This window comes from Cololabis saira, chromosome 14 (assembly GCF_033807715.1).
Source record: "Cololabis saira isolate AMF1-May2022 chromosome 14, fColSai1.1, whole genome shotgun sequence".
Taxonomy (NCBI): domain Eukaryota; kingdom Metazoa; phylum Chordata; class Actinopteri; order Beloniformes; family Belonidae; genus Cololabis; species Cololabis saira.
The window spans coordinates 12315656-12440047 of record NC_084600.1 but is presented as its reverse complement, the minus strand read 5'-3'; the positions used below and the strand labels follow the sequence as shown (position 1 = coordinate 12440047).

At 41.7% G+C, this 124392-nt stretch overlaps 5 protein-coding genes across 14 annotated transcripts; 2 read left to right on the top strand and 3 right to left on the bottom strand.

Annotated features, from left to right (window-relative positions):
- The first annotated feature begins 3893 nt into the window (after positions 1–3893).
- Positions 3894–19074, top strand: LOC133459605 (LIM domain kinase 1-like). The gene is made up of 15 exons (XM_061739726.1): positions 3894–4281; positions 8358–8496; positions 9688–9797; positions 10656–10829; positions 11716–11821; positions 12427–12698; positions 12769–12958; positions 13055–13141; positions 13909–14040; positions 14123–14182; positions 14285–14350; positions 14931–15117; positions 15230–15285; positions 15426–15583; positions 18179–19074. Exons 1-15 carry the CDS (start codon positions 4238–4240, stop codon positions 18735–18737), a joined length of 2340 nt encoding a protein of 779 aa, XP_061595710.1. The 5' UTR covers positions 3894–4237; the 3' UTR covers positions 18738–19074.
- A 3284-nt stretch (positions 19075–22358) lies between these two features.
- LOC133459604 (septin-5-like) lies at positions 22359–37435 on the top strand. 5 transcript variants are annotated; one of them, XM_061739723.1, is made up of 14 exons: positions 22367–22440; positions 22793–22815; positions 23973–24006; positions 26150–26518; positions 28290–28386; positions 31577–31663; positions 33149–33272; positions 34622–34756; positions 34843–34960; positions 36193–36294; positions 36383–36479; positions 36586–36748; positions 36915–37017; positions 37108–37435. In XM_061739723.1, the coding sequence occupies exons 3-14, from the start codon at positions 23980–23982 to the stop codon at positions 37177–37179; spliced, it is 1494 nt and encodes a 497-aa protein (XP_061595707.1). In that variant the 5' UTR covers positions 22367–22440; positions 22793–22815; positions 23973–23979; the 3' UTR covers positions 37180–37435. The 5 variants fall into 5 exon arrangements, 4 of the variants coding, with proteins under 4 accessions (XP_061595706.1, XP_061595707.1, XP_061595708.1 ...); XR_009784058.1 differs by lacking the exon at positions 23973–24006 and having other exon boundaries at positions 22359–22440; positions 36586–36744; XM_061739722.1 differs by lacking the exon at positions 23973–24006 and having other exon boundaries at positions 22359–22440; positions 37108–37433.
- A 633-nt stretch (positions 37436–38068) lies between these two features.
- Positions 38069–57782, bottom strand: mntb (MAX network transcriptional repressor b). 3 transcript variants are annotated; one of them, XM_061739721.1, is made up of 7 exons: positions 57470–57782; positions 52961–53058; positions 52234–52816; positions 52099–52140; positions 51376–51487; positions 42544–42736; positions 38069–41437 (listed from the first exon to the last, which is right to left on the bottom strand). In XM_061739721.1, exons 3-7 carry the CDS (start codon positions 52623–52625, stop codon positions 40686–40688), a joined length of 1491 nt encoding a protein of 496 aa, XP_061595705.1. In that variant the 5' UTR covers positions 52626–52816; positions 52961–53058; positions 57470–57782; the 3' UTR covers positions 38069–40685. The 3 variants fall into 3 exon arrangements, with proteins under 3 accessions (XP_061595705.1, XP_061595703.1, XP_061595704.1); XM_061739719.1 differs by lacking the exon at positions 52961–53058; XM_061739720.1 differs by lacking the exons at positions 52099–52140; positions 52961–53058.
- Positions 57783–64280: 6498 nt separating this feature from the next.
- Positions 64281–88831, bottom strand: LOC133459602 (lissencephaly-1 homolog A-like). Its single transcript, XM_061739717.1, has 11 exons — positions 88688–88831; positions 76827–77105; positions 75543–75627; positions 75370–75444; positions 75070–75276; positions 69365–69533; positions 68963–69065; positions 68577–68805; positions 66575–66676; positions 66343–66499; positions 64281–65601 (listed from the first exon to the last, which is right to left on the bottom strand). Exons 2-11 carry the CDS (start codon positions 76856–76858, stop codon positions 65528–65530), a joined length of 1233 nt encoding a protein of 410 aa, XP_061595701.1. The 5' UTR covers positions 76859–77105; positions 88688–88831; the 3' UTR covers positions 64281–65527.
- A 694-nt stretch (positions 88832–89525) lies between these two features.
- Positions 89526–122512, bottom strand: LOC133459601 (clustered mitochondria protein homolog). Of its 4 annotated transcripts, none has more exons than XM_061739714.1 (31): positions 122265–122512; positions 122015–122083; positions 118933–120252; positions 117585–117745; positions 117298–117487; positions 115683–115823; positions 114770–114900; positions 114533–114687; positions 109613–109738; positions 109385–109532; positions 107988–108080; positions 107647–107865; positions 105201–105373; positions 104104–104343; positions 101435–101506; positions 101224–101357; positions 100486–100587; positions 99505–99605; positions 99257–99409; positions 97426–97488; positions 97101–97348; positions 96939–97023; positions 95986–96139; positions 93226–93365; positions 93032–93112; positions 91981–92106; positions 91458–91579; positions 91288–91381; positions 91062–91196; positions 90902–90975; positions 89526–90766 (listed from the first exon to the last, which is right to left on the bottom strand). In XM_061739714.1, exons 3-31 carry the CDS (start codon positions 120245–120247, stop codon positions 90640–90642), a joined length of 5103 nt encoding a protein of 1700 aa, XP_061595698.1. In that variant the 5' UTR covers positions 120248–120252; positions 122015–122083; positions 122265–122512; the 3' UTR covers positions 89526–90639. The 4 variants fall into 4 exon arrangements, with proteins under 4 accessions (XP_061595698.1, XP_061595700.1, XP_061595697.1 ...); XM_061739716.1 differs by having other exon boundaries at positions 122024–122083; XM_061739713.1 differs by having other exon boundaries at positions 122305–122512.
- Positions 122513–124392: the final 1880 nt, after the last annotated feature.

Here is a 124392-nt window from a genome sequence, read left to right as displayed (position 1 = left end):
GTTCTGATTTTTTCAAAGGAGATCAAGTTATAATAATAAAAATGGCAAACCCTTTTCTATGTAATGATTAGCTGGTACCAGCATACAGCAGTTTCTTGAGTTTCAGTGCTAATAAAATAAATAAATACATTCATACATTCTCATACAGAACATAGATGCCACAGTTCTGGCCACTACTATCTCCGTGACACCTTCCTCCCCCTACCATTGGTCAAAAATAGGAGCGTGTGCAGGGCAGATGCCCAGCCGCCCACTCTTTGTGGCGTGTTGTACCAACCATGACGCACGCTTACAATTTTATGTCTGTAGCTGTGTAACGATCCAGTAGCAAAGCGAATATGAGGAAACACAAGCAAAACTGGTGACTGAACCACAAAAAGACAAATTGGTGAGAGCGACGTTAATTCTTTGGAAACAGAAAAGGAAGCAGCTGCTTCATGTGACCATTCGTCCAAGTGACATGTTTGCTTTTACAAAAGGGATATGCATTTCTTGTACCCCTGATGTCTCCAAATACTTAAAAAAACAGAGGCAGAGACAACCTCACTCAAGCAGAAAAACAAATGTGGGATGTTCAGTATTCTTTTTCTGCTAAATGAAACCACAAAGAGGTTATGCCTACCAGTGGGCTAACATTGTGGTGATGGGCCCCGGTGCAAATATTTTTCTTGTGCCCTCGCCCCTGCCCTAAACAGAAGTGAACACCGCATGCACACGTCACTGCAGTTTAATTCATGGAGCTAGCAAGCTATACTCCGGCAGGACGCTGGCTTTTTCCTCGGTTGCACAAAAAAACTTATCTAATTTGGTCATTTTTGCTTTAACATCATCCTGGCTCTTTTATTCTTTTCTCTTTCCTGCACCGCCTTTTTGTTTGGGCTCACTAAACATAATGCTAAACTGACATAAATAAAAATAAAAGCAGAAATATATATATATATATATATATATATATATATATATATATATATATATATATATATATATATATATATAGTTTTTCTTTTTTCCTATACAGTATGTGCATTTTTTGATCCTGCTCCTTCCTTTTTATTGACCAATAGTAAAGGAGCTGGACCAAGAAGGGCCGCCCTTCTCATTTGGATAATGAGGCAAAAATGCATAAAGTAAAGTAAAAAGAGGAGACGAGGGAATGTAAAAACAAGGAATGCATGTAAGGAAAGGGAAAAACAAAGTATTTGATTTGATTTGATTTGATATCTTTTATTTCGAACATAAGCACAAAAAATAAATAAATAAAACAGCAGAACAATAAATCAATAAAATAAAAAAGAACAATAATAATCAATAAATAATAAATGTACCATCGTAAAAAAAGTAGACAAAAATTAATACATATTATAGCAATTGTGTTATGCTCGAAAAAGCAGTAGAAAGAAGTAAAAATCGTATGAACTCCTACCCCTTGAACTCTACTATTTATTTTAGTTGGACCCTCGAGAAAAGAAAAAACTTGACATCGTTAAAAGTTACACAAATTAATAGTTGTTTCTGTTCGTACCAGATACACATATACACACCCACAACATACAAGTCCACGTCGTTTAATACCAGCAACTTGATAAAACATCTCAAGACGCATACTCATACTCATAAAGCTGAGTATACGGAGTTTGCTATTGCTACTGCAAGAACGCAACAGCAACATTAGCTCAGGTTCTGCAAAAGAGACAGACAATGACAAGAGACGACCCACGGCCGTGTTGGGACTCAGCGGGCGGTGGCGTGGCGCGTGGCCGCGGAGGAAAGCCCAGCCGGCTGAGTTTTGTTTAAAATAGTTATTCTACTCATTTTATTTATTTTTATTGAATTTATCTGTTGCAAATAAAACCTGTCTTCCAATTAATTGCATTTTTAATTGCATTTTTAGCCTAGTTATTTTTGTGGTAGAAGTATCGTATCGGTACTCTGTATCGGCGAGTACACAAATTAGAAAAATACTCGTACTCGGTGTGAAAAAAATGGTATCAGGGCATCCCTATTAATAATGGTCTTATGATAGTTATTAATAATTAATAAAGAAGATTACTTATCAAAATGAATTAATCAATACAGGTCAGGGGGTTACAGGGGGTTAGTAGCAGAGGATGAGAGAAATACAGAAGAAAGTAAAACCCAAGACACTAGGATAACTTCTACTACCAAAAGTTCTTCTGATCTTTCCCACACAGAGACGCACCAATGTGAAACTAACTTCACATGTGGCTCTGGTCATTCAACTGGGAGATGAGGAAGCCCTCCTCTCGCCCTCTGTGGGGTTATATATAACTATATATAGCACATATACATACACATAGCCACACATATATATATACACACACACACATAGCCACATATACACGCACGCATGCACACACACATACAGCCACTCAGACATATATACACACACACACAAACACACACACACACACACACACACACACACACACACACACACACACACACACACATAGCCACGCACACATATACACACACACACACACACACACACACACACACACACACACACACACACACACACACACACACACACACACACACACACACACACACACACACACACACACACACACACACACATAGCCACACATACATATACACACAAACACACACACACACACACACACACAGCCACACAGACATATACACACATACACACACACACACAGCCACACAGACATATACACACATACACACACACACATAGCCACACAGACATATACACACATACACACACACACATAGCCACACAGACATATACATACACGCACACACACACATAGACATATACATCGCCTTGTTCAGCTGCATGCTTGCTCTGTAGTTTTTGGGGTTAGTTAATCGCGGTAGCTTAACTCAGATTGTGATTGGATCTCGAGATTTGGGACGGTTGCTGCTCGTGTTTTGGCCGGCTCCGTGTCGGTTCCGTGTCTGTTCTGTTCTATTTTCTTTTTCTTTTTTTTTTTTTGGTTTTTGTTGCAGATTTCCAGTGCTCGACGTGTGCCTCCATGTGTGTTCTTGCTTCCTTGTTTAGCAGCGGATGTAACCGCCCCCCCCCCCCCAAAAAAAAATAAAATAATGCGTTTGTATATGTGTATATATATTAAATGCACATATATATGCCTTAGGTTTTTACCAGCATGGTAATAACCATTAATATGTGTGCAGACAAGGTAAAAAAAAAAAAAGTTAGACGGACTCTCTACTAACATCACAGAAACACTAGGGATACCTTTGATCCATCCCTCCACACAGGCCCTGATACTTGTCACCTATCTATAATTTCCATTGCATCGTCAGTGTTGAAGCTGCGCCTCCACATGAATATACACACATTTGTTTGCCTGTCAGTTTGATGTGATGTGATGTCGTCCTTAGCTTCAGATATACTTTCTTAACTAACCTGACAAGATCACCCTCGTATAAAACAGTCTACTGTGTCGTCATCTGAATATGTTCATCATCTTGGTCAGTTACACTCACACGGATACTTGGGGGGTTCAAACCTCCTACGGTTCAGAACAGGGTTCGGACCATTGTCCTCCTAAGTCTGAGCCGCTTCCCGAACTCGTGTTTGGACTTAATTCTCCGTCTCTGTTTGTTTGTTGCGTGCGATTAATGGAGGGGTTTACCGTGGGATCTGGAGAGTGCAGTAATTGGAGCATTTATAAAGAGATTAAGCCCCCGCCAAAGCCCCCGCTAATGAGAACAGGGCTGATTTCAAAACACACAGACACCCCCAATTGCTCAATACCACTTCTGAGAAACCCCACGCTTGTGATTAATCGTTTCAACACCCATATGTGGGTCACATGTAACACTGTTAGTTGACCTCTCTTACCTTTGGAGAAGTCTGCATTTAGACATTTAGAGTGTAACTGTATCCTGCAGAGGTCTACATACTAGAAGTGAGAGGAGGGGGAGGGAGGAGCAGAGTGCCTATACTAGGATGGGCCTGTGTACAGGCAGCCAGCAGGGGGAAACTTGCCAGCTGGTGTCAGTGGGTCAGAGCTTTTTCTCACACAACTGCTCTACACATTAGAGGAGGAACTCGTGCACAGGAAGCCATGGAGAAAGAGCACGTAGATGACTTCAAGACTTGACAGAGACTGAATGAGTGTGAGAGCTGCTTCCGAACACGTAGTTAGTCCTCTCTCGACCGGCTGGATTGTCTCCTGAGTGCTGTGGACCAGTCAACATCTGGGGGGGGGGCAGCATGTCACGCCGGGACCAGAGGTTTCGCAGAGGAATGAAAGGACGGTAGGAACATCACTTTTTCATTTACGAGATGAGCACGTTCAGAGAAAGAATACAAAGACAAAAAAGAGTGAGAGGACGAGAACACAAGTGAACTGTAACCCAACTTCTGCATGCTCACTTCCTCACACAGAGTCTGCCGTGACAAACAGACACGAGTCACACATGCTTTAAAATGTGGACTTTCACATCAACTCTAAGTGTGAATAAACCGGTAATGAAGCTGTAACAAACATGGCCGATATCCAAACTACCTACAGATCAGTCAGCTACATTTTCTTTATTTCAACCAGAATCTTCTTCCTCAGGTGAATATGCTCTCCTTTAGCCAACATGCAATATCATAAAAATAGTATGATCCCAACACCCAAGACAGCACAACTACACTGTGACCAAATATCTTCTTTTTAGAGCTGTTTTACCCCCCCCCCCCTCCCCTCCCCAAGGAAGTCTGACAGACGGACACAGACAACAACACTGAGAGGAAACAAGGCGGGAGAATACGTCATGAGATTCTTAACATTTGACCTGGGCTATTAAGGTCCTGACATTGCCGCATGTTTGCGTGATGTACGGCAGGTTCCTCTCACGTCGTCACACAAGGACAGAGAGGGAAGGTTTATGAATGTTTAAAGATCCGTGCCGTGATGCGAATGCCGTGAACTAGAGAAATATGAAGAGAGAGGTGATGGTTTGTACAGTATATTTGTTTATTTAATTGGATCCCCATTAGCAGCTGCACAGCAGCTACTAATCTTCCTGGGGTCCAGTGATGAAAAAGTTCAACTAAAATACAAATTATAATGATAAGGAAAAGCTTACACTAATGATGACAGCAACCATTGCAGCAATAATTAGATCTATGATAACAATTAAGTAAAATTACAAAACAGAAACAAACAAAAAAAAAATAGTACACAATAATAATAATAATAAATAAATAAAATGAAACAGAAATAATTATCTCATACATCAACTTAAGGAATAAAACAAAATAAAACAGTAACAACAATCTTAATCATCATCATCTGTGAGTGTGTATGTGTTTCTGTCCGTGCCCTCGCCGTGTGCCTTCTACCTATTACTATATATTACTAGATATTACTAGATATTACTATATATTACTATATATTACTAGACATTACTATATATTACTATATATTACTAGATATTACTATATATTACTAGATATTACTAGATATTACGGTACTAGATATTACTAGATATTACTATATATTACTATATATTACTAGATATTACTAGATATTACTATATATTTCTAGATATTACTATATATTACTAGATATTACTATATATTACTATATATTACTATATATTACTATATATTACTAGATATTACTATATATTACTAGATATTACTATATATTACTAGATATTACTATATATTACTATATATTACTAGATATTACTAGATATTACTATATATTACTATATATTACTATATATTACTAGATATTACTATATATTACTATATATTACTATATATTACTATATATTACTAGATATTACTATATATTACTAGATATTACTATATATTACTAGATATTACTATATATTACTAGATATTACTAGATATTACTAGATATTACTATATATTACTATATATTACTATATATTACTATATATTACTATATATTACTATATATTACTATATATTACTAGATATTACTATATATTACTAGATATTACTATATATTACTAGATATTACTATATATTACTATATATTACTAGATATTACTAGATATTACTAGATATTACTATATATTACTATATATTACTAGATATTACGGTACTAGATATTACTAGATATTACTATATATTACTAGATATTACTATATATTACTAGATATTACTAGATATTACTAGATATTACTATATATTACTAGATATTACTAGATATTACTATATATTACTATATATTACTATGGGCTGTCAGATGACATTTCAGTAGCCTCTTGAAACACAGTTTTGTTTTTTCTTTGGTGATGGTTTCTGGCAGTGCATTCCATGATGACATAGCTCGATACAACACAGTACTTTGCATAGCGTCCTTCTTTGCTTTAGGCTGTTGGTAACAACCTCTTGTGGCATGTCTGGTTTTATAAGTATGTGTGTCAGAACATAACGTAAGTTGATTATATAGACAGATGGGATGTTTTGACAATCTCATTTTCCTTAATGGTAGGAAGGTGTTATGGTAGGATACGGAGCGGATGTTTGTTTTATTCTTCTTCTTTTTTACAACCAGATGTCCAAGCGGATACACAGATGTTAAGCTTGGAGCTTCCACATCCGTCATTGGTAACGAGCAGTACAACGATAAAGCTGAGAGGACCAAAATAAACCTGCAGCCTGCTGAAGGCTCTGTTACTTCATTATTTCCTCGGCGGTAAATGAGCAGCAGGGGTCATCTGGTTAGAAACTGAGGGTTTTCTCAGAAGCCATTTGTATCTGCCATGAAAAATGACTAGGATACGTTTTACATTATAAACAACAGCAAGGACACCTTTCTTTGCAATAGAGCACCAAAAGGAGAACAGCATGATGTAGTTGCCACACCAGCTACATAAGCATGACTCATAATGACCAGCATTTACAAGAAGTCTATTCCCTTCTGTTTATGTCATGTTATCTTAGATTGGTATCATCTAAAAGTCTTGAACAAAATCAATTGTATGATACCACTGAAATGTCATTAAAGATCCCCCGAGCCAGTGGAGAAAGCTGGGTTTTTCTTTGTTTTTTGGCTATTGTATGAATGTTCTGGCATTTGCAGCTGGGGTCTGGACAGAGGAAACATGGATCAGGGCTCGGCCCAGGAAGTCCCCTCCTACTACGCTTGTAGTGTGGGAGAGATAAGCAAGCTGGGTTTTTCTTTCTTTCTCTCGTTCTTTTTACATCATTCAGGATGCGGCTGGAAGTTTCAGTTTTTAAAGACTGAAGATAACTGTTTTGAGCTGCATGTAAGGAGCAAAGATTTCTGTAATCGTAACCAGAGCTGGGTAGAGTAGCCAAAAATTGTACTCAAGTAAAAGTACTGTTACTTCAGAATAATCTGACTCAAGTAGAAGTAAAAAGTAGTCATCCAAATAATTACTTAAGTAAAAATAAAAAAGTACTTGGTGAAAAAACTACTCAAGTACTGAGTAACTGTTGAGTAACGTCTGATTCATTTTTTAACACAACCATTCAAACAGACAAAAGTACAAAATAATCATCTTCAAGTAAATTAAATCAATAAAATAATAAAATTAATTAAAATTAATTAAAAATAAAAAATAGCTTAAATTAAAATAATCTCAAAGTAAATTAAAGTACTTTAATAAATAATAAAATAAATAAAATAACAGAATAAAAAAATAAATTAAGCACAAGTAGCACAAAATTTCAAGCCTTGACTCTGTGTGTGTTTGAGTCTGTGTAAATGTGACAAAACATGCAAAAACAAACATTTTTCCCAAAGAATCACTAAGTGCTGTCATGAGATTGACGCGTACGTGGATAAAAGGGATAAAAGAAAAGTATCAGCTCAATGTAGCCTAATGTAGTGGAGTAAGAGGAACAGTTTCTTCTCCACAAATCTACTCAAGTAAAAGTAAAAAGTATAGTGATTCAAAACTACTCCTAAAAGTACAACATTTCCCAAAACTTACTCAAGTAAATGTAACGAAGTAAATGTAACTCGTTACTACCCACCTCTGATTGTAACAGTCACAACATTATTTTTTTCTCTGCTTTACTTGTGTAATCTTGGCTGGGTGTGTCTGTGGGGGAACTCGCATGGATTTACCACTCCTGTGGAAACATTTGACTGACCAATGCAGAGATATCAGAAAGGATGTGTGTTGAAAAAAAATCAGCCTAATCGGTTTAACAAAGATTTGGACATGTGATCTCACAAGTGATGAGACAACAGCCCGACTTTCCTTGCAAGACTTACGTTTTCCACCTCTGATAAAGTTCAAGTTGCTTCAGACGGAATCAGTCTGCACTCCTTTTGTTTCCTCTTGTATCTCATTGCCCTTCTCGTCTCCGTCTTGTCCTGCGTTTTCTGCAGGTGTTGTGAATGTGAGTGCATCCTGGTCAACTGGTACTATGAACGAGAGGGACAGCTCTACTGTAAGAAGCACTACTGGTCTCGTTTTGGGGAACACTGCTGCAGCTGCAAGGAGGCCATCACAACGGGACTTGTTATGGTAGGGGGAGAGCTTACAGATACCTGTATACTAATGTCTAATTTATCTTAAATTTGTGCAGTACAATACTGTCAAAATAATTACTGTATTTTCTGGACTATAAGCCGCTACTTTTTTCATAGGTTTTGAACCATGCAGCTTATACAAAGGTGCGGCTATTCTGTGGTCTTTTCTTCCACCGCTCGGGGCGCTCTAACCGGAATTAGAATCAAAACTAAGACAAAATAAATGCAAAGAAGAATACGCTGCTTCTTCTTTAGCAGATAGAAGTAGGTAGAAGCAGATAAATAGATAAATAAATACCGGCTATTTTCTCTTGGTTCTGTCCCGTTTTAATCAGCAAAGTTGCTGCCGTGTTAAAAGACACTGTTAGGAAAGATCTATTTAGGTACAAACATGTACATCATTTACAGTTCAAAATCCTTCTGTACATGTAGTAAATATCTAATCTAACAACAGAAATATCTGCGGCTGAAATATCTTTTTTTTAAATAGAGTGGATGCGGCTTGTATGCAGGCGCGGCTTATAGTCCAGAAAATATGGTACTTAAATCATTTTAATATTAAAAATGGAGCTTTGTGCAAGAAATCACCAAGTTATCATATTTTAAAAAGCACCATAAAAAGTAACTGTGCTTGCATTATATAATACATAAGAAGAAATATCCCATATCCCATGTTTTGTTATGGTGAATAACTTTTTATTATCGTCACTAAAGATGTTGAAATTTAATTCAGATGATCAAAACTGATTGGAGGTTGATAGCCGACTCTTTCTAAAGGTGCTTTATGGGTCATTTGAACCCATAATTTGTTCAAATTGGCAAGAAGCCTCAGAGGTCAAAACCTCATGATATGATATTCACAATATCATAACATGATATCATAACGGAATAACGAAAAGTATAACCTCGTATCTCACTGGAGAAAACCGTGTCTCAGCATGCAACACCTGCTATTCATATATTCAAAGTCTTCCTGCCTCTTTGTTTCCTTCTGATATGAAAGTTGATGCTTTCTTCTTTTGACCCTCAAACAAAAAGGATATCCTATCCAAACATCCTTCGTACACGAGCAAACCAAAACTAACCACACCAAATGTCTTAGCGGAGGCTAACTCTCCTCCACCCAAGGAGAAGGAGGAGGACTGGCGTCTGCATCATGTCTGACAGCAACTCTCTGTATGGACAGGTTGCAGGAGAGCAGAAGTATCACCCTGAGTGCTTCACCTGCGTGAACTGTGAGATGGTGATTGGAGATGGAGATACCTACACTCTGATCGAACGCTCCAAACTATACTGGTATGTTGGGATAAAACCTGTGGGCAGTACTCGAGTTGTAAAAAGAAATCGGGGGGGTGGTGGATTTTATCATATGGGGACAGATAATTTGTGCTGATTACAAATAATATAATATATTACAAATAATAGCACTGACCAAAACACCTGCAGAAATACTGCAGGAATGACATAGCAGCAGTTAAATGCAGCCTTCTGTAAGCTTTAAATATCCACTGGGCTTACATCAAATACATCAAAACACAACAATAAAAAACAGTTTTCTGAACTTATCAATATGCCTCTGCCCTTCACATATTAAGTAAAATGGATCACTGCAAAAACTCAAAATCCTAACAAAAATATTTGTCTTATTTCTAGTTAAAAAGCTAATTTTAGTAAAAAAAATCTCATTACACTTAAAACAAGACTCATCGCTGGAAAAAACAACAATTTTCACCTGTTTCAAGTAGATTTTCACTTGAAATAAGTAGAAAAATCTGCCAGTGGAACAAGATTTTTTTGCTTGTAATGAGAAGATAAATCTTGTCCCACTGGCAGATTTTTCTACTTATTTCAAGTGAAAATCTACTTGAAACAGGTGAAAATTGTCAAATAAGTTATTTTTCTGGTGTTCTTTTTCTGGTGATGACTCTAAATGTTGAAATAGCAGTAAAACCACGTTCATTGATGAAATGACATAAGGGATGGAAAGGGGGGATGGCAGTTTTACAGGGGGGATGATTTTGACTGTTTTTATTTCAGGGGGGTTCCATCCCCCCTCATCCTCCCTCAACTCCAGTACTGCCTGTGGGGGAAATGGAAACAGCTCCTTTTATGTCCGTAGTTTACTGATGTGGGTCTTTGGTTCTTTGTCTTCAGTGGCCAATGTTTCTGTGAGGGTGTTGTTCCAGCTGTGAGGTCAGCGTGTCCACTCACCAAGAGTCCCCACATGGTGGCGCTGGTGTCTCTACCGCCACACGCAGCTGGCCGGCGAGGCCTAACCGTTGCCGCGGATTTCAGCCAAGAGGCGAGACCTCTGGTCACCGTGACAGAGTGAGTCCCGCCTTGACTGTGACTGTGAGTGAGTTCTGTGTGCGGCTGCTGCCAACCTCCCATCTAGGGAATAAGATGAACCTCGCCGCTCATCTGCCGGAAAATAAGAAAAGTTACTACACATGTCATGAAAGAAGTGACCTGCAGGTTTGAGCGTGCCAAGAAAGACAAAGTCATGAATAGATCAGATCAGCTTCTTGTGTGAATGAATTAGTTTGTTGTACTTTATCTTTCCTAAAAGAATATCATTTTAGTTGCTCTAATTGGTTTCACTGAAATATCAGTGGGTCTCAGGGGGTCTTGTGCATAGTGAAGGTTCAACTTCGGCTCAGATCATGACACATAAAAAGCACATGACGGTAAATCATTAATCACTTTGCTGTTGACCCCTGATTCAAAATTCTGTCAGACCCCAAATGTGTCACCATTACAGTAAAGGAGCTTGAGGCAGGATTTATGAAAAAAATTCGTATACGTTTTAAGTTTTCTAATAATAATGTCAGATGAAGCGTACCAAACCAAAAAGAATGAGCCCTCTAGTGTATCTCTCCGTTGCCTTGAACAGGCTGTGTGCTGCAAAATGTGCTGCAATTGTGGGCCTGAATTTCCCGCGCTGTCCTGCGGATGTGACGTCAAATGACGCTGCATGCGCGTTCTCCCCGTTCTCCCGTGCCGGCTTCACTGTTGGCTGCAGTACCCCCGACGGCCGTCGTGGTGAAGGGTGGCGCTAATGAGTCTCATTTCTTATTCTTGCCACAAGCTCCTTTAAGCGCTGACTTTGAGCCTGTTTCTATTTAGTTTTGCTTGGTTGTTGTTTTTTTATCTTATCCGTTCTTTCCTACCCCACCTATCCTCCACCCGTACAGTCATTGTCGTTCTTCTCCAGGATAGACTCCGCTGTCCTCAGCCCAGACATGGTGTCTTCTGTCCAAGCTGGTGATCGAGTGCTGGAGGTCAATGGCACCCCGGTCTGCAATATTTCTCCAGATGAGGTAAAATACTTGCAGTTGCTTCGAGTGACATTAAAAAACCAAAACCTTCAAAAGTGACTCTTTATACCTCATATTTTCCGCACTATAAGGCGCACCTAAAAGCATTTAATTTTCTCAAAAACCGGCAGTGCGCCTTATATATGATCATTATAGTAATGTCTGTTACTGTAGTCAGGGGGATTGTGGGTAATGTAGTTGGTGTCGCCGAAGTAACAGCGCTAAAAACGTCAGGAATCGTCACAGACGTTCAAGACAACAGCAGCGACGCTGACTCGCATAATGGCGACTTTGACGAGACGGAGCAAAGCTGGTTTTTATTTTGTTAATAAAGTTTGACCTACGGTACTTTTCTTCTTGTTTTTTTGTTTTTTGCATAATTTGCTGTAGCATTTTGTAGCATTTCCTGTAGCGCAGCTCCATCAGGTAGATACGTAACTCAACCCCAGCCACTATAGTACGGTATTTTACCATATATTTAGTGCGCCTTATAATGCGGTGCGCCTTATATATGGAAACGTTTTAGATTGCGTCATTCATTGAAGGTGCGCCTTATAATACCGCATATATCTTTATATATATATATATATCTTATATCTTTCCACTAGATAAACCTGGTAATCCAGGACACCAGCAGACCACTGCAGCTGACCATTGAACACAACCCTCACTCTCCCCCTGAGCTCATTCCACCCAGAGAGAGCCCCCCGTATACCATCAGCTGTTCTGATTCCCTTGCCCGAGAGAAACTTAGTTCCATCCCAAAACTCCCGAGCCTTGAGGAAGAGCCCAGTCCCCGGGAGGAGACGGACGAGCAAAGGCTGAGCCTGCCGCTGCCTCAGCACCAAGGAACTCCAGGGATACGAACCAGACACATCCTGTAAGTGGTGGCCGCTTGCTCTGAGTCGCTCTCCTCTTTCCATCTGTCTAAGTTAACTGTTTCCTTTCAGGCGGAGTTGTAGTATTGACAAATGTCCCCTGTCCCCCGGAGCACTGTCACTTATATCTCAAAGGAGAGACATGGTTCGCTCGGAGTCTCTCCGGGTAGACCCTGGAGATCGGACACATCGCATCTTCAGACCTTCAGACCTCATCCACGGAGAGGTGCTGGGCAAGGGCTGCTTCGGCCAAGCCGTTAAGGTACTCAGGCTCTGTCTTTCCATCTCTCAAGGTATTTGTCTCTTCTGTTGACGGTTGATTTTTAATCAGCGCTGGGATGAACGTTTCTCTGTCAAGGTAACACATCAGGTGACAGGAGAGGTGATGGTGATGAAAGAGCTGATACGCTTCGATGAGGAGACCCATATGACTTTCTTAAAGGAGGTAAATGACAGTCAACTCAGGGAAGATCTCATCTTTGATGATTTAAGACAGGGATATTCAACTGGCGGCCCGCCAGGAGCTTTTATGTAGCCCCTGGTCATATTTCAAAAAAGGGGGGGGGGGGTAGTGTTGTCCCGATCAATCGGCCGCCCGATCGTCGGCGGACGGCGTCACTTCCGGCCGGAAGTGACAAAGTAAGCGAAACTAACATGGTTTACATATCACATTTTGTTAATTAAAAGTTTCAGATGCTTGGTAGCCTTTTCAGTGGGTTAATGATTCATTTGGACAGTGTTTGCACATGTGCTTTGTCATTATGGCGTGTTTTATTAAAAGTAGGTCAATATCAACTTCATTAAGTTTGCACAATGCATGGTTTCAAAATGAACTTGCATTTAAAATAATATTTCTTTATCTGAATATTATATTTAACATTCACAATGACTAAATCTGGAGACAATTAAAACATAATTCATATGTAAACTAGACAGATATATTCTCCTGCTCATCCCTGTGCACAAATGTATTATATATACATAAATCTTCGTCTTTGAGTGCAAAATACATTTTGAAAACCCCCCAAATTTTCCGTGTGCGCGGACGCAGTGTGGCCCTCTCCATACAGTCTTTTTGCAGATGTGGCCTCCGGCCTAATCTAGTTGAATACCCCTGATTTAAGATGTAGAAACTCAGATAGCCCAGATGCTTATGAAGGAATTTACTATTAAATTCGGCTGTTTCACCAACTTCCCTGACGATGTGCACAGGTGAAGGTGATGCGCTGCCTCGATCATCCCAATGTTCTCAAGTTCATTGGACTGTTTTATAAAGACAAACGCATACATTTTGTGTCTGAATACATCCAGGGAGGAACTCTCCGAGAAACTATCATAAAAATGGTGAGTTCAAATGAGTGTTTGTGTTACTCTATTACCGCTGTCAGAGTCAACAGTCACAGGTTTGGTTATTTTGTTGTGGCAGGATACGGAGCTCCCCTGGAACACAAGGGTGGGTTATGCCAAAGACATAGCCGCTGGAATGGTGAGTCTTACTGATCAATACTCTGAAAGCATAGGATTAACATCTAGAATCATGTTATTGTTTTCTAAAACCTTGTCTGATGTGATGATCCTTCCTTTAAAGGCATATCTGCACTCCATGAATGTTATCCACCGAGATTTAAACTCCTACAACTGTCTGGTCAGAGAGGTGAGCAAGAGTTTAACGTTCCAGTACACGCAGAACAGAAAATGTTTCCTGCACTACATGTACCTAGTTTAAAAAGGAGATGGGTTGTAGGATCACATGGATGTCTAATTACACACAAATAAATATTTACTGAATTTTAATGCATAATTCAGATTCAGATTCAGACGTTTTATTGTCATTATACAAGGTATACAACGAAATTAAAAGCAGCACGGAGTGGTGTTTTCCTTCAAAATAATTTTTAAGTAAAAAGTAGAATAAGTATAAAATAAAATAGTACAAAATAAAATAGAATAGACTCTGTAAAAATGGTATATATACAAAAAAATGTGCAACAGTGCAGCAGTGCAAACATATTATTAACATATTATTACATATAATAATTCATATAAAAGACTATCTGCCAAATCTTGACACTGTCTGTTTCATTGTGTTTTTAAATTATAATGCAGACGCTTCTTCTGTTGGTCCCTTCTGACTTCAAGGCCTTAGACTCTTTACTAATTCAGTGGAAAACAAGTGCAGCACTGAGGTCCAGCATTAGATGGCCCAAATATTTCCGTTTCTGTGTCTGGATCAGGACCAGTCTGTGGTGGTGGCAGATTTCGGGCTCGCCAGGCTGGTGAGGGAGGAGAAGAATCCCAGTAAAACATCTTCTCTTGAGCGGCCTGCCAAGGGGAGGTTGTCTGAGCTGCGCAAGCCTGACCGCAGGAAGCGCTACACCGTGGTGGGAAACCCCTACTGGATGGCCCCCGAGATGATTCATGGTGAGATATCATGTCGTCATCTACCTTTGATCAGACTATGCAAAATATTTTTGGGATTTTTTTATGTCACCGGTAAAACTTCTCTACAATTTCGGCCCTTTCTAACTCTCAGGCAAAAGCTATGATGAACGTGTGGACATATTTTCCTTCGGGATCATGATATGTGAGGTAAAAACATCTGGTCAGCTCAATTAAATTTTATTTCATTTCACCTAGAAAATCCCATAAAAGGGGTTGTGTTTACTGAAAGATCTGTGCTCTTTGGTTATATGTCAAACATTATTCTCATAAGCTCTGTCTGTCTTCAGATCATTGGCAAAGTTAGTGCTGATCCTGACGACCTTCCCCGGTCCAATGACTTTGGATTGAACGTAGCAAGTTTCCTGCACCAGTATCACCCTCCCGGATGCCCCTCGGCCTTCCTGCCGCTGGCTGTCCTCTGCTGCGACCTGGATGCCGATAAACGGTACGACCCCACAAAAAACACCAATAACATTGGCTGGAAATTGATGTAGTTAACAGTATTAGTGATATGTGAATATTACTCAACTGGAGTACTCAGGTATTTAAGTTTTCTGTCATTGCCTGAATAAAGAGGTGAGATGCTGGTTCTGATCAGTCAGGACTTGAAATGCTGGATCCTGCGTTGACAAAGCCAGTGGCGAGGTGTCTCTCTGCTGGAGACGGGTCTGAGTGGTGAAACTTTCTTTGGGAAGTTCATGTACAGTTCGGCGATGGCATTGTTTTTCTAGGATTCTGCTTTATACAAATAAATCAGTCAAGATGGGATCACAGTGAAGATGTTCAGCTTAATGAAAGATGTTTCACAAATTATGGAATTTGCCATTTAGGAAGTGTATTTTAAGGAAAGTACCTGCATTTTCTGAGACTCTAAGGTATTTGGTGACATAATTGTATACATAACCATAACTTTAATACTTCAAACTCTTTAAAAGCCAAAGAGTTTCCTCTTCCTTGCAGATGCTTTGTTGTTTGATCGTTCATTTTCCTTCGGGGATTAATAATATTTTCGTTTTTTAAATTAATTCTCTTTACTTCAACCACCTTTAGTTGCTCTTTGTGCTTTCAAGTTTTTTTCCTTAAATACCTGAAAATCTTGTTTCATTTGGATGAGACGAGGTGACTGACTCTGGGGAAATTGCATCTCTTTGTCTTCAAAAATCTTGAGATGCTTTTGACGCACTGTGAAGAATATCATATTAGATTTGTAGCACTTGGATGAATGTGAGTAGAAAGAGAGATGAATGTTGTAGATGTTGACAGTGATATCCCTAGCGTCTCCAGAGTATTCATGACTTCTGTGGATGTTGTGAAGGGCCCTTGCACCCTGAAGGAACGGATTAAACATGATCCACTTCAGCTGTGTTCAGTGGACCCTACTGTGCTATTTAATTACATTTCTGCCAACATTTTAAATGTTTTTGAGCCCTAAAAAATGAGGCAACTTTGCATAAAATGGCTACAATACTTAAAACAGGTATAGCTTTGGGAAACAACAAGTAGAGCTGCATTTCGACACTTAGATCGCATATTTATTTTATTTTATTTGTTCAAATCTATTGTAGTGGTGTATGGAGACAAAATTCTACAAACTCTGGCATGGTTTCACCAAAATACAGACAGTAACTATCCCTCGTCCAGTCTGTGGGGAGTCCTGTCAGAAGAGCTGTCATAGTGAGGTTATTCTTGTCCTTGTAATCAGCAGAGTTGAACACCACTGAGTATCTTCCCCTTTCTGGCATCGAATCTGTGACGTTTCGCTCTCTTCAAAGGGAAGGGTTTTTTTTATTTTGTTTTGTTCCAAAAATAAAGTTGGAAGGAGAAGTGTTGACCCTGGAGACGCTTGCTGTTACAGTACCTCCATCCTTTATTGTTACAACTTTATTGTCCTGCCACAGCTGTTTTTTCAAAATATTATAATGTTGTTTTTTTTTCTTTTTTGTCATTTGTGGTACATCAGTATGACTCACTTCACTGTCATCGTCTCTGTCTGTACATGCAGCAGATCTGTTGCCGTGTGAAGTTGCTCTTCTATTTTTAAAAAGAAAAAAGTGTAACAAGATTAACAAACTGATACAGTTAAAAAAACGTAACATTCAATTCAATTCAATGCTATTTATATAGCGTCTATTACAACAAAAGATGTCTCTAGATGCTTTACAGAGACCAGAACATGACCCCTGAGAAATTATTACATAAACATATAAACAATGGCAGGTAAAAACTCCCTTAGTGGGAGAAAAACCTTAAGCCAAACAGTAGCAAGAAAAAAGTCCCCTTTGGGAGGGAAGAAACCTGGACCAGGACCTGGATCATAAGGGGGGACCCTCCTGCTGAAGACTAGCTGGGCAGAGCAGGGAAAGAGAAAACAGACAGAGAGAATGAATAACAAAGAAAGGAGAGACACAGACACAATGGTTAGTAGCAGCGTTGCTCTACAGCAGTGTATCTAGGATGAAGCTTTGTTTCAGACCAGCTGCTCTAGTCTGGTCCTGCAGCTGCAGCTACGACTACTGGCCCTAACACACTAGAGTTTACACGAACTAGAGGTTTACTAAACACTAACTAGATTCTAGTTACTAGAGGCTTACAAACAGAAAGGTTTCAGTTTGGTTTTAAAGGTGGAGGTGGTGTCAGCCTCCTTAACCCAGATTGGAAGTTGGTTCCATAGTAACGGTGCCTGATAGCAGAACACCCGCCCTCCAAATCTATATTTGGATACTCTAGGAACTACGAGTAAACCTGCACTCTGAGAACAGAGAGCTCTGCCAGGAACATAAGGTACTATCAGGTCGTGGAGCTAGGCTGTTTTGGGTTTTACATACAAGTGATAACATTTTTAATTGGATTCTGAGTTTTACGGGGACCAATGGAGGGAGGCTGACACTGGTGAGACGGGGTCTCTCTTGCTGATTCCTGTCAGGACTCTGGATCAGCTGGAGGATATTCAGAGAATTACTTGGGCATCCTGCTAATATTACATGCAGAAGAGCAACCGATGGCCTGCAGACTCTCATCATTGTATTTATTTGCCTTTCAGTCCCTCATTTTCGAAGCTGGAGGAGTGGTTGGACAACCTGCTGATGCACCTGGACATCAGCCTGCATCTGCACTCGGAGTTAGAGCAGGTCTGCAGAGATTTCTGGACCAACCACAGCCAACAAAACCAGACACACGACCATAAGAAGACTCTTGTTTCTCATGAACAACATTGTTCACAGGCAGAACAACAGAGCAGCAGCTCTGAATGTTCAGACAACGCCAACAACCACACAGAACCTGATCACTCCACTCAGAAACCAGAAACCCCACTGGAGAGTCATTTGAATGGGGAGCAGGACGTACATGACACAGACCACAATGTGAGGACTGGATCACAGGACACAGCCTTGTCCCGTTGCAGGTCCACCAGCAGAGACTCAGACAAGGCTGAAGGTGAGACGTGTGAATGCTGCAACCTCACAGATCAACCAAAGTCCCAGCAGGACCCCTCGCCGCCACTCCAGGTCCAAAACGCCCTGCTGGACCGGTCAAACAGGCCCAGGAGGATATGCAGAGTGCTGTGGGAACGATCCAAAGAGGAAACCTCTTCCCTCTAAGTGTTCTTCTACTGATCTCGATGGGACACATCTACAAACCGGAGCCCTCGTAGTCGAATAACAACGTTTTATTAAACATTTGTGCCTTGTTTAACTGCAACAAAACCTATTTAAGAAGCCGTACGTGGATGATGTGTTGGAAATCCTACGGCGGCCGGCACACAACGAACACTTGCAGATGTGTGCAGCTTGTTTTTAAGAAAAGGACAGAGATGCAGGCAGTTTGACATCAGTTGGCACGTCACATTTCAGTTATATTTCTGCGTAAAGCAGCATTCAAGCGGCTGCGGCCAAAGCCAAGCTGAGAAGGGATTTATTAGATAACCCTATAAACTTGCCAGTGTTTTGTTTGTTTGTTGGGGTTTGTTTTTTTTAAACATAAGCAGCTATTAAAATGCATATTTCCTCAAGCAAAAAAAGAAAAACGTTTGGAAGATTTCTCAACTGGACTGTTGTTTCAACTCTGTCCAGAAGCTGTGAAAACACATGTCACTTTATATTATAAGCTATGTTGCATTATTTATCAGAAAGTGTCACAATTCCTCCAACACACCGAGACGTGAAACTACTGTTAATGAGCCGTAGATACTGAAACGCAAAGATGTATATGTTCACGGGACGGAGTTTACATCACTTTTCATCTTAACAGGACTGAATACAGAAACATTACAAATTAAAGGAATGAACCTTTACAAGCCAGACTTTGTGTTTTCCTGGGGGGGGGGGGGGCTCTCATCGTCACGTCTCCTTCGAGGAAAGGATCACTGCTAATCACTCATTATTGATGTGACCATGTTGTGCGGGTGTTGAAACATTTTGTTTTGCTGATGGTCCTGAGTTCTGGGCGGCGATGATCCGTGTCTGAAGAGCTAAGATGTCACTGAATGGGAATCAGAAAAAAAGGAAAGGGTATGAAACGGTTTTTACAGTCGTTAGATACGGAGGTGAACAACAAGCCAGAATCACAATCAACTTTATTTGTCAAGTACTTACACATACAAGGACTTCTTTTCCGGCGCTGGTGCCGGTGCAGTTGTTGTCTATGTGGTTAATGAAATGTAATCAATAGTGAATATAGAAAAATAGTGAAACAATTTCATAAAAAATCGACATGCTTTCCAAAGTACTGATAACAAAAATAACTCCAAACCCATTTCTTATTATTTTTGGAATTCCTCATCAAATGGGAAATATAGATCCCACAAAACTCAGGCTTATATCATACTCTTTGATAACGGCAAAAAAACGTATCCTGCAATTCTGGAAAGGGAAAGATATTCCCTCATTGAAGTTATGGATTACTGAACTGACAGATACACTCCACCTGGAGAAAATAAGATACACTGTTAATGACAAATTACCAGAGTTTGAAAAAGATTTGAAAAAGATTTGGCATCCTTTAATCTCTTTTCTTAAAGGAAACTGAACTGTGCAGTCTGTGGGTGGATATGGGAGGGAGAATGGGTGGGTGTTATGTGCCTTGGCTTTCGGTTTATTTATTTTATTATTTTTACTATTATTTTTATTTCATCTACTGCTATCTATTGTTCTTTTTTTGTATAAAAAAAAAGATCATATGTCTAAAACTGTTGCAATTGAAAATTATTTGTTCAATAAAAATATTTGAAACAAAATCTACATGCAAAACTATACATACATACAATAATGGAGCAAAATAATGCAGGAATTGTGTCAGATAACAGTTATTGGTGAGTAGTGGGCAGCAACGCAGGGGGATGTTTCCTTGAGTCCACTATCATCTCCACCGCTCAGCTCCAGGTTGTTCTGACTCACATGAGCACCAGCTGATCCACTTCCTGTCAAATAAGCAAACTCATTCTGGATGAGACCGATGACAGTTTTGTTGTGTAGCTTCACAGACGGGTCAGGGAAGGTGCAGTCATCCGTGTGGAGGGAGAATGGCTTGTAATCTAGAGACAATACGGGAGGACTTGGAGAATCAATGCAGGGGTGTCAATTGGGTATGGCAAGGTATGGCAGTCGCCACACATTGGCTTCACGGGAAAATGTAAATGTTTGTTTTTTAAATACATTTATGGAATTACTCTGTGTCTATTTGTATTGATTATTCTATTACTTTATACATATAGAATAACTACAAATGCAAATCAGAACAACATGATCGATTTCACTAGTTATTATACACTGCAAAAAGTCAAAATCTTAAAAAGAATATTTGTCTTATTTCTAGTTAAAATGGTTAATATTTAGTAAAAAAAATCTCATTACATTTAAGACAAGACTCAAAAACAACCATTTTCACCCGTCTCAAGTAGATTTTCACTTAAAATAAGTGGAAAAATCTGCCAGTGGAACAAGATTGTTTTGCTTGTAATGAGAAGATAAATCTTGTCCCACTGGCAGATTTTTCTACTTATTTCAAGTGAAAATGTACTTGAAACTGGTGAAAATGGTCAAATAACAAGTTATTTTTCTGGTAATGACTCTTGTTTTAAGTGTAATGAGAATTTTTGACTAAAAATGAGACATTTTAACTAGAAATAAGACAAATATTCCTGGTAAGATTTTGAGTTTTTGCAGTGAGCGAGACTGCATTTGAAAAAGTTCCAATTTTCTTGACCACACAGATAAACTACATAGCAGACTTCTGTGATGAGTATTTGCTGGACGTGTTGATTGATACTCTAGTTAAGTTCTGTGACTCGTAACCTTGCCATACCTTAGCTTCCACTGAATTGACGCCACTGAATCAATGTACGTGTTCTGGTCCAACAGCTGATGACACCTAACGTTAGGTCCCACTTTATCTCACAAATTCATTTTTTTAAGTCATAAAATGTTGTGCTTGTTTACCACTTATATGGACATTTAAATTTTTTCACTTTTGCAGTTCAAGTCACTGAATGTGTCTCGCCTCATGAGAGTTATGTCAGACCTGGCACCGTCTTCCACACATGATGCAACATTCATGTCAAAAGCCAGAGACCAGTGAAGTTACCTAGCAGCTTATGATTGGTCATTCCAAGTGTGATTGCAGCACCAGGGACGTTCCCCCTCAACTCTGGCAGATAACATCACAGGAAGCACAGAGAGAAAGCAGAAGCTGCAGCAAATAATGAGCTGGTCAATGTGCACAACTGATCTACCCAAAACGATGCAAATGCCCTCCAGCGGTGGGCCGGTCCAAACTCTGGTGCTGGTAGAGTCATTACTACAAGAAGTAGGTTCCACACCTCTTGGCCTGGTCCCATTTTGGTCTTTTTCTTTTTATTCTCTTTTTTTTGGGCTGGGAGAATAACCAAATCTGCTCGCGAGCCTGTTTTATTGTGATACCATATTGAAAATATCATCGTGCAGACGTTCTCGGATGTGTCATAAGTTACACGATGAACACAAGAATTTTTGCACTTTGTCCCCAGAATGTCATGACTTTTCGGTTAAAACACATAAAACCCAGTACTTAATACAATAAACAGGTTTTTAGTGTAGTGCTCTTGATTACAATCAACAATTTTGTAAACGTATGTAAAATAACCCAGATCCGTGAATGTTTGTTAGACTAATATGAAGCGGTTGGACATTCAGAGGTCTAATTAATACATTGACCCAGACGCGCGCGCATGCGCACACGGTGCATGATGTGTCTGATCTGGGGACAGTAAAAACCTGCAGGACATGGAGCACATGTCGTCTCCAGTCAGATTCCGCAGCGGTAAAAAAGGTAAGTTTATAACACTGACACCACATTTACACATTTTTACTACATGTTTGATACTGGTTGTTTAAAATCAGAGGCTTATTTCAGAAAATAGAAATCACTCCACCTGCTAGCTTTTAATATTCCCAGAGGAAGTTATTTACATTTAAACCCCTTTTTTTTTTTTTTTTTTTTTTAAGTATTTCTGGTCCTTCACATTCTCACGTTTTGCTTCTTCTTTTCAAACGAGTCTCCTAAAGCGTTTTGTGTTTTATTATAATGACCGCTTCTTTATGTTGCCATAGCAACATGTGTCTGTTCCCTTATGCGCACAAGCCTGGTTTAACATTTGTTCTTTTGGGATTCAATTTAAAAGCTGCAATGCTGTCAGAGAAGCAGGTAGGACAAGTTTGTAACATAAGTCTCTAAATGTTGTTTGTTATAGCATGTGTTTGTTTCTTAAGAGTTAAATCCGCACCCCCACCCTCTTAGAGCATTAAGGCTGATTTATGGTTCCGCGTTACACAGACGCAGAACCTACGCAGCCTACGGTGCGCGTCGCTGCGTACCTTACGCCGTAGGCGACGCCGTCGATTCAACGCGGAACCATAAATAAGGCTTAATTAGACCCCGGGCTAAGCTGCTCCCAAGCCTTCTGGGTAATGAGAGCAGACAGGTGAGGCAGGTCACGTGACCCCTGATGAAGCAGGAAGATACACTGATGCTTTCTGTTCACAACATAGTTTGTTCGTCTGCAGCCGGACGTTCAGCTTCCTCACTGAGGAGAACTTATCAGATCTGAAGTTACAGTTTGGAAATTGGAAAACACACCAAAAAATGATGTTGTTCAGATGCATTTTCATCTGAATCATTTTTTAAAATCTTTTCACCCATGAAAATACAGCCTTGCCTTAGGTTTTCACTTCTGACCCACTAGCTTCCACCTGCAGGGCATCGCTTTTCTTTTTTCTTCCCTGGACAGATGGACGGGGCCTTTGTAGTGTTATAATGAGATCAGAGAGCAGATCTAATCAGCGAAGAAAAGGGTGCACTAAAAAAACTCAAGCAGAAAATAGACCTAATTTTCACTCTAAATGTGTTTTCACACACACATTGACTTGCATGTACACCGGTATTTTTTTTAATGTTTTCTCGTCTGATGATCTGTCAGTCTGTTAGGTGGACTTACACTGGATAAAACCTCGAAACAGGAAAAGGTGGGACAATATGGATAATAAAGATAAATAAATAAATATTTCTTATTTATTTATTTATTTAAAGGTTTAGATAACAGGGACAATGCGCATTAATAACACATTTAAACAAATGTAAAATGTGTCGGAATTAGCCAAAAAGGCTATTTTGCATCCTCTGTCCCTGGACTGGTGTAAAAATAGTCAACCTAAAAGAAAAAAATATTAGATACAATCAATAAAACATTTCTTACATTTACTTTTATTACTTTGTAGTCAATGTGAACCTAAAACATTAAATAAGTCTATTTTTAATATCAACTTATGTTCATGTTGTAATATACATCTGTTTTTGCATTTCAGACCTGCAATGAATTCTGACAAAGTTGTTACAGAGGTAATTGAGTGCCAGGAGGAAGATTAATGCAAAACAAAAACAAAGACATTATAGTAAACAGGTTATTACAAAAGCAGTATACAAGAAAGGCCGAGCCTTTGAGGAGCAACGGCAGACAGGTTAGCTCCACTTTATTAACACATGCACAAGGAAATGCGCTTTAAAACTAATGTACTTTAAAGACAGGTTGTAAAGGATTCACATATTTATGTCTACAACACTCAGTATCGTAAACCAGTTTAAGGAACCTGGAAGAAATGTCATGTGTCACGGGTGAGATCTCAGAAAGCTCTCTGATATCCAACCGCTCAGACAGCATTGCATCATGAACCATTAAGGATTGGCAATATGACAAAATGGTCACGGGACTGGCGTTAGTTACACTCACATTTGCTATTTAAAACTCTACTTGGCTGAGAGACATCTGGGTTGGACCATGCTTTGTCAGCAACCGGTCTAATATCCATGCTCTGCCAGTGTAATGTTGCACCAGGGACCTTGACGAAGGTAGTTTAAGCTTCTGTGACGGCAGCATTCATTTAGAGAAGTGTTTTGAGATTTCCAAGCAACATAAGAGGCTTTTGACGTCATTGCTTGGTACCCTCAGTGCTGGAACATCATGTACATGTTTTAGGAAGGAATAGCAACAAATTAAGTGGTAAAAGCTTTACTGTTCCATTTTTTTTAAATGTAAAAATGGGTAGATATTGACAGATAACACCAAAAATATGAAATATCTTGGGTACATACTGTCTGGAAACAAATTAAGTGTTTTTCCCCATGATTTCCCATATTGACCCACGCTTTTTACATTTGGAGGTGATGTTTTATTGATCGGAGTCCTGGCTGATCAGGAGAGCAAGTTTGAAAAATAGAATCCTACCTTTGTTTTGCAGGCTTGACTTTGTTTGCTGATCAGCCTTTGTCTTGGGTTCACCTGACTATAAACGTGAAATTATAAGAGCACCTCAGGCTACATGACAAGACATGACTCCTGTCAGTCCTTGTTTATTAGAATTATCATCACTTGATAAAGATAAATGTAATAGGAAAAAGTAAAACATTGCTTTTTAATGCTTTTAGCTTCTTAGTTCTTGACATTTCAAAAATGCAATTGAAGTGGCTTCATTTTCCAGGCGGATCAGTACACAGAAAGACTTCCTGTTTAGTACCGAGTAGAAGTGAGACATGTTTTGGAGACTTTTGTTCATCTGTGAAACACTGTACTCAAAAAGACCAAAAGTGTGTCACCGGGTGCCAGTCCAAAAAACATGTCAAAAAATCCAAATCCGACAGCACTCACTGTAAGTACAAAACTTTTAAGGCATAGTTAAATCACTGCACAGCAGCAGAGAATCGGACGCTTTTCAGCTTACAGCCGTCCTCAGCGATGAATGAATAAGTGGGTGTCTCCCATTTAACAGAAGCCAGCTGACTCTGATCGACTCTAAACCAATCAGAATAAACACCATACATCAATCATGGAATAAGAAGTACAATGAAAATATTTAAATACAATAGAGAAAATAGAAAATATGAGTACATCATAGAAAAATAGTAAATTGATACAAATAGAAGAATATTTAAGTCGGCCACTTCACAAAAAACATGTCACAAACCCAAGAATCAAAAATAAAAAATACAAGATAATATGCATAGATCCATAGTGGCGTAGTAGAGTAGTGGAGTAGATATGTGACTGTGAAAATGGTCCATACCACGTCTGTACACGTCCTTTTTCTATTTGTATCAATTTACTATTTTTCTATGATGTACTCATATTTTCTATTTTCTCTATTGTATTTAAATATTTTCATTGTACTTCTTATTCCATGATTGATGTATGGTGTTTATTCTGATTGGTTTAGAGTCGATCAGAGTCAGCTGGCTTCTGTTAAATGGGAGACACCCACTTATTCATTCATCGCTGAGGACGGCTGTAAGCTGAAACGCGTCCGATTCTCTGCTGCTTTGCAGTGATTTAACTATGCATTAAAAGTTTTGTACTTACAGTGAGTGGTGTCGGATTTGGATTTTTTGACATGTTTTTTGGACTGGTACCCGGTGACACACTTTTGGTCTTTTTGAGTGAGCACGTCAAGTCTGTGAAACACTGTACTTAACCTCCTTACTTCTGTCATAGCAATCCAGTCTGTCCATCGAGGACCAGGATGACCTAAAGTCTCCTTACGCTATGAGAGATCTGCCGCCCGTCTCTCACTCTCCCCAACAGCTTCAAATGTCCGACCATCAAAAGGCTGAGGATGCTCTGACAACATCCAATGGAAGACTTCCCAGCTTTGCAGGAACTCCCCCTCCCTTCCGCCCCATCACCAGCCCCCCGATTGGCTCTCCAACGGTCCCTCCCAGACCAGCCCGCCCCAGACCCGACTCCCAGCCTCTGTCGCTGAGGAATCCACTGGTTTCTCAAGTGTCTTGGGACTCTCCCCTCAGCCCAGCCTCACGGCCGCGCAGCCCCTGGGGACGCTTTGACCCCTACGACTCTCCAGAGGTTGGTTTTTGGTCCTCTTAATAAAGTTGGCTCTACAAATTTTTCATACATTTGTGTACATTTACATGTGTGTAAAGCTAAACTTTAACATTATCTCTCTTACTATTAAAGTAGAAACTTTAATGGTAACAATTAAGATCTCCGCTCAGCACCTGATCATTTCTCTTCTTTTGCTTCTTTTGTTTTGAAGTAACAAGGAAAGGAGCCTGACAGTTAACTTCTAACCACTTCACTTAACTTCAAATCATTTTTCCAAATATGTTTGAGTCTCTGAACATGGAGGAGCCTTGCTTAAAATTACTGTAACTACTGAAAAAAACCTCTCAAATTAAACCTGAAAATCTCAATTTTTTTAGCCCAATAGATCAGACCCACATCTAGAAAAGACGTATGGTTTGAAAATGAACCTTGGGCATCCTGATCCAGTTGCATATCAAACTGCCTTCGCTGCATGCAGTTGTTTAGCGCTACGACCAATCAGAGCAACGGTCACGGTCACATATTCAGACTGATGAAAACGAGTCAGAAGGAAAGTGAGTTGTGCTGAAGTTTGATGGAGCGAGAGAGACAGCAGAATTTGACAATAACTGGCGTGCTAAAACACTCCACCAGTATCTTTCACATCAGGAACTGTTGTAACACAGCAGCTGCAGCTCACGTTAGACACATGTTCACACTCAGATTCCTTCTGGAATAACTTATTTATTGTTGAGGAAGGTTTAGCAGATACCTCTCATCATTTGTAAATGAGATGGGCCTCATCCCCCACGATCCCTAAGAGACTGGGACGGAAGAGCTTCGTGGCCAACGTTTCTCTCAATTTCCTCTGCAAAAGTCACATTTCTTTCACTTGGTTCTCCCTCAGGCCGATCAATCGAGAGACAACAGCAGCTAATGTTTTCGTCAAGTCTCATTTTGCTACAAGCGGAGCTAATTCAATTCATTTCATGTCAGCTTCATTACAACAACACAGTTCAACTCGCTCCAAAGTAGTCCAAATAACAAAGTCAACAAGACAAGCTTCGCCAAGGAAACCGACAAATTGCATCAATTTTTTTGATACAATCCCCCTCCTGAGCATGCACCAGGTGACTGTGGAAAAAACCTGCCTTTAGCAGGAAGAAACCTCTGGCAGAACTAAGTGATAACTTAAACTTTTGACGTAGCCTGTTGCAAAACAGCAAATACATCTACCTTGCAAAGGAAAGGTTTGAGCGCCATCGTTCTAGATGTGGGTCTGATCTACCAGGATGAGCCATGCCACAAGCATGGTGCCAACATTTGTAGCTGCTTCTTTTCTGCTTGCATCATGTTGACTGTGTTTACTCCTGAGGTAAAACATCAACCTCTACATTAGCCATGGCAGCTGCATATCTACACGAGGCACGAAGGTTAGAGGTTTAGTGTCCATGAGTCAGCGGGTGTTAACCACACTGCTTGCTGCATGTTCATCAGAAGATGCATGTTGGTTATTTTCTGCCCAGTCGGTGTATGGGTTGTTACACCTCGGTTTCAGAGGAAACACGCCCTCACGGCCCAGGATGCTGCTGTGACAGACACGAGATGTTGATCACGATGAATTATTCTGGTTCCATGTCAAGCCACTTGAACTGTTAATAGTGTTTTGTTTGCACAGTAAGAGTGTTGAGTGACAGTTATTGATCAGCACGGGAGATACAGATTTACTTGTTCTGAAATTTCAAGTTCTTCATGTGTAACTGTCACAGCACAGTGGAAATATACGTATGATGTTTGTCTACTCCGTCTCCAGGACCAGGATAAGGAGTATGTGGGCTTTGCAACACTGCCCAACCAGGTTCACAGAAAGACAGTGAAGAAAGGCTTCACATTTACACTTATGGTGGCAGGTAAGTCCACCCATCCACCCCTCCACCCATCCACCCCTCCACCCCTCCACCCCTCCACCCATCCACCCCTCCACCCCCTAAATTGCTCCATCCAGATAGAGTGAATTTGGTTGTGGTTGTTTCAGATGTTCTTGTCCAGTTTTGTTCTTACATCCGTTCCCTCAGATTCCTGCAACTAAACTTGGATGTACATTCCAATAAAGGTTAGGATAAATGATAACATGCCTCTGAAGTTTGACTTTTTGCACCATTACAATACTTATAGGCAACTAGTCATCATATCTGCTGCTCTCTGAAACACATGTTAATGCTCAATAGTACACATATATGGTTCTTTAATATATTTGCATTATACTAAGATGCATTCATTTTCAATGGCTTTTGTCCTTAATGGCTTTTTTCCCCCTTACATTACTTTTACTTTTATACTTTAAGTAGTTTTGAAACCAGTACTTTTATACTTTTACTTGAGTAAAAAACTTGAGTTGATACTTCAACTTCTACAGGAGTATTTTTAAACTCTAGTATCTATACTTCTACCTGAGTAATGAATGTGAATACTTTTGACACCTCTGCTGAGGACACAAGAGCGGGACTCGACGAGGCAACACTGGGGCAGAGAACTGTAATGTGGAACGTAACCCCAGAGAGGCTAGGCTGCTCTTATAGGAGATGCAAACCTTTTTTTTCCTTTTTTTTTATTGTCAACAAACTCACGAGTGTGCTTCCGGCCTTTGCGGACATAAAGAGGAAACACAATCTCTATCGAGCTCAAAGCATTAGCGAGGACTCCTCCCACCCAGCCCACAAACCGTTAGTCTGGGATGTTCCTCCAGAACTATAAATATCATAGTATACCAGTGCACAATGCCCTATATTGTGGTAAACCAATCACATAATGTACAGGACTGTCTCAGAAAATTAGAATATAATGATTTTCTGTAATGCAATTACAAAAACAAAAATGTCATACATTCTGGATTCATTACAAATCAACTGAAATATTGCAAGCCTTTTATTATTTTAATATTGCTGATCATGGCTTACAGCTTAAGAAAACTCAAATATCCTATCTCAAAAAATTTGAATATTCTCGGAATCTTAATCTTAAACTGTAAAGCATGATCAGCAATATTAAAATAATAAAAGGCTTGCAATATTTCAGTTGATTTGTAATGAATCCAGAATGTATGACATTTTTGTTTTTTTAATTGCATTACAGGAAATAAAGAACTTTATCACAATATTCTAATTTTCTGAGACAGTCCTGTATACAGAGCCGTCTGGGAGATTTGCGAGGCCCTGTACGAAATGGCCGGGGGGGGGCCCTCGTGCGTGAGCGCGCGCAAAATTTTTGGGTTTTTTCCAAAAACCCAAAAACCCAACCCACGGCTGATTGAGACCCGGTCGGATTGGTGATTTTTCTAACAAATTTATCAAACAAGCCTTTCAGAGAGGCATTAAACTCTTCCATTATCTTTAGTTTTTTTCTTTTTTCATTCCCTGCAGGAAATTTCCTGAATCTGTCTCGTTCTCTCGACATTGTGTGACAGTTTGTTCCAACTCCACCCGTCTGGATCAGAGCAGCTTGTGTCTGCGCTTGGTCTGATCAGTTGTATTGAACAACAGACACGCGCATCATTGCACATATATTTATGGATATGCACAGACTAGTACACATTTAGGTTTGTAATGAAACGTGACTGTTGATATTTATAAGAGAAAAAACGAAGAAAAAAAAAATTTAATTTTTTTTTTTTTTTTTTTCAAAAACGGCCCATAGCGCGAGGCCCCTCGGGGCGCGAGGCCCCGTGCGGTCGCACGGTTCGCACACCCCTTGCGGCGGCCCTACCTGTATATATCAAACTTTAAATACTAATCTGGACAAAAGCATCAAAAAATTCCACAAAACTGAGCTTATAATGTAGATGCAGCTGTAGCCTCTATATCTGGTCACACCCACTGTATCTGCTGCTGTTAGACTGCACTTTATTCCCCCGGACTAGTTGTATGTGTAAAATTGAAAATAATATAATTTAATCTAATATAATTTAATTAAACTAATGAAGCAAACCACTGTTTGGAATCGTTTTTTTTTTTGCTCTTTTATTCTGAATGAATATAACAATTGCAACAAAGCAACCAAGAGGCAAATAAACACATAAACTAAATTAAATTCCCAGTCACTGTCATGACATCAGAATCTGATGGTTTTCCACCACTGACTGTTCAGTCAGTCAGTCATAGCCGTGGATGAGCAGCTGTTCCCCTCCAAAAGCGTATTGCTGGTTTATCTGGTACACGCCTGGTAAACCAGACAAATTCAATTTGCCTCCCATTCTCCAAAAGTTCTGGCTTGTGAGCGACGTGAAGATCAAGTAAAGGGTCAATGACTATCCACATCCGGGACGGATGAACATCATGGCTGCCCACAAGCCCAGAGCTTAGGACACAGGGGAGTGACGGGCTTGATGAAGTCTCTCTTATTTTTATTTAGGCTTTCTTCAATTTTGCTGAAATCAAAGAAGGCCTAATTTGGAAAAAGTCACAAAATTCAGACATATTATTTCATCACTTTTCACGTGCTGTTTTGAAAGGAAAAAGAAGACCAAATATTCATGTAACAGGTCTAATTTGCAGTTATAAAGGTGGGAGGTCAAATTGACCTCATGGCAGTTCCAGGAAGAATGGCACTGTTAGCAGTTTTGGTATTAATTATCTTCTTATTCCAGAGAGGATCGTTTAAGTTCAACTACGTAAAGATTATTGTTCTTCTTTTTATCAGAAATGATCCTGTTTATTCAGAAAAACTGAGCCAAACTATTTTTAAAAGGAAATGATGCCATAAATTCAGAACAACAGAACATTCTATTTCTGTTATTCAAGTAAATGAAATACCCTTCTGTAAGTTCACATGAAGGCAGGTTGTTTGTTTCTCCTCAAATACTGCATGTCATCCTCTTAAGTTTCTCAGAAAAGGGAAACAAACTAAACCAAACATTTGGTTCAGTTGTGTTTGCTTTTTGAAGAGCTTGAGAAAAGTACTTTAAGTGGATGACGATACTGAGACGGTGCAGCTTGAAGCTACACCCCCCCACACTGGTCCCTGGGCGTCTGCACTGTCTGCATGTAGAAAACATCATAAACGCTATCAGGGATGATTTTGATTTCTTACCCTTGTCGTCTGTAGGGGAGACTGGCCTCGGCAAATCCACACTCATCAACACTCTGTTCCTCACCAACCTCTACAAGGACAGGAAAGTTCCAAATGCTGAAGGTGAGATTTCTGTAGGAAATGGCTTTAAAGCAGCACTATGTAACTTTTCCACCTTAATATCATATTTCAAGAGTCATTGTGATGGTACATCAACTTCCAACAGGTTTAATGAACCTCTGTCGTGGTCTGAGGGGTCTGTATCACCTTCACTGGCACTATGTAACTTTGAGGAGCATGGTAGGAACCCTGCCACACTAAAAAACTACACATTTTTACGGCTTTGACTGCTTTACGGCATACGTCACTTCCCCCTCCTTCCCGATTCGTAGTGGAGACGAAAATGGGCGGGGCGTGGAGCAAAAAGCTCAGCAGAAGCTGGTATCATGGCCGAAGCAGCAAAAAAAACTAATAAAATAATGAAATTTTATCGGAGGAGGCGATAAAAAAAGAAAGCGGGAGAGTAACAAGCTAAATGCCCGGACAAAAAAAAAAAATGCCCGGTACTTACCGGTACTTGTAATCATTACTTTCCGTTATTCTGTAACCATGGTAACCCGTTGCTGTGTTGTAGCTGCAGGAGCTCCACACAACAGACGTGGGGAAAAGATCGCTAATGGTTTAACTTTTCACTGCTGAAGAACCACGGAGGTCAAGTATCTGATATAACAGAGTAAAAGAGTGAAAGAGTCACTCACACGGACTGGGCTCGGATCATTCACACGGGTTTTATTCCCCACTTCTCCAGCTCAACGCAGTTGCTGGCCAGCTCTCTGCGGTGCAATTAACCCCAATCTTCAGATAAAACTAGTTTGTTGAGGAAATGATATTAACTCTATTTGTAGCTGCAGAGGGAAAAAATAATCTCACGAGGAAAACAAAAATATTGCTCACACCTCGGAACCTCTTCAGCATAATATAGCGGTCAAAAAAAAAGAAAAGAGAAGTAAGAGGGATACAAAACATGTAGTGTATGTGGTACTATTATACTAATTTATTGAAACACATGGCGAGTCAAACATTTACCAAAGCAGCTGCCAAACACTCCTAAACAAGGTAGCCGGAGACGGTGGTTCTGCAGAACTGCGGCAGTAAATCCTTTCTAAAGAGTGGAGCTGGAAGGAGTGGAAATCTTTAGTAGGGATTTCATATGGATCCAACCCGTTAATAATCATTATTTTCTCCATATACCGCTCCCTGGCTCCCTTGTTTAAGGTATCCAGTTCCAGTTCCTTTCCAGCAGTTTAACATCTTTTTTTTGCGTTCCGTCTGTTCACTTGGTGAAACAGAAAAGTAGTTTTGAAAGTCCGTCCTGTCTTCTCTCAAAACAAACACGCGACGGGACAAGATCTTTCCGGCAGTATGCGCTGGTGCTCATGGGAAATGTAGTGTTCTTTCTGGTAAAGCACTACCGCTTTTGTCCAAAGGAGCCGCCAAAATCAACAAAAGCTGAAAGTTACATTGTGCTGCTTTAAAAAAGAAAAGAAACACAAATACAGCTTCCATTTGTTAGCGGTGTAGTTACGTCGCACGTGCTTGTCCCTGCAGAGCGGATCAATCAGACCATCGACATCCTCAAACACAACGTGGGAATCGAGGAGAAAGGAGTCAAACTGATGCTCTCCATCATAGACACACCGGGGTTCGGAGATGCAGTCAACAACACTGAGAGGTGATGTCATCAACATGCGGCCCAATCCCAATACACCCCCTACTTTTCTTCACTAACCCTACTTTCTTTCACTCGCCCTTCTTTTCTTCACTACCCCTAAAAAAGAAGGGACAGATTTTAGGGCACTTGAAATCTTCCCAGGGGCCTGTCCCAATACTCCCCCTCGTTTTCATCCCTACTCCTAATCAGGAAGCTGAGAGCCAAAAGCTGTTTTAATTTCAGCTGTAGCGCTGTTAATATGGCACTTTATTACGTTTTAATATTTTTTCAGGCATAAAGGTAACCTTAAGATCCCCAACCTGGGCTCAGTTTATCCAAATAACGCCTGTTAAGAAATTTGACCCGATGTTTTCGGGAGTGAGAAGAGCCGCCGGTCCGGGGCGCAGCAGCAGCAGCAGCAGCTCACGTACAGACGCTGTCGTCCCGGGGAGAAACCTGCAGAACTGTTGAGAATTACCGCTGGCTGAAATAAATAATTTAGGAAGATAAATGTTGGTTTAATAGATGAAATCTAACAGTTGTAGCTACGCCTGTTAAGAAATTTGCTCCGAAAATTTCGGGATTACTGTCAGCCTGCCGGCTCTGGAGCTGATTTATGGGTCCGCGTTAAATCGACGCAGAGCCTACGGCGTAGGGTACGGCGTACGGCGTACGGCGCGCGTCGCCGCGTAACCTATGCCGTAGGCTCTGCGTTGGTGTAACGCGGAACCATAAATCAGCCTTTATCCTGGCGAGGTTGCCAAAACGGGCAAAAAAGTGATTATGTACATTCACTGAGTGAACATTATGAAAGTAAAATATATATTTCTAGCTAGAAATGTAATCAAAACGCATTTTTATGCAGAAACTAACTCAAAATATTGATTTTATTCACAAAAAAATAAGACATGTCCGCCATGTTTTTTTTTTGGATTCAGTCCGCAAATGACGACGAACAGCATTCTGGGAAATTTTTCTAGCCCTCGATCCGTAGGGTGCATCTGAAATCCCTCGCTCTGAAGGGCCGATTGATAACCACTCTCCCTCCTTTTCCCCACTCCCCCTAGGTGAAAAGAGGAATTGGGACACCACTACCCTCACGGGAACGCGCAAAATTTAGGGGTAGGGCTGAAAAGTAGGGGTAGGGGGAGTATTGGGACAGGCCCGCAGTCACACAGCTCCTGGTGATTCAGATCCTGGTGACTCCATGATAACAAAGTGTCCTTTTGGGGGCACTGATAGGCTGCAGACTCCTGCAGCTCACTCCAACCATGACATCACAAGCACAAAGAACAGACTGTTGTAAAATCTTTCCACCCGGTTTATTGTTTCCTCACAGAGAAGGTTGTGTGTGTGTGTGTTTGAAACAGCTGGAAGCACATAGAGGACTACATAGACCAGCAGTTTGAACAATTTTTCAAAGATGAGAGCGGGCTGAATAGAAAGAACATCCAGGACAACAGAGTCCACTGCCTTCTCTACTTCATCTCTCCATTCGGTCACGGGTACGTTCATGCTACATGGAGACTCCAGTGTTGCAAACCCCTCAGCTGCGACTTATGCAAGGTGTTTCATGGTGTTTGTGTGTCAGTCTCCGTCCTCTGGATGTGGAGTGTCTGATGGCTTTGCATGAAAAGGTCAACATCATTCCTCTGCTGGCCAAAGCCGACAGCTTGACGCACGAGGAGCTCTGCAGGAAGAAGATGAAGGTACATGAACACCAACTATCATCCCCCTTGACAGAGTTGTTATCCATTAACTTCTGACATACAGGACTGTCTCAGAAAATTAGAATATTGTGATAAAGTTCTTTATTTTCTTTAAAGGTATTGTGACATCATTTTTAACATGCTTTTAACACTATTAAAAGTCTTGGCCAACATCCCTCAAATGTGTCTAAAAGAGTGTAACAAGAAAAACTTCACTCTAGTACTCCATTCCTGGCTTTTTATTACAGTGTTTTTTTGCGCCGTGAAAAATGCTTCCTTTCCCCCCTTTCCTGTCAATCATTGCTCCGCTCCTCCTCCAAACCTCCTCCTCCTCCAGCCATACGCTCACAGCGGCGTCGGAGAGTTAAGCCGGGAGCGACAGGCGAAGCATGCACGGAAAAGCAGCAGGGCGAACCACAGCAAACAATCATAAAAATAAAGGCATGCAAGCAGCACTGTCCCCTTATCTTAAGTCCAGTCAGTGGCCGCGGGTCTTCTTAGCAGTTTTCCTCCGGTGATTAGAACAAAAGAGGCTCTAAACAGCTCCGTGTTAAGCCTGATTTATGGTTCCGCGTTAAATCGACGCAGAGCCTACGCCGTAGGGTTCAGCGTATGGTGCGCGTCGCCGCATAACCCTACGCCGTAGGCTCTGCGTCGGTGTAACGCGGAACCATAAATCAACCTTTATGGTGCACTGGAGAGGAGCGGAGGCAGGAGCTGGGTGGAGGGGGCGGTGATCTAGCGGGCCCTGACGTCACGGCCCGCCACCAAACCAGGTGCGCCGTTTTTGCACAGTTATGCGGAAAATCCCAGAAAGCACACAATACACTGAATGTTAAAAGTTTGTTGTTTTTTGGGTGTAATTGATGTCAAGACACCCAACAAAACACAAAAAATCAAGAAAAATGTGTTTTTCATGTCACAATCCCTTTAAGATTAAGATTCACAGAATATTCAAATTTTTTGAGATAGGATATTTGAGTTTTCTTAAGCTGTAAGCCATGATCAGCAATATTAAAATAATAAAAGGCTTGCAATATTTCAGTTGATTTGTAATGAATCCAGAATGTATGACATTTTTGTTTTTGTAATTGCATTACAGAAAATCACAATATTCTAATTTTCTGAGACAGTCCTGTATTTCATTAAAAATGACTTATATTTCCTAAAAAGATTGACTATTTGCCTCTTCACCTCAAATATTTCAATTGCAACGTGTTTATATGTTCCAGATCAGAGAAGACATCAGGCGGTTAGGGATAAACATCTACCAGTTTCCGGAGTGTGAGTCCGATGACGATGAAGACTTCAAGGCCCACGAAGAACTCCTCAGGGTTTGGCCTTTAATTTATAGATGAATCATGGATGAAACCTGTCGTCTGTGCCGTATCAGTGCTGACACTTTCACGTCTCTCCCTGCAGGACAGCATCCCTTTTGCCGTGATTGGAAGTAACGTCCAGATGGAGAGCAAAGGTCACAAGTTCAGGGGGCGGTCCTACCCGTGGGGCGTGGTAGATGGTACTACACCCAAACACACACCTAACAGATTTGGATTCTTCTCAGTTGGCTCAAATTGTTTTTTTTCCAGTGTTGTTGTGGTTCAGTTCCCTGATTGTGTTGACAGTGGAGAATCCGGAGCACTCGGACTTCCTGCTGCTCAGGAACATGTTGGTGAGGACACACATGCAGGATCTGAAGGACGTGACGCGGGAGACGCACTATGAGAACTACAGGGCCCAGTGCATCCAGAGCATGACGCGCCGGATGGTGCTGGAGAAAAAACGTAGGTGGGTGGAGACAAAATGCAAAACTTTCAAATGATTAGACTTTTCAAAATGTGTATGTTCTTAAAAACAGAAGAAGATAACCCATCCCCCCCCCCTGTGATAACTTTGGATGAAGTCACGTGGCCTGTGTTCTTGTCTGTTATCTGTTTGTGGATGTGCTATGTAGCTTGCACGAGAAGTACAGAGAGGAGAGCGAGGTAGCTTTTCCTCTGCCGATGGCAGCTATTGACACTGAGAAGGAGAGGCAGATCTTTGAGAAAGATGAAGAGGTGCGCATCTTCTTCTGTGGCCCATTCATTTATCCAGTCCCACAGTTACAGAGGTAATCAGAAAACTGCTTTGTTTCTTCCTGTCTGTAGCTGAGGAGGATGCAGGAGGTGCTGGAGAGGATTCAGGAGCAGATGCAACACAGCAATACAAGCAGCTGCTGACTCTCCCATGACCCCCCACCCCCCTTCCCCTTCCTGAATCCCCCCAAACAGATGAGCCGGACCTGGAGATAGACCCAGACTCACCCCAACCCCCCCTTTACTCTGACCTGGACCCTAGGAATGGGCGATATTTTACCGTTCACGATATACCGTCAAAATAATTCCCCACGGTAAGAATTTGTCACATCGCGGTAAAAACGATAAATTCCCGTTGATGACGTTTTTGTGTAAAGCTGATTTATGGTTCTGCGTTAAATCCACGCACAACGTACGTGAAGGAAGGAAGGAAGGAAATGAGCCAGAAAGAAAGAAAGAAAGAAATGAGCCTGAAAGAAAGAAAGAAAAGAAAGAAAGAAATGAGCCAGAAAGAAAGAAAGAAAGAAATGAGCCAGAAAGAAAGAAAGAAAGAAAGAAATTAGCCAGAAAGAAAGAAAGAAAGAAAGAAAGAAAGAAATTAGCCAGAAAGAAAGAAAGAAAGAAATGAGCCAGAAAGAAAGAAAGAAGTTTTGGGGGCTCCAAAGACTGAATGTGGTGATAGATTTATAGTTAAAAAGGTCGAGTTGAATTGGTATTTTTTTTTAAATCGTCATCGGGATAAATGCCAGAAATGATCGTGATCATTTTTTTAGTCCATACCGCCCATCCCTACTGGACCACCATTAGTATATTTTCATGGTGCAACACTGCCACTTAGTGGTGAATGTAGCCAAGTTAGATTTTTGAACTTCAATTTTGATGCTTTGCTATTTGTGTCAACTGGATTTTATATCTCACGTAAATGTTATTTTCCTTTTTTGTAAAGTAAAAGAATAAATAAACAAACTTCCTGAATGCATAAATGTTTCTTTACATGTGTACTCAAGACCCATGAACGCAGGAGAAGGAAGTGTTGTAAATGTAATAAGATTTATTAAGAATCTTTATTATTCCATTGGCATAATTCTTCATCATTAATATGTTTTATCCATTATTATCATTGTTATCTTAAACAGTGGACAGTTAGATCTAAAAGGCAGCCCAAAGTTTACAGGCAATATATAACTTAAAACTTTCTCCATAGGGAAAACTTGTTTTATATTCATATATAATATCAACGCAGCATGAGGTCCAAGATTCTGCCCACGTTATACAGTATTGTACATGGTCCCGAAAATAAACATCAAAACAAATCTGCTCAAAGAAAAACAACAAAATGGCAGCCTACATGCATAACAAAACAAACAAAAAAAAAGCATTTAAGATGCATACACTCATATGCTGAAACATGCGCACAATCACAAAATTTACAAAACTTTCATACATACAAATATTACAAAACGCTAATTTAATATCAGACATCATTATGTTATCAAGAGAAGAGCAACAGGCTATTTTTTTTTTTTTTTTTACTTTTTTTAAACTCCATGTCTTAGTTCAACTTTCAAAATGAAAAACTTAAAAAAAAAAAAAAAAACAGAAACAACAATAATATAATTAAAGACAGTAAATGTGTCTTTTCCATTCACTCAACATGTACGTGTTTGCCGGAGTTGTCACAGTGTTCAGGGAAACCGAGTGTAGGCACACACGATAGCATCCAAACAGGCTCATACCATAAATCACCTTTGTAAAAAAATAACCTGCTAGTAGCTACACACGCTCGCACACACTCCATCATGCACAGGGCCAACTGGAGAATCAAAACACAGCCATGCTACGCGTACAATAGAATTAATTATGGTACAGGATATAGAAAAACAGAGTCCCGTGCACAGACGTGACGTGTCGGGACAGCAGTGGAGGCAAAGGAGCAGATCCACACTGACTGCATACTCTGATGAGGGAGCGACATCTGGAGGCTGGCAGGAAGGCTCGCCGGATGTGCACATAGACACAGACACACATTCACACGCACACCAGTGGATAACACAACACATTCCCTGTTTTGACTTGTAAAAAATATTTTCAGTAACTCATTTTTCAAACTAGAGCAGCAAATTTAGGCTGTTTTTTTGTCTTGGAAATCACTTCCAAAAAGGGGGTTTTCCGCTGACGTGTAGTAAATGTCATCAGGAAAAAACAGACCGCGTCTAATCTAGTTCGAGCAGGAAAGTAGAAACCATGAATGGAAGTCCACGTGAAAGCCGTTCAGGGGCTTTCGGTTGCCGAGCAACATGACCGGCGCATGTTTTATCCACGACGCGCCGAGGTCGGGACGCGTCTGTGTGTGTTGTGCCCCAAGTGGTGCGTGAGTTACTTCAGTACGAAGCCTGAGGTGAAGCAGCAGGGGGCGCTATTGCATTAGACAGAACATGGAGAGGGGGGGGGGGGCAGCAAGGGCCAGAGGAAACCTGTCACTGAGTGTTGAAGAGCAGTTGAGGGGAGAGACGGAACATTCTGCGTCGATCCTCGTCCAGCGTGACGGCTGAACGTCTGGAGAGGCGTCTACAGGCGGCAGCGGGACCGGCTTTGATTCACTATTACATCCATTTCTCACAGAGAAACTATTGTTGGGGGTCTTAAGGTTTAAAAAAAGAATTAAGAAATGCAGAGAAAAATTCCAACTATTCATCAAAAAGCCGAAGAAGACGCGTGTAACTGTTACTAATCATGTTGTGTGTGTTTGAAACTAAAACGACCTCCCGTCCTGCTCTTCCCGTAGTTTGGTCTCGGGCTCGTCCAGAGCACCGACGTTACACTTTGATGAGCAGACAACTGCTCCCTCATAATCTCCTTCGGAGGACGTTTGCCGTTTCAAAGTGGATTAAAGAAACAGATCAGATGTAAAGGGCGGAACAGAAATGACCCACAAAACACGTTTCGGTTCTTCTGGTCTTTTCTGTACTTCAGTCTGGATCGGGTTTTATTGCTTTACCATGCAAGATGCGACAGTAACATCACCTGGGGATTGTTGGAACGGGATAAGAGCCAAAGCAAAGATGACATTTAAGGGGAAAACATGAATCGCTCCGTGAACTGTGATCTACTTTGGACACGTACGAGTAATTCATTGGTGCCAGAAAAGCCAGCGAGCTGCTTCCTGCTGCTCTTCAACACATCAGAGACGCGCCGCCTCCACCTTGTGAACGCATTAGTGTAAAGGAGCGGAGGCCGCACCGCCGCGGCCACGGACCCACCGGACCCCCGTGCTTCTCTCTAAATGAGGGACTTCTGACGGTAAACCCTTGATGCCTGAGTGTGAACTAAGCTTATCGTGTTAGTGCTTCTGGTTGCGGAGGAGAGAACGAAGGAAGGAAAGAGGTCAATCAGAGTTCCTGTGGTGGCAGCGGAGGCAAATGTCAAAGTCTCTTTTCCGCGAACACTGGCCTCCCCCACTGAATGGCCGTGGATGCTCCGGTTCACAGCTTCAGCTGCGACGCAAATATCACATGTGATATTTATCACAAAACGTCCCAAAAACAACGGCTGCTTTTGCTCGTCAGAGATTCTCTGGTATCGATCACTGACCGGGAGTTCAGAGTCTTTCAGTTCGTCCGTCCCATCGCTCGCTCGCTCAGTCGGTTTGTTCAGGTCAGTTTGAGCGGGAAGGTTGGCACGGTAACCATGGTGACGGGGTTGAGCACCGCAGCCTGCCCAACCAGTTGGGGGTGCGGGCCGAGCACGGCGGTGGGTTTCCCTAGCGACGGGCCGGCCTGGCCCACGGCGGCGCCGCCGTTCACCTGCGCTCCGTTGGAGCTGGCCTGAGGGCTGGCCTGGACGTGCGGCAGGGCCGGGGGGGCGAAGGCGTGCGTGATGTGCCCCACCGAGACGCCCTGCGGGTACAGAGGGAGGTGGGAGGCCAGCGGGGCGGCCAGGTGGGCCACCGGGTGGACGGTGATGTGTCCGATGGGCTGGGCGGTGAGCTGCTGGGCGGTGAGCTGCTGGGGGCCGGCGGGCCCCGCCGGGGCCGCCGCCAGCTGCTGGGGGCCGGAGGGGGGGCCGGGGGAGGGGGCTATGTGGGCCAGGTGCTTGTGATTGGGTGGGAGCGTGTGGCTGACGGCCTGGATGACCGACGGGTGGGACACGGCGGCGTGGGCGATGACGGTGGGCTGGACCTGTAGAGGGGGGGGCCCTGGAGCCGGGCCGGGGCCGGGGACCGGGGCGATGGCCTGAGGCGGGGAGTGCGTGGCGAGGACTCCGGAGAGAGGCAGAGCCGTGTGCTGGAGGGACCGGTGGGGGAGGAGCGGCTGGGCCTGCAGGAGAGGGGGGGCCGGCTTGATAGGGACCGGGGGGGCCGGGGCGTCCTCGTCCATGTCCGGCTCGTACGCGTCTTCTCCTTCTGCAGATCAGAGGACACGGGTCAGGATACGGGACAGAACCCCACAGATTAAAAGTGAAGACCGTGTTGAAAAAAATCGATTTTCCGATTCTAAATCGATTCTCATATTCATTCCTAAAAATGTATTCTTATGTCTAAAGATCGATTTTTTTTTTTTTTTTTCCTTCATCATTTTCACCAGGTGAACTTTAATCCCAGTAGTCGGACACACAGTTTGTCATGACACCTGGAAAAATGCCAGGTGCTTCATGGCAATATGTGTGCGTGGTGACAGAATAAATTAGATTTGTTTACTGCATGAACTGTTGCAATTTATTTCTTTTTTGCACTTTAAATGGATATTGAAAGGCCTGTTTGAGTTATTTATTTCTTAGTTATTTCACAATAATTATTCTGAAATTATTATTTCACTAGTTATTTTACAGTCATATAATTCAGGCAACAGCTCAAAAAACATTTTAAATAACACTAAGCCAAATCAATATCGGATCGGATCGAATCATGATAATCGATTCTGAATCTTAAGAATCGGAATTGAATCGATTCTTGACATTTGAATCGATCCCCAGCCGTAATTAAAAGTGAAGACTGTGTTTAAAGATCAGCAGCTGTGTGTGTTTTGCTATTTCGTCATGTTGTCTTTGTATAGATATACGTATTATATTTATATCACAGTTATATTTATATCATAGTCATATTATATTTATGATAGAGCTTACATTTGGTATTAAACAGGTAATTTTTGTAAAAATTATATATATTTATTTATAAAAATTAGTGTATAGTATAAAACGTAAATACAGGCATATAATTTATGTTTAGTTGTGGAATGGGGGTGGGATTAAATAAATTTATACTTCCTCCCACTCCTTTTCGAACATGTAAGTGAAATATGCTTTTTGATGTGTTTTTTTTTTCTTTATGTGGTGGAATGCCAACCTGTATTTGTTTCTCTTATCTTTTTTATACATGTTCGAAATAAATAAAAACGAACGAACGAACGAACGAACGAACGAACGAACGAACGAACGAACGAACGAACAGAACCATGCATGTGTAAACGTGCAGAAACACAGATGTGTGTGCGGTGGGGCCCTGGCCGTCACCTGAGGCTGTGGAGGTGGACGCCTGGTCGTCCTCCGGCTGGATGGTCTGCCGCAGCACCCGCTCGATCTCCATCACGTCCATGCTCTGGCCCAGCTCGTTCTTCAGCTCGGCCAGCCGCTGCTGCATGGAGATCTTCTCCCGGGCCAGCCGCTCCATGTCGTGCTCGTACTCCTTCTCCTTCCGCTTCAGGGTCTGCCGGGGGGCGGGAGGGGAGGCAGATCACATGTAAGACACTCACACAGGCTTCTGCTGAACAATCCACAACATTCCAGCAGGAAAAGCCATATTCATTGAAGACTCGTACGTTGAGATGTAATAAAGAGGAAGAAAAGGTACGTTTAAGTTGCCTTCGCATTATTTCTTCTGCTTGATTCATAACTGTTGTGAAACTGCTGATAAAAGGAACACGCCACTTCCTGCAGATGTTTTCAGTGAAACAGGCAGAGACAGGACGTCATAATGAATGATCTGGGCTGCAGAGTCAACGCAAGTATCCACATTACAGACGTTGTCAGGTTGGAACCTGCTTAAAGGTGACCTATTATGAAAAACAGGTTTTCTCTTGCTTTAACATATATATAGTGGTCTCCCCTCAGCCTGCCAACTCAGAGAAGGAGGAAAGCAACTGAATTGTGCAGGGTCTGTTCACCCCGCCCGGAGGATCCTTCCAGTGTCATGTGACTTCTACGAGCTGTTCAGATTTGTGCATTTTCGTTACGTAAGCAAAATGCAAACCACGCCTCGGTCTCCTCCGCTGCTGAAACCACGCCCACAACTAACTCCGCCAGACGGAGCTCCGCCATTGTTCAGCAGCGGTGGCTGCTGAACAGTGAGGGACAGTAGAAATGAGATTTTGCGTCAACAATCACCCTCATAAAAGGATCAGTACCAACAGTACGGACCCGGCAACTGCACACGAGTCAGCGGTAAGTGACGTTCATTTTTTATGTTATTTATTTTTGTTTACAAGTATGATCTTTGCATGGGCTAAGTATTTAGCTTAGCTCGGGCGTTACTCTGTGTTACGGAGCTCCGTAATACATTTATTTCTGTTTATGGTTTCAGATCTTCCAAGCACCTGAAGCTTCAACGACACCTTCAGAAGACGCACGGTCCTTCCTTGAGCAAACAATAGTGCATAAATGTTATTTATATACAACTTATGTTTTATTTTTTTAACAATAAAGTTGCCATTTGTGAAAATTCAGTGTTGTGATTTCTTTACAGTTAACATGATTCATTTGTCTTGTAACATAAGAAATTAAATGATGAGGAATCGGAGTAAAGAACTGGTGTACCTGTTTAGAATTCAATTAAATCTTCCTGTGTGAATTAGTGTGAAGACGAGGTGACCGTCCCCCCCTTCAGGGAACTAAAGGCTGATTTATGGTTCTGCGTTACACCAACGCAGAGCCTACGGCGTAGGGTACGCGTCGATTTAACGCAGAACCGTAATTCAGGCTTAAGATCCGTTTACACGTGTCATAACTGCATGCGAGCATCCGACTATCGCGAGCTGCGTGACATCGGACGCTCTCTGTCCACACTGAAACTGTTAAACTCACGGCCAGTTAGGACAGTCCAATAGAAAATAAAGCAATGGAATTGATTTTGTCGCAGAAGCTCCCTTGCATGGGACACGCTTTGTGTACGGAGCCGGCTCTTCTCCCCAGAGCGACGCTTTAGCCGCTTTTGCATTAGTACCACCTTAGCTCGGTTCTACCCGTTTTTCGCTTTTGCATTAGGGCTGAGACGGGTAGAGGCGCTCCAAGCCGATACATTTTTCTGTAACCATTTCAGCGAGGTTCTATAGCGGGCTGAGCCGGGACTATTTCTGACGTCACCACCCTCCTCGCCACTGATTGGTCGGGGGGCGGGGCTGTCAGACGTTTGAATCAGGAAGTGGGGAGTCAGCGCGAGGGGACTCGCGGCTCGCAGCGATTTTATTATACAGCAAAAACGTCTGTTTGGTGATCCAACTCTGAGGTGCAGATGTTCATAAACCTGGTGGCTGTCGAGAAAAAATTTAAAAAGCGATGTAGACGGGCTGTTTTTTTCTCAGCCGCTCCCGGCTCCAGCTGATTTCTGATCAGCGCCGACACAAACAAAGGTGCTGCGCAATCGAGTACGTCACAGCAGCTTCACCACAACCCCCCCACTTCTCCCCTGGCTGTGCGAAAACACACATGTGGAGCCGTGTAAAGCCGCGCCGAGCCGAGTCGGGCCAAGTAAGTCCTAGTGCAAAAGCGGCATTAGTTCCCTCCCCTCCTACACGTCATTCAAGCAGCCAATCAGCACAGAGCCTCATTATCATAGCCTCCCCGCCCATCAGGATCAATCACAGAAAAGGAGGCTAGAAGCGGTAAACCTAGAGACATGGCCCAGAGGCTGAATTTCTGATTTATGTAGAAAAAACAAGCTTTAGATTGTTTTTAAGACATTCAAGGCCTGTTTAAAATATACATTAAATGCCATAATAGGTCCCCTTTAAATATTCACACAGACTCGAGACCATCATTTGTCAGCTTCCTTCCCTATTCACAGACGTAGCGAGGTTTTAACATGAATGCAGACTTCCTGCTGGGCATCATGACGACATCTAATGTCCCTGGATCGATGCAGTCTGACCATCACCGTCTAAATGAAGGCATGGCTTCCTGAGTGTGAAGTATGATTGTTGAAACCAGGAATCAAAATGTCTGAAAGATTTAACAGGAGGATTAGAAAGAGGGAGAGCTTCCCGAGCCCCGACACGCCACATCTTTGACCCACTTTCTGCTCTTCAGCTGACGCCTGAACACCAGGAGTTAGCCGAGTTAAGGACATTAACAGATTACTACGGAGGAATGAGAGACGGGGGAGGAGGGGATGTAGGAGGCAAACACAGAGGTGGCCAGGAGGTGAAGAGGTGGACAGGAAGGGACCGCATTACCATACATACAAATGCGCAAAAGTCGCCCTTTTGAGAAGCTGCTCGTGTCACTGACTGACTTACGTGAGAAGAAACCCACCGAGATCTAAGATCTGTCTTAACCGACATCTTGGCCAAAGCGGCGTTAACCACAACACAACCACTGATTCTGAGGCTTAAACACAACAGATTCTTACTGAATTCATCTCATATCATGTGACATGGGCTTCTGGTTGAACAGTCAGCACGAGGGCTGGAAAAAATGATTGGCAGGAAAAAGAAACAAAAAAAAACCCAGAAATGTGTCCTGTGGGCACAATCAAACATAGACAATCGGGCTGGAAATTCAAGAGTAGATGGAAAATGAGCATATGGGGACACATGATCTTACTACAGGAAGCTCTCTCCAGCGAGCGGAGCTGTTTCCCTCTGCAGACACGTGCTGCCTCGCACGCAGGCCCACTCCCCCCGCCTCATCCACATTCACTGCACGCTCCCGCAGCCGCCGAGAGCTGGGGAGCTCCTCCTCCTCCGAGGGCTCCCCGGCTCTCATCAGCCATCGCCTCACATACCGCCACAACAACAGCAGCAGTAGCAGCATTAGCAGCTTCCTCCAGCCTTTTAAATGCCATGTCAGATGCCACGCCTTATGTATTGGAGCAAATCCCCTCAAGAATGTCTTGGTTTCACGTCGATGGCAACGTTTCCTGTCCTGAATTAGGCCTGTGTTGAAAAGATCGATTCTCTGATTTTAAATCGATTCTCATATTAATTCCTAAAAATCGATTCATATGTCTAAAGATCGATTTAAAAAAATAATATTTTTTTTTGTTTTTTTTCATCATGACATTACAACTTTTGGTATTTTTTTGTTTATGCCCAAAAAAGGAATATTTTGTTGGACACGAGAATAACTGGTGCCATGTTTTTGCCTTTAAATACGTTTAAAAAGGTATGAAAACATTAAAGTTTTCAGTTATAATTGCATAAATTGTCTATATTTATTTGCTTTATATACTGTCTTGGGGTAACATTTGCATAAATGTTAAAAACTAAATTCTCATAAATGGGGAAAAAATAAAAGCGATTTATTTCGTCCTCTGTTTCCTCCCTGGATCCGTTTGGTAATTCTACACGATGTTTCTGAAAGCAGTTCTATCAGCATTCTGGGAGCTGATTGGTCCTTACAGCATCATTAGCTGCAATACTTGCTGTTGAATCTCAATATAATACTAGTATTAATATATTGCATAACTAGACAGTCATATAATTCATGCAACAGCTGAAAAAACAGATTTATTAACAGTAACCCAAATCAATATCGGATCAAATCAAATCTTGATAATCGATTCTGAATCTTAAGAATCGGAATTGAATCGATTCTTGATATTTGAATCGATCCCCAGCGCTATCCTGAATAACTCATTATTTTCATGCATGGATTCCCCGTTCACACGCAGCTCAGCGGTGCACCCACAAGGTGAAGCAACACTCGTAGCAGCACGAGGACCTCGTGGCCCGAGCGTGCACGTTCCTCCAGCAGCACCGGTCCAAGGTCTTCCCATGCAGACCCAGACACCGAGACTCCTGCAGCCAGTCGCCAAGGAAACAGCTGCCGCCCATGGCTGTTTCCTTGGCAACCGCACGTCGGAGGTCAGAGCTACTCGAGTAGAAGTTTGAAGACAGAAAAATTAAATAAAACAGAAAGAAACTCCCATCTAAGTGGGGATGGCAGGAAGCGTGTGAGAGGATACACGCCACATAGAGGCACTCTCCCTTCCTGTTTCAAAACATCCTTTTCTTTAGTATAATCAAAGGTTACAATTTAGCGGGATGACATTTTCTGGGGGAGGTGTGCTCGCCGTAATCACACGTGTGACCTTTATCTGATAAGAGGACGAGGCCACCAGAGAGGGTCACGGTGTCTGACAGTGGGACGTCCTCGGCTTGATAACGTGTCATCAGAGCAACGCCGGAACCACACATCCTTGATTTATATCACACATTAATAGATGGCACGAGCTGACACTAGAGCCCCCGCCGCTCGCTGCCTGTTGCCATGGTAACAGAGTGTTCCTGAAAGGCAGCGGGGTGCACAGGACAAGGAGAGTTGAGGGGAGGTAAAAAGCTGATATAACCTGTTTATATTCTACTGCTGGAACCACAGGAAGAAACCCACTGTGCATGCAGTAGCCGTCCCTCCCTCCCTCCCTCATTCGTCTAAAAGCTGCAGAGCAGATCAGTGGGTGAGCTGCGGTGATGTCACTAGGCTCGCTTTAGCCATGTGCTCAGATCTCACATGGCCGAGAGAGAGAGCGATAGCGTTTACAGGTGGAGATGTGTGAAAACAGGCGGATGGATACATGCACACTAGTCGTGACTCAAATATGTGCTGCACATAGGGATGGGCGGTATGGACTAAAAAATGTATCACGATCATTTCTGGCATTTATCCCGATAACGATAAAAATGACGATAAAAAAAATACAAATTCAATTCCAACTATAAATCTATTTCGCTCTGAGATCCGCCATGTTTGTTACACAAAAACGTCATCAACGGGAATTTATCCTTTTTTCTTTCTTTCTTTCTTTCTTTCTTTCTTTCTTTCTTTCTTTCTCCCCTTTCCTTCCTTCCTTCCTTCCTTCCTTCTTTTTTTCCCCTTCCTTCCTTCTTTCCTCCTGCTCTCTCCTTCCTTCTTCCCTTCCTCTTTTCTCCCTTCCTCGCTTCCTCCCTTCCTTCCCGTACGTTGTGTGTGGATTTAACGCAGAACCATAAATCAGCTTTACAAAAAACCATCATCAACGGGACTTTATCGTTTTTACCGTGAGATGACAAATTCTTACCGTGGGGAATTTTTTGGCCGGTATATCGTGAACGGTAAAATATCGCCCATCCCTAGCTGCACACCTAAACAGCCTCGTATCCCTTCCAGAAACACGTGGACACCCTAACTAAGACAACTAACCAGTGTGTTTACATTCTCCAGCTGAGGTCGATGCAGCACAATAACTAAATTATCTCAATTTCAGGTAGATTATCAGAAACATAGGACCTGGCTGTGATCCTGTGTACACAGGGATGTTAATCCCTACCCCGACTGATCATAACCTACACGTGCAGATGGATATTTAACACACTCGTGTGACTGAGCCTTCTGCTTAGATCAAAGATCAGAGGTCTGAGTGTCGAACGGGCAGGAATTCACTTTGTCCGGTTTGCTGTTATTAACATCACAATTTAAATGACTCTGTTTCTCAGCTCTTCTCATCTCTGCAGAGCTACTTGTGTGGGCTGCACAACACACTGCACCAGTACGGATCAGTCCACGGAGGAACATGTTCATTATTCAGCTGCCTACCAAATTCTTGCCTAACAAAGTCCAACATCTTCCCTCTCGAAGATTTAACATCAGACCGGAAGCACGAAGGAAGCAAATCCCCACATTTGCATGTTATTGTTCAACATTTTTGTGCTTAGTTCCCCTCTAGTAGCCACCAGTCCAGAAACTGCAGGGCTTTTAACTTGGAGGTTCCTGATATTCCCTCCGCTGGTGACCTTTAAAACATCGAGCTTTAAGGGATAATCATCTCATTCGGTTCTCTCGTATATGTTCATTGTCAAATATGGTCTCAAACCCTCGGGCTCCCTGGGGGCCGCTGATCCCCGAGATCCTGCTGCCAGTTTGGTTGTGAGCGAGTTCCTCCTTCTCACAGCCTAATATAGCTCCTTCCACCGCGTAATACACTCAACTCTAAATATCACAGCTCTCCCCCTACAAAGGAAGGAGAAGAAAGCGAGGAATAAGCGTAGCTCTGGGCCAGGGAACCCTGGTCCTAAAGAGAGAGAGTCCTGCATGTTTTAGGCGTTTCTCTGCTTCTTTACACCCTGATACAAAGGACTGTGTCACTAATACACTAGTGCAGACCTGAATGAGAAGCTGGTGATGATCATTAATTAGAATCAGGTGTGTTGATGCAAGGAGACATCCAAAACATGCAGGACTACGGCTCTCTAGGACCAGGGTTCCCTACCGCTGCTCTGGGCTGATGTTCATGTCTGCGTGAGGGCAGGAATCTTCTCATCAGCTCCTGCAGATGAGCGCTGGCGTCTCCCGGAGAGCTCACTCAGCTCCCTGTGCCTCCGTTTGCAGCGTGGGGTTGTTTTGTGGGAACTATCTTTCTGTAGTATTTAACTCTTGAGCCAACAAGTTCATCGCTGCAGGAATGGAGACGGATGTCTTCAAGAGAGGTGCAAAGGGTGAAAGGGGGGGGGTTTGTCTGGCCTGGGTTCGGGTTTCTTCCGTGTCGGCCTCTGGCCTCTAGGGTGGCGGGGTTGTGCCCTCCCTCCTCCACTGTAGTTGCAGTTCAGGTAAAACCTTGTTTTCACCTTACACACACAGTTACAGACATACACACCTGCTCACTCACCTACACACTCACCCTACAGTTTTGGGGGGACAGTTAATTGCAGTAGTCTAGTCCTGATTCAGTTTTAGAGACCTGGAATGGTTGCTGTTTGTGTCTCTGCCTGTTCTTGTTTCTGTTTGTTTGTTTTCTCCCTTTGCAGATTTCAAAGGCTTGTGTGTCCGTTGTGTTTTCCTGTCTTTCTCTCACTTCAGATTTGCAGCAGATGCCACCCCACCTCCCCCCTTACATATGTTTAAGGAAAAAAAAAGAAGATCAAAATGCATATATATATGCTTTAGGGCTGAACGATTAATTGCATTTGCGATAATATCGCGATGTGATAAAACAAGATTTTCTAACCGCACAGGTTGCGATTTGACCAGTCACGTGATCTGGTCACGTTGCCGGCAGGGAAAAAAAGTAAACAGTGCCGCGTGTCCGCGTGTAACCTAACCTACCATGGCCTCATTGTTAGGGCTCGGCCAGGCGGGGCTTTATAAAAATATGGGCTTTATAAATGTATTAAATATATGAGCATGGAGTCGGCGTGGCGAGGAGCACGAGCCGGGCGGACAGTGAGAGGCCTACAGCGTAGGCTCTGCGTCGATTTGAACGCGGAACCATAAATCAGCCTTGAGCCACACCTGCAGCCCGTCAGCTCATCAGGAGGAGAAGTTAAAGAGCGGGGCTGCCAGTTGTTCATTGCTGGTTCGTTTTGTTAACTCTGAGATTTGTTGGTTTGTTTGTTATTTTTTTGGTGGGTTTTTTTCCCTCTCTGTGATTTTTGAGTTATTTGTGAAGAAGTTCTGAGTTTCCTGTGAGGAAGGTTTTTTTGTTCCCTGTGGGAGTTTTTCTGTGTTTTTCTATTAAACTACGCCACGTTTTGGCTAAAGTTTAACCCTGTTTGGTGTCGTGCGATTGGATTCAGAGAGAAGGCCCATAACACTCGTGTGTACAGACGTGTGTAGACGTGTTAAAGAGGTAAAACCACAGATTTGTTTTCTTTATTGTTGTAATCTGTGCTTTAAATTAATCTGACATTGTTTATTATAAAACAGACTGATTTATTGCTTGTGTAGTTGAAAAATACATGAGAACAGGACCTTGAAAAAATAATCGCATATTAAATCGCAATATTGAGGAAAATCGCAATTAGATTATTTTCAAAAATCGTTCAGCCCTAATATGCTTTGAGTTTTACCAAACTTGGTATTAACCATTAAGATATATATGCAGACAAGGGAGAAAAGGAGAAGAAAAAAAACAAAACGTTTGTGTTACATCACATCGGACAGATTCTCCACCGTCTCATGAGCAGATTAACCCTCATGTGTGAGACGCCACATTAAAGCCATGACCTGCCAACAGAGCTAAAGGATCCCGGACCACCGTGACCTGGATTCAGCTGCACCAGCCGGTTTGGGGAGAGAGAACCATGAATAACTAAGTGGACATTTGCCAGAAAACTGGACGCCGCCCTTTCTACGTGTTTAACAGAAACCCCCATTTACCTGGATGTAGCGCAGCGCGCTGCGTAGGACGCTGAGGTTGGACGTCTTCTTCTCGTCGACATTAGGGACGTTCTTCTTCAACGTCTCGAAACATTCTTTGAGGTGCGCTCGCCTGAAAGTCAGGGGAGAAGAATAGGAAAGTGTGGCTTTTGAGTGGGTTGTCTTCGGCACGCGGTCAACATTCACTGTTACTGGAAAGTGGGTCAGTTTGTTGACAAGTTAAGCAGAAACGTGTCCTTAGAGAGGTCCTAGCTCAGATTCTGTCTGGACTATCAGAGAAGGTCCAGGAGGAGAGTTTCCCTCTCTGGGGAACTCCATCATTAAACAAGCTGCTAGAGATTTACTCTAGAAAACATTTGCACCGTGGCAGGTTGTTCTTTCCCTGCGGTCTTTAGTATGTTTTCACTCTTAGGGGCTGAAACAAATGCTACGTTTCATATCTGAGATCTCTCCTTCGTCTCATACAGAAAAACACATTTTTAAAGCTACTTGACATCACGGATCGCAGCTCCCTCGGTGGCGGTCGCCGGCCGAGGGCTGTGACCCGGCTCATCAGCTCAACTAGTACATTAAACCAGTCTGTAACTAGCTAGGCGCCACAAACACAGGGCTGTGTGTGGGTGAGGGGGGGAGGGGGCAACTTTAAGTCCAGATTATTTTACATCAACTGCAACACAACAGATGCTTTTTTTGTTTTTTAATTTTATTTTTTCCATGACTAACCTGTTCTTCTCCAGTTTATTATGCACCTCTCTGGTTCCCGCACTGGAAACACACAATAAATGATCAAATCCAATCATCATATGATCCACACTCATATATGAGTTGTAGCACACACACACAGCCGGAGAAACTGACCCTCCCGGTCTCCTCTTCCCTTCCAGGCCCCTCAAATCCTCTAGCGTCACTCCGTTGGGCCGCGGCTGGGGTGTGGGCGGGGCTTGGCGTGGAACCAGCGCGTGGTGCGAGCCGGAGCCGTTAGTGTTGATGGATGCTGGGAACTGAATCTGAACCTGAGGCTGCGGCACGCCGGACTTCACGTCGATCAGCTGCTGGCCCGGCTCCACTTTGATCTGGGAGGGGCACAGCAGGTGATGGGGGGCCGGCTGAGGCGGCTGCTTCTGTGGAGGAGACGAAGCGTTCTCCTTCTTCATGGGCGCGGCGCTGCCCAGGGATGTGGCCGCCGCGGCGACCGGCGCCGTGACCGGGAGCGGTGGAACGGAAGGCGTGGCGGTGACGACGGGAACCATGGGGATGACGGCGATGGGGAGCGGAGGCGGCGGGAGAGAGGGCGGCGGGGGGCCGGGAGGGGGGTGTGGACCGGGGGAGCCATCGCTCCACGAGACGTGGTTGGCCTTGACGTGCTGAGGTGACTTCACACAGTCCACGCGCTTCGACTCGGCCTCCCTGGTGATCGGCTCCCGCTCTTTGCACTGCTCTTCTGCAGAAAAAGTGACAAAAAAATAAATAAATCAATCAATGACAGGGTGATCAGAGTAACGTGACACAGCACAGGACATGACACGTATTCAGGCTCATCAGAAGAGGCTGATGGCTGATCAGGGTCAACAGAGCGGTGACAGACCAACTGAGTACGGGTCATGCTGAGGTACACAGTCGGGTCCACCGTGCTCAGACAGGGAGGCTTAATGACGTCTCCCTTTGGGTGCCACTACAGATGATCTGAAACACAACAATGAAGATGTGATCAAAGCGCAGACTTTTAGCCTGAATCTGAGGGGGGGTTACAAAAGAACCTGACATCCACCATTCAGGAGTTACACCCATCTCGCGCCTCCTACCCGGAGACGTGCCAGCCTTCGGTTGCTGCATGTTTGTACGGAGCCCCTCTGGTGACATTTGAAAAAAATAAAATATCTCGTGGCCACGCATTAATAACTCGTGGATGGCATTATAACCTACTGTCTGGACTTCGTGGATGCAACTTCCTTGGTGGGATGGTTATTCATCATTAATAACGGTAATTATAGTCTATTTATATTAAAGAGTAAAAGTATTGTCATGGCGAATGTATGGCTGTGCGATTAATCGATTTTCAATCTAAATCGGATTTATTAATCACAATCGATGTTTAAAAAAAGGAAAATCGGAAAATGGATTTTCCTTTTTTGCAGCTGGCTGCATTACAGACAGAGCCCGTCTAGTCATCTTTGTTTGGTCAAGAAAATTGTAAATGTTGTCACTTTACTAAACTCAAGGAGGATTTACAGTATCTTTCAATTGCACTTCATTCCCAATAGGGAAATTTGTTTGCTATTTATCTTTAAAAATAAAGATAAAATATTTGAAACAATTTATTCCATTGTCTTTTGTAGTTTTACCAAAGAAATCGAAATCGAAAATCGGGTTTTCAGAGAAAAAAAAAATAAAAAAAATCGGGATTTTATTTTTGTCCAAAATCGCCCAGCCCTAGGCGAGTGTAGTAATAACATGTGACATTTGAAAAAAATAAAATACGGTAATGCATGGCCACGCATTAATAACTCGTGGCCACGCATTATTTTATTTTTTTCCAAATGTCACCAGAGGGGCTCCGTATGTTTCAGATGCTTAAGCAACTGAAAGGTTCCTCCGTTGGGTTCGGATCAAGCAACTGAGTTGGTCTTTGGAGAATGTGCCATCTCTTTGCTTTCAGAGCATCTTGAAGGTTATTTAGGGTCTTTATCCACCTGCACTGAGAAATGCCCTAGCATTTGGCTGGTTGTGAGGAGTGAGTGTGTCCCTGCACGGCTCAGCATCAATCCTCCTACTCCTACACGACCGTACCATAACGCTGCCTCCGCCATGTCTGACACAGGATGTGGCGTGCTGATGAGCCGTTCCTCTCCTCCTCCACACTTCTCTTCTTCTGATACAAGCTCCTTGGTTCTGACAGTCCAGAGGAAATAAAGTCAGGGTATTGGAGACTTTTTTAAGGTTTTCTTAACGCTGGCGTTTCTGTTCTCGGATGTGCCCTGTGGTTTACGTCTTGTTGTAAACCATTGTAAACATTAGCCATCTCATGATTATATGGTTTTTGAAAATGATTCACATATCCTGTACAGTGGATCCTGGACATCTGCTGATGTTTTGAGGGTTTTTTCCTCATCAAGGAAAAGGTCCTGCGATCATATTCAGTTCTCCTCTGTGGTCCTCCAGGCCTCGCCATGTGGTTGAACTCAATAGTGCTTGCTCTTCTTTTTTTTTTTTTTTAAAGATATACCAAACTGCTGATGCCAGATCTACGTTTTTTGCTTTCTCTCTTATATTGTTTTTTTTCCGTTTATTTATTTTGTGTGTATTTTGAGATTGTTTTCTTGTAAATCCTCTTAAATTAAAGGGAAAAAGCCCCCACTTTCATCACATCTTCATTTTATTTCAATCATGACTCCAAAAATGCATGTATCCTGTTTGAATTAATAACTTCTAATGAATCAACATCCCATAAATGCCCCGAGCATGGAGGGGAGCCAGGCTGCTGGTCTGCAGTACGCCTTTCCCTCGACACTTCGTGTGCAGAGAGTGATGTCATCTAGGAATGAGACCGCGTGGACGGAGCTAACACTGAAAACGTGGCTGCATCTGAGAGAAAACAGCCCTCGGTCTGCCCTCTGATTGGACCGTTCGGGCAGTGGCCACGCCTCTGGCCCTGGACGACACCAGGAAGACCGCCGGCTCCTGCTGAGGTACCGCTCAGCCGGGTCGACCACAATCAGAACAACAGCAGAAATGTGCTGCAAACAAAACAATGTCTCTGGAAAACTCAATCTTCAGAAGCCCGAGCGGGCGTGTGTGCGCAAACGCACATGCACACACACAATAATATGAGTGAGTAGTTATCGCACAACCAAGCGTGCAGGCTAAATGTGGAAAGCCCTACGTTTCCATGGAAACAGTGGAAGATACCAGGGATTCCTCAAACCTCCGCCACGCCGACACACACTCCTCTCACAGAACACACACCGTACATGCCAAGGTGCCTGGCTGCACATGTACACGCTCGTTTATTCTCCCCGTGAGACTGTAAACCCTCATGGTGCAACCAGGGCAACAGTCCACCCCGGAGACCCCCGTCACAGCTAGAGACCGCCATCACAACTGTATGCAGAACAGAACTGCACCTCCCGTTCTCTGTACTTAATGTTCATTTATATTTGTGTCATTTTCTGACAATCCAATCTGATTCAGATCAGATTCTCAAACCTGTGAACCCTTAGAAAGCACAGCGTTATTACCAGCCATTAAGATGTTCACACTATTCCTGACAGCTCCAGAGCAGCCTCAAAACAATCCATCAGAGCTCCACCTGACTCTGTAGCTCGGGGGGCTCAGTGTAGGGTTGCTCCTACACGTCCAAGGATCGGGGTGAGGTGGTTTGGGAAGCTACTCAAAACACCTCACTGGGGAAACCGTCCCTGGGGGAGACCCAGAGAACATGTCTTTCAGCTGGTTTGAAAACACCAGGAAACCCCCCCCCCCCCCCCCCGGAGGAGCTGGAGAAGGTAACCAGAGATGGAGGTCAGGATGATGTCTTTGCTTCTACCCTTATGACCCAAACTCATATTGGATGGATGGATGCGTTGATGGATGGACTGTAACTTAAAATGGGTATAAAAATGTGTACCTTATACGAAACAAAAGATTTTGGTTAGACTACCATGTCTGTGATTAAATGTGATTTCTGCTTGAACTGCTTTCCATGCATTTACTACATAGTAATAAGCTCCCAGGATTGAAAATACTAAACTGAAGTCATTTAGGGCGTATATAGTAATTAAACTGCTATTTCTCATGACATGTATGACCCATAAAAATGCAACAAAGCATCAAAATAACAAGATCCACTGACAAACAGAGCTTCCCAGCGTGTTTTTGTCATCATGCGCGCGCACACACACACACACACACACACACACCAGCTCCAGACTGCCAGGAAGGAACACATATGTAAATGACATAACTGCCCCGGGAGAGGCTGGCCGGGACAGGTCCCAGTAATACCCCCACCCCCCCATTTGAAATACACTTTAAATATTCTTGTTTTGCTAGTATCATTCCGCTAGAAATTATGGGAAAATGCATAATTTAGTGTTGAATAAGGTGCCACTGCCAGGCATGTGCACCCCCTCTGATCTGAGATGCAGCCCTAGTAATCATTTTTTAGAAGCGGCCCTGGACCCGCCACCGTTCAGCTGTCTGAATGGGAAGGGCGGGGCCGAGCAGGCAGCGTGCACGCCTCCGCGCATGCGCGCATGTGTGTATTTGCAGCGAGGGGGGGGGCTGCACGTGGTCGCTGTGGGCGGGCCCAGCACGCGGTCGGAGAGGGGGGTGCAGGGCTGACACGTCATCAGGGGCTGGAACCATGAAACACAACACAAAAGCAGCCCCGCACGCACGCTCTCACGCACGGGGACCGGGCCCGCCCCGGCCCAGCGTGTCATGGACGGGATGGGCGACGGCTCTTATGTAAAAGAGCCGCCGTGCGCGGGCCCGCCCCGCCGGACCACGAGACTGGGAGGACACGCACGCACGTACACACATACCACAGTGGAGGGAATAGTTTTAACCAATATAGTTTTAACAAATTCTGGAGAACCCGACCAGACATCCTGTAATGTGCAGCGACATTCTGGACCTGGAAACTTGCATTAACTCTGCCGTTAAATCGACGGCGTAGCCTACGCCGTACGCTCTGCGTCGGTGTGACGCGGGACCATAAATCAGCCTTTGCGCGTACGGCGAGTCACAAGAGAACTGGATCTGTGACGTACACACACACACACACACACACACACACACACACACACACACACACACACACACACACACACACACACACACACACACACACACACACACACACACACACACACACACACACACACACACACACACACACACACACACACACACACACACACACACACACACACACACACACACACCGAGCGCGCCAAGTAGTTCTGACAAACAACTGTCTGTTTCCACCGGGACCGGGTCCGCGGGGACCGACCCGGACCACCGGTCGGTCCGGGTCGGTCCCCGCGGTCCCGGTCCCGGCAGGCTCCCACCCGGTCCCCTGGCCCCCCCTCACCGTGTCGGAGCTGCTGCTGCTGGGCCTGCCAGTCCAGGTACCGGGCCGCCTCCAGCAGCGTGTCGATGCTCATGGCGGGGGGACCGGGGGACCCGGGACCGGGACCGGGACGGACCGGGGGAGGGGGGGAGAAAGACGGGAGGGGGTCCCGCTGGTACGCGCCGCTGCACGGGCCCAGGCCTCTCTCTGTCCCTCTGGTTTCCCCCGGAGCGGCTGGGCAGCGTCGGTGCTCCTGCAGGAGTGGAGCCTCACATACGTGAACGCTGGGATCGCAACAAAGATGGCGATGCGAGCACGCGAATACACACAACAAGACGAGTCATGTTCCCGCGAAGCCCCGCCCCCCGGGCTCTGGCCCCGCCCCCGTTACTACGGCAACCGGCAAAACCCGGCGACCGGAACCACTCCGATCCCTCCGCCCAGTACTGGAGTTGAGGGGAGGGATGAGGAGGTGTCTTCAGTATTCACATTCATTACTCAGGTAGAAGTATAGATACTAGAGTTTAAAAATACTCCTGTAGAAGTTGAAGTATCAACTCAAGTTTTTTACTCAAGTAAAAGTATAAAAGTACTGGTTTCAAAACTACTTAAAGTATAAAAGTAAAAGTAATGTAAGGGGGAAAAAAGCCATTAAGGACAAAAGCCATTGAAAATGAATGCATCTTAGTATAATGCAAATATATTAAAGAACCATATATGTGTACTATCGAGCATTAACATGTGTTTCAGAGAGCAGGAGATATGATGACTAGTTGCCTATAAGTATGTGCAATACTCTTCCATCCTTTCAGTGCAATATTCTCCCACCCATCCAAGTGCAATATTCCTCCACCCATTCATGTACATTTTTATTTTATTCTCCCATTCACTCTTTCCTTATAGTGTATATATATATATTTATGTTTACTTTTTTGTTCATTTTTGTTGTGTACAGTTTACTTGATTATATAGTCTTGCATTTGTTTTGCACTTTGACCGAGCTGCTGCCTAATTCCATTGTAGAAATATAATGATAATAAAGGCTTTCTATTTCTATTTCTATAAGTATTGTAATGGTGCAAAAAGTCAAACTTCAGAGGCATGTTATCATTTATCCTAACCTTTACTGGAATGTATATCCAAGTTTAGTTGCAGGAATCTGAGGGAACGGATGTAAGAACAAAACTGGACAAGAACATCTGAAACAACCACAACCAAATTCACTCTATCCGGATGGAGCAATTTAACTGGATAGTTTTTGTTTAAAGGCCGAAATGAAATAGAGTAACGAGGCTGTTTTTAAAATGTAAGGAGTAAAAAGTACAGATAATTGTGTGAAAATGTAAGGAGTAAAAGTAAAAAGTCATCTGAAAAATAATTACTCCAGTGAAGTATAGATAACCAAAATTCCTACTTAAGTAAGGTAACGAAGTATTTGTACTTCGTTACTTGACACCTCTGGGGGGGTGGCATCCCCTCTGAATTTGGTGAATTTTGTGTTGTAATGGTCCTTTTAAGAGAGTTAAAAGCAATCATGTGAGCTCTAGTATTTATATTATGAAGCTCAAGAATGAGATCAAATCATATTTAGGCAGAAACAACTTTTCATTAACTGTATTTGGCCTTCAATCAATTTTTGGCAGGTAAAAAGACCCATTTTCAGGGGAGAAATCAGATTCTGGCAGGCAATCACTTTTTGGCACGACACCGGCTCCACTGGATGGAGAGCAGTTCCGCTGACGTCATTAGGGGCCTCCGGGTTTTCCTTCCCGCCGCGGGCCCGCAGCGCACGAAGGGCGATCCGGCGCCAGCCAGCCAATCAGCGCTCAAGACAACAAGGCATGGTGCTGGTCCACATGGGCGCCCGCCCGGCCCGCGCGCGGCTCATTTGCATGGCGAGAGCGTGACTGGCCACCTTGCTGTCTCGAGATCCCAGCTGTCAGTCAAACGGAGAAGGGGCGTGGCCTCCTCGTCTAGGGTTCAAGCTGAGAATAAGAGCCGTTGACCCCAAAAGCATCATAATCAGTCTGTAAACTAGTATTAAGGAGAAAAATAGATTTTTATACTTCTATTTGTTGCAAATAACTCACACTGAGCTAAAGAAGGAGTTCAAAATATATACAGGACCGTCTCAGAAAATTAGAATATTGTGATTTTCTGTAATGCAATTACAAAAACAAAAATGTTGTACATTCTGGATTCATTACAAATCAACTGAAATATTGCAAGCCTTTTATTATTTTAATATTGCTGATCATGGCTTACAGTTTAAGAAAACTCAAATACCCTATCTCAAAAAATTAGAATATTCTGGGAATCTTAATCTTAAACTGTAAGCCATAATCAGCAATATTAAAATAATAAAAGGCTTGCAATATTTCAGGTGATTTGTAATGAATCCAGAATGTATGACATTTTTGATTTTTTAATTGCATTACAGAAAGTAAAGAACTTTATCACAATATTCAAATTTTCTGACAGTCTTGTATATGAACAATTAAGTGCTATCTAATATGTTCCATCCTTGCAATCTTTGAAAATATTAATTTAAAAAATGTTACATGTATCTATCTACTTAATCCCTTTCTCCATGTATTTTATGTGGAGTTTGTCTCATGGAAAATAAATTAAAAAAGTGAAAAAAGAACTTACTGCATCAGGATCTTGTATTTGTGTTGGATATTGTGAACTGTCTGTCATTGATATGCAAGTCCTCATGTGCTAGTGCATGGTATGCGAGGTGACAGAAATGAAAATTCATGCAAGATGTGTCTCTAATGGGAAAATAAAGCATGTGGTGTCATGACTGATGGTTTAAACGGACACCCTTATGGCGTGTATGGCTGCATGGTAACAGTCTTTGATTGGACACCGCTCAGTCATATATATCCTGCACCACATCCTAGGGTCTGAGGGTAAGAGCCAATCACAACAGCAGCCCAGCTGTACATTAGAGCTGTTTTCACCATGTCCTACATCCTTTTTCCACACACACATCTGCTAATATCATTACAACCCTCACTGCTAAACCCCAGATGTATCTGTAAAGGTCATGTGGGGCTGAAAAGGAAACCAAAGAGGATGAAGAAAACCAATGCATTCTGTGCATTAGGGGGCGGGAGTTATCTGCAACGGACTGGGACGGTATGACATCTATGAGTGATGATTTATTTGGCAGATAAGTACAAGGGAATGTAAGGAGATGCAGCACATGGTAAGCACATGAGCTGCATGAAAAGAAGACGATGGGGCTGCATGTCAGAGGAAAAGAGGAGGAGGAAAGACGAGGAGGAGGAGGAGGAGGGATGGCTTGGGGAGACGGTGGAGTGGGAGGGATGTGAAGAAGGGAAGGGCTGACCCAGTTAGAAGTGCTGCATCACTTGTGGGTCTACCCACCAGTGAGGAAGTGGTGGAACACGGGGGACCCCACACACAAATGAAAGGCAGGAATGGAAAGACAACAATACTTTGATGGTTTGGCTTCCATCAAACTCCGAGGTAGAGAATTCATGCCTAAACTACAGTGCACGTGCTGTGTGCAGAGTAGTAGTACATTCATCTCTGCAAATATTTAGATGTTGAAAATAAGGTCATATTAGAAAATGCGTCATTGAGACAAAGGAGCTTTCAGCTTTCATGCCCTACTTTGAGAATTTGCTCAGGAATTAATGTTTTTTTTTATTAAAAACACGTTTTGCAGTAATGTAATTGCTCAGATTAGTGTAATCATTAACATAATGCTGAACATTCAATACTTAGTTGACAATACTGTACTGGCCATGACCAGGAACAAACTGCTTTCCCTCTCTGTAGGTCTTTGTGAAGGCCTTACTGCGGCTGTCTTCAGGTGGTGGGGGTTTCTCCTCTCCTCTCTCTCTCAACACCCTGGTGTTGCTCTCGCAGCTCTGAGTTACCGTCCGTCTGCACCGGGAAACACTTCAATGGGCTTTAATTGAATCTGAGGAGCCTGTATGACACTAATTTAATGCATCCATCTGGTTCTGACTTCTGCCACACCAAACAACAATGACCTAAGTCCATGAGGACATTTAAAATGGTTTGTTTTTTGGGTAAACTTGAATCTGGACCTTTTCTTCTTGGTTTACACTCTTCCACGCGGTTGCTGCTGGTAGGGTTGGATTCCTCCTGGTTGATCAGGAGGGGTTTGTGTCACCCGCACAGAGAACTCCTCTGACTAGATGTTACAGGTTCAGCAACATCTCCCAAATGCAAATACCAAACTTTCAATCAACTCCAGACCTTTTGAACGCATACATTATTTTAGTCCCCATTTCCAACCGCTGTGCTTCCTAAACATTCACCAGTGTTGGTGTAAATGCCTTCAGGTTGGAGCTGGAAGTCTGCACGTCAACCCAATACACATTTTGTGACTATACAGGACTGTCTCAGAAAATTAGAATATTTTTCTAAGTTCTTTATTTTCTGTAATGCAATTAAAAAAAAAAAAATTTCATACATTCTGGATTCATTACAAATAAACTGAAATATTGCAAGCCTTTTATTATTTTAATATTGCTGATTATGGTTTACAGTTTAAGATTAGGATTCCCAGAATATTCAAATTTTTTGAGATAGGATATTTGAGTTTTCTTAAGCTGTAAGCCATGATCAGCAATATTAAAATAATAAAAGGCTTGCAATATTTCAGTTGATTTGTAATGAATCCAGAATGTATGACGTTTTTGTTTTTGTAATTGCATTACAGAAAATCACAATATTCTAATTTTCTGAGACAGTCCTGTACATTTTTTATAAAGCAGCTAAAAAAAAAAATAGTGTCTGAAACCGTATATGTATGTGATGGTAAGTATTTCCATAACCCTTAGATGTTATATTAAACATCATTTCTATGACATAATATCAAACCAGTCGAGCATCTACTGTAAGTTGAAAGTAAAGCAGTCATTTATCTGCCTGTGCTGCTTCTCCAGGTTTATTTTTGCAGCAAAAATTCAAATCGTCATTTTATGAGCCTGTACAGAGAAGGGAAACTCTTCCCTTTTTTGTTTTCTGCAAAGAAAGTGTCCACTGCGTGCATGGTGCCGTTGCCCCCCAGGCAGTAGTTCTTGCCCCCACCTGGACCTGGATACACAGCACCGCTAGAGAGCGCTACACCCTGACATATGGCGTCTCCACCCTCCCTTGATTCCCGCCAGGCTTTGCGGGGATTACAAGGCAAATCATGTCAATGGCTTTAGGAAGAAAAAAAAGAGAAGCGATCTGTACTAGGATGACACACAAACACACAAATTACCACAGAGCCTGCAGCAGCCTGCCCTGAAAAGAGAGACACCACGTGACCACCTGCAACTCCTCAGCTCCCTCCTCAGTCGTGGGACCAGACAGGTCCGTCCTGCACTGACCTTCAAACCTCCAGCACATTCTTATCATGGACACTTATTTTTGGACCAGTGTTGCCCCATAATGCACTGCACCTCCTGTCAGCGTCTCTCCGGAGCAGAAAACAGAAGTGTTGTGTGAGTGTTGAGATGAAGTGAAGTGGCTGACCCAGACGCAAAATAAATGAGCGGCTGGGACGCGTCTCCCTCTCTCTTCTCTGTACCCTGGTGGGATGTCTGGGCTGCATGAACGGTGCATGAGGAGGGCGGTGGGAGGATGTAGGCCAATCTTTCTACTCCACTGGCTCTGATGGGAAACAGCTTCAGACTGAAGCATGTTTCAGTATCTGTGCAGAAACTCCCATGAAGCCGGTGGTGAACTCCTCTTCCTCCTGCCATCACCTCGTCTCTTTAGGAAATGTTCTAGGAACCACCTCCCTCCTCACCGTGGGCCTTCACCTTCAGCCCTTCACCCCTCACAGGAAAGACCCCGGTGCAGCGATCACGCCGGCCGTCCCGGGGACTGTTGCCAGGATGACTGAGCAGAGAAAGTAACCTTGGGTAAAATCCATAATTGATATACGGGCCTGAACCGCGGTCGTCTCGCCGGTGGCCCCGCCGGTGCAACCAGGCTGCAATAACCGCCAGGAGACAAGATTCTAGATGTTAATATGAGCTGCTACCATGCTCAATCAGCAGGTAGAGCTGGTACTTGGTCACATCTGTTCTTTTATCATCATACAAAGTTCATCCTAGGGCTGGGCGATATGGACCAAAAGTCATATCTCGATATTTTCTAGCTGAATGGCGATACTCGATATATATCGATATTTTTTCTGTGCCATAATTGGGGTTTCCCCCAAAGCATTATAGCATCTCTGTTAGCTTCATTTTTTCTGAGGCAAACCCTTAAAAAACAGTCAGTTTTAATACAAAGCCTCGTGCCAAATGTCACACAGGTTCCTTTATTAACAAAGGTCTGCACAATATCAAAATGAATAAAACAAATGAAATAAAAATAAACTGCCTGCATATATAGAATAAAAATGCTTCTTGAATAAAATAAAACAAATATCCCTTTCCTGCATAACAACAATTAAATTAAAATACACTGTGCAATTAATACAATGTAGACAGTAACAGGCAGACTTTTCCACTGAGGTTGACAGTGCAAATAACAAAACATTTGTGCAAATTTCAAATAAAACATTCAAGTCAATTTGTCACAAAATAAGCTATACCAAAATCATAAAAAAAAAAAAAAAAAAGTTTTACCGTAAATCGATATAAACGATATTGTCTCATACCATATCGTGTTTGAAAATATATCGATATATATTAAAATCTCGATATATCGCCCAGCCCTAGTTCATAGTGGACTGGAAAGTGTCCTGCAGTATCGACAACTCAAACCTCGGTAGTAAATCCCGTCCCACTGCCTTCCTTGAAAGAAAAGCACACATTCAGATGGGTTATATTTACAGAATTTTATTTCATTATGTTGCAAACAATGACATCTAGATATATTGATACACAACCTTTACTGTGCGTGTATGTGCATTTGTGAGTGTGTGGAAAGAGAGCTGAGACCACAGAAAGCTGGATGAAATCCCCTGAGGGAGCCCTCTATGGGTTAACAAGGCAGAGATAGTGAGCAAGAGGGCACTGGGCAACTCTCCGGGGTGATATACACGTACACAGACCTCGTCAAGGTGAGCCGACTTTTTCCTCTGGAAAACACACTTTTTTCTTGTTTTTTTTCGTTTGTTTGTTTGTTTGGGGGCTTGTGCCTGTGCTCTCAGCAGCTTATGGATTATTAAGGTCCAGTGAGTGTCTACTAGAAAGCGAGTTTGTTAAAAGAGATGAAGAAGCATGAGAGAAATAAAAACAAAAAACAGTAGGCGAGAAACTTTGCCTCCTCGTCGTCGTCTGACCGTCAGAGCAGAGGCGGTGCAGAGATTCTCCTGTCGTAACGTACAAACACACACACACACACGTACATGTGCACTCTCCCACAAAACCTCAGATGATTTATGAGAAGCTGCATTCTGTTTACACTTTTCATCTTCTTCTATTCTCCTGGACAACTCTCTTCTCTTTTCCCCCCTTCCCAGCGTCTCCATCACCAACTACACAGTGACAGACCACAGTAATGGAGGCGTGAAGTGAAACCAAACCTAAACCCCTTCAGCGGGGGCTGCTATCGGTTCTTGTGAACTGTCAGTTAACAAAACCCACCTGCGCCAGCACACAAACATATTTACCCTTGGACCTGACAGGAAGTCATGACAACAGTATGCAAATTTGTAAATCTAACAGTATTGTATTTTTTTTTTCAATCTTTTTTTTTCTTGGAGTCACCATGCAAGAATACTTATTGTTTTGAATGTGTTTGTGTCAGAGATTGCGTGACATTTATTAAGCGTACCCTACATCCAGAATAATTTACACAAAAGGACAATAGTCATCTTAATAGGGCTGGAGCAATGTAGAGGAGCAGGGGAGCAAGGACAGAGGGGAAGGACAAGCGCCTTGGTCGACTATGGTTTGGAGTGCAAGTGAGGGGCTTGACTGGCCGCGGGGGGAGAGGAAGTAAGGTGCAGCGGAGGGGGAGGAGGGGGCATTAAAGATTTTTTAGCCTTTTTTTGATTTTAGTTTTGGAGTTTGGGAAGGAGGAGATGGAGGGTTGGAGGAGCAGGGCGGGAACATGGTGGCAGGTTCAGCGGCACTCCCAGACTTTGACTGTCTGATCAACACTGCCGGTGATGACGTAGGGAGCAGTCTTGTGGAAATCTGCAAGAGGGAAACATTTGTTCAGGCACCTGCTACACAGAGCATTTCATCCTGGGTTAACATACTTGCTGCGTCCGAAATTCCATACTTCTACCCTAATGAGTATCAAAAACAGTATGTGAGATTTGTTAGTGCGTCCAAAACATTAGTACGTACACAATAGTATGTGCTATCCATACTCATTCTGGAGAAATATATTATTGTGGATTGATGGACAATAGCTAAGCAAAAACTTCCCACAATGCAATGCAGCGGCGTTTGGTTGCTAAGTGCTGCGCAGATACTTAGCAACCAACAAAAATGGAGGATAACGTTTTTATGTATAGCATATTAAATAGAACTTCGTAACTGATATTCCCTGTCGGAGTCCCGACATCTGTTAAGCCGCCTTCTTCTGTTTCTCGTTAGAAGTTGAAGAGGTAAAAATAAAACCACAGCGCAGGAGAAATGTCATCTTGTTTGGGCCAGGATAAACGGGAAAGAGCGGAGTGCTGCGCTGCTACTGTGACAGGAGTTGTTACCATGGTAACAACTCCCCCCTCCCAGGAAATGCCATGTGGCTCTGAGTAGTACGTCCCAATTAATGCATACTACTGATATTTACTCAAAAGTGTGGCGAACTCAAGTATACTTTTTGAGTATACATTGTTTAGTATGGCATTTCGGACGCACGACTGACTCCACGCAGGTTTATCTCTTTCACAGCTGATGTTGCAGAGGTTAGAACCCCCAGCGTCTTACCCAGAGAGGTAACGAAGTGTTCGTGGGCACTCAAGGTCTTCATGCAGCGTTTGTTCTTGTAGTCCCAGATCCTAATAGTTTTGTCATCGGCGCAGCTCAGTATGAATCGTCCTCCAGGGTGAAACAATAATCCACGCACCCAGTTGTCATGGCCCACCTAGAGACACAACACGGATGGATTAACGCACTGGTCTCCACAGCAGAACCACGGGAAGAATCCTGCCTTACTCACCAGAGTCATAAGGCACATCCCAGTGCTGACGTCCCACATCTTAATCGTTTTATCTCTGGAACCAGAGAGGAGGAAGGGGCCAGGTTTCCCACTCTTCTTACTCTATAAAACAACAAGGAGAGACGTGACAAACGGCGTTCAGTTACATCAAAGACAGTCTTGCAGTCTGTTATGAAGAGGATTCTCTGCTAAAAAGACAGCAGCAACGTTTGATCAGGACACAGTTTTACTGGGAACACAATGCACAATGTGAATAAAAGGAAAAAAAGATATGAGCTACATTAATGAAACCCTAAAATAACTGAAAATTATACAATAAACCAGACGAGTTCAACAAAAGCCTGGGAAGAGGAATGGATTTTCTTTTCCGCTTCAAATAAGAATAATCACACACATAATCACTGGGAACCTCAATCCTAAAACACGGACCTGGTAAAAAAAGATGCCTGATGCATCAAATTTGATACATACATTTCTGAGACCTCTGCACCACACCCAGAATCACATCAAGAAAGGTTTTTTTACACAAGAAATAAAAATACACCCCATTTACCCAACATATTTGTAGAGTCAAATATTACATAACCCTTGGAGACCAAATTGGGGGTGGTTTGAAATTCAATATATAATGAAACATTAAAAGAAATAAAGATTTTCACTTTACTATTTCATAGATCAGGCATTAACATGCCTCTATTACGACTTTCATGAGCATGTTTTTAAAGCTCTAATTATAGGGTTTAAGTGATTCTTGAATAACAGTGTTTTATTTAAGGTCTTACACGGCTTCCCAGCTTTTTGTGGAACACGTGCGAGTTGGTCTCATTTATTTCAATATTCTAGGGTTTCCCACACAACACCAATGCTCGACTCGGATCAGTTAGGGTCACATGAAAAGAAACTTGCATCGGTTCCAAAGTGTTACGATAATTAGACAAATACATGAGATAAAAGAACTTTAACCTTCTTTAGAGCCTTGGTCATCATAAAACTACCGGTAACTGAATAACTGAATGTGTGAACAGTGAGCAGCTTGATTAAAGGCCCACAAACCAGACGACATTGGCCCTTTTGCACTAGTACTTACTTGGCCCGACTCGGCTCGTCACGCCTTTACCCGCCTCTACCCGTTTTGTCCCCGTTTGTTCTTCCACAGCCAGGGGAGAAGTGGGCAGGTTGGGGTGAAGCTGCTGTGACGTACTCGATTGCGCAACCGCTTTGTTCATGTCGGCGCTGATGAGAAATCAGCTGGAGCCGCGAGCGGCTGAGAGTAAAACAGCCCGTCTACATCCCTTTTTTAATTATCTCGTCAGCCACCAGGTTTATGAACATCTGCACCTCAGAGTTGGATCACCAAACAGACTTTTTGCGCTTTATAATAAAATTGCAGCGAGCCGCGAGTCGCGCTGACTCCCGCTTCGTGATTCAAACGTCTGACGCCACCGCCCGCCAACCAATCAGTGGCGCGGAGGGTGATGACGGCAGAAATAGTCCCGGCTCAGCCCGGATAGAACCTCGCCAGAATGGTTACAGAAAAAGTATCTGCTTGGAGCGGCTCTACCCCTAGTGCAAAGGCGCAATACGGGGGCGTGGCGGGTAGAACCGAGCTGAGGTGGGACTAGTGCAAAAGGGCCAGATGTTGATAAACTGTTCTAATATGACAAAATTCACAAAATGTGCTTTATTTATAAATGTAATAAAATGTCCAAAAAGATATTTAAAGGCACAGCAACCCTCAATGAAAATAAATCTAAATGTGTTAAAAATCATCTTTTAAAACTCAAACTGTTAAGTTAGCAAAATACTTCCTAAAAGAAAATAAATGTGCCTAGAGATGGAAGGAAGCGATTCATTTAGATGAAAGGATCCACCTCTCAAGTGTCTGAGGGCTGCCGGGTGGATGCCGGATCCTGCAGCAGTTATTTACCTCTGATCCTGCAGCAGTTATTTACCTCTGATCCTGCAGCAGGTATTTACCTCTGAGCCTGCAGGAGTTATTTACCTCTGAGCCTGTAGCTTCCAGCACGGTGGGGTGAGCACTATCCGGGGCCCAGGCGATACACTCTACCACATGTTCATGTTCCCGCAGCTCAGCTTTGCACTCCTTAGAGCTCACCACCCAGACACGCACGGTCTGATCATTGGAGCAGCTGGCGATCAATGAGCCGTCCTGATTGGGACGAACCATTCTCACCCACTCCCTGTGGCCTGTAAATGTCTTTACGCAGTACCTGAAGACAAGAACAAACACAACATTGATATACAAACAGCCCTTGGCTCAAACGATCACAGCTAATCCATCAGTAGTGAATGTTAAACACCAAAAATAATTGGGAGGAATAAAAGTAAAGATATAAAACAATTAAAAGTCCTTTCCCTCTCACTTACCCAGTGGCCACTTCCCACACCTTGATAGTCTTGTCTCTGGAAGCAGACACTATGTGATCACCGTTTGGCATGATGGCCACGGAGGACACGTTGTGATCATGGCCTGAAAGAAACAGTCAAGTCATTCGGCATGCGAATCGTCTGCTTTCATCTTCATACCTGACTGCAAATTTTACGGCACCTAATACAAAACAAACTTTATACCTTGAACAAATGTAATCTTTGTTAAAGTACATATGCTAAATACGTGTGAAACCATTCATGGTCTAATCTGTATTTTTCCCAAACAAATGCAAATGTTGCCAGAAAAAAGTTCTAGTTAAATTGTTGAGTTGCATTTATGTGTTAGACCCACTTCTTTTACCACACTGTGACCACTGTTAATGGTGTTTCATTTCTCACCATGCATTGTTCGGATGCACTCAAAACCCTGGAAGTCCCATAGTTTGATGCTCATGTCAGCTGAACATGAAGCCAACAGCTTTCCTGTCTGATCGAAGGAGATGTCCTGAACAGAGTCTGTGTGACCCTTCAGGGTCCGCTCAAAGTCCCCAGCCTCGTAGTCCCACACCTGGAGTTACACACACACACAGTCTGTGAACCACTGTAGTCCATTAGTGGAACACTGAATACTTTTAACCATGACATTGACTGAAAAATATAAAACTTGAGAGCACAACAATATATTGACATTAGATAATTATGTGACAGATACAAGGGATGAGGCACAGTTTTATATATATATATATATATATATATATATATATATATAAAAAGTGTCTTTACTCTTGAAGTTAACAGGTAAATAAAAATGGCTAAAATTTGGCTTTTTTTTTTTAATTTCTTATTTTTGAATAACTGTCACTAGCTGAGCACACCAAGAAATCACCAGAAAAGAACTTCTGTGAGCAGAGTAGTGAGAAAGGTAAAACCCCTAACAGCCTGTCCTAACTGCATGCGAGCGTCCGACTGTCACGCCGCACTGTGTGGCATCGGACGCGCTCTGTCCACACTGAACGCGTTATCGGCCCCACGTTCTACCACGTTGTTTTGATTGACAGCGGAGACTCGCCTTTTAAAATGCTGATTTATGGTTCCGCGTTACACTAACGCAGACCTTATGGCGTAGGGTACGCGGCGCACTCACCGAACGGTGCGCGTCGCCGCGTACCCTACGCCGTAGGCTACGCCGTCGATTTTACGCAGAACCATAAATCTGCCTTTATTCACCCGCCCGAGACTCGCCTTTTATTCGCCCCACCAACGGCCCGTGCGCTCCCTTTGCAGCTCCCTGTCCATCTCCCTCCAGCAGCTGCCACTTTATTGAGGTTTTTGTAGTGAAATGAGGAGGAATCATAGAGATAACTTCTCATTTCAACTAACTGGATCAGCCGTTCCTCATCATGACTGTTTCCTGCAGCGCTTTCAACCGACTTTTAACGCAGGCGGCAGGAAGAAAATATAAGCAGGTCTACCGTCCGACCAAAGTGGGGAAAAAAACGAACAAAATAACGGAGTGTGGTGACGCAATCACACAGCTGGAGTGACCGGCGTGTTCGTGGTGTTAAATGCAGCAAACATGTCAGATCATTACTGGGATGTGGGAAAAAAGCAGAGGACACGAGAAATGACCAAATAGGTACCAGATCTTGTTGGATCCGGCACAAATTAAGCCCTAATAAGATTAAGATAAGATTCTTATTATATCTTATTATTTTATCAGAACCTTCCAGCTCCTTGGCGATCTCCCTCCAGCCAGCTGCCACTTTATTGAGGTTCTTGTATTGAAATGACTGTTTCCTACAGCGGTTTCAACTTTTTTTTTCAACTTTCAACTGGCTTTCAAAGCGAGCGACGGGAAGAAAATAGAAGCAGGGCGTGCGACAAAAGTCCAGCTCAAAACAGCGCGCCGCGTCGCTCGCAACCAGTGTAGACAAAAAATAAAAAAAATAAAGCAATGGAACTGTTTTTGACGCCGACGCTCGCTCGCGTCGCATGCAGTGTGGACACGGTGTAATGTCAAATTGCCAGGCTATCAGCGGGGCGGCATAGGTCAACTTTTGGAAAAACATCTACCTTCTCAGCATGAGTACACATTTCTAATGATTTGTTAAAAGTAATTTACATTTAATGGCTTTTTATAAAATGTATGTTTTAATATTTTGAGTGAGAGAGTGAGTGAGAGTTAGAGCATAACCGTAGGCTACAGTGGAAAGTCTTCAGATGGAGCTTTGGTGAGAATAATTAGTGAAGCTCAGCACAAAATGATCAAAGGCTGGAGCATTGATAAGCTCTGACGTCATCCCTGCTGTTTTGGGGAGCGGAGAATTCCTCTCCTTGAGAAGATGTGCATGAGGCAGAGCACCCGTGATGCAGCAGCATCATCCTCACAAACACAGGGCTGGTCTCTGGAACATTGAGTTTTCACTGCTGCGGTTACTACGTGTAATTGCAATTATCTGGAGTAGATGATGGTCACACTTGCCCTAATCCTCAGTGCAAGGAGTTGTTTGTATGCAAGGGCAAAAATATGAGTAATTCTATTAAAACACTTGGCCAAAAAAAGAACACACTTGATTTTATGTGCTTAGCTTTACCGCAATATGAGCTAGAGTTGTTCCGACACCAATAACAGCACTGGAGTAACTCACTGATACTGCTGAAAGTACAACTATCAAGATCAGCAAGTATTTACATCTATGCAACATCCAATACCATTTAATTCTCATAACCAGAATCCCCATCCTTCTATGTTGCTCTAAAAGTCAGCACAGGAAGTTGCAGAATCTCCCCTAGCAGCGTATTGTTTGGAGTTGCCAGGCGGAGAAGTGCTAGCACACATCGGACTGAGCTGGATATCAAGCATTATGTTGGCAACATGTTGTAATTTCAGGCTGGATAACCCATCCACAAAAACTGACATGCTCATTATAAAAGGCTGAGGCTTCCAGACGTGGCATTAATACTAGAATAGCATGAGCATGTCAGAAGCAAACATTTGGACCTCCAATGTGAAACAGCACACATTTATGAAGTTGAAGAGGAAGCTGCAGCAGCAACCTCTGGGAAGTCTCTCTGAAACGCCATTGCCACAGAAAGATCCAGAGTAACCACGGACAAAGCTGTAGCATTCATAGTCCAGGATTATTGGCCCCTGTTAATTATTTAAAAATGTTGTACTGTGTAGTACAGTTTCTTCAGGTTGGAAATACAGAAATTGGTCTTTTCAAGTAGTGAGTAGACAGGCTGAACATGTTTTATGTCAGCTAAAGAAGTGCAATCAGTTTTATGGCGGACGTTTGGACTTCCAACACGTTCACGTCTAACCCTTTTTATCTTGCATATTTGTGAGTGCTTTTTAGGTTTTTTGGGGGGGTATTGGAACATCTCTAATATGAGGTATGGTCAGTGAATCTTAGCCAGAGCTACAACACCACTGGTAGACTGTTCAATGTTAAGCTTTTCAGATATGACAGGAAAAAAATATCAGTTTATCTCTATATTACCCATTAATATATATATATCAACTAATCACAAAACCTTGCTATAACCCACAAATGATGTACTGAAAATACATAACATGCTTAGAGAAATGTCTGTGTAGTTCTTAAGGGTCTGTTTTCTGGAACTGGGCCTGATGACATAAGCGTCAGCCAATCTCCACATATGGGAGCAGTGACAAAGCAGAAAAAAGAGAATGAGAAAGGATGAGAAACCGGGGAGGGAGGGGCAGAAACAGGGAGGAGACCGCAGGGGTTGCTGAAACAGAAGTTGAGGATAAAAAAAAAAGAAGAGCAGCCTCAGATCCGCAGCACAGCTTTGATCAGAAGGATGAGAGCTGCAGAGGATGGTACTGGTGTGCTGATTTTAAATATAAATGCCACAAAGAGCATTTCTGGCCTGCGTAACAGTTGATAAGGACTTATTCATATTTTCTTACATGATTCACAAAAATATTAATACAGCATTTTCTGTCAATGCCCTCTGACACCAGAGTTGCCTGTAATCCTGAAGCACGCCCAGATAGATATAATATTATTCACTTATAGGCTACAGCAGGAAGAAAAAGTATGGGAAGCCTTTGGAATTAAGGTGTTTTAAAAAAAAAAAATTATTGGCCATTGAATATGATCTCACCCTTATACAAGTCACAACTTGTTTGCTTTACTTGTTTATGTAATAATTGCTCGGGGGTTCATGTTCTGGGTCTCTGGAAAGATCCTAGAGACAACATTTGTTGTATTAGACGCTATACAAATAAAATTGAATTGAACAACGACAGAAGCACAATAGGCATGACCTGATAAACACTGTTATATAGTGCCTTTATAAACAAACTTTGCACATTCAAATTCACAGTGGTGAAGGAAAAAGTGACTGTAATTGCTTAAACAGCCAATTAAAAATAAGCGGTTTGAACCAGTCGATGAAAATTAGTTTGGAGGTGGGTTTAGAGCTACTGTGATATAAAGACACTCCCTTTCAGTTTGCTGTTCTCAAGCATAAGAAGTTATGTCTTTGAAAAGCAAGGTTGTTCATAGAAGAACCACAACACCTTGGAAGAAGACGGTTCCTTCAGGACAAATATTAATAATAATAATAATAAAAAAAAAAAAGAAGCTTTGTCCCTCAAGTTCACCAAAGAGCAACTCTGCAATGCAATATACAATGATTCTGGGAAGATGTTTTGTGGACCAATGAAGCCAAAGTCGAACCGTTCACAAAGAATACTAAGAACAAAGTATGGTGCAAAAAAAGGCACAGTTTGCCACCATCAACACATCACTGGTGAAGTATGGAGAGACGATCATAATTTAGGTGTGCTCTGCTGCCTGAGGGGCTGGCCACCTTGACATGATCAAGAGGAAAATGATGTCTTTGTCCTCTAAAATACACTACAGGAAATGTCGAGTTGGCGGTCCACCAGCTGAAGTTTGGTAGAAAGTTGAATGATATAGCAGGAAAATGACCCTAAGTATCTCAGTAAATCCACAACAGAATGGCTTCAATGAAAGAAAATCTGCATTTTGCAGCAGCCCCGTCAGAGCTCAGGCCCTAACCCCACAGACTTGTTCTGAAATTACCTCAATACCAGAGATCATACTCATGTGGAGCTGAAACAGTTCTTTAAAGAGGACTGGTCGAAAATTCCTCGTCAATATTGTGCGGTTCTGACCCCAAGCCACGAAAAGTCTTTGGTTGAGGTCCTTGATGCCAAAGGAGGTTTAACCAGCTGCTGACTCCTAAAGTTCACTTACTGATCTCACCAGTTAAATAAATGTGCTCAATAAAGACTAGCGGTCAAATGATAGATTCTTTTATGGCTGATGCTAGTATTTAGAAATCAAGATAACCAGTGGTGCTTTTATGGCGCCAATATTTATGTTCAATATGCTGGACTCCTTTTCTTTTATCCACCCCATAAAATAAGAAAATGAACACTTTAAAACAACAACTGATGCACAAATGTTCCTAACTTGCACATCGATTAAATAAATGGCAAAATTATGTATTAAATAAAACAAGAGGCAGTATCACATCTTCAATACATAACTGCCTGCAGGTTAAGCACATTTTATCTATCATTGTGACTTGGAAGAAGATCAGATTGCATTCTATGGTTAAAAAAAATAAATGTAGAAAAGCGGTCAATTCCAAAGGGTCATGACAATATTTAAAGATAAAATAAGTATGAGTTGCATGAAGTTATAACTTTTGAGAAGGGCTGCAACACTGGATTAGATGCAGGTACAGTAAAATGCCAGTTAGAATGTAAACCTCAACTAAAGTGCGTACGCAACTGTCTGCGTGGATGTCTGCTGTGCTGCTGACGTCCCCGACTCCCCCAGTCTGGCCTTCAGCAGGAGGGTCCCCCCTTATGATCCAGGTCCTGGTCCAGGTTTCTTCCCTCCTAAAGGGGAGTTATTCTTGCCACTGTTTGGCTTAAGGTTTTTCTCCCACTAGGGGACTTTTTACCTGCCATTGTTTATGTAATAATTGCTCGGGGGTTTATGTTCTGGGTCTCTGGAAAGCATCTAGAGACAGCTTTTGTTGTATTAGACGCTATACAAATAAAATTTAGTTGAATTAAAGGCTTTGACACATACCTTGATGGTAGCATCCTCAGAAGCTGTGACCATAACAGAAAACACGGGGTGGAATATGACCCGTGTGACAGGAGCACGGTGCCCACTCAAGGCGTATCTCTCTGGGGGCCGGGGAATCCACTCCTTAGGATCTCTCTTCTGTCCCACAGATCCTCCATGTGTCATCTCTTCCTTTGCTTCGTTTAGCTTCGACTCCAACTCCATCACCTGAAGCAGAGTCCAGGAACAACAGACTTAATCAACAGGCACTTTTAAGACATTTGGGCAAATTTGATATCAATGGATGAAGACATTTCTCACCTTCTTCTGTAATCTGATAACAGAGGTCCATTTTTTTTCCAAAAGCCCTGCATACTTCTTATCTACCTCTTCATTCTATGACCAAAGCAAAAACAGAGAAAGGGATTTGCTTTGTTTACAAGATAAAAACAAATGTTTGCTGTGATTTATTCCTTTTTTCTGTCGCTCCTTACCATATCTATTTCTGCTTCTTTCTTGAAGGTTGAATAGGCCTCCTCATATCCATTAGAACGGAGATAGTCAGCTATAGCCCGATTTCTAGAGAAAAAGAGTGCAATGAATCATCACTATTTTAATAAAGTGCCATTTCATCATTATTTACTGACAAGGTCCCTGTGGATGCTAGTATATGCTCACTTAAGCCGTTTAGCAATGACGCAATTCCACCCGAGTATGCCATAAACATATTGAAATTGCACATAGTAAAACATATGCCATTTATTAGCTCTACATTTATGGAAATTTGAGTTCCTTCTTCAAATTTGGAGACCACACCCTGTCCAACAGATGACAGCAATGGGATTCCAGTTTCACCTCAAATGCCAGTCGGCTTGTGCAAGTGCCAAAACGAATTGCAGTCTTTCATAGCAGACCATAAAATGTATGAGCTGAATCACCAGGAAATGGTGTTTGTGCTGCTATGGAAACAAGAGACCTGCCCCAAAGAGAGCACTGAACACACAGAGCTGGAAGGTTCTAGGACCTCAGACACACACAGACGTACACATGCAGTTATATAAAGGGGGAAACTGGATGAATGGTAAATATTTTATGTGTAACTGTTCTAACTTTAAGCTACAGCTTCAGGGATGATTTGTATGGTTGATAACTGTAACCCTTAGTGAACTGTCTGCAGTATAAAACACTGGGTCATTACTGGAATGAGGACTTCCATTGATTTTTGCCAATTAACCCTCATAAACATAACTGGCAAAGATGTTCTTGAACAATAAGAATTACATCAATATATGTTTAAATATGTTGCTATTAGTAACTGGACCGGGTTGCATCCCTCATGATGAATAAGGCAGTAACCACTGTGGAAAACTGTTCACATTAACCAGCCATCACTTTGTCGGTTAACATCTCTTCCTTACCCATCCCCCTCACTTCTTTGCTCCTGTCATGTGGGTTATGAAATATTCACCAAGTAGCTATCAAGTGAAGCAGTTTGAAGCTCACAGTTCTCCACTGATTTCTCATTTTCCTAAAGGAATTCATTTTCTCACCTCTGAATGAATGTATCCCGGATGGCATATCGAAAAGTTCAACATATCTTAATTCTTTTTTTAAGAGAAGTTGTGGTCAAATTATCAACGACTGCTTAAAGTTTTAACATGTGTACACATTTTACAGCAAACAATTTTTTATGAGCATCACCATAAGAATGAGCATACATGTATGTTTATAGTCTCTGTGCACAATGATTCTATACTCCAACGTGCAAGGACACTCACAGTTCATCTCTTTGTCTCTGCGACAGCACCATATTGGCTGCTGTTCTCTCCCTCTCAGGGAGGTGAAGATGAGGTGATGTGGAGTCTGACTGTAGAGTGCGTAGTGGGGAGGAGTCCGATTCCTGTGTGATGCTTTCTTCCCCTTTAGAGGCTCAGAGGCGGCAAAAAGAGTGCCATGCAGAGCAAGATGATCCGATGATGTTGCTATTAACCAAGAGAAGGATCCAGAAGTATTCACAATGGTCCAAAGGTCCCTCACAAATCAAACGTGCCCATGACCTGAAGAAAAGAAAAGAAAAGAGGCATTAAAAGTCTGCAAGTGTCATTTCGTTCTACGTAAGATTTGTTTAAATAAATTGCTTCAATTAATCTTAGATTAGAGTAAGAACTTGCACTGCAGGTTAAAATTTTAGATATAAAAAAATGTAGAAGATATGTGGGTGAATGAAGAACATAGCCCATAAAGTATAACACATTGTATTCATCCTTTGACAAGTGTGGAAATGTATTGATTGAAAGATAAATTACAACGCAACTGAAGATGACTGCAACAGTCTTATTGAACAAAATCAAAAGGTTGAAGCCTACACAACATTATGGTATTTTAACACTTCCAAAAGAGTAACAGAGCTGTTACTTTGTTATATTCAACTGCTTTAAAATAATCTAAAGATGAAAAAGAAGATGCATTACAAAGCTTCAATAATATGCTAATGTTAAAGCATTACATACAAACAAACCATAACGAAGGATTTTAATTTTGTTACAAAGTTCTTTTGTTAAGAACTTTGTAACAACTAAAAAAATGACCCATCTACTTTAAAAATATAACCACTTTAAAAAATAAATAAAATAATAAGAATATACGTTTTCTGCTAGAAAATCCCTCTCTGCGTTTACTTGCTTCAACAACAGACAGAAGGCCCTTGTAGGGATGCGATATCTTAATGATTTCTATATGGGCTGTCTCCAAATTTAGCAACAGCAAAAGTACTTGACAAAGTAACAATGCCCACGCCACCTCCCACACGCTTGCTCCTGTCTGGGGCTGCTCCACGGCATAAACAGATTCTGTAGGATCCTTGTTTTCACTTTAAGTTCAACTATTATGCTCCAACTTTTCATATGGTAACAGAAAGAACAGGGAAATAGCACTTGCTCTAAATCAAAAACACGGCATTAATTTAATGAACGCTAATAGTATTCATCTCCTGAGCTTCAACTCTGCTGGAGACTGGGACTGCAAAAAGCACTAAGCTGCTTAGCAGCGAGACCAGACAACACCAAGTTTGTGATAGACAGCACAAGTCCTACATACAGCTGACAGTGCAGCGTAAAGAAGGGACAGTAGCTAACAGGATTAACACCAGACATGGAGGAAAGACCTTAACTTGACGCTGACCCCGTCTGCCAATTGTCTGGTCTACCACTAGAGATGCACCGATCGAGCAGCAACTGATCGCAATCGACCGATAGTGGCCCTATCGGTATTGATCGGAGTTCTCATAAATAGTTCAAAGCAGGCCGATCAGATGACGTTTATAACAACAACCTCAGCCAGGGCGTGCATTCCCACAAGGGGGATGGCAGTCTCTACAGTACAACAACACTGAAAATGGCGTTGCTGGTATGGGAGTTTTACAATGTCCGAAGAGGACGAAAAATTTGCAGTTTGCAAGGTGTGTGCAAAGGAGAAACCCTGAGGAGGAACGCTACAAAAGAATTTCAACACAACAAAGCTGATAAGACATTTGAAAGTTTCCCACATCAAGGTGTATATTGAGTTGTCAAAGTCGGCTGCTGATAAGGCAGAAAAAGAAAAGGAGGTGCAGCAACGCCGCTAACTCAGCTGAACGTAACAGAGACCTATAAAAGACAGCAACAACGGCAAGAAAAATGAAGAACCTAATCCTAAGGTAATGGATTCATATGCCTTGATCATCAGCTGCTTTCTGTTGTTGAAGGTGGTTCTGTGTTGTTCTGTGGTTTAAACGCGTTAGCTGCTCGGATCCCAGTACGTGCTGCCGAGTAGTAAATATTTCACTGATAAATGCCTGCCGGAGCTGTACCAGACTATATCACTTGTGTCAGTCAGCTTCACGAGGGGCGTGGAGTTCTAGTGTGAAGAGTTATGCTTCCCTCAGGAGTTTCCTCAGACGCGGTGGATGCTATCGCTAAAGCTTTCATAATTAATTTTTATTTTAAGATTGAATTCCTTTTTCCAAAGGGAAACTAAGGTTTATAGTTTACAACTTGTATCAACTCTAAGAGAGTGACATGTTTACTGTTGTCTGTGTTGGTGCAAATGTTGCACATAATTATTGCCACAAGAAAGCTTAAGCTAGTAAGCTACACTTACTCTTTGGAGTCTAAGTCGTCTCTAAGAGTCTCGAGTGTCAAATATTGCACATTACCTCAGCCTGCAATAAAACAGTGGTCAATTCATGATACGCTCTCACCTCCTAATTTTGATACCTAATAATACAATGTCAGTGTCGTGTACATGAGACAACACTATAGAAGAATTTATGGATTTCACGCTGTGTTCAGTGATCGGCAGATACTGCTTTTGGCGATCAGTGATCGGCCCCCAAAATCCAGATCGGTGCATCTCCATTTACCAGTTAGCATTACACTGTCCAGACTACTTCAATATACAGCTGATTGATGCTACACTGTACAAACGCAACATATTTTAGTTTATACGAATAAGAGAAGTAGGTAGTCAACATCAGTCGTGGATCAAAAACAAGCATGTTATGCAAGTATTTTAATATCTGTTTTCGCCTTAGGACATCTTTGATTAAATGTTTTGATCCATTTCAAATTTTGGCTATTGGATATGATTCTTTCATTTTTGTTCAAAATTTCCATAAAGAAACTGCTCTGTCTAGAATTGCAAAAATGGCCATTTTACCACACAGGCCCACCTCAAAAATAATTGCACAACTTCAGCTTTTGGAACCGTTTGAGACACCTCAACTTTACAAACTCAATGACAAGATCTTATTTAATAGTTATTAAAAAATACATGATAATAAAAGGGTATTCATTTAGTGTTCATCATTAAGTCTGACAACCAATTGCATAGATTGCAATATTATTAGTTGAGTTAATTGGAATATAAATTAGGTAATGTCTTATCTATATTTACTATAGCTTATTTAGTTTCTTCTGTTATCAGTTTGTCATGATATACCGGAAAAATGTCAGGTAACTCATGACAAACTATGTGACTGATGACAAAATTTAAACAAGCTAAAATGATTTGATCATTGCATGAGCTGTTGCAATTTCTCTCCTTTTTTGCACTTTAAATGGATATTGAAAGGCCTATTTTAGTTATGTATTGCATACAAATAACTTTTGCAATTTTTTTGTTTATGCCCAAAAAAGGTTTTGTTGGACACGACAATAACTAGTGCCATTTTTTGCCTTTAAATATGTTTAAAAAGCATGAAAACATTAAAGTTTTCAGTTATAATTGCATAAATTGTCTATATTCCATTACTTTATATTAGGGATGCCCCGATACCATTTTTTTTCACACCGAGTAAGAGTATTTTAATTTGTGTACTCGCCGAAACAGAGTACCGATACAATGCTCAACATCTCCCCCTAGAGTCACTAACTAGAAACTACAACAACAATGAAGTGGTATCGGTGAATTTTTGCGAGTACGAATATATGAAAGCAGTATCGGCTACTTTATATACTGTCTTGGGGTTAAATTTGCATAAAATGCTAAAAACCAAATCCTCAAAATTTGAGAAAAAAAAAAACGAAAAACAGAAAATTGAAAAAAATGTTAAGTGAGTAAACAGAAGAAAAATCAAAAGTCGTGTCGTCTGATGACTTTGCCCTCAAAACAGAATCAATTCTTCCTAATACAATTTCACAGAACTTTTGAAGGAAATTGGGAGGTAGACTGCTCCACACAGCTTGGGGAACTAACCCCCCCAGATCTTCTGCGGATGTAAGCTGCCTCGCATCCCTCCATCACTGAATGCAATACCAGGCAAACTCGATGGTATTGAGATCTGGGTTTTACAGGGGCCATGCCATTGTTTCCATTTCTCTTCCTCACTGAATAAATGCTGGTTCTATGTTTCGCGCTGTCCTGTTACAGAGCTAACCAGACACCTCGCTGATGGTACAGCTTGATTAATATCTGCCTTTGTTTTCTCAGCAATTAGGACACCATTGATCCTGATAAAAAATTCACAGTTCCTTTTGCAGAAACACAGCCCCAAGCTTGCAAGGAACCTTCACTGTTGCCTACAGGCAGTTGTTATTGAACAACGATCCAAAACGTTATCAAACTAACTGTCTTTTGCTAAAATTAAATAGTTAGGCTACTCACCCTTGTTTGCACATTGGAGATATGGTAGCTGCAATTCTCCCATGTACACCACTTTTGACAATACTTCTCCAGACAGTAGATACGTGTACTTAGGCCCCAGCAGTTTTGCTAGTTCTGAGCTGATGGCAGCGCTGGAGCTGCTGCAAATTCTTTTGACCAACCACTGCATCTACAGTCCTCAACATTGGCTGCATTTTTGTTTTTTTCAGTGCTTCCTCAAAAAAAACTTGCACCTTCTGACAAAGACACCCATTTTTGAAATGTTTGCCTGGGAGAGACCTTGCTTATTTAGTACAAACACTTCACATCATGCTGCTTTGTTCGGTTTTGCCATGGTTTTTAATATGACATCAAACCATCTTCCACAACCTCACCCTCGTGGCCAAGTATGGCTGTTTTTTAACTCAATTTTTGAGTCTCCTACAGATATTTCTGTTTCACCGAGTGACTGCGTTTCAATCTACATATAAAATGATTTGTTATTAGCACCTGTTTGCTATAACTGATTCATCATATTCCTGACTATGATCCTTCAAAATTCCTGATTTCTTTCAAGTGTAGTTAGAACGCATGCAGTTTTGAAGGCAAGGGGTGATCACACTAAATGTTGATTTGATGTAAAAAAAAAAATTTTTTTATTTAACCAGAAGAAGGATTAAAAAATGAAAACATTTTTACTGGGTTCTTGTATAAAAATAATTCTTACTGGAGGATTCTTACCATACAAAATTCTTCATACCTTCCCATGACTTCTGCACAGTTCTGTAATGGATTGTGCAGCCTGCATTTTAAGTAAAGAGACTGCTATTTAGGGCCTGGAAAACACCTGCAGTTAACACATAAATGTGTGCATCATGGCATTCATATCCCTTCTTTGGCATGTCGGTGGTGCATGTCTGAAAAGATAAATAAATGTGGCACGTACTTTACTTGTAATATACTGTTGACCGCTGGTGGCACTAGTTCACAGCAAATGAGCGGTCAGCAGCTCGGTAATCTGCTGCACTGGTGTAGCGCTGATAATGTCAAGCAATCAGATGCAAAGAATTATAAAATTATCCCGTCTATTCAACGTTTACACATTAAAACCTCACGGAGCGCATTTAATTTTAGTGTGTAGCGCGTTTAATCTCCTCAATTTGCTACATAGGTAAAAGCAGAGGAAGACAACGATCCAAATGGTGTTGATTTAATATCCTTTAGTAACCCATTTCTCTGCCATGATCCTAACAAAACCATTATGAGATAATTATAAATAAGACAAGAAATATGGACAGTTCAATCAAAAATACATATTTTAATGAACTTTGCTGCCACTTGCTGCCGTACTCTTACACATGTGCAACTTTCAGCGATAATAAGGGAGGGTGGTGCAGCACTTTGTAGAAAAACACGTGTGGTGACAATAGGGGCTGATTGCTATTGTGCATATAACATTTTCAGCAGGATGCCTCACTCTGTCGAGCTGTTTTGCAAGCAACAACATGACTACTGGTGACAGTGGGAAGTTTGTTACCAAGAAAGGAATAAAGTCATCTGTTTGGAGCTGGTACGGGTTTACTATGAAAGATGTGGAGCAAAAGACTCCATGCTGCAACATTTGCCTTAAGCCCATCGCAGTCCAAGGCAGCACCACCACAAACCAATCCCAACACCTGAAACAGAGGCATCCAGCCAAATATGAAAAATACCAGTCTCTCCGGAATTAACACAACCACAGTGACCAACAAAGCCATAAAACAGCTAACTGAAGCCAAATCCTTTGCATAAGGCTCCGCATGACAGGAAAGGGGCACAGTGGAGAACATTCACAGAAGTCGTCTTTTTGCACATAGCGAAAGACATCGTACCCATATATAACCAGAGAAGACTGGGTTTATTAATTTGATTAAAATTGTAAATTGAATCCAAAAATAAATACATTTTAAATCGGAGATCGCACAGCCCTACACATAGCCAACCTATGATACTGTACGATAGGGCTGGGCGATATATCGAGTATGTTCGATGTATCTCGGCTTCTACTCTGTGCGATGTACAAAATGACTATATCGTGAGTATTTGAGTATACATTGTCACGCATTTGCTTTTAGCCGCGGGCATTAAATTACAGGCTTTTCTCACTCGTCTCGTCTCTCCTTCTCGGAGACATAAAACAAGCGTACCCAGTTACATACGTCAGTCACGTGCTGTCGTGCGTGCATCGTTATACGCCCCCGACCAGCTGCCGGTGTCAGCGCTGCTGTCCGGGAGCCGGTGAGTTCCATCCCACTTTAACTTTCCCAAACTCTGCCATTTTTGCGCCGCGAGTTCATCCGCGTGGTTGCTACTCGCGACAGACTCTTCAAAGCAAACTTGGACGGTTTAGTAAAGACGGGAGGGGATGTTTTCTCCTCGCGTGACGCGCTGATGCAGCTCCAACTATCCGCTCAGCGCGCAGACGCGTCCACGCGCAGCCGAGCCTTTCTCTTCCAGAGCTGAGAAACGTCACCTAGTGTTGCTTAAATGTGGCCACATGAAAATCATTCACTATCATCGAAACAAAGTCAAACAAGACTATATGACGTCATATTTCTAAAAGTAAGTGAAAGTGATGCCAAGTAAAGGAGGAGAGGATGAAACACTGCAGTCCCTATACCTACAATTAGTCAATATTAATATAAAAGGTGCTCTAAAGGCCCTCCTGCTCAGAGCAGCTCATCCTGGTAAAACCGGGACCAGAACATGTTCTTAGCAGATGTTCTTCAGATGGGGAGTCAGAGATGCAACATGCACTTTCTGTTTTGAAATGACAATTTTTATGTTTGTACCACTCACTGCTTAGTAACTGTTTAATAAATACAGTTTTGGTAAATTTGACTTAGTTGCGATTACCCCCTTTTTTGCATGAAAGTTTAAAATGAGCATATATTAATGCAGTATGAACAAGAATGTTTTAATGTAGACATATATAATCATCATACTGGTGTGATTGTATGCATCAAAGTGTTAATTTAAGGCTAAGGCAAAATATCGAGATATATATTGTGTATCGTGACATGGCCTAAAAATATCGAGATATTAATAAAAGGCCATATCACTCAGCCCTACTGTACGATAACTTTAACTGGTTGGGTTTCATTGGACCCAATTTCTATATTAAAAGAGTGTTTTTTGGTGTTACATGAATCCATTTGTACACAGTTAGCATATAACGGTGTTCCATTTAGCCTAGAAATCTTAATTCAGATCAATGCCATCACACCCAACTAAGGAGTGAGCTTGTTCTTACTAATTCACTGTACACAGCATCTAACGTATACAAACAGCATAGCAACATCCAGTGATTAAAAACAGTTCTTTGTGCATTTCTGTTAGCAGAATTAGCTGAATCTTACATTTTTAATATGAGGAGCAGCCATATTGGACACATTTTGGCCGAGTTATTTCTGCTATAATCTCCACATGCCTCGCCACGGTGCTGCTGTAAAAAAAACAGCTGTTAAATCACAGCTCTCACAGCCAGTTCCTGACTAGGGTACAGACTGTGGATGTTATGGGCAGTGTAAGATGTCAGTGGTACCACACATTAGACAGGCCAATGAAAAGCTGCAAAACATCTGCCATCTAGCAATGCTGCCAACTTATTCTCTCCTTGCGCCATTTTTTTCCCTTCTGACATTCGTGGATCTTCTTCATTGGATCATGCAGTCATTCCCACAGACAATCCAAGCTATACTGCCCTCTGGACTTCTTCCAGTGGAATGCAGCAACAAAAGAGCATTCAGGGCCGCTGGGTGGAACAGTGGTTAATGCAAGCGACCCATCTGGCTACAGTCCTCCTGCAGCAGTCGCAGGTTCGAGTCCCGGTCTGCAGCTCTTTGCTGCATGCCTTCCCTCTCTCTCTACCCCTTTCCTGTCTAAAATTTGAATAAAAGGTCACTAGAGCCACAAAATCTTTCTCTAAAAAAAAGATATTTAAAAAACAAGAGCATTCAGCTCCAAGTAGGAAGTACCTGATTTTGTCTGACATTTATCTGTTGACTCATCGAAAACAGCCCTTCACAGGATAACAATCACCTTTAATTTAGGGTGGTTTAGGTGACAAGCTTTACCCATTTTTTTTTAAAGAAATTAGATTAGTGTAGTGGGGTTGACTGTGTGTGGTGTCAACTCAGACAAGACCTCCCAGTCAGAGAAATCAGCTGAACCTAAACTCCTGAAACGAAATGTTGCCAACTAAACCATCTTGACAAACTCTGGTGTGGTCCTCCTGGTGATTGATAATATCAAACCGAAACAACCGGAATAAAAATCTACAATCACGTGATCACATGAAATGTTAAGTTAACAAACTCATCAAGTAATATAAACTAATGGCATTAGAAAGATCCTTTAGATGCTGACAAAGAACAATGGAAGAGCAAATATTGTCTTGTCTTCCTGCAGACACTTATGATCACAGTACAACTCTTATGCCTTTCCAGCTTTGTCCAAAAGTACTTAATGGCACAATATCATGTTCTCTTTGTTTAGAAGATGAAATTCTGAGATGAATTGATCAATGTCGTGATGAATTGTAGGGCAAAACGTCAAACTAATGGGATGTGCATTAAAGCCTTCACTCCACTTTCAACACATGAAAATCAGGGGTGGAACTTATAAAAAGCAAATAATTTAAAACGACCTAATGCAAAATTGAAAAGCTGAGAGCTTAATAAGAGCCATTTAATAATTATGGGTTCATAATCCGATTAGTTGACTAATGGTTTCAAAAGTCATGACTAATCGACTATCAGAACAGTCATCGGTTGCAGTCCTAATGAAAATACGAGTACGGTAATGTCTGACATGTGCAGTCGTATTAATATTCAGTTTAGCTTTGCACCAAGAATGTAAGGGTGCTCCAATCAATTGAAATCCAATAAAAGCCTCATAACCCACCACTTTTCTTCATTGCTCTCTATTTAGGCTGATCAGAAAAGGGTGCTTATTTTTTGTCTCTTATTTGTTTGTTTTTCCTCCTTTAAAGATTGAATACTCCCTTTCTCAAGAGTACTCCAGTACTAATGAGAAAGGGACATGGATATTGAATACTTGTGTAATATGTATATTAGCACTTAACCACTTTTTTTAGCACTTAAAAAAGAAACCCTTTTAAAACAGCACCCCTACCCTCAGAAATGAATAATCTAATTCATCATTACATTTAGCAGGTGTTTTCATCCAAAGCGACTTACAACGGAGGAATACAATCGCCCCAGAGTATCCAATTAGATTTAGAAAGTACGTGTAGATAAAACAGTATTTAAAGAAGTGCAGCTTAGTTCCACTAAGACGATGTTCAATTGCTCAGGGTTATAGGAGGAGTGCAGTTCACAACAGAAAGTGTTCCTGGAATAGGACAGTTTTGACACCTTGTTAAACGTGAGGGGGACTACTGCTCTTTTGGCCACTGGTAACTTGTTCAACCATTGAAGAATGACCTGGGAGAACAGTCTCGACTGAGATTGCCTTGTCTGAGGAGAGGCTCTCATGTACAAGTGAGATATTAAGCGAAGATGGCTGTATTTGAGTAATCCAACGTATCTATAATACTGTAGTTTCCCAAAGTGTTAATTCATTAAAATCTAAATATGGATAGATGTCAAAATAAGACAAAAACATGCAATAAAAAATACCAATTTCATAGACGCCATACCAATTTTCATCTGTACAAAACAAAACAAACTCAAACAAAAGGAATGAATGATGATACTGTCGGAACGTATCTGTAAGAAATAATTTACTTGCAATTGCCCGTCTTCCACAATAAAAATGTTTTTGGTTAAGCAGTCAGATTTTCCTTAAAATCCTAATAAGGGTGATTTAATAATTAAGTTTTGCAATAAATATGTATGTATGTATGTACTAGTATGGGGGATGCTGTCTTCAAAAATCATGATTAGAGGAGCTTCACCAGCCAGGTTGCTTACCAATTAGACATTAAGCTATTAAGTCAATAAAATTCAGTTCACAAAAAAAAAAAATGTTTTGTAAATCTTTAAATCTGAGTTCTGTTAGTCGTCAGTATTTGGTGATGCCGTTTAAAGTCTCAATCCCAACTGCGATTCCTTGACTAGTGTGTTTGAAAGCATATACTGTCTCAGAAAATTAGAATATTGCGATTTTCTGTAATACAATTACAAAAACAAAAATGTCATACATTCTGGATTCATTACAAATCAACTGAAATATTGCAAGCCTTTTATTATTATTTTAATATTGCTGATTATGGCTTACAGCTTAAGAAAACTCAAATATCCTATCTCAAAAAATATTCAGAATATTCTGGGAATCTTAAATTGTAAGACATAATCAGAAATATTAAAATAATAAAAGGCTTGCAATATTTCAGTTGATTTGTAATGAATCCAGAATGTATGACATTTTTGCATTACAGAAAATAAAGGACTTTATCACAACATTCTAGTTTTCTGAGACAGTCCTGTAGGTAGGAGCAGGTCTAACTTCCAGGGAGATAAACGAGGTCTGGCCTGAGCCTGAAGCCTGATTTATGGTTCCGCGTTAAATCGACGGCGTAGGGTGTGCGTCGCCGCGTACCTTACGCCGTAGACTCTGCGTTGGTGTGACGCGGAACCATAAATCAGCCTTCGGTCTCTGTGGACACAAGGGCAAAGTTGCAGCAATGGCTCAGCAACGCCCTTCCCAGCTAAGGTTAGCTCTGCTAGCGCTGCCGGACCAATCCCCAGGCTTTACTGCCGCGATCAGCATCCAAAAACCCCCACACACACTTTGATTCATGACAACATGTACCAAAACAGGCGGTTTATCAACATAACAGCCCATATTGTAAAATAAATCCACAGTCATCCGTTAACAAGACACCGGGGAATGGGATACGTAAACCAGATTTAATTGACGCAATAGACAAGTTAAATCATATCCCCAGCACCGACATCACTGGTTTATCTGTGAAACTGCAACTTTACGGCGTTTACAGGTATTTCTGGAGGAATGAGGCCCCGCTCGCGTTTAAAGTGTGATATTTGACAGCAGCCGAGTTAGCTCAGCCGGCTAAAGCCTGGCTGATTTATGGTTCTGCGCTACATCGACGCAGAGCCTACGCCGTAGGGTGCGTGTCGACGCGCACCGTACGGCGTACCATAAATCAGCCCTAACGCCGCTCGCTCCCAGCCCAACTTCCATGAGCGGCGCCGCTACCGCTAGGGTCCAAAACAAGCCTCGCTGCAGCACACAGGCTGGCCGAGCACAGGGCAGCCCGGGGTAAAATCACAATCACACCCGGGGCAGTTAAAACGCGTTAAGGTTATTTCACCCAGAGCCGTAGATGGGCTGTTTAATCAGTTACAACTTCAGCTGTTAGTTTAGCAGCCGGCCTCTCCGCCATTTTGCGACGGGACGGTAGAGCTTGCAAGGCGGGTCGTTGTCAAAATAACAGGTCTCGCCGAGAGCCGAAACAAAAGGCAAAGCACGCGTACGGAACGTCCCCGCTTACCTTTTCGCCCATGACGAATTTCATGTCCCGCTGGCCAGTCCACGCCTGAAACGAGCAGCTTGTTGTCGGGTCCACCGTGACTTCTCACAGCAGTCTGAGCGGTCAGAGCGCGGCGCCGCATTCGCTGCTAACGGTGGCCGTTACACCGCGGGGGCGCGCACGTCGAGGTGGGCGGTGGTGCAGCTGCGCGCACGCTGCGCGATCCTCGATTTAAAGGAACACACACCACAAATAAAAGTGACGTATGGGATTTATGATGTGGACAATTTGTCGCCAGACATCAGGGATAATTTCCAGTCGTTTGTGTGCACAACATCACATCTGGATTCAGGCAATTAGACATTTAACCCACAGTGATCTGTTAGGGGAAGACTGATTTTGATTTTGATTTGATTTATTTTATTTTTGAACATGTAAAAAAAAAAAAAAAACAACACTTAATGAGAAGTTTAAGAAAACAAAACAAAAAAAAACAACAACAAAGAATTTCATCCTTTAAAACTTGTTATCTTGATTTACATGTGTCAAAAAAGGAGTAGGAAGAAGTGTAAACTTACTTAGTCCTACCCCCATTCACTGATCATTTAACCTGTATTTATAAATATTCACACACTGCACTCACACTGCTAAATATTGTTATATACTGTAATTATACTCACACACATACTTGTACATGCATACATGCAAGACTGGGCTGATCTCACCTAGAAACAAATCATGCACTAGGTCCACCATTGGTGAACAGAGATTAATTGTAAAGGATTATTAGTATTCAGGTTTAGTAATCTGATTAAAATACAGGAAAAAAAATCAGAGACTGGAAATTGATTACTAAATTGTATTTTTTTATTACATCTTAAAATAATGGCATGATAACGACATAACACTTCAAAAAGGCCACTTGTAAAATGCATTCCTGCATCAGCTGGGGGTACTTTGACAAGATCAATTCCAAATCCATCCATCCCTTTATTTAAAACATTGTACTTCATAGTTTTAATGATATGTAGATTTTTGTGTTTTTGTTTTATAAATCCTTTGTATAATTACATCAAAAGTAGAACATAAAAATGTTTTAAAAAGTGCTTCTATTGCATTGTAAGAGTAATGTTCTCCATTGACTGAAAAGGTTAGCTGCAAAATTAAAGCGCAAGAAGCACCATTCCACTTTTTTCTGTAATGGAAATTTTGGTTTTCAAATCCTACAATTAATGACGAATATTGAAATGGATATTATACAGGATTGATACTAATTATGTGTCAGTAGACCGACTTCATAAAACATTGATTAAAAATAATATTAGTTAGAAGTGCCTGCAGACTGAAGACATTTTACCGTAAGCCATTTTGTTGTTAATAACACCATTATAGATCAGATCATGATGGGCTACTGCAACAGATAAAAACACTGACTCATTATTAAAGCGCATAAAAGAAAAAACCCCATCATTGAGTATGTTTACAGCAAAGCTCAACTGGGAAGCCTAGTGGATGCATATGGTACTGCACGGTGAAAGCACATATTCCAATAATCCATGACAGTTTCACTTTTATCACAATGATGTTTTATTTTTGACTCAGTATAAGTATTCTGCATTCACAATGTAATTATCCATTCTTTCAAAATCATTGTTAATTTCTTTTATTGTGTAAAATGTACACTTTTTTTTTTCTAAAGTAGGTGAGGTATTAGCCCCAAACCAGTGTCCTGGGGATTTCATCTGCTGATCTCATATATTTCAGTCAAGTCTATATCGTGGTTGATGAGACTCACTTTAACATCTAGTCCTCAGGATGAAACATCAGATTAAACTCGTTTCTCAAAAGAAACAGCTGTACCTGTATCTGCACAATTAACATCAGCTACTGTCTGGCTCTTATATTTGCAAATGTCCATGATCCTTTTCATAGAGTACGCAGGTGTCCTATTAACTGCCCCTTCCATCCATAGTTCAGTGTTGTTGTCTGCATTCCCCCGTTCTCCAGCCTTTTTGCTTTAATAATTGATCTTCCAGCGCTTCCCCTTTAACCTGTTCATGTCCTTTCAGTTGAGTCCTCAGGTCACTGAGTTCTTTTGCACTAGAGAGAGGACATCATAACACACGGCAGCAAGAATCGTGAAAACCACAACTTCAATTCACCTTTATAAGAATAATTAACAGATGAGATGAGCACTATAACCAAGAGAACAGTGGTTACAGTGGTGAGTGTCACCTGACGGGGATGAAAATAATTCCACATGTTACGTTGAGCTGCTGCAGGATAATAGCAAGACTTGGTGTGGAAAACTGAAAAGATAAAAGATGATTTTAAGCGTCCCTTATTCTATTCTCACTTGTAACTTTAATTTACACCCTTAAAACACTGTGCAAACCTTTGGAGGTGGGATGCAGGCACTTGGTGCATCACTGTAGATATGGTTGAGGGCTTTCTGCAGGATCACGGCCTGCTGAGTGAGGCTCTTCAGGTACTCTGAACTCTCCTTTGCACTATCATGGTTCTCACCAACCTTCATGGGTGCAACAAAGGAACCATGTCAGTTAAAATCACAAAGAAATTGCATGAAGTAAACTCACACCAGCCGATATTGTGAATCACACCTGTATTTTATATATTGAATATGCCTCTTTCTCATGTTGCAGGGCTGACCGAAACTCGCCTTTACTTTCGTACACGGTGGCGAGGAGATGATGGCTGCACACAAGTCAGACGTAGACATGTGAAGTGAAGAATAAGATGAACCCAAAGAGGAATATGATCACTTACATACCTGTGAGCGTGCTTCAGGGCTGTGGCACCGTGGTATTTTGAAGTTAAAAATAAGGCATTCTGTAGGAACTTCAGAGAAAGTTCGTACTTCATCAGTCCATGAAGTACGAGACCCAGCATACTCTGTCACGGGGGAGCACAGCAGAGGAATTCATGTTGTGAACACTGTGTGCCTACAGTCGTGTAAGTGCTGATCAAAGTAAGCTACCCAATTACTTTTGGAAAATAGATTTGGAATCTGAAGAGGTTTATTTTTCTGGTTATATAACATTAATAACAGTTATATCTGTTTTTTTCTTCTAATTTGTCAGTAATAGCAATTGTTTTTGTGCAAGACAGATGTTATCTTTTGTCCACCTTTCGCTGGTAACTGATGTAAGGAGAGTGTTTAAAAACATTTTAAACCAACCAATGCCTCAAATGGCCATCAAGTACACCTACACAGGTCTGTATGAATCATAGTAGACTGGATTTTCCTGCTCAAAACACCTGAAAGAACTACAGCGACCCGTTGAAGCACTTACATCCAGCAGCGCTAGTTGTGGATGATCATCTCCACTGACAACCAGGGTGAGGTACCGAGCACGATACAACATCTGCAGGGAGGCTGAGTGGTGTCCTCCAGCAAAGCAGTACAGGGCTAGATAAGTCTGGATGACAGGTAAAACAAGCTTTCATGTATAAGCATCAGTGAAAGAGTACGGCCCTGTCCCAATACTCCCCCTACCCCTCGTTTTCATCACTACCCCTACATTTTGCACGTTCCTGTGAGGGTGTCCCAATTCCTCTTTTCACCTAGGGGGAGTGGGGAAAAGGAGGGGTAGAGGATATGAATTGTCCCTACGGAGCGAGGGATTTCCGATGCACACTCGCTGACTGCGGACTGAATCCAAAAAAAAAACATGGCGGACATTTCTTATTTTTTAGTGAATAAAATCAATATTTTGAGTTAGTTTCTGCATAAAAATGAGTTTTGATTACATTTCTAGCGAGAAATATATATTTTACTTTCATAATATTCACTTAGTGAATTTACATAATCACTCGTTTTCCCGTTTGCCGAAGATCACGCCAGAATAAAGGGATTTATGGTTCCGCGTTACACCAACGCAGAGCCTACGGCGTAGGTTACGTACCCTACGCCGTAGGGACACATCGTGTCAAATTTCTTAACAGGCGTTATTTGAATAAACTGAGCCCAGGTTGGGGATCTTAAAGGTTACTTTTAAGCATGAAAAAATATTAAAACTTAATAAAGTGGCATATTAACAGCGCTACAGCTGAAATTAAAACAGCTTTTGGCTCTCAGCTTCCTGACCAGGGGTAGGGATGAAAATGAGGGGGAGTATTGGGACAGGCCCCTGGGAAGATTTCAAGTGCCCTAAAATCTGTCCCTTCTTTTTTAGGGGTAGTGAAGAAAAGAAGGGCGAGTCAAAGAAAGTAGGGCTAGTGAAGAAAAGTAGGGGGTGTATTGGGATTGGGCCAAAATCAGCATCAACTAAGACATAGAACAACAAGGTAAATGAGTTATATTCCAACAATCTTTTTGAGGATTAATGAAAAAGCAACGCTCACATAGTCCTGGACGGTCTGTGGATGGTCTATGCCTAGTAACCTCTCAGAACTCATAACGGCCTTTTCCTGGTAGCTGAGGGCCTGTGAGACATGCACAGAATGAAGAGAACACGACTTCACACGGGGACAGTTCAGAGACCCCGCTGAAACACGTGGCATGAAGGCGATGGTGCTTTTTTGTAAACCATATTTACATCTGCGTTTTCCCCCAAGACATAGCTGATCCGTCCCAACAGACGCAGGCACGTGCACACGTCCTCATGCAGGACCCCACAGATGCTGCTGAAAAGAGTCAGGGCCTGGTTGATGAAGTCATGGCCTTCTCTAAGAAGCCCTGAAAAGCAAATGCAAAACAGAACAGATGTAACTTCCTCTGGTCTCATGAAGCACTGCCTCCAGATCAAGACTATTAACCCTTCACTCACCAGCCCGTTCTCAGGCGTCTGACCCCAAATCTCCGGGAAGCAACAGGTTTTAAACCCTCAGTTGGCAAGGATAGGTTCTGATCAGTGCGGAGGTACGATGTGTTCATTATGAGAAGGGGGAGCCAGATTATTTCAGTAGTATGTGAAATAATGGGCACTGCAGAAGTGGAAGATCTGCTGGGCTTTCAGCCTCTGGGCTGTGGATATTGTCACGCCTCACTGTAGACTAAGACTGTTTTTAAATGGGATGCTTTTGTGGCACACAGACCAGAAATAGCTGCTGTTAAGTATTTTGAACACGTGTAGTGCTCAAACACACGTCAGGGGAAGCTTTTTTAAATTTTTGTGTTTTCTAAACTCCGTGTATACATCCACAACAGTACTCGAGTTGTAAAAAAAAAGATCATGGGGGATGGTGGATTTTATCATATGGGGAAAGTAAATTTGTGCTGATTACAAATAATATAATATATTACAAATAATAGCACTGACCAAAACACCTGCAGAAATACTGCAGGAATGACATAGCAGCAGTTAAATGCAGCCTTCTGTAAGCTTTAAATATCCACTGGGCTTACATCAAATACATCAAAACACAACAATAAAAAACAGTTTTCTGAACTTATCAATATGACTCTGTCCTTCACAGGATAAGTAAAATGGATCACTGCAAAAACTCAAAATCTTAACAAGAATATTTGTCTTATTTCTAGTTAAAATGTCTCATTTTAGTAAAAAAATCTCATTACACTTAAAACAAGACTCATCACTGGAAAAAACAACAATTTCCACCTGTTTCAAGTAGATTTTCACTTGAAATAAGTAGAAAAATCTGCCAGTGGAACAAGATTAGCTTGTAATAAGAAGGTAAATCTTGTCCCACTGGCAGATTTTTCCTACTTATTTCAAGTGAAAATTTACTTGAAACAGGTGAAATTTGTCAAATAAGTTATTTTTCTGGTTTTATTTTTCTGGTGATGACTCTAAATGTTGAAATAGCAGTAAAACCACATTCATTGATGAAATGACATAAGGGATGGAAAAGGGGGATGGCAGTTTTACAGGGGGGATGATTTGGACCGTTTTTATTTCAGGGGGGATGCCATCCCCCCTCATCCTCCCTCAACTCCAGTACTGATCCACAAAGCATCAGATAGGCTGAAAGTGAGGGGCACGGTGGCGCAGCTGGTAGTGCAGCCGAATGCGTGTTAAGTTCCCCCATGACTTCAGTGCCCACACCCTGGGTGGGGTTGGAGAAAGGATCTTTCTGTGTGGAGTTTGCATGTTCTCCCCATGTTCCCTTGGGTAGCTAATGTGAGCTACCCTCACAAAAACATGCACCAGTCCTGCGCTACACATGCCCCCTCTGGCCAACCGGGGCAACAGATGAGGTGGGGAGGATCCGGCCGGAATAACGTGATCCTTCCACGCGCTACGTCCGGCCAGAGCAGGGGTCGGCAACCCAAAATGTTGAAAGAGCCATATTGGACCAAAAACACAAAAAACAAATATGTCTGGAGCCGCAAAAAATTTAAAGTCTTGTATAAGCCTTAGAATGAAGGCAACACATGCTGCATGTTTCTATATTAGTTATAACTGGGGGAAGATTTTTTTTTCATTACGCACTTGAAAAAAGTCGAAATGTCGAGAAAAAAGTCGAAATGTCAAGATTAATGTTGAAGTACAATCTTGAAAAAAGGTCGAAATGTCGAGAAAAAAGTCGAAATGTTGAGAAAAAAGTTGAAAAGTCGAGAAAAAAGTCAAAATCTCGTGAAAAAAGTCGAAATGTAGAGAAAAAAAGTCAAAATTTCGAGAAAAAAGTCGAAATGTCGAGATTAAGAAGGAAAGGAAAAAGGAAGAAAAACAGAAAAAAGGAAAAAAAGAGGAAAAAAGAAAAAGAGAAGTAAAAAGGAAGAAAAAAGAAAAAAAAGAAGAAAAAAATAAAAAAAAGGGTAAAACATTTTTGAAAAAGCTCCAGGAGCCACTAGGGCGGCGCTAAAGAGCTGCATGCGGGTCTAGAGCCGCGGGTTGCCGACCCCTGGGCCAGAGAACCCACCCTGTCTGGTGAAAAGAAGCGGCCTGCTCACTCCTCAGGTTAAGGAGGAGACCTGAGCTCAGTGCAGGAACTCCTGGGGTTGGTAGAGGAGGGCAATGCCCAGGACTGTTAGGTAGGAGCACTGGGTGATATAATGGGGAAAAAAATCGGGATAAAAATATTTAAAAAAAAAAAAAAAGATAGGCTGAAAGTAAACAAGGTTTTTTGTTGGATTTTACATATCGGTGAGTGTGTGGTATGTGATATAAATCTCCAAATGGGATACACCCCTATGTTGATGCTTGACTTACACAGTGTATAAACAGCACACTGATGTTCTTAGTGGCACATCAGCAATCTCACCTTTCACAAGAGCTCTTAATGATGAGTTACTTCAGGTGAAAGGGTGAATTGTTAGCCCATAATGTGATCATACATGTTGTATTCTGTGCTGCTGAGTCTGTTAGGTTTGCATGTGTGTGCGTGTCCCTCACCCTGCTGCACCGCCAGCTGAGCTCGCTGCACCAGCCGCGTGGCATCAGCCGACGTTGGTTTGATGTGTTTGACGACAGGAAACATGTTGATGACGTCTTCCTCGCCAAACACTGGTCTCTGTCGGGACTCGAACACGTACTCCCTCAGCCGCACCTACGTACGCAGAGCAGACAGACCAGTCGCGTTTAAAGGCCCACCGGAGGATTTGGGCTCGTGTTCATCTACAAATAATTTCAGTTTTCAAGCTCTCGTTGGATTTCAATAAACAAAATCGTTAAAGGTAATGTCAGCCCTCAAATCTGGATCTAACTTCATTTGCGATTAGCATCTTTACTGTCAGAGTTAAACCAAATAGTCTTTGTTTTTTTTTTTGTTTTTTTTGTATTTTAATTTGATTTTTTTTTTAAGTCTTTGTTAAATAATCCCTGTCATTGAATGTTTTTACATTAAGAATATATTTATCCATTTTCATTATTGCATTTTTCATCATTCCAGGTGACTCTGAGGTCTCACACAAAAACAAAAACCTTTTGAAAAAGTATTATTGAAGCAACGTCTCCTTGCTCTTAGCCTTAAAATCTAAAGATTAAAAACAGAAATTAAAAGTCACTCACTTTATTTTTAATTTGGCATGGCCAGAAGAAACCACTGAGACCTAAATCCCATTTGAGTTTCTACCAGAAGTTAAACATTAGAATAAAAACAGGTTTTGCTGCAGGAGATACTAAATGAATATCAAAAGATCATTTCAGATTTTCTCTTTTTCTCTGATTGCTCACTTAATTCAAATGTAGCAGTGCTTAAGGTCATAGGCATGAGAAGATTGCATTTATTTCAGCTCAGAATCTAATTAATGATACAAATGATTTGATTAAAGATGTCTGGCCTGCAGTGGTTTTAACCCTGAAACATTTGGTTTTACAAGCAAAAGTATTCTAGAGAGACATCTTACCTGGATGCCCGTCGTCATGGCGATCTCTCTCAGTAGGGAGATCTTCTGAAGGCCGTATTTGTCTATTACTTCATCAATACTTTCACTGAAGACAGAGGAAGAGAGTGAAATCCTGCTGCACCGAGACACATCCGCACACGTGTACATGCACAGAACACTCACCTGTCAATGGTGCAGCAGTAATAATCGCGGGCCTCAGCCCTGACCCTGCTCCACAGCTCGCCGGAGGTCAGCCTCGCCCAAACGCTGTCCGACAGCAGGCCGGCTCGGCTGCCGTGGCTCCGGCGGCGCCGGCTCCTGCGATGGGAGAGGAGCTCGTCGGAGCAGGAGCCGGGGAAGCAGGAGGACGAGCTCAGGAGACAGTTGAGGAAGTGACTGACGGCTGCAGAGAAAGCTGCAGGCTTCACGTCCTGGCAGAGAACGAGATCCGTGTTTGTATTAGAAGATGAATGCTAGATTGTGAAGTATGATGTACATGTAGGAGTACCTGCAGATAGGTCCTGAGAATGTGCTTTGCACTTCTGATTATGACTTCGCTGATGGAGATTCTCTGTAAGAGATCATTTATTTGATCAGAACAACGTCACCATCCGAAAAAAATCTTGATATTCTTCATTTTATTATCTGTACAGTCTTCCTTTTGCACAAGGCCATTTCATGTATACTATTTTAGATTGTGTTCTGCTTTAATATGAGTCTTTTTATTTGTATAATTGCTTGTATAACACAGTACTTTGTAGTATTCAAAGGTTTTACTTTTTTTACTTTACTAGATTGGGTGGAAGATTGTTCCCTCAGACATTTTTGATATATTACCTGAAATTGTCTTTACACACTAATTATAATTAATGAAATGGGCTCACATCAAAGCAAAAACTGTAAATGACCTGTGGAAGTTACAGAGCTGTAAAACCACCACCTAAGAGAAGTCGTTGGATTGCTAAGTTTCTGTCAAAGTGTTTCCATAGCGAATGGATTTTGCTTCTGAGGAAGGTCTAACAGAAGGGGGTTGTACTTTTTTTTAGTTTGTTTTCAAATTCTCACTAACTCTCAAGGTTGTTTTTTTTCTTCCAAAATTGCCTTCCCAACCTTTAAAAGGGTTACTCATCTTAAACTTTGGATGTTTTGGGAGATGTTTGTGTGAGATCATTTGATCATTTATTTGATCAGAACAACGTCACCATCCTAAAAGATCTTGATATTCTTCATTTTATTATCTGTACAGTCTTCATTTTGCACAAAGCCGTTTCATGTATCCTATTTTAGATTGTGTTCTGCTTTGACATGAGTCTTTTTATTTGTATAATTGCTTGTATAACACAGTACTTTGTAGTATTCAAAGGTTTTACTTTTTTTTACTTTACTAGATTGGGTGGAAGATTGTTCCTTCAGACATTTTTGATATATTACCTGAAATTGTCTTTACACACTAATTATAATTAATGAAATGCGCTCACATCAAAGCAAAAACTGTAAATGACCTGTGGAAGTTAGAGAGCTGTAAAACCACCACCAAGGAGAAGTCGTTGGATTGCTAGGTTTCTGTCAAAGTGTTTCCATAGGGAATGGATTTTGCTTCTGAGGAAGGTCTAACACAGGGGTCGGCAACCCGCGGCTCTTTAGCGCCGCCCTAGTGGCTCCTGGAGCTTTTTCAAAAATGTTTGACCTTTTTTTCTTTTTTTTTCCTTCTTTTCTTTCCTCTTTTTTTTCCTTTTTTCCTTTTTTTTCTTTTTTTCTCTTTTTTTCTCTTTTTTTCTTCCTTTTTCCTTTCCTTTTTAATCTCGACATTTTGACTTTTTTCTCAAAATTTTGACTTTTTTCTCAAAATTTTGACTTTTTTCTCGACATTTCGACTTTTTTCTCAACATTTCAACTTTTTTCTCGAGATTGTACTTCAACATTAATCTCGATATTTCGACTTTTTTCCTCGACATTTCGACTTTTTTCTCAACATTTCGACTTTTTTCTCGACGTTTTGAATTTTTTCTTGACATTTCGCCTTACGCCATTTGCCTTCATTCTAAGGCTTATACAAGACTTTTCATTTTTTGCGGCTCCAGACATATTTCTTTTTTGTGTTTTTGGTCCAATATGGCTCTTTCAACATTTTGGGTTGCCGACCCCTGGTCTAACAGAAGGGGGTTGTACTTTTTTTTGGTTTGTTTTCAACTTCTCACTAACTCTTAAGGTTTTTTTTTTCTTCCAAAATTGCCTTCCCAACCTATAAAAGGGTTACTCATCTTAAACTTTGGATGTTTTGGTAGATGTTTGAGTGAGTTTATATTGAACTGTATGTTAATATCAGCAGCTTTGAGCACCTGCAGGTGGCCCAGTCTCCCTTTCTCCTCCATCTTGCCCAGCTCCCCCAGTACGGAGCCCAGATACCGCACATTCACGCCCCACTGATGCAGCAGGGAGGTCAGGGTCGCTCCATCCATCAGCTCCGCTGTGTGCTCCAGACAATCCCTCAGCTGCAAAATAAAAGCAACAACATACACACACAACGGCCTTAAAACTTCACGAGTATGACGGACATACGTCTCAATACTGTTGAACCTCAACCTACCATGGCTGGAATCTGATTGGAGAGAAGAAAAGCTGCCGCGTCCCACAACAACCGCCGGTGACGCTGAAGCTCCTCCATGCACTCGGAGGGAAAACGTACGCCTGCAGTTATCAAAGACCAGAGCTGGGTAGTAACTAGTTACATTTACTCCATTACATTTACTTGAGTACGTTTTAGGAAATGTTGTACTTTTAGGAGTAGTTTTGAATCACTATACTTTGTACTTTTACTTGAGTAGATTTGTGAAGAAGAAACTGTTACTCTTACTCCGCTACATTAGGCTACGTTGAGCTGTTACTTTTCTTTTATCCCTTTTATCCGCGTACGCGTCAATCTCATGACATCACTGACTGATTCTTTGGGAAAAATGTTTGTTTTTGCATGTTTTGTCACATTTACACAGACTCAAACACACACAGAGTTTCTATGAGTTCATGGGCTTGTTCTAGTTCTGGTTAAAAAAGAAAAGTACAAAGGATTGAAATTTTGTACTACTTGTGCTTAATTTATTTTTTTATTCTGTTATTTTATTTATTTTATTATTTATTAAAGTACTTGAATTTACTTTAAGATTATTTTAATTTAAGCTATTTTTTATTTTTTATAAATTTTATTATTTTATTGATTTAATTTGCCTGAAGATGATTATTTTGTACTTTTGACTGTTTGAATGCTTGTGTTAAAAAAATAAATCAGACGTTACATAACAGTTACTCAGTACTTGAGTAGTTTTTTCACCAAGTACTTTTTTACTTTTACTCAAGTAATTATTTGGATGACTACTTTTTACTTCTACTTGAGTCATATTATTCTGAAGTAACAGTACTTTTACTTGAGTACAATTTTTGGCTACTCTACCCATCTCTGTCAAAGACACAAAGCTTTACTGTTTGTCTGCTTGTCTGCGCGTGTGTGTGTGTGTGTGTGTGTGTGTGTGTGTGTGTGTGTGTGTGTGTGTGTGAGAGCGAGTGTGTTTAGTACCTGGAGAGCAAACATCTGGATTGAAGCGAATGTCAAAGCAGGAGTCGCTCACTGATCCGACAGCCTTGCAAGCCTCCAAAATCACCTTTTGTTTCTGAATTTCTATTAAAATAGTGAAAATAATAATAAAAAAAGGTTCTATCATTAATTGAAATGACCACAATTAGCTTATACGTTTTAGGGGTCACCCTCACCAGACGCCCCAAACACCTCAGTCAGCTCCTCTTCAGACTTGAATACATATTATTATATTTTCAGGGTATTTTTTAACCATGTACATACTTAAGGCAAACAGTTTTCATCCTCCTAAACCTGTTATGCTGTTGATGCAATGATTTTTTTCTCTACATGTACAGGACTGTCTCAGAAAATGAGAATATTGTGATTTTCTATAATGCAATTACAAAAACAAAAATGTCATACATTCTGGATTCATTACAAATTAACTGAAATATTGCAAGCCTTTTATTATTTTAATATTTCTGATCATGGCTTACAGCTTAAGAAAACTCAAATATCCTATCTCAAAAAATTAGAATATTCTGGGAATCTTAATCTTAAACTGTAAGCCATAATCAGCAATATTAAAATAATAAAAGGCTTGCAATATTTCAGTTGATTTGTAATGAATACAGAATGTATGATATTTTTGTTTTTTTTAATTGCATTACAGAAAATAAAGAACTTTATCACAATATTCTGATTTTCTGAGACAGTCCTGTACAGTGTTTTATTCACCCGTGTCTCCGGATACTGCAGCGTCGTCTCCAGCTCTCGTCTCACAAACCGGCTCTTCATTTTGCTCCGTGGCTTCTTCCCGTCTGTCCAGTTGGCCGAGCCCCTGAGACACCATCTTCACAAAACACTCGTACCTGACGTGAGAAAGAACACCTCAGTTCATCATAACCATCCAACAGGCTACAGCTGGACATCTTAGCCAAGTGCTCACCGGTGCTGGACGAAGGCCTCCATCAGCTCCGGCCTCAGGCTGGCCAGGCAGTGGCGATGGGGCCTCGGGTACCTGTTGAGGATTGGATATTTTTATATAATCATTTGAATATTTTTGTATAATCATTTAAACTAAGTAAACATGAGAAACTGTGGTTGATATTTTTGTCTGCATAAAGAGGAAAAAGTCACAGGCACCAGGAATGATAAGGGGAGGGGCCCCTCAGCACCTGGAGAGCGAGGTGGCTTGAAAGGAGGCCTGAGGAGCAGAGGTGTCAAAAGTATTCACATTCATTACTCAAGTAGAAGTATAGATACTAGAGTTTAAAAATACTCCTGTAGAAGTTGAAGTATCAACTCAAGTTTTTTACTCAAGTAAAAGTATAAAAGTACTGGTTTCAAAACGACTTAAAGTATAAAAGTAAAAGTAATGTAAGGGGGAAAAAAGCCATTAAGGACAAAAGCCATTGAAAATGAATGCATCTTAGTATAATGTAAATATATTAAAGAACCATATATGTGTACTATTGAGCATTAACATGTGTTTCAGAGAGCAGGAGATATGATGACTAGTTGCCTATAAGTATTGTAATGGTGCAAAAAGTCAAACTTCAGAGGCATGTTATCATTTATCCTAACCTTTATTGGAATGTACATCCAAGTTTAGTTGCAGGAATCTGAGGGAACGGATGTAAGAACAAAACTGGACAAGAACATCTGAAACAACCACAACCAAATTCACTCTCTCCGGATGGAGCAATTTAACTGGATAGTTTTTTTTTAAAGGCCGAAATGTAATAGAGTAACGAGGCTGTTTTTAAAATGTAAGGAGTAAAAGTAAAAAGTCGTCAGAAAAATAATTACTCCAGTGAAGTATAGATAACCAAAATTTCTACTTAAGTAAGGTAACGAAGTATTTGTACTTTGTTACTTGACACCTCTGCTCCTGAGGAGGCATATGTAATGTATTGTAGAACAATGGAGCCATACAGGACAAGATGGGGCAACTGAGGGGAGTTGGAGCCAGAGGTGCCTAAAGGAGACAGTTGGGCCCCAACAGCTGCAAACTGCTAGATATGGGTACATACTGTATGTGCATGGCCTTGACTTCAAGGCCATCGTGGGCAGACAGTACACGTTGGGTGTAGGAAAGCGCAGATGGTAGTCAACTGTATCAAACTGTTCAAGTTCAAGGGGTATAAAGAGGGGTGGCAAGAGAGGAGGTTCAGAGCTTCTTGGGACCGGGACCGTGAGGCTCTCCTGTGAACCCGTTTTTTAATTGTACTTTTTGCAATAAAGACCTTCACAGTATTTTTGGACGAATACCAGCCGAAACCTGACTCCTCTGTTTTCTTCAAGTCCACGGATGAAGGAAAAACTTAGACCAGTGTCTCCCAACCTGGGGTCCGGGCCCCCCTGGGGGGGCACCAGAGATCTCTGGGGGGGCGCGAAACTTTGTCTGCTTTGAGGATATGCAGTTGTACAAATTATATTTGCGAATGAGTCATTCATAAGACATTGTTAGGAAAAATTTATGAATGTCTTGAATATCTTTTGTGTTTTTTATACACTGGTGACAAACACAGGCAATGATTTCATTCCTTACTCAACATTTAATCTACTCCAACAGGTTGTTAAAGGAAAAATGTTAAAAAATGTTGGTCTCATATTAAGAGACATTTTTCAGAAATATTTTTATGTCCTTTTATGTCCTTTTGTGCCTATTTTATACATTGGTGACATTGGAGAAAAACAAAGTCATATGTATACAGAGTAGAGGTGGGTGCAATTCATCGATGTGTCGATGCATCGCGATGTGTCACGTGATGATTTGGAATCGATTAATTAAATTTTTTTTTTTTTTTTTTTTTTTAGTTATCCTATCCAGACTATATAAACTGCTGAATCATTTCATTTTCAAGAATGCACATTTCTTATTGTTCACTTGAAATATGGCAGATATGTTTACACTAAATACATTTGATGGAAGTACATATCTTGTTTACTTGAATTAATGAACTCATTAAATCCAGGGCTTGACCGTTTTCAGTGTTTTCCGCCAATAGAGGGCGCTCTCATGCAGCTTTCCCTGGTCAAAGTTAAGTAAACCAAAGAGCAAATGTTTACATAGTCATAAAATACATTATTTTGTGTCTTTTAAAAATACATGTCAAATGTTCAAAAAACCTTGTTATTTACTTAATGAGTGTTGTTAGAGGAACTGAGTTAATTGATTGGCTATTTATTTACAAATGTAGCCACAGATGAAGACAAAATCAATCTTGTATGGAAAAAAGCATTAAAAATCACAATAATCGAAGAATCGTGGCACCAATAATTGAATCGAATCGACAATCGTTATAATCGAATAATCGAAGAATCGAAGCTCCAATAATCGAAATCCAATCGAATCGTGAGGCCTTCTTTGCACACCCCTAATACAGAGTAAACCAAAGAGAAATGTATCAAAAAAACATAATTAATGTTCATTTTTTCAATTTAAGACTATTTTAGTGCTAGTATGTACGGGTCGGGGGGCCTGGCTGGTCTTAGACACAAGTAGGGGGGGGAACAAGGAAAAAAGGTTGGGAACCACTGACTTAGACAATGCGGGGTAGGAAAAAACTTAGAATTATTGTGGAGGTCCAGAAAAGGATTTTCTCTACATACCCAGACCCCCGGCACGCCGCGGGCACCTCCTCCGTCGGGTCTGCCGTCTCCGAGAACTGGAAGTTCAGATCCGGGGGGAAAGTCCGCAGGAGGTCCAAGATGTAAGGACGTCTGTCGTTCCCGAAGATGCCGATGGTGGAGAGGCCCGAGCAAAGCTCCAGGGGGCCGTCGTGGTGGTCCAGCACCTGGTGGCGCTGGATCCTCAGCGGTTTACTGGTTTTATCCAGCAGCTCCAGAAACCTGCCATAAAATACAGACACGCCCTTTGACCTCTACCTGACAGACTCCTACGGACAGTACTCGAGTTGTAAAAACAAATCAGGGGTGATGGTGGATTTTATCATATGGGGACAGATAATTTGTGCTGATTACAAATAATATAATATATTACAAATAATAGCACTGACCAAAACACCTGCAGAAATACTGCAGGAATGACATAGCAGCAGTTAAATGCAGCCTTCTGTAAGCTTTAAATATCCACTGGGCTTACATCAAATACATCAAAACACAACAATAAAAAACAATTTTCTGAACTTATCAATATGATTCTGTCCTTCACAGGATAAGTAACATGGATCACTGCAAAAACTCAAAATCTTAGCAAGAATATTTGTCTTATTTCTAGTTAAAATGTCTCATTTTAGTAAAAAAATCTTATTACACTTAAAACAAGACTCATCACTGGAAAAAACAACAATTTCCGCCTGTTTCAAGTAGATTTTCACTTGAAATAATTAGAAAAATCTGCCAGTGGAACAAGATTAGCTTGTAATAAGAAGGTAAATCTTGTCCCACTGGCAGATTTTCCTACTTATTTCAAGTGAAAATTTACTTGAAACAGGTGAAAATTGTCAAATAAGTTATTTTTCTGGTGTTATATTTCTGGTGATGACTCTAAATGTTGAAATAGCAGTAAAACCACATTCATTGATGAAATTACATAAGGGATGGAAAGGGGGGATGGCAGTTTTACAGGGGGGATGATTTGGACCGTCTTTATTTCAGGGGGGATGCCATCCCCCCTCATCCCCCCTCAACTCCAGTACTGCCTACAGAGATCAAATGTCATGGCTTCCTGCGAGCGAATGCCTCACCTGGGGTGTGTGAAGACAGTTTTCCCATTGTCATTAGAGCCGTACACTATTTGTTCATGATTCTTCTCTAGTATCCCAGGAACGACGGTCTGAGCGATGACACGGACACCCCGGTAGTCCACCACCGCAGTCCCCAGCGTGTGGAGCCCCTCCGTGTCCACAGATGTATATGCCTGCAGCGTAACGACACGGCCGTCACGTGTTGAGCTCAACAACATTAGGCTTGCCTCAAGGACGTAAAGACCTGGATGACCTGTCATTTTCTATTACTGAACTCAGACAAGACTGAAATGTTTGTGGTCGACCCAGAACACCCTAGAAATTTTTGGGTAGTACACCTACTCTGGACGGCTTTACTCTGGCCTCTAGCACCACTGTAAAGAATCTGGGGGTCATATTCCATCAGGATATGTCCTTTAAATCCAACATCAAGCAAAATTCAAGAACTGCCTATTTTCATCTACGTAATATTGCCAAAATCAGACACATCCTGTCACAGAAAGATGCTGAAAAATAGTACATGCATTTGCAGAGGTGGGTAGAGTAGCCAAAAATTGTACTCAAGTAAAAGTACTGTTACTTCAGAATAATATGTCTCAAGTAGAAGTAAAAAGTAGTCATCCAAATAATTACTTGAGTAAAAGTAAAAAAGTACTTGGTGAAAAAACTACTCAAGTACTGAGTAACTGTTGAGTAACGTCTGATTTATTTTTTTAACACAAGCATTCAAACAGACAAAAGTACAAAATAATCATCTTCAGGCAAATTAAATCAATAAAATAGATTCAAATTAATAATAAATAAAAAATAGCTTAAATTAAATTAATCTTAAAGTAAATTCAAGTATTTAATAAATAATAAAATAAATAAAATAATAACAGAATAAAATAATACATTAAGCACAAGTAGCACAAAATTTCAAGCCTTTGTACTTTTCTTTTTTAACCAGGCAGAACTAGAACAAGCCCATGAACTCATAGAAACTCTGTGTGTGTTTGAGTCTGTGTAAATGTGACAAAACATGCAAAAACAAACATTTTTCCCAAATAATCACCCAGTAATGTCATGACATTGACCCGTACGCGGATAAAAGGGATAAAAGAAAAGTAACAGCTCAACGTAGCCTAATGTAGCGGAGTAAGAGTAACAGTTTCTTCTTCACAAATCTACTCAAGTAAAAGTAAAAAGTATAGTGATTCAAAACTACTCCTAAAAGTACAAAATTTCCCAAAACTTACTCAAGTAAATGTAAAGGAGTAAATGTAACTCGTTACTACCCAGCTCTGTGCATTTGTCACGTCAAGGTTAGATTACTGTAACTCCTTGTTATCAGGCTGAACCAGCAAGACGCTAAAGTCTCTCCAGCTGGTACAGAATTCCGCCGCTGGTGTGCTAACAAGAACTGGGAAAAGAGACCATATCACCACAATATTAGCTTCCTTACACTGGCTCCCTGTAAAGCCAGAATAGAGTTTAAAGTCCTCCTCAGCTATAAAGCCTTGAATGGTCAGGCTCCATCCTACCTCCAAGAACTCATAGTTCCCTACTATCCTGCTACATTTCTGCGCTCACAGAATGCAAGATACTTCCTACAGTCTCCAATGGCAGAATGGGAGGCAGAGCCTTCAAATTTCAGGCCCCTAAACTCTGGAATAATCTTCCAGTCTTGGTCCGAGAGGCGGACACACTCTCTGCCTTTAAGAGGAGGCTTAAAACCTTCCTCTACAAAAAAATCCTATGAATCAGCTAGCCTGATGTTACTGTGTTTTTTTTTTAATGTTTTGCTGTTCTTCTTTTTCTCTGATGCTGATGTTTTCTGATGCTTGTGTTTTATTTTATGATGTGTGATATCTGATCACTTTTATTACTGATGCTGATCTTTTACTGACACTTATGTTTTTATACATTATTTTATGATGTGTGATATCTGATCACTTTTATCTCTGTTTTTCGTGTCATGAAGCGTCATGAGATGACATTTGTTATGATTTGACACTACAAATAAATTTAATTGAATTATTATTATTGTATTATTATTATTGAGCTTTATTTCGAATATGCATATTAAAAAAGAACAATACAAAAAAGTAAAAAAAATAAACTAAATAAAGTATGTATATATATATATATATATATATATATATATATATATATATATATATATATATATATATATATATATATATATATATATATATATATATATATATATCTATATCGGTACATCCATTTATCAACATATCTACATATAACTATATATCCATATATATTAACAGAGATATACCCATACATAAATACTGTATGTATAATTTATCTCTATATATCCATATACATACATATACTGTATATAACATGTTTATTTCCATAATATTAATCTTGAATTGAATTGAATTGAATTGAATTGAATTGAATTGAATTGAATTGAGGAGTGTGTGAGGGTCTTTACCTGCACGCCCCTCAGGTCACACGTGGCAGCAGCGTGAGCCGCCGTGTTGCCCCCCAGGGATCTGTAGTGGTCAGACATGTCGAACCCCTGGCTGAAGAACAGGTTGCTCCACATGAACATGTGCAGATGAGGGGGCTCCCCCGGATTTAACGGCACGACGTTTCCGTCAATCACGGCCACGGCACCTTGCGCTGCTGCAGCAACAAAGTCACTGTTGGTCTGCAGGGGAAGCAAAGAAGAGACTTCACAGATGTTCTATCCAGAGGCTGAAAGCAGAGGTGGTATAAGTCTGCATCATGGACTTTGAATGAGGGCAGAAACTGGAAATCCTTTGGTCCTACCTTGAATATGCTCCTCTGTCTGTGCAGTCGCTCCTGCAGGGAGTTTCTGGGGAGTTCTCTGCAGGCCTGCAACTCCTCATTCCAGTCCCGACTCTGAGCTCCCAACACAAACACAAACTTCAGCCTAACATGCAAAAGTTAAAGCAGCACAATGTAACTTTCAGCTTTTGTTGAGTTTGGGGGCTCCTTTGGACAAAAGCGGTAGTGCTTTACCAGAAAGAACACTACATTTCCCATGAGCACCAGCGCGTACTGCCGGAAAGATCCTGTCCCCGTCGCGTGCATTTGTTTTGAGAGAAACACGGGACGCTTTTCTGTTTCACCAAGTGAACAGACGGAACGCAAAATAAAAGATGTTAAACTGCTGGAAAGGAACTGGAATTTACCGGGATACCTTAAACAAGGAAGCCAGGGAGCGGTATATGGAGAAAATAATGATTATTAACGGTTTGGATCCATATCAAATCCCTATCAAAGAGTGGAGCTCCGATGAGGATTTACTGCCGCAGTTCTGCAGAACCCACGTCTTACTACCTTGTTTAGGAGTGTTTGGCAGCTGCTTTGGTAAATGTTTGACTCGCCATGTGTTTCAATAAATTTGTATAATAGTACAACATACAGTACATGTTTTGTATTAATTTGTATTACGCGTGAGCAATATTTTTGTTTTCCTCGTGAGATTATTGTTTTCCTCTGCAGCTACAAATAGAGTTAATATTTTTTCCTCAACAAACTAGTTTTATCTGAAGATTGGGGTTAATTGCACCGCAGAGAGCTGGCCAGCAACTGCGTTTAGCTGGCGAAGTGGGGAATAAAACCCGTGTTTTGATCCGACACCGGTCTGTGTGAGTGTTTGTTTGTGATACTGTGTGGAAGGTTATGTTTGGTCGTTACAGCCGCGATCCAACCGAGCCGACGACTCTTCGTTATCTCAGATACTCGGCCTCCGTGGTTCTGCCTCCGAGCAGGAAAGTGGTGAAAAGTTAAACCATTAGCGATCTTTTCCCCACGTCTGTTGTGTGGAGCTGCTGCAGCCACAACACAGCAACGGGTTACCAGCTTCTGCGGAGCTCTGCGCTCCACGCCCCGCCCATTTTCGTCTCGACTGCGAATCAGGAAGGAGGGGGAAGTGACGTATGCCGTAAAGCAGTCAAAGCCGTAAAGATTTGTAGTTTTTTAGTGTGGCAGGGTTCCTACCATGCTCCTCAAAGTTACATAGTGCCAGTGAAGGTGATACAGACCCCCTCAGACCATGACAGAGGTTCATTAAACCTGTTGGAAGTTGATGTACCATCACAATGATGATGATGAAATATGATATTAAGGTGGAAAAGTTACATAGTGCTGCTTTAAGTAAAAGATGGTAGCCATAGACCCGTATTATGAATAACCCCAACCTGCCCGGCTGTGTGCTCGTCCTGGCCCATGTAGCTGGTGTGAGTCTCCTCGGCTCTGACCCAGTCCAGGGTGTGGTCTCCATGAGGGGCGATCCAGGTGAAGACCTGGAACGGGGCTGGGACCCGCTCGTAAGGGTGCAGCTGAACTCTGGGTCGCAGCAGATATAACACGTCCTCAGGTTCCGGCGATACAGTATCAGCAAATCTGACGATAGACAGTTTGCCTACCTTCTCTTCTGCAGGGTGTTAAAGTTTTTCTTGAACGCAGGGCTGACCTGACTCAGCAGCTCCACGAGAGAGTGACAGAGGATTTTGGGAACGGCGGGTTTGGGGTTGAAGTTGAAGGCCGTCGACCTGGAACAGTTGGAGATTAGTGGAGTAGAAGTTTCACTGTGAAGCGCCTACAGGCGACATTCAGATAATTGAAATCCGTTTGGTCCACTGGTGGAGTGCAGGGTACACAGAGTATATATATACAGTACTCGAGTTGAGGGAGGATGAGGGGGGATGGCATCCCCCCTGAAATAAAAACGGTCAAAATCATCCCCCCTTTCCATCCCTTATGTCATTTCATCAATGAATGTGGTTTTACTGCTATTTCAACATTTAAAGTCATCACCAGAAAAATAACACCAGAAAAATAACTTATTTGACAATTTTCACCTGTTTCAAGTAAATTTTCACTTTAAATAAGTAGAAAAATCTGCCAGTGGGACAAGACTTATCTTCTCATTACAAGCAAAACAATCTTGTTCCACATGCAGATTTTTCTACTTATTTTAAGTGAAAATCTACTTGAAACAGGAGAAAATTGTTGTTTTTTCCCAGTGATGAGTCTTGTTTTAAGTGTAATGAGATTTTTTTTACTAAAATGAGACATTTTAACTAGAAATAAGACAAATATTCTTGTTAAGATTTTGAGTTTTTGCAGTGATCCATTTTACTTATCCTGTGAAGGACAGAGTCATATTGATAAGTTCAGAAAACTGTTTTTTATTGTTGTGTTTTGATGTATTTGATGTAAGCCCAGTGGATATTTAAAGCTTACAGAAGGCTGCATTTAACTGCTGCTATGTCATTCCTGCAGTATTTCTGCATTTGTGTCTGTGTTTTGGTCAGTGCTATTATTTGTAATATATTATATTATTTGTAATCAGCACAAATTATTTGTCCCCATATGATAAAATCCACCATCCCCCCTGATTTTTTTTTACAACTCGAGTACTGTATGTATATCACTGTGAAGTATATTCCCGAGTCGGCTGGCCGTCACTGTCCACCAGGGGGTTGTGTCACTGGTAAACCTTTATATACAAAGCAACACTTGGACTACTGCCACCCTACATCAGTGACCCAATTACACTGAGGAATGTTGATTGTTATAGACTACGCTCTAGTGATCATCATTGCTTTCTGTTCCATGTGTGCGCACAGAGCAAGGAAAAAGAGCATTCACATACTCTGCCCCTTATACATGGAACAAACTTCAAAAGGATCTAGAAATAACAGAACTTATTCCACTGAGTGATTTTAAGTCTAGAATGAGTGCACTTGAGACAGCATCTCTGATTTGTAACTGTTTTAAATGATTTCCATTTATTTTTGTTTTATTTCCATTTTTTGTTTCATTTGATTTTATATGATTTTAATATTTCACATCATACCTTTGTAAATTTCAATATCTGAAATCTTGTGCTGCCTCTTGGCCAGGACACCCTTGCAAAAGAGATTTTTAATCTCAATGGGTTTCTTTTCCTGGTTAAATAAAGGTTACCGTATTTATTGGACTATAAGCCGCACCTACATATAAGCCGCGTCCACTCTATTTAAAAAAAAAGATATGCAAGCCACAGATATTTATGTTGTTAGATTAGATATTTACTACATGTACAGAAGGATTTTGAACTGTAAATGATGTACATGTTTGTACCTAAATAGATTCTTTCCTAACAGTGTCTTTTAACACGGCAGCAACTTTGCTGATTAAAACCGGACAGAACCAAGAGAAAATAACCGGTATTTATTTATCTATTTATCTGTTTGAAATCTGCTTCTACCTACTTCTATCTGCTAAAGAAGAAGTAGCGTATTCTTCTTTGCATTTATTTTGTCTTAGTTTTGATTCTAATTCCGGTTAGAGCGCCCCGAGCGGTGGAAGAAAAATCCAAAGAATAGCCGCACCTTTGTATAAGCTGCATGGTTCAAAACTAATGAAAAAAGTAGCGGTTTATAGTCCAGAAAATACAGTAAATAAAAAAAAAACCTGCTTATTTCAGTCAACATTTGGGTTTCCACTTCTGGTGTGTACCGTGTACGAGGCGAGGGCATGACCGACCCTCACGCTGCTTCTAATTGGCTAGTCCTTGTTGCCGTCTGTGGTTAGACTGGTTAGGATAGCATATCTAGGCTGGGCTGGACAGTCCAGGCAGACGGTCATGGATAAAGCTACAGTGCATCTAGTGTAATTAACCGTTAAGCAGTGGTGTAAAGTAACGAACTACAAGTACTTTGTTATTTTACTTAAGTAAGATTTTTGAGAATTTGTACTTTTATTGATACTTTCATTTTTCTGTACTTTTACTTTTACTTCGTTACATTTTCAAGGAAATAATCGTACTTTTAATCCGCTACATTTAAAATTGGACACGTCGTTACTCGCTACAAATGAAAGAACAGCACAGCGGGGGATGATTTATGGTTCCGCGTTACACCGGCGCAGAGCTACAGCGTAGGGTACGCGGCGACGCACACTCTACGCCGTAGCCTACGGCGTAAGGTGTGCGTCGATTTAACGCGGAACCATGAGGCGGACAGGAAGGAAGGGGGGCGCGTGAATATACCGAGAAGGAGCCGCAGCTCCCGGGAGAGTTGCGCCGCAGAGGCGGGCTGGAAGGCCGGAGGAACCGCCGTCGCGTCGAGTACTGAAGCCTGAATTATGGCTCCGCGTTAAATCGACGCAGAGCCTCGCCGTAGGGTACGGGCCCTGCGTTGGTGTAACGCGGAACCATAAATCAGCCTTGAGCGGCAGCCGACGCGTGTCCATGCGCACCATTCTTTGATTCCACCCCTTCTAAGGTGGTTTTGGCATTTAAAAGTTCAAAAGTCTCATCCTCCTTCAGCTGGGGTTGCTTAATGTTGTCACTGCATACTACAGGCTGGGGGTTGACCTGTCAGCGGGGCCAATGGGGTACAGCAGCAGTGATGAGCAAAGGGAGAAATTAAAATGGGGTAATGGAAACAAACGCTAAAGGGGTCAGAATAATATCACCATTATTTAGAGTTGTAAGCAAATTCTTGGATTCTTCATTTCTTTGCAATCCTTTTGAAAATAATTTTGTACTTTGAATTTTGTACTTTGTACTTTGTACTTTTTACTTTTTACTTTTGTACTTAAGTACATTTTAACCCATGTACTTTTTGTACTTTATTATATTTAAGTTGAGGTACTTTTATACTTTTACTTAAGTAATTTTCTTAATGGGTACTTTTTACTTTTACTTAAGTAATTTTCTTAATGGGTACTTTTTACTTTTACTTAAGTAATTTTCAAGCAGAAAATTTGTACTTTTACTTAAGTACAATATTTTTGTACTTTTTCCACCTCTGCCGTTAAGGGGGTAAAAATCAAAATTAAATTAAACTGACAAATGAAAAATGTACAAATGTACAATTACTCAGGTGTTTACCATTTACTGTACAGGCTGCTTACTAAAAGGGCTTACATGGAGAGTATACCCCCATCTCCAGGGACTGCAGTAACTGTAAAGTGTTTTTTTAATCAAACATGACAAAGAAAATGATTCAAACAGTTCAGAGCCCTCGGGCGGTCTATCGGTGGTTCAAGAGTTCTTCCATCTTAGATTATTGGAGGCATTGGTGTCACTTTAGATGCCACCGAAATGTCTCTGTATGTTAGGTCTCTAAACCTCGTGGATTTGTTTCCATCCCGTCAGCAGAGTACAAATACTTCGTTACCTTACTTAAGTAGAAATTTTGGTTATCTATACTTCACTGGAGTAATTATTTTTCAGACGACTTTTTACTTTTACTCCTTACATTTTCACACAATTATCTGTACTTTTTACTCCTTACATTTTAAAAACAGCCTTGTTACTCTATTTCATTTCGGCCTTTAAAAAAAAAAACTATCCAGTTAAATTGCTCCATCCGGATAGAGTGAATTTGGTTGTGGTTGTTTCAGATGTTCTTGTCCAGTTTTGTTCTTACATCCGTTCCCTCAGATTCCTGCAACTAAACTTGGATGTACATTCCAAGTTAATGCTCAATAGTACACATATATGGTTCTTTAATATATGTGCATTATACTAAGATGCATTCATTTTCAATGGCTTTTGTCCTTAATGGCTTTTTTCCCCCTTACATTATTTTTACTTTTATACTTTAAGTAGTTTTGAAACCAGTACTTTTATACTTTTACTTGAGTAAACAACTTGAGTTGATACTTCAACTTCTACAGGAGTATTTTTAAACTCTAGTATCTATACTTCTACCTGAGTAACGAATGTGAATACTTTTGACACCTCCTCATCCCCGTCAGGGCAGAGGTGGACTGCTTCTTTTTTGTGCAAGCATTTGGAAGTGTCCACGGATAGACGTTGAGGGCACCAAAGCTCAGGTGCGAGCAGTTAAACAGCCCTGTGCACCGCTTTAAATGGGTTATTTCAAACTTTGAATTCTTTTTTCTTCTTTTTCTTTGTCATGTTTCTTAAAATCATTTTCTTTCTTTGACATTGTTGGTTATTGTACATTATCAAGACGAGTCAGAAATACATCAAAATGTGTCAAACTGGAAAGGTTTTGAAGCCTGGATAGTTACAAAAGAAAGACAAGAAAGTGTTAGCATTTATCCTTCAGCTCTCGAGATTCAGCAGACTTTTTATCTTCAAATGCAAACATGACCATTTCAGCCTTTAAGAGGTGAAGTATCACTGCAGTGATTATAATTTAACCTTTATTACGCCACAAAATCCATTATAGGTGTCAAGATTGGATACATTACTAAAAGGAAACTGATAACTTATAAAACCAAACCATTTTTCAAGATGTTGAATCTCAACAGAAAGTGTGCGTTCAGGTTTATGTCATCCTTATTTAAACCTACAGATGGCTGAACAGCCAAACACTCACTGGTTGAGGTAGAAACCCCGCGTGGAGGATGTGATGTTGAGCTCTTTGTCCTCCAGAGTCATGACATTGATGTACAGCAGGTCCCCGTGCATCTTCCTGTTTCCCGGAGGGGGGTTCCAGCTGCTCAGGCTCAGGACCCGTAAACACTGTAAAGGCTGTAAATCCACTCTGCTTTCACTATAAAGGCTGGCATGTTCCATAGATTAAGATATATTTAACCACAAGCCGATATCTCACCGTCCAGTCATCTCTGACGGGCTGCAGAGGCATCAGCGGCCGCTCCTTACTCCCAGGGAGGACGTACTCTGGAAGGCTGCAGTCCACCCACTCCTTTTCACAGGCTCGCTTCTTTCCCAGACTTTCACCATCTGATGGGGTGACGGGGTCGAGAGGCAAAAAGCTTTCTTTTTTTGTGATCAAATGTTTTTATTTATTTTTCATGATTTTCTTATTAAAGGTGGCATCCACAATGATTTTAAACAAGCATTAACACATTCTCAGCCCCTTCCAAACCCACCCTTTGGACCTAAAAACAGTAAAAAAAAAAAGGATAATGCAGAAAACAGATACTACAAAGATAATAGAACAAAGGACAAAATAAAACAAAGGCAAAACATAATAATATCAAAAACTGGACAAGGATAGCTGCAAAAGGTAATCTATGTCAATTTTAAATACATCTTTCGAGTTTGGACTTCATTTTATCTGCTTCCATAAACCAAAATAAAATATTTTTTTTGTTTTGCATTATGGATTGGGGCTGTAGATATTTCCAGGTAGATAATTTCAAGGAAGGTCAAATACCAATGGGAGATGTTAAGTGTGTGTGGTGGTTTCCATCTTACTGCTATTATCTTTTTTGCTGCTGTTAGGCCAGCAAGCAAAATTCGTTTCTGACATAGTGAAGTATTGATTGTTGATAAATTATTTAAAATAAGTGTTTGAGGGTTTATTGGAATATTCTGTACTGTTATCGAGGATAATGCAGTTGCAACCTGTTGCCAGCAGACGTTTGCAACAGGTTGTCATTCCCAGACCATGTGCATGAAGGTTCCTGGTTTATTCTGAAAGCATAGTGTTCATGCAAAAACCTTTCTTCAAGACTATCTCAGACCATGCATGTAGAAGTGGTGTGAGAAACTGACGTTACCCTTGGGGCCTCTGGTATACAAGGACAGGTATGACAGCGAGCTGCCGTTCACGCCGTTGTACGCATCAGTAGGGTCCAGGCTCCGTAGGAGCTCACGTACATGTCGGAGATGAAGCCGAGCGTCACGCACCGAGTATGCATCTGAAACAACAACATCTATGCTCAGAACAACCTTGGGAAGTACTCATGATGATTTAATAACATACATGCGGGGCATAAATCCAAACAAAGCTGGAGATCAGAACCAGCCTTTACAAGTCAGTCATTCTGGTCTCGTGTTCATTACAACAGCCACATATTGATGTGATGGAAAGATCTCCTTAAAGGGGACCTACTATGGCATCTAATACCTATTTTAAACAGGCCTTCAATGTCTTAAAAACAAGCTTTTGATTGTTTTTGCTAAATAAATGATAAATTCAGCCTCTGAGCCATGTCTTTATCTTCCCATTCTCTAACCTCATTATGTATGTGGGATGCTTTTGATTGTTTTTGCTAAATAAATGATAAATTCAGCCTCTGAGCCATGTCTTTATCTTCCCATTCTCTAACCTCATTATGTATGTGGGATTCTGAGTGGGCGGGGCTATGATAATGAGGCTCTGTGCTGATTGGCTGCCTGACGCGAATGACGCGATACACCGCTACGAAAAAATGGTGGAAGCTCCGACTGGCGGAGTTAGTTGTGGGCGTGGTTTCATGCATCGCTCCCGTCGTTACGTAACGACAGGAGCAGAATCTGAACGGCTCGTAGATCCACATCACACTGGACGGCTCATCCGGGCGGCTGTACAGCTCGGTTCTACCCGCCACGGCCCCGTCTTTGCACTACGGGCTGAGGCGGGTAGAGCCGCTCCAAGCCGATTCTTTTTCTGTAACCATTCTGGCGAGGTTCTAACCGGGCTGAGCCGGGACTATTTCTGACGTCACCACCCTCCACACCACTGATTGGTCGGGGGGCGAGGCCGTCAGACGTTTGAATCAGGAAGCGGGAGTCAGCGCGAGGCGACTCGCGGCGATTTTATTATACAGCACAAACGTCTGTTTGGTGATCCAACTCTGAGGTGCAGATGTTCATAAACCTGGTGGCTGACGAGAGAATTAAAAAAGGGATGTAGACGGGCTGTTTTACTCTCAGCCGCTCGCGGCTCCAGCTGATTTCTCATCAGCGCCGACACGAACAAAGCGGTTGCGCAATCGAGTACGTCACAGCAGCTTCACCCCAACCTGCCCACTTCTCACCTGGGGGTGGAAAAACGGGGGACAAAACGGGTGGAGGCGGGTAGAGGCGTGACGAGCTGAGTCGGGCTAAGTAAGTACTAGTGCAAAAGGGCCATTTGTGGCTTGATATTTGATAGTGGAATAAACATGTCAGACGTAATACTTCCTGCCTTGTAGGGTGCTAGTTTAGAGGATGTGCAAGTGCAGGTTTGGACTTTTTCAGATTGTGCCTGACATCCGTACAAATAAAACTGTGTTCATTGGCTGGAGAAACCTTTGAAAGATGAGACGTTTCAGAGTGAACGCAGTCTCTCCACAGTTTCTCCAGCAAAGGTTGGTGCTACTTTGACTGTAGAGACAAAAAAAGACTGAAAAACAGAGAAGAGTAAGTTACCTTCCACCACCTTGATCAGCACGCCGTCCTGCACGCCCTGCACGCCCTGGGCACCCTGGATGGAGCTCAGCTCTGCAAGGCCGTCCAGGGTGGCACTACCCAGCTGCAGGGAGAAGCATGTGCACTGACACGTGAGCTCATGGTCCATGAGCAACTGCTGCAGCTCAGCCACCAGCATCTGTCCTGACACCTGAGAGAGGGGGACAAACACCAGGACCAATGCTCACCTTCAGTCGCATGAAAACCACTCTGAAGTATCTCTCAGCAAATGTTGACAGTAGGGAAACCTGAAGCTCAAAACTCTCTGTCCCTGGAGGCTGAATCCTGACGGTGAACGCACTCTCGTGGAGGTCAACTACGTCTTGAAGGCTCGCCTGTTTCCTTTCCTCATCGTCAGGCAACTGTTGAAGATCTTCCTCAGGGATGTCTACAGTCAGACACGGAGACACTGGTGACAGAGACACAAGACATGGATGTCAGGGTAAAAGATGGCTGCATTCTGAGGGACTGATGACACGCTGTTGTCATTACAGTTTCATTTTGTAGTTTAGGACCCACGGGTAACATTCCTGCATCTTTGAACTGACGAGAAAAACCATGACGGAATGTGTAGGATGGCTGGAGTGGAAGTGGGTTGGTGTATAGTTTAACACAGTTAACAAAAAAGTTGATATTGTACAAAAATGACTGCAATGGATGTGAAATACCAAATAATAATAGGAACATATACATATATTTCTTGCCACATATATATTTTGACTGTCAAAAGGTGTCAAAAGTATTCACATTCATTACTCAGGTAGAGTATAGATACTAGAGTTTAAAAATACTCCTGTAGAAGTTGAAGTATCAACTCAAGTTTTTTACTCAAGTAAAAGTATAAAAGTACTGGTTTCAAAACTACTTAAAGTATAAAAGTAAAAGTAATGTAAGGGGGAAAAAAGCCATTAAGGACAAAAGCCATTGAAAATGAATGCATCTTAGTATAATGCAAATATATTAAAGAACCATATATGTGTACTATTGAGCATTAACATGTGTTTCAGAGAGCAGGAGATATGATGACTAGTTGCCTATAAGTATTGTAATGGTGCAAAAAGTCAAACTTCAGAGGCATGTTATCATTTATCCTAACCTTTATTGGAATGTACATCCAAGTTTAGTTGCAGGAATCTGAGGGAACGGATGTAAGAACAAAACTGGACAAGAACATCTGAAACAACCACAACCAAATTCACTCTATCCGGATGGAGCAATTTAACTGGATAGTTTTATTTTAAAGGCCGAAATGAAATAGAGTAACGAGGCTGTTTTTAAAATGTAAGGAGTAAAAAGTACAGATAATTGTGTGAAAATGTAAGGAGTAAAAGTAAAAAGTCGTCTGAAAAATAATTACTCCAGTGAAGTATAGATAACCAAAATTTCTACTTAAGTAAGGTAACGAAGTATTTGTACTTTGTTACTTGACACCTCTGCAGATTTCTAATTCCAGGATCAGATTTCTTGTTTGGTTTCTGTCATTCAGACACTTTGAATGTTTAAAAGCTTTTGTCTGTTAATCTTCACCTTCGAAGCAGAGCGCTTATGTATTTTGACTGCGTTTGTTTATGCTGTGACATAATAAAACATACACACCTTTGCCATGTGGTGCTGCCAGAAACAGTCTGTCAACTAAAAACAGAGTCATCTGCGTCTTCTCGGCCTCCTCCTCCACCAGCGGGGAGGACGCTTCCTTCTCCAAACCCTTCTGCAAACCAGTTGTGTTGTAATCTCCATCCCTCTTCGTCGGGTGTGAGTTTTCCCAACACTGAACAAGATCTGTATTTAAAATGGAGAGATCAGCTATCTGATCTGCCTGGATATTATCGTTGTCCTTTACGGTTACATCAGACGTCAGTATGGACGTCTCCTCTGCCTGTCCTCCGTCCTCATTGCTCTGTGGTTCCATGTCTTTGCAGCGTCCAGCAGGGTTTAGGTTCATGATCCCTGCACTGCTGTGTCTTGTCACCCTGTGTGGCTCCAGCGTAGTGATGTGGTCGTCCACGCTGCTCTGCTTCTGCTCGTCCAGCAGTGATGAAGTGAGTTCAGAGTTTTCCTCCAGATGTGTCGGAGCAGGGTGATGGATCTCAGCAGTGACAACGCTCTCCTGCAAGCCAAACATATCGTCCTCATCTGGGTTTAATTCCTCTTGAAGGGGATTGCTTTGTATTTGTAGAAATGGATTTCCTAAAGTGTTGCTTTTCTCTCCCACAATTCCCCGCAGCACCCCGTCAGCTGAACCCTCGACATCGGCCCGGCCTGCAGAGCTCATGTTTGTCTTTTCTTTCTGTTCATTTTGTGATGTTTGTCTTTCTCGTTGTGCCTCTAAAAACACATCCAACTGTCTCACTTCTTCTTCCCAGGCGTCTATCTCATTGTTAATGCCCGTATTAGTGAATGTGCTCATGTCCCACTCCACAGTCTCATCACTGCACTTGAGAGTCTCTGTTTGGGTCTGGACTTCAGCCTGCGCCTCCGTCTGAGTCTGCACCGCCATGCCGATGTGAGTCTCAGCTTCAGTCTGGGTCTCCACCTCGGAGTAGCTCCTGCCTCTCCCCTCCCCGTAACCCATCTCCTGCGGTTCCACCCCCGGCTCGCCCGGCTTCGGCCCCTCGTCCTCCTCGGACACCAGCAGACACACCATGGGCTCCACCAGAGTCACCTCTCCTCCAGGGTTGCTGCTCAGGATGATGTCCGGAAACAGGAAGTGCTCTGGTTCCAGGGCGGGGTTGGTTATGCCGGAGGACACGGTCAGCGGCCCGTCCTCCAAGGCGTAGGGCGGGCTCGGGGACTCGCATTCGCTCTCATCGCTGGACAGGAGAGGGGATTGCTCGGCCCCGCCCAGAGCCGGTGGATCCTGACACTTCAGGAACTTTGACAGTGTGAGGCAGCACTGGAAGATGTTTCCCATGGTGCCTTTCAGCATAAAACAGCAATACAAATGCCCAGTTAAAATTGTTATTTCTCAAAAGACATATGTGTATTGTAGTTACACAGGTATTCTTCTATCAGGAAGTCAAGCATTTAGCCTATGGGATGTTTTTAGACCTTAAAAATAATTTTGGTATAGGGCTGTTCGATTAATCGATTTTAAATCGTAATCGCGATTATGTAATTAGAACGATGTTAAAACGTGAAAATCGTAAAATCGATTTTTCACTTTTTTTTTTTTTTTTTTTTACCTTGTCTGCACACATATTAATGATTGATACCATATTAATGATTGATGGAAATACCTCTCAATACCTGCGACAAGTGCCCCATGGGAGAGGCTCTTTAGTGTAGGAGGGGGCGTTGTAACATGCCACCGGGCATCCCTACAGCCAGATGCGGTAGACCGGCTCGTGTTCCTTGCAAAAAACTTGCAAATGTGAATAGCAAATGTAATGACTGACATTACACACCTCTACCTCCTTCATGGGTTGCATTATTATTTAGCATGCAAAGACCCAGTTTAGTTTAATTAGAAAATGTCTTGTTTTATTTAATTGGAAATATAACTTACTGTATGTTTGCAAGTGCTGATTTGCTGATTTCTTTTTTCAGAGATAAAACTTTATATTTTATTATATTTTTTAAAACTTTTTTTCAACTTATTTTACAGAGTTTTGCACTTTATTCATTCATTTTTGGTTTAATAAGAGCAAAGTTTGCACTGAAAGCCCAATGGGGCAAATGTTCAATAAAAAAACAGCATATTTGAAATCATCTCTTTGCCTTTTGTCAATTCACAAAATAATCGTAATCGTAATCGTAATCGAAAATCGGATTTTGAGAGAAAAAAATTGAGATTTTATTTTTGGGCAAAATCGAACAGCCCTATTTCGGTATGAATTCTAATTAGCTGGCAAATGAAATGCATCCAGAAATAAGACTAAATAAGTTAGATATAGTTTCACCTTGAAGCTGAATGTAGAAACATGAAGAGGAACGGGGGGAAAGAAATCCATCATTTAAGGAAACGTAACTCTCCTGCAGGTCTTACTGACCTTCTATCAGACATCTACATGCGGGGCAGAAATTACAGTTGACCAGAAGAAGGTCATTTGGTTCTCCCATTAATGCTCCAACGCTCACATTTTTATTGGACTTTATTTGCTCCGTAGACTCCCTGACTTGATTTAGCCTGAAAAGCCCTTCAGCAAAATGAAGCCTCCCATGATGCATTACAATGTTTAAATCCTAAATGAGCTCAGGGGGAGGGGGTGCACCGGTCTGGTTTCTTTCATGTCCCTTTGATTACCATATGATGAAAGCATTAATGTGGATTCTTTCGCACAATTTCTCAAAAGAATAACAGTGATCATTAACTCTAAAACCTGTGGAGTTGAACTGAGACTTCCTAAAGATCTCCGCTTATAACCGTAAAGCAGAAAGGCACTTCTGAGAGTGGCTGTCCCACTGTGACATCACTGGAAGTTGTGGCTTACGCTCCTACGAGAACACTTAGGACAAAAACCAAATCAATGGCCTGAAGGAAACACTTGAAAACTTTCATAGCAACTTTTCCTGCTACGGTTTCACCTTTATGTCGGACTGGATCTGCTCGCAATAATCTGCTTGGACTGTGTCACATGTGTGTGTGTGTTTGTTTTGTGTGAGTAAATGCAAGCTGCTTAGAGCATTAAACAACAGCTGATGACAGTGCGATTACGAAGTGTTCCTGCAGGGGTGTCACCTTACGTACGCTGGACAAACTTGCAGCCTAAATCCCATCAGATGGGCTGATGCTGGATTTCAGGGAGCCCTGGAAGACAAATAAAAGAGGCATGCTGATAGTTTTGGAAAAAAGAAAACTACTTAGGTTGAAGCAAACATTACAAATCTCAACAGCAGGTGGAAGAGCAGCAGACCTTATTCAGGCTCATAAGAACATTATAACCACAGCAGAAAGCCAGTCAATAATACTCCCACACAAGAATACTTACACCAGTTTCATGCATGCCAGTATTGATCTGTGTGTCCTACCATTCAGTGTTTTAGGAGGAAATCTTTTTCAGCCAGTCTGTCATCTTCTTTGAAATCTTCTGATTTCCATCTTGCTGGGATCAAACAGCAGTTAATTCCCCCGGTTTCTCCCCTGCAGCCGGAGGCTCTTCTGTCCTTGCTTGCCACAACAACCTTCCCCAAACCCTGGGAGAGAGACTGAGTGTCTGCCCTTCATGGGAGGCGAGAGAGGAGCTATGACAGAGCCTGTGGGCCCAATCCCCACACACGCAGTACCCTTCCACGGCCACAAGAGGGCACCCTCTCTAACATGTGACGTAACTTCCTGCATTCAATATGCTCCGTGCATTTCAGTGGGGTCTTTAAACAGTCCCAGCCTGAGGCTTTTAGCGACCCCTACCGGTGACAGTGAGTGTCGTCCCGTGCACAGCTCCATGGGCTCCAAATGCTGCAGCCAGGAGGGTTCTGGTGAGGATGATCAGGACAGACCTGCGAACCTTGACTTCTCTTTATTATTGGCTCCCTGACAAATCCAGGACAGAAGCTTGTTCCAAACATGTGGACACACAACCCTCATGGTCAGTACTCGAGTTGTAAAAAAAAATCAGGGGGGACGGTGGATTTTATCATATAGGGACAGATAATTTGTGCTGATTACAAATAATATAATATATTACAAATAATAGCACTGACCAAAACACCTGCAGAAATACTGCAGGAATGACATAGCAGCAGTTAAATGCAGCCTTCTGTAAGCTTTAAATATCCACTGGGCTTACATCAAATACATCATAACACAACAATAAAAAACAGTTTTCTGAACTTATCAATATGACTCTGTCCTTCACAGGATAAGTACAATGGATCACTGCCAAAACTCAAAATCTTAACAAGAATATTTGTCTTATTTCTAGTTAAAATGTCTCATTTTAGTAAAGAAAATCTCATTACACTTAAAACAAGACTCATCACTGGAAAAAAACAACAATATTCACCTGTTTCAAGTAGATTTTCACTTGAAGTAGAAAAATCTGCCAGTGGAATAAGATTTTTTTGCTTGTAATAAGAAGATAAATCCCACTGGCAGATTTTCCTACTTATTTCAAGTGAAAATGTACTTGAAACAGGTGAAATTTGTCAAATAAGTTATTTTTCTGGTGTTATTTTTCTGGTGATGACTCTAAATGTTGAAATAGCAGTAAAACCACATTCATTGATGAAATGACATAAGGAATGGAAAGGGGGGATGGCAGTTTTACAGGGGGGATGATTTTGACCGTTTTTATTTCAGAGGGGATGCCGTCCCCCCTCATCCCCCCTCATCCCCCCTCAACTCCAGTACTGCTCATGGTTTATCCAAACCTCCAAAGGAGCAGCCAATCACGCACTTAGAAGCAGCCAGGCCTGTGCACCGACTCCTGCACTGCTGTTGCAAAGCCAAGGAGGATGCAGAGCTGTACAGGTAATTGGTGCAAAAGGTGTCTGCACAGTATTGACTTTGTAGTAGTGAATGGATGTGCACACATGAGAAACACTAACAACACTAAAGGGGTGAAGTACGTTGTACTTTTGCAAGACCATTATAGTAATAGCAATGAATGACTTTAGAGAAAAGCTGTGTAGCTTCATTGAAAGAAAAGGTACAATACAATACCTCCTTTACATTATGACTGTATCCATATGGTAATATTTATTTTCTATAATCCTGCTGGTTGACTTGTTAATCAAGTTTTAAGCTTCGTATAACAGCTTAAAAGGGCCCTGCCCTCATTCTTTTTGGCCATCCCCAGCATCCATACTGTAATACATCAAGCATAAGGGTATCAAAGCACAAAAGACGGCCGGCTCAGCCAGGTACTTACAAGTGAAGGCTCACTGGACTGCAGTGAGCTCTAACCTGTGAGAACAACAAGGGGCTAGAGACAGGACAGCGTCCGCTTCAGACCCAAAGAGGATGAAACAAACCTCTCAGAAGTCGCATCGCGTTTTCTTCTCCCACTTTCTGGCATGAGCTGAAAAGCAGGTCCTGTGGTTGCCATGGCAGCACTGCATTAACATGCTGAGCACAATCGCCAGGACAACTGTGGGACCATTAGTGAGTACATTTGC

Coding starts and splice junctions, on each gene's coding strand:
- LOC133459605 (XM_061739726.1), top strand. CDS start 4,238: ATGTCACGCCGGGACCAGAGGTTTCGCAGAGGAATGAAAGGACG. Junction 12,699..12,768: donor ATACGAACCAGACACATCCT/GTAAGTGGTGGC, acceptor GTTTCCTTTCAG/GCGGAGTTGTAGTATTGACA. Junction 15,584..18,178: donor GACCTGGATGCCGATAAACG/GTACGACCCCAC, acceptor TTTGCCTTTCAG/TCCCTCATTTTCGAAGCTGG.
- LOC133459604 (XM_061739722.1), top strand. CDS start 22,395: ATGGAGCACATGTCGTCTCCAGTCAGATTCCGCAGCGGTAAAAAAG. Junction 22,816..26,149: donor CAATGCTGTCAGAGAAGCAG/GTAGGACAAGTT, acceptor CTTCTGTCATAG/CAATCCAGTCTGTCCATCGA. Junction 28,387..31,576: donor ATTTACACTTATGGTGGCAG/GTAAGTCCACCC, acceptor TGTCGTCTGTAG/GGGAGACTGGCCTCGGCAAA.
- mntb (XM_061739719.1), bottom strand. CDS start 57,542: ATGAGCATCGACACGCTGCTGGAGGCGGCCCGGTACCTGGACTGGCAG. Junction 52,817..57,469: donor GCAGCAGCAGCTCCGACACG/GTGAGGGGGGGC, acceptor CTTTTTCTGCAG/AAGAGCAGTGCAAAGAGCGG. Junction 42,737..51,375: donor GCGCGCTGCGCTACATCCAG/GTAAATGGGGGT, acceptor GCCCCCCGGCAG/ACCCTGAAGCGGAAGGAGAA.
- LOC133459602 (XM_061739717.1), bottom strand. CDS start 76,858: ATGGTGCTGTCGCAGAGACAAAGAGATGAACT. Junction 75,277..75,369: donor TTATCAGATTACAGAAGAAG/GTGAGAAATGTC, acceptor ACTCTGCTTCAG/GTGATGGAGTTGGAGTCGAA. Junction 66,500..66,574: donor GGATGTGCCTTATGACTCTG/GTGAGTAAGGCA, acceptor TTGTGTCTCTAG/GTGGGCCATGACAACTGGGT.
- LOC133459601 (XM_061739714.1), bottom strand. CDS start 120,247: ATGGGAAACATCTTCCAGTGCTGCCTCACACTGTCAAAGTTCCTGAAG. Junction 117,746..118,932: donor GGCAGCACCACATGGCAAAG/GTGTGTATGTTT, acceptor CTCTGTCACCAG/TGTCTCCGTGTCTGACTGTA. Junction 97,489..99,256: donor GGAGACTGGGCCACCTGCAG/GTGCTCAAAGCT, acceptor GATCTCTTACAG/AGAATCTCCATCAGCGAAGT.